Below are 115956 nucleotides of genomic sequence, written 5' to 3'. Positions count from 1 at the left end.
AGTTGAGTGTAATGTGCATATAATCTTAGCACTTGGAAAGTAGCAGATGACCAGGGTTTTAAGACTGAAGGGACTGCCTGCTTTAGCAGCCATGCTAGCCTGACCTTGCCCCTCTTGCCCCAGTCACTAGGATATCAGATACCCTTGGCAAGGAGAAGTTAGCCAATCAGAAGTTAGCTGGCCGGGCTGTGCTTTATGGCTCTAGGTGTGCTTTATGCACAAGTGCGCTACAGAGCATAACAACCGCGCTATAGGCCATAACAACCAAACAACACAGACAGGTCGCCCAAGCCCAGAAGTGCACCAATCCTGAGACTGTTGTGTACCCCTAGACACGCCCCTTGCTCTACCCAATATATTACCCCTCGTGGTTTCTCGGGATCCTTCTCCAGTCACCGCCTTGATGAATGGACAAAGGCCGAGAGCTAATGGGGTTAGCTCGTTAAACAACAATAAAAGTCTCTTGGTGATTTTGGGGTTTCAGAATTTGGGTACAACAAGACCATCCTGGGCTACACGAGACCCTGTTTCTAAAAACAAAAAACGAAAGGACAAAACTTGTTCTTGCTTTATTTTAGTTTAAAAAAAAAAGACTTATTTTTATGTGTATGAGTGCTTTGCTCACATGTATGTCTGTGTACCAAGTGTGTGCCTGGTGTCTTCCGAGGTCAGAAGACACTGTAATTATGGATGGTTGTGATCTCTATGTCAGTGCTGAGAATTGAACCCGGGTCCTTTGGAAGAGCAACAAGTGCTCTGAATCACAGAGGCGTCTCTCCAGCCCCATACTTATGTTTAAAGAACTAAAACCTCAGCAGAAACTGGAAAAATAAATTTATCTATTGAGTTAAAACAAATTGGGGGGTTGAGGATTTAGCTTAGTGGGTAGAGAGCTTGCACAAGCACAAGGCCTGGGTTTTGTTCTCAGCTGGGGGTGGGTGGGTGAGGGAGACAAAATAAAAAAAGAAAAAAAAAAAGCTGGGTGGTGTCACACGCCTTTAATCAGGGCAGAGACAGGCAGATCTCTGAGAGTTCGAGGCCAGCCTGGTCTACAAAGAGAGTCCCAGGATAGCCAGGGCTGTTACACAGAGAAACTCTGGCTTAAAAAACAAAACTCTGGCAAAAAAAAAAACCCAAACCAACCAAACAAAAACAAATAAACAAAACCTAAAAGAACAAATTGGGTATGTTTAAGCAGCTACAGAAGTAGAAGACAGGAGAAATAAAGATGAAAAACAAGAGAAGACAAAGATACCTCATAGAGCTGGGCGTTGGTGCCACACACCTTTAATGCCAGCACTTGGGAGGCAGAGGCAGATGAATCGATCTCTGTGAGTTTGAGGCCAGCCTGGTCTACAAGAGCGAGTTCCAGGACTGGGTCCAAAACAATACAGAGAAACTGTCTTGAAAAACAAACAAAACAAAACAAAACAAAACAAAGATACCTCACAGATAGAAGCTCACAGCGTTCAGCCAAGCGCAGCTGGTATTGTTTCTCCCCCCCCCCCTCTTTCTTTACCCTTAAAAACTTTTATGTGGATAAGGGGGTGGGGGTGGGAATCCAAAGTGCCACTTCATTCATGTGGAGTCCCAGGCACCACACTCGAGCGGTTGGGCACCTTACCCACTGAACCATCTAGCTAGCCCTCCTTTGTTGTTGTTGTTTTTTTAAAATATAAAATTACTAATATTTTATGTATATAGGTGTTTTGCCTGCATATATGTATGGCCTCGAGCTCATGGCAATTCTCCTGCCTCAGTCTTTCAAGTGCTGGAATTACAGAAGTGAGCCACTACGTACAGCTTCTTTCTCTCACGGTGCTGGGGATGAACAACACAAGAACTCTACAACGGCTTTACCCTCAGCCATACAGCTAACTCGGTCTTGGGTAGAAATCAATGGGGGCAGGGTAGAAATATTTGAAGAGCTAATAGCTGATTGAGAATTTCCCAAAAGGGATTTTTTTAAAAAAGATTTTATTTATTATGTATACAACATTCTGCTTCCATGTATATCTGCACACCAGAAGAGGGCACCAGATCTCATAACAGATGGTTGTGAGCCACCATGTGGTTGCTGGGAATTGAACTCAGGACCTCTGGAAGAGCAGTCAGTGCTCTTAACCTCTGAGCCATCTCTCCAGCCCCCCAAAAGGGATTTTTAAAAAAAGATCAAAGGCTCAAAAAAATCTTACTGAAACCAATCAGACAGAGAAATAGGAAGTCTAGAAGTCACATAGTAAACTGAAGACTGGGGCTAGGGGCGTAGCTCTGTGGAAGGGTGTCTGTTTAGTACACGCAAGGACACTTGGCTCCATTCCTAGCATCACCAAACAGAATGATCCTAACAGCGATGAAGTTAAATAACTGCCTATTCCATTTATCTGAGAATTAACATTTAGCAAAGGCGAAATACAGTTTTGAACAAGTTAAAAACAAAGGAATGATTACAACAGATCTACAGTAAGTTTGTTCAGGCAAGGGATGGTTGGATGAGGATGCGGAGGAATGAACCCAGTCCTGCTTTGGAGGGAAAGGGGTTTGGATTAAGAAGCTGTAGGAAAACTTGGAAAGCTTGTTCTTTTAGGGTACTGAGTCTCCAGGTTCAGAGGTCTCTAAGGCCTCTGAGGACCAAAACTCTTTTCATCACAATAGTTAAGATTTGTCTTTTCTTGCTAGAATTCTCTTATGTGCACAATGGAATTTTCCAGAGACTGTGAGACTTGTGATATCACACAGCCTCACAGAGATGGAAAAGCTGCTGTTTTTCATTCAAAGACACACTAAGGGACCGGTGAAAATTTCTAAGTGTCACTCTGGGGCTGGAGAGATGACTCACTCGGCAGTTAAGAACAGCAGCAGTTCTGGAAGAGTACCATGTTGGGCAGCTCACACGGTGCCAGGATCTCCAGCTAATCTAATGCCCTCTTCTGGCCACTCACACATAATATACATGTGCACATACCTGTAAATAAAAACTTTAAAAAAAAGTGTCACTCTTACATATGAGCTTTTTGGAAAACAGTGATTTTCATAAATAGTATTGCCTGACAGCAAATGAGGTTTTAATTGCTATTTTAATAAACAATTTAATAAAACATTCTAATTAAGGCAATTTGGGGAGGAAAGGGTTTATTTTAGTGTACACTTAAAAGTCACACTATATCACTGGGGGAAGACAAGGGCAGGGACTTGAGGCAGAAAGTAGGAACCACTGAGAAAGTCTGTTCACTGGTTAACGTTCAGTGCCACCTGCCTAGGAACTGATGCCTGTCACACATCTAGACAACCTCGGACAGACAAGGCCACAGGCCAATCTCATCTGGGCAGTCCCTCAATTAAGACTCTCCCTCAGACAGCCCTCAGCTGTGCCAAGCTGACAGCTAAAGATCATTTGGACACATCAAACCTTTCTTGGTTGTAATCTCCCATAGATGTAAGCCATAAACAAAAGCTCTTTGGGTTCCCAAGTATCTATGAGGAGTATGAAGAGGGTCTTGGAACTTGAATCAGGTTTAAGATGTAGTTCAAAAAGAATATTTTATTTTGATTTTTTTTTTTTGAGATAAACTCTGTGTTGCTCAGGCTGGTAAACGCCCCGTAATTCCTTCCTTCTGGGCCTCCCAAGTGCTAGGATTACAGTTGTGAGCTAACAGGGAGATCACCGTAGCTATTTGAAGACGAAGCTGCAAACCAGACCACAGGCTTTTAGCGTAATTTCAGGTCCCAAACACTGTTAACACATCTCCAAACGTTTGAACATGTTTACAGGCTGCCCCGGCAGATTCACTCCAAGCTCCTAATGCTGTGTTCCGAGGCTAAAAGCTTGAGTGAACTTTAAGCACTTTATCTTGCCTTATGCAGAGACAGAGAGAGAGCTGTTTAAACAGCTCCTTCAGCGCTGAAAGCTGTCAGCTGTTACTTCATTGCTAAACGTTGCATCCCAGAACCTCCGGCTGCTCTGTGAAGAAGCCACATCTGACCCAAAGGCCAAGGCCCGAGAGCCATCCGCCAGGGACCTAGAGCTTCCGAGCCCTTTAACAACTGCCGGGTTCCAAGTGGCCCGCGCGCGATCTTTGATCTTCGGGTCCTGTGGGAAGAGAACACCGAGAACTACTCCAGCTTGTTAGGGCCACTGGGACCCTTGTCCAACGACCGACGGCTCAGGTGCCCCGGAGCATAAAGCAATGATGCCCGAGGCTTGCGGCCCAGCTCAGGCTGAGGCCGGGCCTTCCTCCTAGGGTTCTAGCTCGGGCTGGCAGCAGGAGCGCCGTGAACACCAGCAGATGCGCAGATGCCACCACCAAGGCCACTAGGAGCGGGCCACGGGACCGCAGCTGTCCCAGCAGGCCTTGCGGGGCTCCCCCACCCCCGTGTGCGGCGGCGGAGCAGGCACGAGGCTCGAGGCGAGCAGCACGTGCAGGGCCTGGCCCCACCCTATTGCGTGGCACCGCGTGATTGGGCGGCCTCGGCAGGGGGAGGGGCAGGGCTTCTGGAACGGTCGTTGTGGCGCGCTGGGCAGGGGGCTTCGATTGAGGCTTTTGCCGCCTTTGGAGCTGGGCAGTTGAGGCCGCTCCTGGGCGCCGAGGATGTTGCGCAAGCTCACGGTCGACCAGATCAACGACTGGTTCACCATAGGCAAGACTGTGACCAATGTGGAGCTGCTGGGCTTGCCGCCCGCCTTCCCTGCCGAGGCAGCCCGGGAGGAGGCGCTGCGCCCCGATGCAGCCCCCGGCGATGCCCCTGTGGTCCAGGCCCAGGTTCCAGGTCCAGTTGTGGCCACAGCACCGGCCCGGCCAGCTTCAGCCTCCGGGAGGTAGGGAGACCGGGAGGGGCTTGTGAGGAGGGCCTGCAAGCCGCGAGGAGCATCGTGTATGGAGCTCCAGCCCTCAGCAAACAGGTGCCTGCCCAGGTTTTCCTGCAAGCGGCTGAGCCTCCCAAGAATCTGGTGGTTTGTGTGTTGGTTTATTTATTTACTTATTTTAATTCCCTGCCTGTTTTTTGTTTTGTTTTGTTTTTTGGGTTTTTTTTTTTTTTTTTTTTTTTGGCTTTTTCTTTCGTAACAGGCTGTTGTGTAGCCCAGCCTGGCCTCAACTTCTGCCTCCAAGGATATAACCTTGCATTTCTCATCCTCTGGCCTCCACCTCCCCAAGTCTTGAGATTACAGGTGTATTGACCCCAGCCCCAGGTTCATAGACTGCTTTACAAACTTTCATTGCAAAGATTCTTTGTGTGCGTGCGTGCGTGCGTATGTATATTTGTGCCAGGATACCGTATCAGAGTGTCCTTCCACTATGTCGTCTCCTGGGGATTGAACTCGGGTCATTGGGATTGCTGGCAAGTGCCTTTACCCAGCTGAGTCATCTCACTGACCAGGTGCTGCCTACCCTCCTTTCTAGAGGTTTATTTATTTTTGAGATGGGGGTGGGTAGGGCTGGAGTTCGAGGTTATTGTGAGCCAGCTGGCCTGGGTGCTGGGAATGAAACTCGGGTCTTCTGTAAAACCATTATACACTTTTAATCCCTGGTCCTTCTCTCTCTTTCGACTCCCCAGACACTGACTTCTGAAGTTAGTTGTGGGTTTCCAGAAACCCTGTGCAGAGTTACCGGAATATCCACGTCCTTCTGCACTGGCCACTGTTATTAGGGAACACTCATTGTGTGGCAAAGGATTATCATTTAGACTCCTCCAGGGGCCCTTGGGTCTTTTGTGGTGTTGCACACGTGGCGTGAATTTGGACATGTGGTGGTGCACATCTGTCACCATCTTGGTGGTATTAGCAGCAAAAATCTGTGTACTCTACCTGTTTTGTTTTTTTTTTTTTAACCTCTCCTTAACCTTTGATAGCTAATGATAGTGGGTTTTTTTTTTTTTTTGATTGTTTTGTTTTTTGTTACCATCTTTTCCTTCTCCAGAGTGCTGTGTGGTTGGAACCACACAATGTCAGCCCTCTGAGACTCTGCTTTCCTTAGTAATATGTGGTTGAGGTTCCATATCTTTTAAAAATTATTTATTTCTATGTGCATTGGTGTTTTGTCTGCACGCATGTCTGTGTGAAGGTGTCAGCTCTTGGAGTGACAGACAGTCGTTAGCTGCCATGTGGGTGCTGGGAATTGAACATGGGTGCTCTGGAAGAACAGTCACTGCTCTTAACCGCTGAGCCATCTCTCCAGTCTGAGGTTCTATATCTTTATGGTGGTTTTTAGCATAGATTGATGTCCCACTGGCTGGATGTAGCATATTTATCTACTGATACACATCTTGGTGGTTCTCCAGTTCTGGAAGTTATGAATGAAGCTGTTGTAAACATCTGTGTGCAGGTTTTTGTGGAGATGTATGTTTCCAGTACATTGTACATTTCAGTAGGTAAATCACAAAGAGTTTGATGCCTAGCTCCTTGTTGGGTTTTATTTTATTATTATTTTAAACTTATGTGGCATTGTGAGTATTCCATTTATGAGTGCCTACAGAGGCCAGAAGAGGGTGTCAGATCCCTGGGATTGGGATGGTGGGTGCTGGGAACTGAACTCCAGTTCTTTGGAAGAACAGCAGTGCTTTTAACCACCAGCCATCTCCCCAGCCCCTCTGTTCAGTTGTGTTAACCTTTTGCCTCTCACTGTCTTTGAGTTAAGCGTCCTCTTCCAGTTGCATGTGGATGTGAGGACAGCCTCTGTGTAGAAAAGACCTGGATGTGGCAAGTAGAAAGCCCAAGCTTGGTACCTCTCTGCTACTCCCGCCCCAAATCCAGCACACTCTGCAGTTGTTGGGGGCGTCTTTCTTTTATTTATTTACTTGGTTTTTTGAGACAGGGTTACTCTATGTAGCTTTGGAGCCTATCCTGGCACTCGCTGTGGAGACCAGGCTGGCCTCAAACTCACAGAGATCCTCCTGCCTCAGCCTCCCTAGTGCTGGGATTAAAGGCATGCATCACCAACGCCCGGCGCCTTTTGTTTTTAATAAAAGTTATTTGAGATAGTGTTTTACTATTTTGCCCAATTTGATCTTGAGCTGAGCATAAGTTATCTTCTGCCATAACCTCATAGGCACTGTGGTTGTAGGTTTGCTCCACCAACTCAAATGTCTCTTCAATTTTAAAAAATTATTTATCCTTCTCTATTTCTGTGTCATATAGATGTGTGTGCTCGCTTTGGCAGCATATACACTAAAATTGGAACACTACAGAGAATATACATAGGGTGTGTGTGTGTGCCGTCTGTGTGTGTGTGCACTCGTGTGCATATATGTGTGCAAGTATGTGTAAACAAGTTATGGTCTGTGTGTGGAGGTCAAAGGACGACCTTCGGGAGCACTTCTCACCTTGTACCTTGTTGGCTCAGGTTTTCTCTTGATTCTGTTTATCCATGCTAGCTGGCTGGAGAGCTTCTGGACAACTCTGGTGTGTCTGCCTCTCTGCTCACCTCAGGAGTGCTGGGTTACAGATGAGTGCCACTTTATTGGGCATTTTATGTGGGTTCTAGGGTGGAACCCAAGTCATCAGGCTAGTGTGGCAAGACGGGGTTTCTCTGTGTAACAACCCTGGCTGTCCTGGTACTCACTGTGTAGAGCAGGCTGGTCTTGAACTCACAGGAATCCACCTGCCTTTACCTCCCAATTGATGAGATTAAAGGCGAGTGCCACCCACCACTGCCCAGCCAGTGTTTTAATTTTTAAAAGTTATTCTTGTTAGCATTACTTCAGTCTTTGTACAGTGAAGTTCAGCTTTTAGAGCTTTGGTAATTTTTGTTTTTTGGGGGGAACCTGGTAATTTATATTTTTTTCAGACTTTATTTCCTTGAATTACTCTGGTAAATGATTTTGTGTCATAGCCCTACTTAAGATTCTACCACTGCCTTAGGCTTCCCTGAAGAATTGTAATGCCTTAATTCATTTATTTTGATACTGGAACTAAAATATGTTTTGACCTTGTCAGAAACTAAAAGTTCATTCATTCATTTGCCATTTTAATTTCTAAGGAACAATTTTTAAACTCTCCAAGTCATTATGGACTGAGATTTGTTAAATCAAAGTGAATTTTCAGAGCAATGAAATGACAAAAGGTAAGTGTGCCATTAAAAAAATAGACTGGCATATACCAAATTACTTTGTCAAATTGCCATAGCCATTTTAACTTGCCTGCCTAATGCATTACTAACAATGCTTTTCTGAGAGGTGGCATTTCTCTGCAGTGCCTTCCTGGACTCTAAATACATGCATGTCCACTCAGAATGCAGCTACGACATTTAGTCCTTAACATCAATGCTTTGACGTTATTGGACTCTTATCAGCTAATCATCTGTGATGATTTTATAAAGGAAAAATGGATTTGGTTGGCAAAGTGACATGCCTGATTCTGTGGCAGAGTGGGTTGCAACCTCTGAACATGGAGTTTTTCATGGAGCAAAGCTCCTTTTTAAAAGATGTATTTTATGTGTATGAATGTTTTGCCTGATGTATGTGTTTACACCATGTGAGTGCCTGGTATCCAAGGAGGCCAGAATAGGGGGTTGGAGCCCCTGAAACTGGAGTTTTAAATGGTTATAAGCCACCATGTGGGTGCTGGGAATTAAACCCAGGTCCTCTGGAATAGCAGCCAGTGCTCTTAGCCTTTGAGACATCTCTCCAGTCTTGTAAAAGGGGATTTTGCTGGTATAATTAAGATTAGATACTTTACATTTATTTACTGTGTGGTATGCATGCATGCATGAGCATTCACGTGTATTTGTATGGGTGTGTGTGCCGCAGCATGCATGTGGAGGCCAGAGGCTAATTTGCAGGAGTCAATTCTCTCCCTGCACTATGTGGGTTCTGGGGATTAAATTCAGATTGTTAAGGTTGCCTGACAGCAAACATCTTTACACTCGGAGCCATTTTGTTGGTACCAGACCTTTTTTTTTTTTTTTTTTTTTTTTTTTTTTTTTAAATTGTTGTACTTGAATAAAGCAAGCTATCCTCTATGACGTCATTGTGCCATTGGCAGAAGGCCTTTGGACTCTGAGTCTTTGATTCTTCCTGGGTCTCTAGCTTGTTTGCCTACCTGTAGTTATTGAACTTTCTCTTTTATGATTGTGTGAGCTGATTCCTTAAAATAAATCCCTCCAAACACATGCTTTACAGGCATTTCACTAAGAATTCCTACTGTATCAAGCAAAAGGTGTTTAGACTAGTGTGTAGAGGAAAGGTAAGAATGACTGTTGCATTTGAGATTTTTAAAAATGATTTATTTATTTAATTTTATTGCATTAATGTTTTGCTTCTGTGGGAGTGTCAGACCCCTGGTACTAGAGTTACAGACGGATATGAGCTGCCATGTGGGTGCTGGGAGAAAGAGCCAGTACTCTTAACTGCTGAGTCATTTCTCCAGCCTCAGGAGATATTTTATATGTAAGCATGCATGCATGCATGTATGTATGCATATATGTATTGTTTTGAGACAAATTCTTGCTCTAACTACACGATGGCCTCAAATGTACAATTTCCATCCCCAGCCTCTCAAGTGCTGGGATTAAAGGCGTGTGTCCTCAAGGCTGGGAATATGCTTTCTTTTTAAATCCTGGGGATTGAACCCAGTTCCCTATGCATGCTAGCTAAGCACACACTGAGCCCCAACCCAACCCTTGGACATGTTCTCATGATAGGGACACCAACTTCATAGCAGAGTCAGAAATAGGATGTGAGCCGGGTGGTGGTGGTGCACACTTTTAATCCCAGCACTTGGGAGACAGAGGCAGGCAGATCTCTGTGAGTTCGAGGCCAGCCTGGTCTACAAAGTGAGTTCCAGGACAGCCAGGACTGTCATACAGAGAAACCCTGTCTCAAAAAAAAAACAAAAACAAAAAAACAAAAAAACAAAAAACAACAACAAAAAAACCTTTCAAGCAAGTACCAATTTGTCATAGGTGACACAGAAGTTTCTGTCAGAGCAATTAGAAGGTGCTGCCATCAAAAATGAAGAGACGCCTTTGAAAGACCTGGTGTGTGTGTGTGTGTGTGTGTGTGTGTGTGTGTGTGTGTGTGTGTGTGGTGGTGGGGTTATCACACAGATTTGATTTGAACAGGTAAACTTTGACTTGAAATTTAGCCATAAATGTAGTTCATGGGGTTGAAAGCAGTCAGGCGGGAGCTGTACATTGGGGGTAAGATTCTAAGCCCGGTGTGACAGGAGCGCCGAGACTGTGGGATGGTAGGTCCCATGGGGAATATAGGGAAAGAGGACTGCAGGACTTTAGAGGCTAGTAAGGTGGATTGAGAGAGAGATTTGGGGGTCGGTGGAGGGATCAGGGGAGGCCATGGGCTGAGGTCGCCTGAGCAGAGGGAGTGCCCTGCTCGTGCCTGTATCTCTTTGCACATTCTGGGAGTTGTTTTATGTGTTGTTTCCCACAGAACAACTTACTGATGATGTGGGAATTACCATAGAATTCCTACTCTCTGTGCTGCCGCTGATGTACAGTAAACACTTAGGTATTTGAAGGAATGAAATGCCTATTAGATCCCAACTGTCGAGTGGCTGCACTGTGCCAGCTCTTTATTCTGGTCAGGAGAGTTGTTCCTGTATAAATAAAGAGGGGACGTGACTGTTCCAAGGTATGGTTGAAGGCATCTGGAAGAGCGCAGAGCAGGGAGAAAAAATAGTAGACAAAACATGGCCAGCAGATTGGACCATGGCATGAGAAGGGGGGGAGGGAGTAAGAGAGCAAGACAAAAGAGAGAGAGCCAAGAGAGGATATGGCTGAAGTGAGACGGTTATATGGGAATGAGAAGCTGGGGCAGGGCAGCCCATGATCTAATAGGGGTAAGTTTGAGGTAGGGGGTAGAGTGAGAAGAGCTGAACAAAGCCCGAAGGCTGACACCACTTTGCTGTGCTAATAGGCACCACAGATAGCCATTCGAGATGAGGAACAGCTCCTTTGGTGGAGGGGAATGGGTGCCAGAATTGGAAGTAGCGTTTCCTTTGTACCTAACAGCTTTCTGACTCACTCCCGCCTCGACTGGCTCATAAGGTGTACCTTATTCTCCTGGTCATATGGTTGATGTCCCTAAAGGATGGTTTGAGGCTGTGTAAGTGTGCAGTTAACTGGGAGTAAAAATGAGAACATGTATTTCAGAGTAAGAGAGTGGCTCACTGCTTACACGTCACCACCCTGCAGGAGAGCGTGCGTGTCTGTCACTCGAGTTACTGCAAGATCCTTATATCTTTGGTCTGGCTTCTCTTGATTTTCTGTTCTAGCACCTAGAAGAATGTCTGGCATGAGGCCAAAGCTCAGTTACTATTTATAGAATGAGCAGGTTCTCACACCAACACTTTCACCTAAGGTTGAATGCGGGAGTGTCTTTCTGTTGGAATATTGCTATTGGATACAACTTGAATTCTTTTTTTTTTTCGAGACAGGATCTCTCTGTGGCTTTGGAGGCTGTCCTGGCACTTGCTCTGTAGACCAGGCTGGCCTCGAACTCACAGAGATCCCCCTGCCTCTGCCTCCCAAGTGCTGGGATTAAAGGCATGTGCCACCAACGCCCGGTTACAACTTGCATTCTTATTTGTGGCATCTCTCCATCCTGTACTTGCCTGAATCTATCTACTGTGATCTGCTGATGCTGTCTGGTCACATGGGTGTTTTCTGTGCTGAAGGCTCCTGCCCCACTATTATCTTGCAGCTTCTGCATTTGCTCTTCTGAGTGGATTGCTCTCCCCCTCCCCAGTGGGCTCCTGATACCAGGGCCTATTCAAATGTCTGCTCCTTGGAGAAGTTCCATGCTCTCCACAGCTAAAGAGCTCTTCCTCTGCCTCCCTCCTCTCCTAGTTTCTGTCATCAGTTTCAACAGTTTTCCTTTTCTGAGCACTTCCTGGACTTCCAAGTTCTTATTTGTGTTAACAATGACCAGCCTTTTCAGTCATCCTCGTACTCGTGTGTTTCTGGACTCTCCCCATCCCAAGGAAACCAGGATGCTAGTGAGATCCTGACTTGTATAACAAACTGGATGATAGGTAGTTCTGTCATCTACCGACATGGAAAATGCTAGTCAAAGATCATGAAAAATTGTGCTGTGTGTGTTAGATGCAGTTTTAGTGTGATGGATGTTTGGCTTGTTCCTCTTTTGAATTTGTGTGCATCTGTGTAGGTTAGAGGCTAGTCTGTTCCTCAGGTATGTTTGCCTAATTTATTTGTGTGTGTATTGGTGTGTGCATGTGTGTTTGTGTGTATGCTATGGTACATGTGTGGAGGTCAGGGTACAACTCGAAGGAGTCAGTTCTCTTGTTCTACCTTGTGGGTGGCAAGTGCTTTTACCAGCTGAGCCATCTCACCTGCCCTGTTTTTATACTTAGTTTTGAAGAAAGTCTGTTATTGGCCTGGAGCTTACCAAGGTAGGCTAAGCCAGCTGACTGGCCGCCAAACCCTAGGGCTCTACCTGACTCTGTCTCCCCATATCTGCCTTTAGACTGTGTGCTAATGCTCAGCTGTTTCATGTGGTTTCTGGGTATTTAATTCAGCACTCAAGCTTGCATGGAAGTGCTTTACAAAAAGAGCTATTTTTCTGCCCCCCCCACCCCAACTCCTTGAATTTTATCTCTTTAGGAAACAAACAAACCTGCTGAGATTTTGGTTTTGAGTATGTTGATTTTATGCTGCTTTTAAGCACGCAAGATGATGTGTCCGATAGGCAACTGTTGCTTGCATTGGGACTGTAGAAAGCAGCTTGGGGTTGGGGTATGAGAGGCTGGGGCTGGGTGTGATTCCAGCTCTGCTAGTTCCCTTGAACTTGGCAAGGCACTGAACCTGTCTGAGATGCTCACTCCTTTGTTAAGTGAGAATAGCATCTCCGGAAGTGAGAAGTTCTGCACAGTACTCAGAATGTAGAATTACTTTAGCATTGCTACACAGATTGGTCTGGTTAATGATGACAGCGTTTAGCGTCTGTGTGTAAAGTACTGTGCCGCTGTCTTTCTTATTTTCTCTATTCCCTAGCTAAAAATTTTAGCTATTGTGCCCATGTAATTTTCAATAAAATGTACTTTGAAGCTCCCCAAAGGTCCTAAGTACTTAATACACCCATGAATGCTTACCCGTGCACACAGATTTAGCCTTAGTTCCCTCACCAAATTTAGGTATTGTATACAGCTTGAGATCTAAAACCCTGGATTTGTTAACCATGATTAGAAATCAGATTGCCGGCTGTCCCCATGAGCTGCTCTGAGGTTCTGTTGGATCTGAGTCAGAACTCAGAAAGGGCATGGTGTTTCTTTTTCTTCTTCTTTTGGATGCTGGCTGGAACCTAACTATGCCTTTCCTGCTGCTCTGGGCTTGTTTGCCCCCATTTGTCATGCAGCAACTTACTTGCCTGATGACTGAGCTCCATGCCTAGCTCAGATGGCATGCTTTTGCTGTCTTAAACTCCTACCCGTGACTATAGTGAACTTCTCTCACAAACAGGGAGAGCATTGCTATGCTTTTAAATTGAAGATTGTTTCCGTGGAGCGCAACATCAGGTTATGGATGTTGCCTTCATTTCAATGTTGCATTGAAGGAAAAGTTCACATTAATCATTTATTCTCCACATGGGCTCTCTTAGAAAAATAGTTAAGGTTAGTTAAGCGTCGCAAAAAAAAATGTGTCAAACTTCATATTAAATTTCCTTAGTTCTATGTTGTGTTTGAGGAATAAGAAAATACTTCAGACAACTGGGTAACATTTTAGTTAAAACCATACTAATCAATGAAAATATTGACTATTTAGAGTGGTTAAGAACAATGCTGCTAAAATAGGTTGAGACATAGGAATTTCTACTTCTGACCTTTAACAAAGAAATCTGGGGTCACATCACTGTTTCTTCTGGTTAGTGCTCAGAGCTGTGACACGAAGGTGATTCTGGTATTCCTTAGCTTGATGGGTAATAGTATGGTAGGTTCCATACTCTGTGTGAGCAGGACAGAAACCTGCTCTTGGCATTTCTGTCTACATAACTTGATACTGTGGGTATTTCATCTTTGTCTGGCCTCTCAGAGCTTTCACCTGGGAGCACAGAGGCAGGGGAAGAGGTGATGTGAGCGTTCCATGGGCCAGCATGCTGACCCCCTCTGTCAGCACTGCTGAGGAAGTCTTTGAGAACTTGCTTGAAGATGTAGACTATTTCCCAGGGAAGGACATCATTTTCTGCCAGAAGTTCTCGAAATCTAAGGGGGATGCGGGATGAATGTTTAGAAATTTCTTTTCTACCCCACCTCCCAAATGCAGCTTACATCATGTATTCATGTACTAGGTACTGACCTTTTGAGTAACCAGAAAAGCTTTGTAGTTAAAGGTTCCAGTGAAGAAATTTTGCTTATAATTGAAATAAATTTCTACCAGTAAGCTATCCAGGGGTAAATAGGGTCTTTGCAGCTAGGTATCTGGTACATATGATTAAAGAGTTTATGGAATGGGGCAGTTTCTAGTCTGAAGGAGGAGCAGCTCACTCACACCACAAGATGAGGATAGTTTGTTACCTGCTGAGAATAGCTCCGGTTTGACAAGGTTGCACTTGGGAGCAAAGAACTTCAAGCTGTCTCTGTTCAGTAGCTGGGATGGTAGCATGAGGATTTCTCAGCCAGTTGTAATCCACACCTGCTCTTTTCACTTTCTGCTCATTTTCCATCTCCTGTAAAAATCTCTCTCGCTCCTTTAGATGCCATTTTAATTCCCGAAGCAGAGTCTTTGTTACTATATCTGAGCCAGGATAATGTGTTTGCTTGTAGGAATCATTTTTTGGCCATTTCATCCAGCTAAAAAGTGGCATTTTTTAGGCTGTGGAGATAGTAGATGTTTACTTGCATAAAAATTTTAATGGTTTTTATGAGTGAATGTTTTTTATTTAATATTGCCAGAAAAATTCATGAATTTTTCACTGGTTAGACATGCAGGTCACAATAAGATTAGAACATGGATTAAAGTCTTACAGTTTCTAACTAGGTCAGTGCTAAAATCCAGGCTTTGGAAATACTTAGATATAACTGCACAGAAATTAAATAAAACCAAAGAAAATAATACAAATGAGCAATTTCTGAAAATAGCACTTGCCATTAGAAGTTCTTGGGGCCTTTAAAGCATCAGTGTCTTGAAAAGTGCTGTCTACAAACTCACTCTTGACTTCTCTGTACAGAAGGCGTAAAGCTTACCTGCCGAGGAGTAGATGAGTTGTGGGGATGCTGCAGAGAGTTTGCTTGAATTGGGGTGAAGCTGTGCTTCACTCAGGTGGGTCTCATTCCCTTGGACGTCCTCCAGTGAAGGAACATGTCTCCTCATTGACCCACTGGAACTGTTTGAAACAAACAGCTTTCCATGTTAGGAATGAAGTTCTGTGGCTCATTTAGAGAGAATGCTCACTAATTCACCTTGTAACTAAGCTAAAAGACATATCTATCTATCTATCTATCTATCTATCTATCTATCTATCTATCTATCTATCTATCTTTCATCTTCACAATTTACATCAATTGTCTACCTTTTGAATGTAGCTTATTTTGTTTGTGAAAGCTGCCGGCAGCTGTGCCTGCTGCAGCGTCTCCAGAAAGGGAATGGGAGGCAGGCGTGTGAGGCTCTCCGGATGCTCTCCCAGGGCTCTCCCAGCCAGGCGCATGAGGACTGTCGCATGACGTGCTGCTTTGCTGTGCGTAGCTGTGGGTCACAGTTCCATGCTGTATTTTTATGCCTGTAGAGCTCTAAAAATAACCACACTGCTTTTATTCTCCAGCTTAACTTTCAGGCCATTGGAAGCCAGGTCACTGTCCCTTCTAATGAAAGCAGAAAAAATAGATCAGACTTGACTAAATGCCCGACACACACGCTACGAAAGCTTATTGTACCTGAGTAAAGTGGCCAGCACGTGTGATGTCACACCTGTGTGGGATGCTTAGCAGATGTCACTTTATACACTCATTTATTGCTTATAAAATAGCCAATCTGTGTACTGAAGTTGAAATGCTAGAGGACCCTAAAGCACCTGGGTAGATAACTGCAGTGTGTATTTGATAATCTCTGTGTTCATGGTGCCAGGACAGTGATGTGTTATCAGTGAAAGCAGAGGTCTGAAAATGTACAAACTACATTTTTAGTTAAATAGAACTATAATAGAACTAAATAGAACTATACAGGGTGCGCTGTGGCTTGGTGGAGTGCTTGGCTGGCATGTGTGAGCCGAGTTCCATCCCTAGCAGCACATAAAATCAGGCAGTTGTATTGCATGCCATTAACCTCCGCACTTGGGATGTGGAGGAAGGAGTCTCAGGAGTTGAAGGTCACCAGGGCTGTGTGTAGAGTTCAAGTATCAGAACTGCAGATGAAACATTGATAACCACTCCTTAAGTGAACACTGGTGTACCTTTTTTTCTATTCAGGTGCTTGTCTTGTGAAACAGAGGCTAGATAAGAGTGTGAGAGGTTTTTGCTCCTTAGCTTTCAAGTAGCTTTTCCTTTTTTAATCCTTATTTCTTCTGTTGCTTTTCTTTCCAATGAACCAAGAGTAATAGACACTGTTCACATCGACCTGTGTGCCATGTGCGATCAAGAGTGACATGTGTGGTCATGCTGCAGTTCCTATTATGTCTGGAAGAGGCCAGACGTCAGGATTCATTACCCTCAATGAGAAGACTGTGCATTACATTGCCTGTAATAGCAGGAGAGGGAAAGGGGCGAAGTTTATGGTGACAGATTGTCCTTCCAAATTAAAAACTAAGATTGTACCAAATCATGCAACTTTGAAACTTTGTAATTCTTGAGAGCTTGTTTGGAGGTTCTCGAAGTGTTGGGGGGATGGCTACTGGAATACCTTGCAGGAAGAACAGTCCTCCTCTATGTGGGGAAGGGCATCCTCTTGGCCGGAGCATACAGCTTTGGGAGAGGGAGGAAGGACACACCCGCCTGGCCAGCCAGCTCAGCTGCGTCAACCCTGGCCATCAATGGGGTGACAGGTGTCTCAGCCAGATCACCCGAAACTTTGTTACAAACACGATTTCTACTCTTTCAGTCTTAGGACACTGCCCCCCTCCCCGACTTCCCTGTTGACCCTCTCCAGTGCTGAGGACACCTGTCCTACACTGCAGTCTTTTTTCTTTTGTTTGGTTTTGAGACCGGGTCTCACTATGCAGTCCTGGCTGTTCTGGAACTCACTGTGTAGACCAGGCTGGTGTCAAACTCCTAGAGATCTACCTGCCTCTGCCTGGTTAGTGCTGGGATTAGAGGTGTGAGATCCACACTACCCCCAAATTTAGATACACTGACTCCTCAAATACTTGTGATTCCTTTTATTTGTATTTGTTTCATTTTTTAATTGCTGTCCAATTATGTGTTTTTTCCTCAACATTTTTTCTTGGTCTACTCTTCTTTGGACTTGTTCTAGTTTTCCCTTCTCAGTTTTTAAATGCCTTCTGATGAAATTCTGCCATGTGTCCTGTATTTGCTGGTGTTCAGTTGCTCAGCTGATCCTTACTGATGACTCTGTGGTCTGGAGGGTTAGGACCTGGGATGACTAGATGGGTCTAGTTTGCTTTCATGGGCTCCCCTTCCAAAGGGAAGACGAATGCACGAGTGAGATGATCATAGGTGTCTGTGTCCTGAGGGAGAGATGGATGTGCGTGAGTTCTCGAGATCGTCATAGGTTGTCTGTGTTAGTTAACATTCTTGCAGTGACCCTCAGTTAGATGAGGGGTCAGGGCAGGACTTTCTGGTTGAGATAATTTTTTAAATTTTTATTTATTTATAATTTATTTTTATTTTATGTGCATTGGTATCTCCCCTGCCTGTGTAAGGGTGTCAGATCTCTTGGATCTAGAGTTATAGACAGTTGTGAACTGTCAGGTGGGTGCTGGGAATTGAACCTGGGTCCTCTTAGCCACCAAACCATCTCTCTATCCTGGGGAATAATTCTTTTGAATAGGGATTTATATGTTGATTCTTGAAACAGGGTCTCATTGTATAGCCTAAGCTGGCCTCAGATTCACTGTACTCCTGCCTCAGCCTCTTAAGTAGATTACTGGCATAAGCCACAACACCCAGTCTTTGAGCAGAGATTTGTTGAGGGCCACATCTCTTCTCTACCTGGCTTATTGGGCATCTTTCCAGACATAGCTCATGTCGGACACCACGGAATTTTAACACTTCTTCAGTCCACTCTGAGTGCTCTTTCCTATGCACGCACTTGTACAAAAGAGGTGTTTCTAGTCTTTAGTCTGTGCTGCTTTGCTTTCATTTTTCTCCTTTCCCATGGAACTGTTAGGATTGACGCAGTGACCCAATACCAGTCTCTACAATATTTCTCCTACTGCCATGTAAAGAACATATTTGTAGGCAAGATAGGCAACTCCCATTTAAAAATTAAAAAAATTTTTTTTTTCTGTTTATCAGGGTAAAAACAGATTCGGATAGAGTTTACCAGCTACGTTCTAAGTTCATAATGGGCCACTTTTTATGCACCAGAACCTTATTAAGCTTGTATGGAAGATCTGAAACAGTTGGGTTATTCTCTGTTTGATGGTTGTCTTGTTTGCTTGTCTTTTTCATTTTTACTTTATGTGGATGCACGTTTGCCTGCTTGTATGTGCACATGTGTGCAGTGCCTGCCAAGGATAGAAGAGGGCATCAGATCTCCTGGAACTGGTGTTAGGAAGGTTGTAAACCACCCTGTGGGGTCTGGGACTCAAACTCGGATTCTCCTGAAGAGCAGCCCCTGATGTTAACTGCTGAGCCGTTTCTGCAGCCCCAGTATCCTGGTTTTTCTAGGCTACATTTGGTTAAATAAAGTGTTCCATGACTTGAAATTGTGCCATATTGTTCATAATATGTGTGTCTGTACAACTCTAAGTTGCAGGAAGAAGAACATGAAAAGGTAAGTGTAGAAACAGAGTCAGGGAGCCTTGAAAGGTTGGCTAAGGAGCAAGGGATGACTTTGTCAGCATCGCCGTCCAGGCCACTGGATATGTTTCTAACAGTATTAGTTTGCAATTATGGAAAGATTTTTTTTCTTGTGGGAAACTTAATACTTTTATGCATTAATTCTTTTGCTGTGAAGTTAAAATATCAGGGTTAATGGTTAATTTTATTAAAGTTAAAATGAACATTTTTAAATATTAAAAATACTTGACAAAATCCAACTAGGGTAAACTGTTGATCTGATAAACCCCTCTATGAAGACTCCTCTGCCGACAGGGGCAAAGCAAGGACCCCCGTTTTACCACTTGTGTTCAGTATGCTACCAAAAGTTCTACCCAGAGCAACTAGCGAAGGAAAATCAGAAGAGTTGTCAGTGCCAAGATGGAGCCACTGGTTAAACTCAACAGAACAGAGTCAGGGCGTTATACAGCTCCGGAGGATGAAGCAAGCACACGTATTGAGAACCCTTGCAGACATTCCCAGAAGGGCTCTTACACGTATAAACCTGTAGCAGCTCTTGCTGGGTCTTTCCAAACTTCAGTTGTTCACAGGTCCTGAGAATCCAGGTGAGCCAAAGACCTGCCTGGAAGGTCTCTATCAGTTCACTCAATAGTTAATGGTAAGGTCTGATGGGCAGAACATGGCTGAGCAGCGCAGGGGAGTCCAGCACATCACAAATGCCCCAAGCTCTCCCAGCCATACTGCCATTGGGGGTCAAGGTGTGAATGGTGAGAAGAGAAAGGAAAGTGGGTGATTGGTGGCTCCCCTGCAGTTCTGTCCTCTCGTAAGACAGAGTGGGTTCCCATGCCTGGCCCTTGTACTGGGATGAGTTTTGGTTGGAGATGGTAGAGGAAATGAAAGGGAAACCGTGGCCTGGTGTGCTTGGTGTCCAGCATCCTCTCCAGTCAGCTTGCTGCTGCCTATATCTCAGAGCCTTCCCTGTGTGCTCTGGCCACACTTTAGGGCACTTCCTTCATCTACCCACAATGCATGCTGCTCAGTGTGTCTTGTCCACAATGCTCACTCTGCTGTTCACTGTGCTGCTCATGCCTGTGCCTTGGCTGCTCTGGCCTTGAGGCTGGTGATCTGGGAAGTGGACTCCAGGCTCCTGCTGTACTGACTCCCCTTTACCTGGTCACTGTTCAAATAGGTCTCGGATGTTGTCATTCTCTCACTGACCAAAACACGTCTTGTTCAGGCCAGCAATGTCTTCCTGTCTCACCTCAGCCCCAGCTCCTCCCACCCGAAGCCCCAGGCACACTCTGGGACCTCAGGACCATTTTGGACTGCTTTCCCCTACATGCCTAACATGGCTATTGTACCTTCATCAGACCTTTCCGTAAATGCCACCCATGGCCTTGGCTAGCAATGTGGCTCTCCTCGCCCCATCTCCTCTGACATTGTTTCCCCATGTTCCTTATCTAATGCATTTTATTTCATTCATTAAAAAAAGATTAAGAAATTTATGTGTGTATTTGGATGTTTTGCTTGTATGTATGTCTGTGCACTGCTTTTATGCCTTGTGCCTGTGGAGGCCGTAAAAGGCCGTCAGATCCCACGGAGCTGGAGTGATGGATGGTTTGAATGTGGGTGGGAGCTCCTCTGGAAGAGCTGCCAGGTCTCCTAGCTGCTGCACCATCTCTTCAGCCCCACACTTCCCGTGATTTTAACGCCTCTGTTTGGTAACTGAATTTCAACATTTAAAATGGTTTACTGACAGTTTGCATTTTCCCCCATGACTTCCATAAAACAACTATTCAGGAACTCCCTCAGGCATAGAAGTTTGGTGACTTTTTTTTTCCCCTGTTCTCTGCAGGTCACTCAGCCAGAGGAGCTCAGAAATGGAATATATTAACAAATACAGACAACTGGAAGCACAGGAACTTGATATGTATGGCCAGGATCAACCACCCAGTGGGCCAGGTAAGCAAGTGTCCTTCAGTATCTTATAGAGGATGCATGTATAGTTCATGCATTAAAACATCATCTTCCCAAGAAATACAGTATCTTGCTCAAAGTAAAACAAAACAAAACAAAAAACCCAACTTATGGATTCTTAATTGAAGATTTTTTGGGGGGGATGAGTGTATGGTAGATTATAAGGTTAATTCTTTTCTATCTTAAATATAGTACCTAAATAACCTGCTCTTTGGAAGATTAAACAGTGGTCCCTTACCTGACTATTAATTAAGAACACTTAATGTATTTCTTTAGCTGGGTGTGGTGGTGCTCACCTTTAATCTCAGCACTTGGGAAGCTGAGTGAAGCAGATGGATCTCTTTTGACGTTGAGGCCAGTCTGGTCTACAAAACGAGTTCCAGGTCAGCCAGGGCTACACAGTGAGACTCCCATCTCTAAAAGTAAACCCGAATAACGTAGGAGAAGGGGCTGGAGATGGCTCAGTTGGTAGTGTCCGTGGCATAAGCGAGGACCTGAGGTTTGGATCAAAGCTTGGAGTGGTGGTGTGCGTTTGTGATCCCAGTGCTGGGAGAGAGAGCAGGGGCCGGCGGGCGGATCCCTGCAGCCCACTGTCCAACAAATGGATGAGCCCTAACTTCTATGAGAGGCTGTCTCGAAAACTAAGATGGGAAGTGATTGAGGGAGACACCTGGCATAGATCTCTGGCCTCCTCATGCATGTGAACACATGAACATGTGCGCTCATGATCACACGGAGATGTTCCACGGTATATCACATGTCGATAGACTGCATGCACAGACAAAGACTGGAGTTTTTAATAGTAAACATTAAAACAGAACTTTAAAGAGTAGGAATATATGAAATAAAAAGTAAAGTATCTTATTTATTTTTTTTTTTTTTTTTGAGACGGGGTCTAACTATGTTGCTGTGGCTGGCCTGAAATTCACTGGCCTCAGATTGACAGTCCATCTGCCGCTGCCTCCTGAGTGAGTGTGGACTAAAGATGTGCTGGTGCACGCCTGCTAAAACATTGTTCTTAACGCCCTTGGTGAGGGCACTGGGGAGACATTGGGCTAAGTTGCTGTGGCTGTTTTAATTATTAGTGCCATGCCCTGTTCACGTGAAAGAGGCTCCTCTGAGAGTTTGCTTTGTACCCACCTAGCCAGGAAGCTCTGCCTCCTGCTTTTATTGCTTGAGCTCCCACTGAAGGACGTAACTGAGTTATGGAAGCATTTCCCTCTTCACTTTAGCCTTTGTAATAATTAGAAAATACAGTCTATACCCAGTAGCACTATGTTAACCCCTAATCTTGGGTTTATATTGGCTTCTTGGTAATACAGATTAGTATGTTCTATTACTTCTGGAAAATTTGGAGGCATTACTTAGACCCATTCTTTCATTTAGTTTTGTATTTTAACTTTTTTGGTCACTGTGATGATATATATGTATGTGAATATGTGTTTGTATACACACAGACACACACACACAGACACACACACATAGACACACACATACACACACACACAGACACACATATACACACATACACACACATATACACACATATACACACACACACATGCACACACACATACACACACATACACACACACATACACACACACACCCCACACATACACACACACACATACACATACACACACACACACATACACATACACACACACACACATACACACACACCACACACACACACACACACACACACACACACACACTATTCACCTCAATGCAGAACGACCTTTAGTGCTTTGCTGTTCTCTGTGTTCTGGCTTCAGTGGCCTTGTCTGCCTGTGTTGTCATTCTCAGAGCCTTGAAGATGCTCTGTGTCCCTATTGCCATTGTCCTAGCTGCATTTCTATTGCTGTGACTAAACCCTTTACAAAAAAACAATAGGGCAGGACAGGGTTTCAGTCCTTCACTGAGGGCATCATTGTAGGTTAACTCTTCCAGAAAGAATTTGCTCCATGCACTCATACTGAAAAGGAGAAACTCCCTACTGAGCACCCAGCTGTAGCCTTCAGCTATTGCTCAAGGAGTTTATGGCATAACCACAAATCTTCTACAGCTTCTGTAAATTTTAGAGCCGCCACATTTCCACTTTACATGGCTTTCCTTTACAGGTGTCCTGGAAGTACCCCGACCCCAGCATGGTACACCAATCAGGTGTACAGGCAGGTGATACAGAAGCAGAAACTGCAGGGTTTGGTTCTCTCTCAAGCAGTTCAGTGACCTCACGAGTTCAGAGAAGTGGTCACAGTTGTCTCTGAGACAGACCAGAGCTGCCCCTCTGAAAGTTGAGGTGATAAGGAGAAGGGGTTTAATGAGCAGACATTCCAATGAACAAATTCCAGAACTACATCTTCAGTAAACCTAAATCTTAATAAAGTACAACTCCACTTTATAGAACTCTTACCATTTTAGGAAGTCTGGTTAGTATGCTACCTATTTTAAAGTTATATTTGTGGTAACGCCCTTCAGCTAATTTTTCTGTGTAACTTAATGTTTTCTAAGCAAGCTTATTGGTAATCTTATCTGAAGTTAAAGTTTATTTTCCTTTTATTCTTTAAGGGGAACTGAGGCAGGAACACAAGGAGCTGGTTGTGTCCACCACTGAGAGCAGTAAAGAAGGAATGTGCCCAGCTTCCTGCTTGTCTCTGCTGCTTCTCAGCTAGCTACCTTCACTTAGGCAGGTCAGGGCTGCCCACCTCAGTCAACAATCGAGAAACCCTCCACAGACATGCCCACAGCCAACTTGATCTAGAGTCCCTCCTCAGGTGATTCTGGATTATGGCAGGTTGACGTTTAGAACTTCTGTCACAAATGCGGCCATTCCTATGTTCATCAAAAGGGTTGTGATGCTCAGGAAACCACAAGTCAGGTCTGATAACACTTTCTCTTGCTTGAGAGGAGAGGATGGTGTGGCTCACGGCTACTCAGCTATTCGGGAGTCCTCACAAAGCACTGTGGCTTGGTGGTTCTGAACATGGTGAAACAAAAGCTGAGGGGGTGGAGAACACACAGGAGGGACTCCTAAGGTGGCCGCTGGCCTCCAGGGATTGGGTGTGCGCATTCTCGCATTCTCTCTGTGGTGGTGGTTGCAGCTGTGGCTGAGCTGTAAAGTCAGGGCGGGATGCCTGCAGAAGTCCTGGTGTGGCTGTTGTGTGGGTAGTATGGGATGGCATGCCTCTGGTCACAGTGACCATTGGGTGACCCTTGCTAAGGAGGGTAAGGCATGCAGTCGAGGCTGAGGTACCCTATATAGAGGAACTTTACTTAAGAGAGGAGTTACAAAGGAAACCAGACATCTTTTGTGATGGCCTCCGATTTGGCAGGTAGATTGGATACAGTAGAAAGGAGTCAACCACAGGTTTTCATCTAATGGGGTGGCCCAGTTTGTGGCTTCTGGGATGAAGATGAAAGAAAATGGGAGTCGCCATTCGTGTTTCAAGAATAGTTTGGGGTGGTATTTCAGGAATGAAGGAGAGGAAGCACTGTGAATCTGAGGAGAATATCTAAGAGGAACTGCCTTGGCGTGGGTGTGAACCTGTGTGGATGCCTACATAAGATAACACGGTTATTCCTAGTTCAGTGTCTGTTTATAGTGAAACCATGAAATCTCATGGATACTTGTTTCTAGTTCAGGACCACAGGTTGAACACAAATACCACGTATGTCCAGTTATGACATAATGTAGCACTTTCATAAAATTCCATTGAGTTTGGTGTGGCATTAATGTTGCTTCACTGTAAGTATGCAAAAACTTGTTCCTATGTAGAAATTCAAGGATGCACATTGAGTTCCATCTATTACATTAGAATACTTGTTCATATTTAAAAGTAGGTAATTTCCTAAAGATGAAGACTGATTAGGCAGGTGGGGTCTTTGATAGTAGGGTGGGCCTGGCTTCAGACTGTGGCCTTTTCATGCTTTGCTTTTACATGGCCCTGTTCAGTTTTCCCGGATGGTAGTCAACAAAAGCCACAATGACTTGTTATTAATGTGGAAGTATTTTAGAAAATAAAATATTTGATTTTACAGTGTGTGTGCCTCTGTGTATGTCTGTTGTGGGAGTATAAACACACAAGTGCCAGTGTCCATGGAGACCAGAGGTGTCAGGTCCTCCTGGAGCTGGAGTTGTAGGTGGTTGTGAGTCATCCGATGTGGACACTGGAAACTGATTTGGGTTCTCTGCAAGAGCAGTGTGCACACCTAATCACTGAGGTGTCTTTCTAGCTCATAGTGTGGGTATATTTTTCCCCACTGGTGTTTTGCCATGGGTGTGTGTCCCCCGGAACTGGAGTTACAGACGGTTGTGAGCTGCCATGTGGGTGCTGGGAATTGAACTCTGGAAGAGCAGCCAGTGCTCTCAACCTGTGAGCCACCTTTCCAGCCTCATGTGTGGATATTTTTAATGTTTGTTTCATACCCTATAAGCCTTCCTTGACCCTGTGAGAGAACAGCCTCTGTGATGCTGAGGAGGAGATGCCTGAGAAGGGAATGGTGGCCTCTCAAGCTGAGCTTAGTTTGAAAGTGAAACATTACCCCACCCTTAGAGAAAACAATGTATTATTCATTATTTTAAAGCTTTAACTTTCTAGCTAAGGCATAAATCCAGTAATTCAGCTTACTTTTTTATATGGATAGTATCTAGTTTTTTTTAGGGGGGGATTTTTATTTTTGGAGACATCTTGCCATGTAACTGGCTAGCCTGAACTCGCTATATAGATTAGGCTGGCCTTAACTCAGAGACATACTTGTCTCTGCCTCGCGTGCTGGGATTAAAGGTGTGCGCCAGCAATCGTGTCTGTCTGGATTTCAAGATGAGAAACTTCATGTTCTCATGTCAGCCAGCTGCCATTGACTTCAGTTGTGAGACCTCTGGGTCTCTGTTAGGTCTGAAATTTGTTTGATGATGTGATGAGACAGATAAATGAAAAGAGCATGTTTTCAATGTTTTTTGGATTCTCCCACTTTGTATCAATATTTTAATATTTTAATAACAGAATAAAGAAAGTGGAAAATGAGAACAGCATATTTCCAGGTTGTAGTATTTTCCGTCTATTTCTAGGCTTCAGTTTGTCACATGTAATTTGTTCGTTTTCCTTAAATTATTGTTGATGTCTTTCTTTTCATTTTGCTTATACAAAGCCAACAGCCACACGGCTGTGAACATTTCTGCTCCCTGGTTTGCTGTCCACCCTGGGGCATGCCAGTGAAGGCATTGCTCTGTGTCAGGTCTGCTGCAGCTAGTGACCTAAAAATGTCAGGTGATATCTTGTGTTCCATGGAGAAGGGCTGTGGTTTAGAGTGTGGCAAGGGCTTTTGGTTTTTTTCTTCTAAGTGTTCTGTCTTTTAAGTCACACTGATGTTGTCTGAGTGACAAGGCTCCTTTAGCACCATGAACCAGGCTCAAGGTTTCTTAGCAAAAATATAGACCTAGACCAGCTTTTTGTGGCCTTAAAAGAATCCTCACGCCCTATCCTGGTGCTCGCCTGTCCCTCTGTCCCGCTGTCTGTCTTCACAGCTGCTCTGGCTTTTCCTTTCCTGGCAACAGGAAAGCAGGGACAACTCAGTCTTTTTTTTTAAAATTTTATTTATTTATTATGTATACAACATTCTTCTTCCATGTGTATCTGCACACCAGAAGAGGGCACCAGATCTCATTACAGATGACTGTGAGCCACCATGTGGTTGCTGGGAGTTGAACTCAGGACCTCTGGAAGAGCAGTCAGTGCTCTTAACCTCTGAGCCATCTCTCCAGTCCCACAACTCAGTCTTAAAAGCTTGAGGACATGTGGGTGTCCCCAAGAGTGGTGTCAGGATGTGTAGGTGTCTCTGAGAAGCAAGGTCAGAACATGTAGGTGTCTCCAAAAGCAGGTGATGCTTTCTAGCTTAGGATCTACCCTGAGGCCTCCCTGCCTGGGCTGTGAGGATGGCGGGTTTGGTTAACCTTACTTCTCAAATAAAATGGTTTGACATTTAAAAAAAAAAAAAAAGCTTCAGGGCAAAGCAGTGTGTGGTAGCTCATGCCTGTAATTCCAGTATTCAGGGGATAGAGGCAGGAGAATGGGGTTCAAGGTCATCCTTGGCTGCATAGAGAGTTCAAAGCCAGTTTGGACTACATGAGTGAGATCCAGTCTCAAAAAAACAAAAAACAAAAAACAAACAAACAAAAAATCCCCAAAACAAAGTAAACATACCCCCCCCATTCAGTAAGCTTGCCAGTGAGTGAGGAAGGTGGTTAGAGCCCACACAGAGTAGGACTAGGGATAGCTTAGACAGGCACTCTTTCCCAGGAAGGAATAGTTTGTCCTTGAGAGATTGTAACAGATCTTGATCTGCTGGCTGTGAAGTAAAGAACATTTGCTATACACTCAGATCCTGATCCAGAAAAGGGGGTTAGAGAAGTGTGTGAGAGGACCTGGGTTTGATCTTTAATGTTACCCCCAACATTTAAAAATGTATCTATATATACACTAGGGGTTGGGCTATAAGGCCTGGGGTTTGAGCCCCAGCAACACAACAAAAAAATCATTTAATCACACATTGTTAGACTAATTATTAAAGAAAAAAATGACCACATATTTTTAAGATGAGGGTAGGGAGGAGCTGTAGGCACAGGAAGGGATGAGACAGAGTGGGAGAGACTGGGGACCGTGGCGGGAGCGGGGTTCCCAGACAGGGGGATCTGGGAGAGGGACAGGAAGGCTTATGAGTTTGTTTTGAAAGTTCATAAAACATGCTTATCTGTGGAAGTCCTGTGCATGAACTCCAGTGTTTTGTCCTTTGCCAAGTGGTGACCAGAGGCAGCTCAGGGCTGTAGGACAGCCAGCCAGCACAGGTGCACAGATTTACAAGAGAACATTTAATAGTTGGGACCAGATAGACACCATATCAAATATGTTTAGCAAAGTGAACAAGCCCCTTTAACCACACCCATAGCTTGTAAATTGTGTTTATCATTTTTGTAGCAAGGAATGTACACTTTACCACTTGTGCATATTACTAGAATCCCACATTAGTGAACCACTGTTGAGTCAGGTGTGGAGTGCTGTGTGTTTCAGATTTGTTAACTTAGGAGGCAGTGTAGACCAACAGTGGACCCAACAAGTGGGAGGGACTGTCAGTCTGTAGAGACTATATTTATCGTGTGTGTGTGTGTGTGTGTGTGTGTGTGTGTGTGTGTGTGTGTGTGTGTGTGTGTGTGTGTGTGTATGTGTGTGTGTGTGTGTGTGTATAAACCATATACACAGATTAGATAGATCATTGACTTGTTTACTTTCTTTTCAGCTAAGCAATAACTTTGTTTTGTCTGAATACAGGTCTAAGGTCACCCTTGGCTAAGTTGAGCAATGTGACATGTATCTCAGAGACAACTTATAAATATCCTGATTTGCCTATAAATCGGTGCAAAGAAGAGGTAAAATTACTTTTTCCTAATGTGATTTTGCTGCTTGAATAAATGCCTGAAGCACAGCATTCTAGGTATTGTGGGGGTGAAGGGTGAGGGCTTGGTGTGCACAGGCCAGAAGGAAAGTCAGCAGCAGTCGTCACATAGGCCACCTCAACAAAGCCAGGCCAGGCTCATCTGTGCCCTGCTCACCTGTGATCTGTCACACTGAAAGCCAACCGTAGTGTGCCTCCCCACCATGGTGGAGCTTTTTGGTTAAGGCACACAAAGCAGGTCTTGTTATGGAGAAGGATCATACCCCAGCATCTCATCTGCACGGGGGTTTCCTGTGGTCTGGTGCTCCCTCTCCTGCTTCCTGGTTGAGTTAATCAGACACGGATACGTAGTTTTATTAGCAGTGTGAACCACCTCCAGCAGTGGTGGGTTTTGCATAGTTATGTTATTAAGCATGGTTAAAAGTAAGTATCTTGGGCTGGAGAGATGGCTCAGCGGTTAAGAACACTGACTGTTCTTCCAAAGGTCCTAAGTTCAATTCCCAGCAACCATATGGTGGCTCACAACCACCTTGAATGAGATCCGGTGCCCTCTGCTGGCATGCAGGCAGGACTGTATAAGTAAGGAATAAAAATAAAAGCTTTAAAAAAAAATAAGTATCTTTAAACCATTATTAGTTATTTCAGTGAAAAAAGTTTTAGATAAAATAGGAAATGTTCCAAATTTGATTTTTATTGTTCTGAAGTCTGTTTTTTTGTTTGTTTGTTTTTTTGTTTTTTCGAGACAGGGTTTCTCTGTGTAGCTTTGGAGCCTATCCTGGCACTCACTCTGGAGACCAGGCTGGCCTCGAACTCACAGAGATCTGCCTGCCTCTGCCTCCTGAGTGCTGGAATTAAAGGCGTGCGCCACCAACGCCTGGCTTTTACTGAAGCTGAATACTGTATAGAGTAGATATACTTTATTAATTTTAGATTCTGAAATTCAGATTCCTCTGTGCTTGCTGGCCATCGCTGACTATTGGAAAGGTGACTAGGATCTCATGCTACTGCTTATATACTGTAAGGGAGAGTGTAGTCAATTGTTTACAGTTCATCTGAAGAATTTGAGCAGTGGCGGTGCACACCCTTAGTCCCAGCACTTGGGAGGCAGAGTCAGGAGGATCTCTGAGTTCAAGGCAAGCTGAGTCTACATAATGAGTTCCTGGCCAGCCAGGACTACACAGAGAAAAAAAAATCCATGCCAAGAATTTGAAATGAAAGTTTAAAGCTATATGAATATAATAACAGATTTTTAAAAAGTAGAATATTACATTCAGACTCTTTGTAAAGTTTTAAAATAATAGACATTTAGACTTAGAGCCATAGAATTCAAGTTTGAAATCTTCATTTCTATTTTGTTTGAGAAGAAATTGAGCTGTAAATGGTAATGCACACCTTTAATCCCAGCACTCAGGAGGCAGAGGCAGGTGGATCTCTGAGTTTGAGGTCAGCCTGGTCTACGGATACAGAGTGAGTTCCAGGACAGCCAGGCCAGGGTTACACAGGGAAACTCTGTTTCCAAAACAAATCCCCCCTCCCCCCAAAAAAAGACTACATTGGGAACAAGAGTCCTGGTTACTTTGACCTGGTTTCTGCATCTGTCAACAGTTGTGCACCAGGCTGCATAGTGTGGCTTTGTCTCATAATCGGCCAGACCCCAACCACCCAGTTACTGGTGGTAGGATTGATTTTAAAGGTGGTAACCATTTTCAGTCCTCTTATTCTTGTGATGTCGAGGTGGCTGAGTGCTTACTGAGTGAAAAGTGACTTAACCAAAAGCCTTCTGAAGGTGACAGTACTGTACGTGGCTGTCTACTCTGTGCCAGTTGTGAAAGGTGTTTTTTTTTTTAATTACAGGTTATTTCTTTGATAGAAAGCAATTCTGTGGTGATCATACATGGTGCCACGGGTAGTGGGAAGAGCACCCAGCTCCCACAGTACATCCTGGACCACTACGCTCAGCGCTCTGCCTTCTGCAACATAGTGGTCACGCAGCCTCGGAAAATTGGGGCCAGCAGCATTGCCAGGTGGATCAGTAAGGAGCGCTCCTGGACTCTGGGTGGCCTGGTGGGCTACCAGGTGAGACACAGAAAGTCAATGGCTCTTCTTGTTAGCTCTTTTAGACTATGTAAGTTGATGTTGGAGTGTAACTATTTTAATAATTTTGAATCTCTCCCCCAGTTGAATAGGAGAGAAGGGAGAATGGTGCTTTGTATTATTTAATCTTTTTACTTAGACCTTTATAGTCTGTAATGTCTTGTCACATGAAAACACTCCAGGCAGCATCACTGGGCAAGACAGTCCTGCCCAAAACAGAAGGAAAAAAATCAGTGTGAGAACCTGACTTTCATTTGAACCCTAGATATCTTCTGAAATACAGTGATTTTTATTCCCTCCCTAGGTAAAACAGATGTAACTTGTTTGGGTAGGTAAATGGGAGCCATTAAAGCCTGTGTTTTTCTTTCCTTCTCTTTTCCTTTCTCAAATTTAGGTAGGGCTAGAGAAAATAGCAACAGAGGATACTAGGTTAATTTATATGACCACTGGAGTCCTGCTTCAGAAAATTGTAAGTGCCAAGAGTTTGATGGAATTCACGCACGTCTTCATTGATGAGGTGAGTTTGCTGGGGTCCTTGTCCCCGAGCACAGTGTGGGTGCCATCCTGTGTCCTTGTTTCCAGAGCACAGGGTGTATGCCATCCTTGCAACAAGGGTCTTGTTCCCTTTATGACTGTGAATTATCTGTTTTATCTTTGTTCTTTGTCTCTCAAAATATAGGTGAGATGTTGAAGTCCCCCAAAGAAGATTGCCTGTTAGAGGAGTGTTCCATAGGCAGGGGGAGCCCCAGATCAGATAGCTCCATAGGCAGGGGGAGTCCCAGATCAGATAGCTCCATAGGCAGGATCAGACCCAGAATGTGATTTTTATGGGTGAGATCTTACTGGAGCATTTTTCCTTCTTGTTTTTGTGTGGTTTGAGTTGCCTTGGCCTGTGTTTCAGCAGAGTGCGGCAGTTGCACTGGCTCCCAAGCCTGGTGGAGAGTGCTTTCTTCAGCCCACACATGGAGACTGGCTTTCTGTCTAACCAATCAAAGATGAGGGTAGTTTTAAAAAGTTGTGCTGAGGGTATAGTTCAGTGATAGAGTGCTTACCTAGCCCATGGGAGGCCCTGAGTTTATCCCCAACATTGCAGGAAACACTTTAATAAAGGCAAGGCATAAGCTGGGCGGTGGTGGCGCACGCCTTTAATCCCAGCCCTCAGGAGGCAGAGGCAGGCAGATCTCTGTGAGTTCGAGACCAGCCTAGTCTACAAGAGCTAGTTCCAGGACAGCCTCCAAAGCCACAGAGAAACCCTGTTGTGGAAAAAAAATAAATAAAAATAAAGGCAAGGCATATTAATCTACTCTGAAAAAAGCTATTATAGGAAAGTATTGTGAACTGTAGTTTTGTGCTTGCTTTAGTTTTCTTTAAAATTTGTATATGTGTATGTGTGAGTGTGTGTGTGTGTGTGTGCGTGCGTGCGTGCGTGCGTGCGTGCGTGCGTGCGTGCGTGCGTGCGTGTGTGTGTGTGTGTGTGTGTGTGTGTGCTCTGTTGTACCACATACACATTTTTGGGAGTTGGTTCTCTTGCTATAGAACCTGGGGACTGAACTAAGGTCACCAGACTGGCACTTTTACCTACAAATCCATATTATTATTATTATTATTATTATTATTATTATTATTATTCAGTTTTTGAGACAGGATCTTGCTTTGTAGCCCAGGCTAGCCTAGAATTCATGATCCTTGTGCCTCAGCTTCCCCAGGCCATGTCTTAGTTTTGCTAATTATTTCTTTATTATCTCCTTAATCTGCACTTTTTGGACTTGCCTCATTAGGACAGAATATTTAACTGATGGTTACAGTTTCTTTCTTTTTTTTCCTTTTTTTTAGACAGGGTTTCTTTGTGGCTTTGGAGGCTGCCCTGGAACTAGCTCTTGTAGACCAGGCTGGTCTCAAACTCACAGAGATCCACCTGCCTCGCCTCCCAAGTGCTGGGCTTAAAGGTGTGCGCCACCACCACCGGCGATGTTTACCTTTTCTTTTTTTCTTTTCTATTTTTTCTCTTTTCTTTCTCCCTCCCTCCCTCCCTCCTTCCCTTCCCTTCCTTCCTTCCTTCCTTTTTTTTTTTTTTTTTTTTTTTGAGACATTGTCTTACTATGTATCCCTGGCTGGCCTGGAACTTGCTATGTAAACCAGGCTGGCCCCCAAATCATGGAGATCTGCCTGTGTCTCCTTGTATTAAGGCTATGTACTACTATGAAGGGAGTATATTTCATATTTATATTTTCAATGAGTGTTTCGAGATACAGAATGCTCTGTATTGCAGCTCTCTTTAGAAGGTTTGGAAATGGCCTATCTGTCCCCCTCACCCCCAAATTTCTGTAAGATCATGCTGTCCTAAGAAATTTAACTCATTTTTTAGAGGAGTTGGAAAGATGGGAATGGGCTGTGAGGACAAGCGTGTCTGCTGAAATCTGTGTGTGTGTGTGTGTGTGTGTGTGTGTGTGTGTGAGAGAGAGAGAGAGAGAGAGAGAGAGAGAGAGAGAGAGAGTGAGTGTGTGTGTGTGTGTGTGTGTGTGTGTGTGCAGTGTGAGTGGTGTGTGTGTGTGTGTGTGTGTGTAGGAGTGGCCTGTGGGGCCAGCAATGATGTGTGTGGGGGCAGCGGGCTGAGTCCTTACAGGCAGGATAGGAAGAGCTGGCCTGGAGGACCAGAGAAGGTGGGTTCAAGTACAGCGGAAAGGCTGCAGTATAGTTACTGTTTTTGTTTTGGACAAGGTCTCATGTAGCCTCTGATGCCCTTGGATTCCTAGTCCTCTTGCCTCTGCCTCTTAAACACTGGGGTCACAAATGTGTGCCACCACGGTTGGCTTCGGTCCTTACTCCTAAGTTTAGGGGTAGGACCTAGTAGTTGGGGACCCTTCATCAGCCTTGATTTGATTTTTCTTTCTAAATAAGGAAGGTAAGACTTGTGTTGAGGTGTTCTGGAGTTGGTGATAGGGTGAAATATTTTTTTTAATTTAAATTAGAAACAATCTTATTTTACATGTCAATCCCAGTTCCCTCTCCCTCCCCTCCTCCCCTGCCCCCTACTGACCCCTATCTCATCCCCTTTCTGCTCCTCAGGGAGGGTGAGGCCTTCCATGGGAGAATCTTCAAAGTCTGTCACATCGTTTGGATGGGCCTAGGTCCTCCCCCATGTGTCTAGGCTCAGGGAGTATCCCTCTATGTGGGATGGGCTCCCAAAGTCCGTTCCAATGCTAGGGATAAGTACTGATCTACTACAAGAGGCCCCGTAGACTGCCCAGGCCTCCTAACTCCTGAACTCCCATGTTCAGGAGATGTGGGTTGGTCCTATGCTGGTTTCCCAGCTATCAGTCTGGAGTTTGTGAGAGCTCTTAGGGTGAAATCTCTTACTCATGAAGTTTTACTGAATTATGTGAAGGCTTCCCGCCATTGTCCTTGAGCAGGAGACAACTTCCAGCTTCTGCCTTCTGTTTGCCTCCTGGATCTCTGCTCAGTAGGAAGTGAGGCACAAGACAACAGGACCAAGAGGGGTTTCTATGGGATGAAGCCTGTCCATCCTTCAGATTGAGTGGCTGCTTCTCTCCACTTGCAGGGAGTTATCTGGATATAATCTTACTGTCCTATGGGTGCTTATATGTCCTGACCTAATTGGGCTTCTTTTGGGAAAAGGCCCCTTGTCCCTGCTGCTTTAGTTGGGGCAGGATGGTATGGATGGGTCCCTCGGTGGCTAAGTCTGGATCTTTGGTCTGAGTAGGACTGGGAGGCAGCCGCTTCCTCATGTGTGTTCCTTTGTGGTTATGTTGAAGTTCTGCCTGCTTGCTCTAGACTCCGACCTTGTTTGGTATGATTTACCATCTTCTGACCAGCCTGTCTTTCCCAGGGTCAACCTGTTCTTTACCCTGTGAGCTTCAGCTCTTTTTATCACAGAGCATGCCTTGCTGCTCCCTAGCCAACTTTAAACTGGTACATATTCAACCCCACACTTGTTAGAATAACAAATCATGGCAGAGAGGGATCAGCGGGGACTGTCAGGCAGTGTTGCTGTTAAGTGGGCAGTGTTGAGGAGGCTCAGCATTGCTCTGCCCTAATGCTAGTGGGTCCCAAAGAAAAATACTGAGTGTGACAGTGACCTATGTGGTAGCCTTTGGCTTGTGAGCAGATGTTCTTTGCTTCCTTGTAGGCAGGACAGGAGTGAGTCCCCTAAAAAGCTTGTACTTACTTGGGAAACCTGGTTTAGCTAAAAGTCTCACAGGCACATGAAAGCCCTCTTTACCTAACGCATCAAGTGACATGTGCGTCCTTTTGTAAAATTTCATCTCATGTGTGTGGTATGAGTGTGTGCATGTTTGCATGTGTGTTGGTATGTGTGTAAGCGGGTGCGTGTGCACACTCATTCATATGGAAGCTCAAGGCTGATATGTGGAATCACCCTTGATCCCTCTCACCTGTTCATTGAGACAGGGTCGTCAGTCAAGCTGAGCTTGCCCATGTGACTCACCAGCTTCCTCTGAGGATTCTCCTGTTCCCACCATCTGATGCTGGGATTATAGACTCAGTGTGTTTACCGAGTATTTACGTGGATTCTGGGAATCAGAGCTCTGATTCTCACGCTTGTGCAACAAATTATTTAGCCACCACACCATCTCCCCAGCCCTGACATACATGGGCATTCTTTTTTTTTTTTTTTTTTTTGGTTTTTCAAGACAGGGTTTCTCTGTGTAGGTTTGGAGCCTATCCTGGCACTCACTCTGGAGACCAGGCTGGCCTCGAACTCACAGAGATCGCCTGCTTCTGCCTCCCGAATGCTGGGATTAAAGGCGTGCGCCACCAACGCCCGGCTTGCGCCACCAACGGCCGGCTGACATGGGCATTCTCGATGCCCTCTTTATTCTGTAGGTGCATGAACGAACTGAGGAAATGGATTTCCTGCTACTGGTAGTCCGTAAGCTCCTGAGGACAAATTCACGTTTTGTGAAGGTAAATTTTAGATTTCATTTTGCTTCTTCAATTTGAACAATTTGGTACTATGCTGGTTGCTTTTTGTCAATCTGATACAAACCTAGATATATCTGTAGGCAGTGATTTATGTGGAAGTACCCACCCACTTTGGGAGGCGCCCTCCCTGAACCAGTGGTTTTGACTGACACAAGTGGCAGACTGAGTAAACCAATGAGGAGCAAGTCAGGAATCAGCACCAGAACTGGAGGTCTCTGCCTCCAGTTCCACCCTGACTGACTCTCCCCTCAGTGGGAGCTGTGAGCAGAAATCACTCCCACCCCCGCCCCCGCCCCCGCCCTCGGTTGCTTTTGGTCCTGGTGTTTATCTCAGCAAGAGAAGCCCTAACTAAGACAGACCCAGTCTCTTGGAATCTGTTGTCAGATGTCATACTCCAGATCCTATCATGAAGGAGGCCCAGGGCATCTGCTGGGGTCACAGTGCAGAAGCTTTCTGGTAATTGTGTTGCAGTGAATTTTAACACTTTTTCCAGGCTTTCAGAACATGATCTAATAGCAGTGGACTGTAGTGGAAGGCTGGGGCCTTCTTTGACTGTCTGAGTGGCCCACTGGTCCCTGTTTTACAAGGGAGATGCTGCAGTTTGAGGGCAGGACACACACCCACTGCTCTTCAGAGGTAGAAGTTGTGGAGGGATGGGAAATGTCATTTGTTTTCAAAAAAGAAGAAGAAAGCATAAGATGTTAATTTGACTAAAACAGTAAAGATTTAGAATAATCATGTAATCTAAGCAAATCTAATCACAGACCACTCACAATCTAGCCATGTTAACTGGAGTTCTTTAGGCAACTACTTGGATGACTGTTCTGCCAAAGGATTTGCTGTGAAAGATTATTTTTTTTATTTTTTATTATTTATTTATTTGTTTATTTATTTTTTGAGACAGGGTTTCTCTGTAGCTTTTGGAGCCCGTCCTGGAACTCGCTCTGTAGGCCAGGCTGGTCTCGAACTCACAGAAATCCACCTGTCTCTGCCTCCCCAGTGCGGAGATTAAAGGTGTGAGCCACCAACGCCCGGCGATGATTGATTTGAAATTATGAAATGTGGCATTCTGTGTATTCATTTTAGGAAATGCTCTTCTCACTGCACCCACACAGGTGGCGCTCAGTGACTGCAGCCTGGTTGTAATAGGCTGTCTTGTTGCTCTGGTGACTGTATTGAGTGCCACTTTTTCATTTTGGGTGAGGAGGAATCTGAAAGAGAGCATTGATGACCACTCAACAAATGAGATGGTGATGAAGTTCTGATTGCCATTTTAAGGCTGGTCTTGAACTCACAAAGATCCACCTGTCTCTGCCTCCCAAGTGCTGGGATTAAAGGCATGCGCCACCAATGCCCAATTAAAAAAATATATAAAATATATATACATAAATACATATTTATACACATAAATACACATACACACACACACACACACACACACACACACATATATATATATATGAAGAACCATGTTTTCTAAATACAGAAATACAGAACCATATGTATAGTTGGGTCAGGTAAATTGAAGTCAGGTGTTTGATGGATTTGTGAATTTTTAAAAATCCTCAGGAAATGATTATTTTTCTTTTAATAAGAGTTCTGCTCTCAGATTGGAAAGGTAGGGGCTGCAGCACATGGTTGAAGCCCCTGTCCCTGTGTCCTGGCTTCCTGTGTACATGGCTGCTGTCTTCTGGCCGTGGCACCCTGGACCTGGTGTGTGTTGGGCTGCCTCGGAGCATTAGTCTCTCATTTATATGCTACACCCATCAAAAGAGCCCTGATGTTTTATCGAAGTCTAGGCATCGCCACTGTGCCTGGGTGTGTTCCTGGAGGGATGACTCTTGAACCCTAAGTGGTTTCTGAAGCCACCCCTCTGTCTCAGACATAGTTTTCACAGTGAATTCTAATCACTGTGGTTTCTGGTTTGTGTCTAAAGTCAAAGGGACAAGGATGCTGGTCATGTGACACATAGGAACTCTGATTGCTAGATACAGCAGGTAGTCTCCACCAGCCAGAGAGCTCTGGAGACCAAGGATGAGCAGATTCTTGGGATGCTGCCACTTGTCCAGGGCACATCGGGTGTGCTGTGGATGCTGTTTTGGGCCCATGTGGCTGGCTGACTTAGAGACACCAGCTCGTGTGTGTCTGGGTCCAGGCTGGCTGGCTCCCGGGTGTGGGGCACAGCCTTTGTCTCGGATTCCCTATCCTTAGCTACAGCCAGAGTTCTCCAGGTCCCCTTTTGGTTTCCTCTTATTTTCCTGTATGGCACTATCCTGAAATCCATTCTTAAAATCGGTTTTATTATAAAGGCTTTCATTCTGAGTAAGTGGTCACAGTGCATCTTTGTTGGGAGTATGCAGTTTCTCACTTTAATGTTTTAGAAGTTTTATTTATTTTGTGTATGATGTGTGACTGTGTGGGGCATGCGTGCATGCGTCACTGTGGATCCCAGGGATGGAACAGTTTCTCATTAAAAAAAATAGTTTTAAAGTAACAGTAAAGTCTTAAGCATTCTTTAATACTGTTTTAATTTGTGTAGCACACCAGAAAATAAATCAAGATATTCTATTTAAAGTTCAGTAGTTTGCAATGGTGGGTGGCTGAGGAGGCTGAGGTGGGTCTGGGGCCCTGAGGTGGCACTGCTCACGGATGGGGCTCTCTTCACTACAGGTGATCCTCATGTCTGCCACCATCAACTGCAAGGAGTTTGCGGACTACTTTGCTGTCCCAGTGCAGAACAAGATGAACCCTGCATATGTGTTTGAAGTGGAAGGCAAGCCCCACACTATTGAGGAGTATTACCTTAATGACCTGGGGCACATTTACCATAGTGGGGTATGTGGGGTGCATTGCTTCTTTTATAGTGAATGGACTTTGCTTTCTGGCTGGAATTCCATTGTTAATTCTAAAAGGGTTCCGGGCCCTTCTAGAATTTGTCAGAGCTGACACATGGGAGGAAGGGGGTGGGGTGTGAGATGCAAAGGGAGTAAACTCCTAGGCTTCTGTTATAAGCTGTAAATAGTCCTATGGCACACCTCACTGGTGTTGAAAAATAAAGCATCAGATTTTAGTCATGATAAGATTGTAAATTCACTTGAGGATGGGCAAATTTACTTGAGATAGAATTCTGGTTAAGTGTGCATTTCTTGTATAAGGTGAACCAAGTTGAACCTGGAATTGTACTGTGACAGTGAAGACTGGGGACACGTTTTCGTAAGAGACTGATGTAGAGTTGCTTTCACATGTGTGGTACATTTAGAGGTCAGAGAAGTCCAACTATAAAGTAGAAGCGGGAATAAACACTTCCCTTTCTCATCCTTCTGAGAGTGCTTAGTAAGAAAGTGCGTGTGCAGCAGTGTGAGACCCCGTGTTCCATTCCCAGCTCATGAGCAAAAAGCCAAAAGGAGTCCAAGCTCTTACTCGGTCCCTCTTCCTGCCTGTCTGTCTGTCTGTCTGTCTGTCTGTCTGTCTGTCTGCCTGCCTGCCTGCCTGCCTGCCTGCCTGCCTGCCTGCCTGCCTGCCTGCCTGCCATCAGGCCTGCCGTCCTGTGAGAGCTTTTGCAGAGCTCTCAGGGTCCTTCCTCACACTGGGCCAGCCAGACAAACACAGCATGATTTCTTCTTCTGCACGTAGTTTTTACTAGCTCTCTTTTAGAGCTGCATGCCAGTCCTCCACGGAGGGGCTGCTCTTTACCTAGCCTCTGTACCTCTCCTCTTGCTACACATGGTCCCGCAGTGACTAACGCTGCCACAAGCTGTTGTGCACACAGGACAGCGTGTCTTGTAGGGCATGGTGGCGTCTCCGCCTCCTCAGCATTACAGGCATTTTTGGAAGGACGGTTCTGTGTGGCACGGGTACCCTCAGCACTGCGGCGTGTCATGTTGAGACCTCTGTGTGGACCTTGCCTTCCTGGAGCCTCTGAGCCTGGGAAGACATTGCTGGGACAGAGTACATCTGCTTGTGGTTTGATGGATAGAGGCCAGTTGCTTAGAGCAGGAGTTGTAGTGTTGAACAGTGGGCTCTACTGGAATGAGGTGCTGTCTTGGTTTCATCTGACATCAGCATAATGATTTGTGATAACATTGAAAAAAGGGTAAGGTCACCTGTGGGGATCTAACTGTGAGGCCAACTTCTAGAAGCTAGAGGGCCCTTTGGCAGACTGCAGGTTGTGTCCAGCTGTTTAGAAGGCACTGGGATTTACCATTGCTCACCACATAGCCTGTCTCTGGTATCTAGAAGGCACACAGTGAACATTTCAGTGCGTGATCAAACCTGAGCATTTTCGGGGAGGTGCTGAGGTTGGAACTCAGGTCCCTGTCTAGCTAAGCTGTGCTCTCACTCCCAGACCCTGCATGCTACTGTTAACTATGAAGGTGGCGTTTTGTATTTGCTCTGTTGTGTGTTTTCAAGTCCATCATATTCCTCTGTTCTCTTAGTGCCATCTCCTTGTCTAGCGATAGACACCTTCTGTGGCACTCAGCCCTCCGCCTCTGCTTGTCTACCTCCTCTTGGAGGCTTGACTCGCTGCCCTCCACTCACCATCTTTTCTTGCCCGTGTTTACACATAATTATTTTTTTCTCTTCAGAAACACCCTCCTCAGTCCCAGGTTTCTCTGTGGCCCTTCCCAGCCTCTGTCTGGGAAGTTATGTATGATCTCTGCCTCTCCAGCTCCCAGTGCTCATGTTTCTTCCGTTTTAACTCTACTGACCCCACATAGCCCAAGCTGTATTTCCCGGCTCCTTTTGGTGCAGTCACCACGTAGCAAGGTCAGCCTTACGCTGACTTGGCCTTTTGAGAATACTGGCACTGCTAGCCAATCTGGACTGTTTTTGAAACACATTGTCTTTGGTGCCGTGGTTTTTCTGAGGCCAACTTTAGGTGTTCCCTTTCAAGGCCCTTAGACGAATCTTCTTTGTCACTTATTAACAAATTGTTTTCTTTTGCAAGAATACCCGTAGGAAAAGGCTATGCAGTGTACATGTACTATAATGGAATTAATTGTGCAGCGACTGCTCATGGCACATGAACTAGAGGCAGAGTGTAGAACCCCCCCAGTGCGGCACCCACCCCCAGTGCGGCACCCACCCCCAGTGCGACACCCACCCCCACACCCACCCCCCCAGTGCACCCCCAGTGCGGCACCCACCCCCCAGTGCGGCACCCACCCCCCAGTGCGGCACCCACCCCCCAGTGCGGCACCCACCCCCCCTGCGCACCCACCCCCCAGTGCGGCACCACCCCCCAGTGTGGCACCCACCCCCCAGTGCGGCACCCACCCCCCAGTGCAGCACCTCACTCTTGTATAGACAAGCATGAACTTGAACACCTGCTTGCTCCTTCTGCCTCTCCTTTCTGGAGTCCCCGGCTAACAGCCCAGTCTCTGTGCACTTCCTTCAGGGTTTCCTGTTAGTTTCTATGCACTTCCTTTAGGGTTTCCTCTCAGTCTCTGTGCACTTCCTTTAGGGTTTCCTCTCAGTCTCTGTGCACTTCCTTTAGGGTTTCCTCTCAGTCTCTGTGCACTTCCTTTAGGGTTTCCTCTCAGTCTCTGTGCACTTCCTTTAGGGTTTCCTCTCAGTCTCTGTGCACTTCCTTTAGGGTTTCCTCTCAGTCTCTGTGCACTTCCTTTAGGGTTTCCTCTCAGTCTCTGTGCACTTCCTTTAGAGTTTCCTCTCAGTCTCTGTGCACTTCCTTTAGGGTTTCCTCTCAGTCTCTGTGCACTTCCTTTAGGGTTTCCTCTCAGTCTCTGTGCACTTCCTTTAGGGTTTCCTCTCAGTCTCTGTGCACTTCCTTTAGGGTTTCCTCTCAGTCTCTGTGCACTTCCTTTAGGGTTTCCTCTCAGTCTCTGTGCACTTCCTTTAGGGTTTCCTCTCAGTCTCTGTGCACTTCCTTTAGGGTTTCCTCTCAGTCTCTGTGCACTTCCTTTAGGGTTTCCTCTCAGTCTCTGTGCACTTCCTTTAGAGTTTCCTCTCAGTCTCTGTGCACTTCCTTTAGGGTTTCCTCTCAGTTTCTGTGCACTTCCTTTAGGGTTTCCTCTCAGTCTCTGTGCACTTCCTTTAGGGTTTCCTCTCAGCTTTAGGTCTTTAAGCACTTTTAGATGCCTGTTTGTTCTGGCACCGTTTGTTTCCCAACTATTGAAGGGGTGCCTGTTGTCTTGATGCATGTACTTTTCCAAAGAGCTCATTCCTTGTTTCCTGGGACTCCCTAGCCAGCCAGGACACATTTTGATGACATGTATGGGGGTCAGAACCTCTGTTTAGGACAGAAACACTGTGGTTTCCACCGTGTTGTGTGAACAGAGGCACAGTGTCAGAACATGGTAGACTCTTCCCAGGTGAATGTATGCTCCTCCCACATGGCACCCTTTGTTGAAGTACACCTGTGCTTATTCACTTGTTCAGAAAGTAAGAGCATACAGCATACAGCAGGCACACAACCAGTTTTGCTCGTTGTTGTCTGTCAGTTGTGTTAGGAGGCACAACGGGGGCTTAGGTGACAGCTCAATTGCTAAAGTGTTGCTTTGCAAACACAAGACCCTGAATTTGCTCTCCAGAACCCATACTTTAAAAGCTAGGCATGATAGTTTACTTTTGTAATTCTCAGCACTGGGGAGATGAGACAGGTGGGTCCCTAGAGATTCTTGGCTGGCCAAGCCTAGCCTTCTTAGTAAGCTCCAGGCCAGTGAAAAAACCCATCTCAAAAATAGTGGATGATGGTGGCTGGAGAAGATGGCTCATAGGTTAAGAGCACTGACTGCTCTTCCAGAGGTCCTGAGTTCAATTCCCAGCAACCACATGGTGGCTCACAATGAGATCCGGTGCCCTCTTCTGGCCTGCAGGGATACATAATAAATGAATAATTTTTTTTTTTTTTTGAAAAGGTGGATGGTGACTGAGGAATGACATTTGCAGTTGTTCTGGCCTTCACATGACTGAGCACACATGGACATGTACATGCATATATGCTCGAAAGCTAGCTATATTTTTTTTCTTCTTTTCTTTTTTTTTTTTTTTTTTTGGTTTTTCAAGACAGGGTTTCTCTGTGTAGCTTTGGAGCCTATCCTGGCACTCGGAAAGCTAGCTATATTTGATGTCCTATTAGAGAGTTTAAAAATTGCAGTGGGAAGCTGGGAGGTAGTGGCACACGCCTTTAATCCCAACACTTGGGAGGCAGAGGCAGGCAGATCTCTGTGAGTTTGGGGGCAGCCTGGTCTCCAGATCTACACAGAGAAACCTGTCTTGAAAAACTATAAAAAAAATGCAGTGGGATCAGGACCTGTCCCTGAAGCTTGAACTAACTGCCTTTTGCTTGGGTTGCTGCATTGCCTCGCCCACCTTTGATGCAGGGGAGGAGCCTCTACTTGCCATGCTTTGTTGACTCCCATCGGAGGCCTGGCCCTTTCTGAATGGACAGGGAGGAGGAGTGGAGGGGGGGCAGAGGGGAGGAGAAGAGGGAGAGGAACTGCAGTTGGGATATAAAATCAATGGTAAAATTTAATTAATAAATAATTATATCCAAAGGCCAGGTATAGTGGCACATGTCTATAATCCCATTCCTCTGGAGATAGTGATAGAAGTGTCAGGAGTTCAAAGCCAGCCTAGAATACAAAGCAAGTTGAAGGTCAGTCTGGGCTACATGAGATCCTGTCTTAAAACACCAGCAACGACAACAATTTAGAGGACTTAGGTTTTAGAACTCAGTGGAGTTAACTTGTGACTCAGTCACATGCTTTTGCTACATAACTTCTCAGTGGCAGACGTCTATGTGGGTTTGGTGTCACTGTCGGGGTTTGTGGAACATGTACCTTCCCCCTATTTCCATTTCCAATAGTTGCATTATGGAATATTGGTCACTGTTAGGATAGGGTAGAAAATTAAGGCATATCAGTGATGAATGTATTAAGTGTGCTTCATTATTAAATGATGGTAAGCCTGTCACAATCAAGTTACTAGAATTGTAATAATATTGGGAAATGGCTATTTGTTTTTTTCTTTTCTTTTTTTTTTTTTTTTGGCCAGGGGGCGGGGAGGATGGTTATTGGGACATTAGCTGTAACGCTTCTGTGTATGACTAACTCTGATCACCTGAAGACTCCTTTCTGTGTGCCCATCACATCACTCATGAGGGCTTGTACACAGTAGTTGATCCAATTATTAAACAAAATGCTTCTATACTCTTGGTGGGAAACAAAGGATATAAAACAGACTCTGTGAAAACTGTGTTGTAGCAATTGTGTGGTACTACCTTATGCTGGTATAGTTGCTGTGTGTAGCTATTGTGAGGTGGGAATTTGATAGGGCACTGATTTGGGGATAGGAAACAAATCCCAAGTTCCCTAGGCCTTTGATGCAATTTACCCTGTCCCTTAAAAGCAGTCTCTGCTTGGACTCTGTGATTCCGTCTGTGCTGCCCCTGACTTTTAACGCCATACATCTCTGGTATCCCAGGCAGCACGGGCCATTGTCACGCACTTGCCGTCACGAGCCTTCAAGATTGACTATAGACGGCATTATTGTTGTTGTGCTTTAGAGGGATGGCTAAAGGGGTGAGCACGCTCAGCAGTTTCCTTGCAGCTCTATCTAGATACTCTCCTTTTTATTCTTTTCAGCTTCCCCCCTACCGTTTGGAGGAGCCAGTGATAACAAAGGATGTCTATGAAGTTGCTGTCTCTCTCATTCAGATGTTTGATGACCTGGACATGAAAGAGAGTGGGTAAGAGCCTCTCTCACCACACTTTCTGGGTGTGTTCCGTACACGTCTCATGTTTTTACAGCAGTAAGATAATAGCTGCAGACACTTGGGCTTGTTTTGAGACAGAGTCTTGATACACAACAGAGTTGTATCCTTCCTGCTCCCAAGCACTTGGGTTTTGGGTGTGTCCACATCCAGTGGCAGTAAACTTTCCAGCTGTCAGCAGTCACTGGTCACTCTGCAGGCTTCTACTTACAAGAGTCAAAGCCGTGCTGGGTGCAGCTTGTAGGACCTTTTCTTTTAAGCTAGCGCTGGAGCCAGAAAGTGGGATGATGGCTTCTCCAGGCCCAGGAATCACATGGCTCCCTCTGCCTGTGTTTTCTTTGTTTCTGAGATATTTCCTGATACCCAGCAGGCAATCCAGGCGTTCATTCTTTTAGCTTTTGTTTAAAAAGCAATAAAACAAATAAAAACTTGAGACTTTTTCCTTTGAGGACAGTTTAGGTTTTAAGTGCTGGTTTTAGTCTGTAATTTAAAGAAATACTATGTTATTGAAGCTCTGTGGTCATAATTTTATTGCATTGCATAAATAGCACTTATTATTTTAGAAACGAGGAATGATAATGGATATTCTCCCTCCCTTAGTAACCAAAGCTAGATTGCTGGGGTGACTGTTTTTCTATAGGCCGTAGGATACCCCTGAATTAACCCTTGTTCGTCAAACTTGGACCTCTTTTTTTGGCTCACTTTCATTCTTCCCAGATTACAGCCTTCAGAGACTTCATTGGTAAATGTTCTTAGCTTTTATTTGGGTAAAACATTATTTCAGTTTCATCCTTTGAAAAAATCTTAAGTCACCAGATAAAATCCTTGAGCTGGGGAGATGGCTTGGTTGGTCAGGTGCATGGTTTGCAAGCATGAGGACCTACAGGGAGCAGAGGAAACAGGCGTGGATGTGTGCTTATGATTGCAGCTGGGGAGGTCGGGGCAGGGCTGTGCCTCTCAGGGGTCAGCCAGACCCAGGCCAATGAGGAAGCCTGTCTCAAGCAGGTGACACTCAGAGTTGACACTGACACTTTCTGTCTCACTCCTCCCACCCCTCCCTCCTCCCTTTCTCATTCCCTTCTTCCCTCCCCTCTTCCTCTTTGCCTTCCCTTCCCTTTCTCTCTCTTCTCTACTCTGCATGTCCCCACACACATGTGCACATGCACACAAATGCATAAATTAAAAAGTCTCATGTCTTTACTGTGGATGGCACACGCCTGACTCTCCTCCTTGATTGTGTGTAGTGCTTTAGGTACAGGTTGGACGTCTAGCACCAGAAAGCTTGGAGCCAGAATTGTTTTCAGACCTCAGTGGCTGAACCCAGACACTCAAAACATTTCGAGGCCCAAGGTCAAATGTCAGACTTTGAAGCATTTCAGATTTTGGATTTTCAGAGTAGAAATACTCTCCTTGCATGAAATTCTAAGTTATTAAATGCTTCTTATACTTTATTTTTCTAGTTTTACATACACAGCAACATTGAGATCAGCATTAACAAAATGTATCTGTTTTTAGTACTCTTTCCACATTTTGATGCTGATTTCATATAATCTAATGGCTTGTGTTGCTAGAGTGATAAAGCTTCTTTTTGTCTCATTGTTCCCAGTAGGTAAACATATCTTTTCACCATGGCTAACCTTCAGATCTATTCTTTGTCTTTGATGACCCATAGCCTCAGAGCCAGGATCAGGTGTGGATTCCTTTGTATGTCCTTTGCTTGCAGCTGAGTGGGCTCACTGGGTCTCAGCACTGGCATTGGAGGCTGCCCAGAAGCCTTCCTCTAGTGACATTGGCATCCTTGGGCTTCTGTCTGAGTCCTTAGTGTGTTTGCCATGACCCAGTCTTTGTTCTGTAGTCCCTAGGATTGTTTTTCAAGGAAGACTTTTCCTTTTCTAATTCTGTTTCTCTCTTTTTCTTAAAAAAAAAAAAAAAAATGTCATGAGTCAGCAGGTAGTGGCACATACCTTTAATCCCAGCACTCAGGAGGCAGAGGCAGGCAGACCTCTAAGTTCAAGGCCAGCCTGGTCTACAGAGTGAGTTCCAGGACAAACCAGAGCTACACTGAGAAACCCTGTCTCACAATTCAAACAAACAAACAAAAAAACAAAAGCCAAAACAAAGTCTCAGTGAGCTTGGATTTTTCTTCCTTCCTTTCATAGACTTTTTCATGTGCACAGTGGACTTGAGCAAGAGCTTGCAGGGAGCTCCCGTAGGCTGCCCGCTCCACACGCACAGCTTACTCTACTGTCAGAGCCCTGTGCCAGAGGGGCCTGTTCGTCATATTGACACACGCTACCCAGAGTCCTGGCTACGTAGGCTCAGTTCTAGTGCTGCACACTCTCGGGGTTTTGATAGTGGTGTAATGCCAGGCATCTCCCATTACAGTGTCACTCAGAACAGTGCAGCACCCAAGGCCCCTCTGTGAGCCCCTAGCCATTATTCTCCCCCATTGTCTGGGCCCACTGATCTCGGATGTCTTTAGTTTTGCCTTTTTCACAACATCAGACAGCTGAAATTACATGGTTTGTAGCCTTTTCTCATTGACTTTTTTACTTAGAAACATTTAAGGGACTGAAAAAGAGTCTCAAAGATTAAGAGTGATTACTGCTCTTGTATAGGACCCAGGTTCAGTTCACAGCACACACATGGTGACTCACAATTACTATTACTATTGAACACACATGGTGTAATATATATACCCAGACATGTACACACATACACACATACATTGAAAAAAAATTTAAATAAAATCAGAAAAAGTAATTTTAAAAGCATTTAAGATTTTTGCTTATCATTTCATGGCTTGGTAGGCTAATTGTTGTTCTGAAGCAGTATTTCTCTTTGTAGCCCTGGCTGTCCTGAAACTCACTATGGTGACCAGGTTGGCCTTGAACTCTCAGAGATCTACCTGCCTTTAGCTCCCAAATCTGGGATTAAAGGTGTGCACTGCCATGTCTAGCAGTAAGCCAATTATTATTGTATGTAATTATAATTAATTATTTTTGTGTGTATAGTGAATGCATGTGTGTGCACTCCCTATGTGTACACAGTAGAGACCAAAGACAGATGGTGAATGTCTTCCTGGGCTGCTCTCTACCATTTTTTGGAGGTTGTATCTTTCACTGAACTTAAGGCTCCCCATTTTAGCCAGATTGTGTGACCAGCATGGCTCCAGGATCCACTTGTCTGCTTTTTCCCATCTTCACACTGTGCTAGGATTGTAGGCAAAGCTGCCAACCAAGCCTACCTGGGATCTGGATTCAGGTCCTCCTTTTACTTTATCCACCAAGCCTTCTTAGCCCCCCACTTTTTAATTGCTGAATAGTAGTTCATTGTTTATACTGACTACAGCTATTTATTTACCAAATTACATCTTAATTGTCTCAAGTCTCAAACTATGATTAGAGCTGCAAAACAAAAAAAAAAAAAAAAACAAAAAACAAAAAAAAAAAAAAACCCAAAAAACAAAAACAAAAAAACCCTGCATGCAGGCTTCTGTAGATGCAGACATCCAGTTCATCTGGGTAAATTACAAGGCACACAATTGCTGGCTTCTATGACAAGATCATGATTCGTTTGTAAGGTATCATTAACCCATCTTTCAACGTAGCTGCACCGTATTGCATAACCACCACCAAGTGGCTGAGTTGTGCAGCTCGGCGTGCTTTGCCAGCTCTGTGTGTGTGGTGTAGGTTTTGGCTGTCAGAATGGGTGTGAGCGCTGTCCCTCTTCTTTCACGGAGTGCATATCCATGTCTTTTGTCCATTTTTTCTTTTTTTGTAATTATTTTTGTTTGTGTTTAGATTCCAACTGAAGTCTCCCTCTGTCCTCTGCTCCCAGCCTCCCCTCCCCCCATCCACTCCTCCTCCTCCTGTTTCCCCTCAGAAAGGGCAGGCCTCCAATGGTATCAAGTTGCAGTAAGACTAGACACCTCTTTCCTATTAAGGATGGATGAGGTAATCCAGTAGGAGGAAAGGGTCCCAAAAGCAGGTAACAGAGTCAGAGACAACCCCTGCTTCCACTGTTAGGAGCCCCACATGAGGATCAAGCTACACAGCTGTTACACATATGCAGAGGTCTGGGTCAGTCCCACGCAGGCATCTTGGTTGTTGGTTTTATCTCTGGGAGCCCCTATGAGCCCAGGTTAGTTGATTCAGTGGGCTTTCTTGTGGTTTCCTTGACCCCTCTGGCTTCCACAATCCATCACCTCCCCTTTCAGAGGATTCTCCGGGCTCTAATGTTTGTCTTCTTTTCTTTTTTTCTTATTGGGTGATTCATTCCCCTCCCACTCCCCTTCTCTCCTCCCCTCTCCCCTTGCAACCTTCCCCCAGCCCCCGCCCCCACTCCCAATTTCCTCAGGAGGTCTTGCTTTTCCCCTTTCTAGGCAGATCCATCTACGTCTCTTTTAGGGTCCTCTCTGTTACCTAGCTTCTCAGTGCTTGTGGATTGTAGCCTGGTTGTCCTTTGCTTTATGCCAGATATCCACTTATGAGCAAGTACATATTATATTTGTCTTTCTGGGTCTGGATTACCTTACTCAGGATGGTTTTTTCTAGATCCATTCATTTGTCTGCAAATTTCAAGATGTCATTGTTTTTTACTGCTGAGTAGTGCTGCATTGTGTAAATGTACCTTATACTTAACCATTCTTTATTATCCTTATCCTTATCCATTCTCCAGTTGAGGAGCATATAAGTTGTTTCCAGGTTCTGGCTATTATGAATAATGCTGCTATGAACATAGTTGAGATAGTGTCCTTGTGGTGTGAGTGTGCATCCTTTGGGTATGTGTCCAAGAGTGGTGTTGCTGTGTCTTGAGGTAGATTGATTCCCAATTTTCTGAGGAACCACCATACTGATTTCCAAAGTGGCTGTACAAGTTTGCACTCCCACGAGCAGTGGAAGAGTGTTCCCCTTTCTCCACATCCTCTCCAGCATATGCTGCCATCAGTGTTTTTTTATCTTAGCCATTCTGATAGGTGTAAGATAGAATCTCAGCATTGTTTTGATTTGCATTTCTCTAATGACTAAGGATGTTGAGTATTTCCTCGTGTCTTTTGCCCATTTGAGTTTCCTCTGTTGAGAGTTCTCTGTTTAGATCTGCACCTCACTTTTTTTTTATTGGATTATTTGGTCTTTTGATGTCAAGTTTTCTTGAGTTCTTTGTATATTTTGGAGATCAGTCCTCTGTCAGTTGTGGGGTTGGTAAAGATCTTTTCCTATTCTGTAGGCTGCCATTTTGTCTTGTTTGTCCTTTGCCTTACAGAAGCTTCTCAGTTTCAGGAGGTCCCATTTATTAATTGTTGGTCTCAGTGTCTGTGCTACTGGTGTTATGTTCAGGAAGTGATCTCCTGTGCCAATGTGTTCAAGAGTACTTCCCACTTTCTCTTCTATGAGGTACAGTGTGATTGGTTTTATATTGAGTCTTTGATCCATTTGGACTTGAGTTTTGTACATGGCGATAGACATGATCTATTTGCATTCTCCTTCATGGCAATATCCAATTTGTTGAAGATGATTTCTTTTTTCCATTTTATAATTTTAGTTTCTTTGTCAAAAATCAGGTGTTCATAGGTGTGTGGATTGATATTCGGGTCTTGGGTTCAGTTCCACTGTGCCACCTATCTTTTTTTTATGCTAGTACCAAGCTGTTTTCATCACTGTAGCTCTATAGTAGAGTTTGAAGTCAGATATAGTGGTATCTCCAGAAGCTCCTTTATTGTACAGGATTGTTTTGGCTTTCCTGGGTTTTTTGCTTTTCCATATGAAGTTGAGTATTGTCCCTTTGAGGTCTGGGATTTTGTAGATTGCTTTTTTTTTTTTTCTATGTTAATCCTACCTATCCAAGAGCATGGAAGATCTTTCCATTTCTTTCTTCAAAGACTTAAAGTTCTTGTCATACAGGTCTTTCAGTTACCCCAAGATATTTTATTTGTGGCTATTGTAAAGTTTCTCTGATTTCTTTCTCGGCCCATTTATCTTCTGTATATGGGAGGGCTACTGATTTTTTTTTTTTTAGTTAATCTTGTATCTGTATATTGCTTTTATTATGTTTAGTTATGTTCCTTGTATCTCTGCTGTCTCCAAGGGGTGCTGGATTTTGTCTAAGGTTTTTTCAGCATCTAATGAGATGATCATGTGGGTTCAGGTTTTTTTGTTTGTTTTGTTTTGTTTTGTTTTGTTTTTGAGGCAGGGTTTCTCTGTGGCTTTGGAGGCTATCCTGGAATTAGCTCTTGTAGACCAGGCTGGTCTTGAACTCACAGAGATCCGCCTGCCTCTGCCTCCCGTGTGCTGAGATTAAGGCAGTTTGTTTATCCTGTATTGGTTTTGTTTCTTTCAATCTTGTTGCTAAGTTACATATTTCATCTCTCTCTCTCTACTGGGAGTAGGCTCCAGAGCAGTGTAGAGCCCCCTGTCTGTCACTGCTGTCGCCATACTTGTCGTCTGTCTCTCTAACGGGGTCATGGGTGAGGGGATGGAGGCTGCAGAGCAATGTACCCTTTTGTCTGTTACTGCTGTCCCTAGACTGCAAAGAGGAAGGCATGGATTTCAGGGAGGGTCTGTTTCATTCAGAAAGAGCCGTGGCAGTGAGGAGGGTGGTTATCTGAGATCTGCATCTATAAGCATACTTTGTGGTAATATGGGCTTTAATTAAAGCTTGCTTATAGTTATTCTAAAGTTTGTATCTTGGGGTTCTGGATCATAGTGTCTAAAGTTCCAGGAAAACTTTTGCAGATAGTGTGTCTTACAGGCAAGTACAATGGAAGCCAAGAGCCCTAGCTTATTGCCAGGCTGGCCTCTATCTCGTTTATGGGAACTAAAGAACATTACCTGACACGGTCTGCGGGAGCTTTCATGAACAAAGCATGAGGGTCTCAGGCAGCAGGGGCTCTTCCAGCCTTGATTCAAACTTGTTCACCTCACATTTTGACAGGAACAAGACCTGGTCGGGGACCCAGTTTGTGTCGGAGCGGAGCAGCGTGCTGGTGTTCTTGCCAGGTGTGATTGTCATAATTTTGTGACTGGAATTTTAATGCTCTGGACAGCACATAGAGTGGAAAATGGTGGTCATGCCTGCCTGTTCTCTTAGACACTGAGAACATGAACACCTGTGACTCAGTCTGACTTGTTACCATACACTTGTTGCTGCAAAGAGTTCATAGTGGCAATGAAGACTTTAACTTTCTAAAGGCTGTCTTGCCAGCTTCACAATTCCTGGTAAGATGTTTGCTGTGTTAGGAGCACCCCTCTGTGTGGTGAGGTGATTGTCACCCGTCCACAGTACAGCATTCTTGATGAGAGCAAAGCCTGAAGCACCCAAGCCTCCAGCAATCAATCTCACAGTCCCATCTCAGTGCTTCAGAGACGAGGCTCCTACTGGGCCCTCCTGGAAAGATGCATGGTGTTTGATGGTACCGCATCAAACGACTTAATTATAACAGTAATTCATGTATTTGTTGTGAAAGGTAATATGCAGAACACATGAGCATTAGTGCCCGTAGTGATGGAAACAAAAGCTTGCAACAAAAGAAACTTAATTTTGGAATGTAACATGTGCATTTTCAAATTTTTGTCACATTTTATGTACAGAAGAACCATTGGGTGCATAGTTTGCATCTTTTATATATTTACCAAATGACTTGAGTGTGTACATACTATGTAAGGAAAAAGCAACAGCATAGTTATGTTGTTACTCAGAAATACCTAGCAGGAGGTCAACACTGCCCCAGAAATATGTTCACAGGTGATATTCACTGTGTGACTTTCTGTTCTATGCTAATGTAAATCCAAGTTTGGCATAGTATGTGTTTGTGTTTTATTAATTGACTTGTTTTTGAATAGATCTGTTAGACAGAACTCTGCCACTGAGTTTCATTGCAGTCCAATTATTTTTTGAGACAGGATTTTAATGTAGCCCTGGGTGGTCTGGAACTTGCTGTGTAGCCCAGTATAGTTTTGAACTGGAGATTATCTTTTGCCTCTCATTTGCTGCAATTCCAGACAGAAGTTGCCATGTCTGGCTTAAAAACCGTCTATTTTGATAGGAAACATGACGTATGCTCACTGGAGAAAATTTGGGAACACAAGGGAAGGAAAGAAATTGCCTATATAGTAAAACTCATCACTAGTCACTGCTCTGGCAAGGAAAACATAGAATGTATATATTGCAAAATAAATAATTGCTAGTTAATGTCATGATGCATTTGTTTAGTTCTGGTACAAAAGGCTTAAAGAGTCAAGTTGAACTGGTAAGGTTCTTGAAAAAGTTATCATTTTATCTTGAGATACATCTAATAAAGGAAGACTTGTTCAATGAAAATTTTAAGATACTGAAGAAAGAAGTTGAAGAACATAAAAAATGATATAAAGACCTCCCCTGCCCAAGGATTGGTAGGATTAATATTGTGAAAATGACCACCCTACCCAAAGCAATCTAGTACAATCCTCATCAAAACTCCAGTCTAGTTCTTCACAGAAATTAAAGAAATAATTTCAGAATTCATATGGAAACACAAAGAGCCAGAATAGCAAAAACAATCCTCAATGATAAAAACATTGCCATAGAGCCGGGTGTGGAGGCACACACCTTTAATCCCAGCACTCAGGAGGCAGAGGCAGGTGGATCTCTGTGAGTTCAAGGCCAGCCTGGTCTATAGAGTGAGTTCCAGGACAGTCAGTGCTGTACAGAGTGACCCGAGTCTTGAAAAACCAAAACCAAACAAAAACCCCCATTGCTATAGGAAACCTCATTCCTGATCTTCAGTTATGTTATAGAACCATACTCATAAAAATAGAATATAAAGGGCTGGAGAGATGGCTCAGAGGTTAAGAGCACCGACTGCTCTTCCAGAGGTCCTGAGTTCAATTCCCAACAACCACATGGTGGCTCACAACCATCCGTTATGAGATCTGGCGCCCTCTTCTGGTGTGCAGATATGCATGGAAGCAGAATGTTATATACATAATAAATAAATAAAATCTTTAAAAAAATAGCATGTAAAGATGATACACTGAGGACCCACTTATGAGCCCACCATGCTCCTACTGCCACCTGGGTTTTGACAAGAAGCCATACCTGCGCATTGGAGAGAAGACAGCATCTTCACCAAATGGTGCTGGTCAAACTAGGCATCGCATGTAACAAATGGAACTGGATCTTACCTCACACCCTGTACAGAATTCAGTTCCAGCGGATCAAGAACTTCGACATAATATCCAATGCCCTGAGCCAGATAGAGAAGGCAGAGAATACACACACAGGCACAGGGAGGGCTTCCTGAACAGGACCTCAGTAGTGCAGACATTAGGGCCGACAATGACAAAGACGACATCATTGTTCTCATGAAGACACAGCTTACAGGATGAAAAAAAAATACAACTGACCAAGGATTGTATCTAGGATATATAAAGAACTCAGAAAACTAACCTCCCCAAAACCCCAACCCAATTAAAAACTGGGGGAAGGAAATAAGCAGAGCATTCTCAAAATAAGACAATAGCTGAGAAAAAAACTTAAAAATCGTGTTTATTATGTATACACTGTTCTGCCTGCATGTATGCCTGCAGTGCAGGCGAGAAGAGGGCACCAGAATGCATTATACATGGTTGTGAGCCGCCATGTGGCTGTTGGGAAATGAACTCATGACCTCTGGGAACAGCCAGTGTTCCTAACCTCTGAGCCATCTCCCCAGCCCTGAGAAACGGTCCTGTCACATGATGGAGCCATACTGTTCCTAAGTGTGTACCCAAAGATTCCTTTCTATCTATAAAAGGGGTTTAAATGGAGTTACCCCATAGCAGGAGGTCAATGCCTCCTTCATATAACATAGACTATCACATTAAAAGCTTACTGCCAGGCATAGGTTATTTCTCTTTGAGTTGTTGGCCAGTGGAGGTTCTGTAGACTCCCGAACATTCCAGGCTGTTGCTATTGGCATTGCTCTGGGTTACCCTGCAGAACTTGGTGGTGAGACCCAGTTGCTGAAAATACACATACTTGACTCATATGACCTGGAGAAATGAGACTGACATCATCATCTTACTGAGGGCTGTACTGACCACACTGAAAACCATAGACCTCCTCCTCTGACTCTCCATCAGCCCTGCTGGGCTGTTCTTCATGCCGCACACAGTCAGTAGCCTCTGTAGCACTGGCAAATGTCTTACTACTACACGAGCTCTTGGGGAGCAGGGGTCTTTGCTTTGTTGACTGTATATTTGCAGGGCCTGGCATAGGACATGCATCTCCATGATGGATAAAGATGTAAAGAGCCTTAAAAATAAGTTGTCATTTTAATGTAAAGGCTATGTTTTAGCAATAAATTCACATTTGCCTTCCCCTTTCCCCCCTAGGTCTGGGTGAGATAAATTATATGCACGAACTTCTCACAAACATGATTCACAAAAGGTGTGTGTAAATAATGAGCTGTGTTTCGTAGCTTATGCCTTATGTAATTGTCGTTACCTCACTGAAGAGTTACTTGTGTGTGCTGTGTGTCATGTGATACTTATTTTAGTGCTTTGTCTCTTAGATTACAGGTCTATCCACTCCATTCCAGTGTGACTTTAGAAGAACAGAATAACGTATTTTTAAGTCCAGTCCCTGGGTACAGAAAGGTAGGACGCTGGGGAGAGATGAGGTGGGAGACGCATTATTGTTGATGGAGGCTGGTGCTTCAGCCTCTTTCCCCAGAGTGTCCCAAGCTGCTGTCACATCACCCAGGCAAATCGTGCTGATAAGAATCTGCATCCGTTCACATTGTATGTTATTTTGTAAATCAGTTGCATGAAAAGCTAAGATGTTTTGTTTGTTCTTGAGACAGGGTATTGCTGTGTAGTATAGGCTGGCCTTGAATTTGAGATCACCTTGTACCATCCTTCTGAGTGCTGAGGTTATAGGTGTATACTGGCAAAAACTAAGATTTTCATTTATTTAATTTCATGAATCCAGGGCACTGTTGATGGGGATTTGCCTTGGGAGTGGTGACTTTGCCAGAAGCTGTGGTGTAAATCCTCTGGAGGTTTTTGGGGTTTTTTGTTGTTTGTTTGGTTTTTTTTGTTTGTTTGTTTGTTTACCACTACTCACAGCTGCCTGGGTGGATCAGGGTCTGAGACCTTGAGCTTTTGACTCAAATCACTGATATTCTTGAGGATGTTTAGAATCTTTAGACAAAGTAGACCCTGGATGCTACTCTGGGTGCAGGTCATGCTCTGGATCTGACCTCCTTGTGCCTTTTGGCTCCTGGAAATTCCACAGCTGTCTGCTAAAGCTTTTATAATAGGTTCATGGGCAGATCCTTGGCCATGCCATACCTGTCTTTATAAAGTGTCTCTGTGTTGTATGTGTCTGTTTTGCCACAAGTCAGGGCCTTCTTGATAGTTGTGACCTGCAGAAACTATGAAGATGGCTAGTTCTTAGTTTACACTAATATTGAAGATCGAGAACTTTTTCTGATAGTCCCAGACAGAGGGAAGATGTCAGTCTGTTTTGTTTGATGCCCCACAGATTATTCTGTCCACCAACATTGCCGAGAGTTCTGTCACAGTTCCAGATGTCAAATATGGTAAGGCCTTTCTCTGCCTACCTCCCCATATAAAAGGCAGAATCATTAGGCTTTCCTCAACCACAGGAGTTGTCCTGTGCCCTCCCCTCTCCCCATGATTGGGGGAGACTCAAAGAGAGGCTCACAAGGTCCCATCCCTCATATTCGTGGCTCATCACTGTTCCCTCTGAGCATACCTTTTCCTTCAGATAGGGCTGCCTCTAGGAGATGCCAGGGAATTTTAAGGAATCTTGTAGGAAGCAGAATTTTGGGGCATCCTGGTGGTGACGCCCTGTCATAGAAAGGTTAGGCACGTATTAGGGAGGGGCTGAGTACTGTTTTCTGAAGGTAGCTTAGAAGGAAGCTGTGATGGACAGTTCCATTGTCTGGCATATATGTATTTGTACACTTACTCATGAGTTTGTTGTGTTCATCAATCATGCTTGAGGGACCAGTGCATGTAGCCAGAGGTATAGTACCATGCCAAAGAAAAGACTGTATTATCACTGTGACTACCATCTGCTGGGAGATAGATAGTAGATGAATTACAGTTTCATGTAGAGACATATATATAGGAAAAAGAAACATGGAAAAGGGTTCCAGTTTGGTGGGGAAAGATCTTTTATATAGGGTACATCTTAGTCGGGTGACTATTGCTGTGATGAAACTCCATGACCAAAAGACAAGCTGGGGAGGAGAAGGTTCATCTGGCTGACACTTTCACACTGCTGTTCATCACTGAAAGAGTCAGGACAGGAACTCACACAGGGCAGGAGCCTGGAGGCAGGAGCTGATGCAGAGGCCATGGAGAGGCAGGGAGCTGCTTACTGGCTTGCTTCTTTTATGCCATCTTATAGAACCCAGGACCATCAGCCCAGGGATGGCTCCACCCACATAGAATGGGACCTCCCCCATTAATCACTAATTAAGAAAATACCCCACCAACCTGATCTTATGGAGGCATTTTCTTTAATTGAGGTTCCCTTCTCTCAGATGACTTTAGCTTGTGTCAGGTTGACATAAAACTATCCAGCACATGGTGATATTAGTTACTTTTATATTGCTGTGATAAAAGAAAGGGTTTATTTGGGGCTCATGGTTCCAGAGAATCATAGTCCATCATGATAGACCTGAGATAGAGACAGCAAGTAGCTGTAGCAGCAGCTGAGAGCTCTCATCTTGAACCACAAGCAGGAAACAGTTTGAGAGAGCACACTGCAGAAAGTGGGAGGCTTGCCCCCAGTGACGCACCTCTTCCAACAAGTCCATCTCTCCTCATCCTTCCCAGACAGCCGTCAACTGGGGACCAAGTATTCATCCATGCAAGACTTACAGGGGACATCTCATTCAAATCACCATAGGATGGATGATATGGGACTCCTTTGAGGAGGTGGGGTTTGAACAGAGGCTTAAACTGAATGAGAAGTGAACTATCCAAAAATGTGATTCAGACATCAGGCAGAATTTAGGAGCACCAGGAAGGAGTGAGAATTAGAGATAACACAGAGTCAACAGTTTGTGAGCATAAGAAGAAAAGGTCAGGAAGGACAGGAGAGAACTTTGGGGAGGGGCTAAGATGTTTTATCAGGAGTAGCCAGAAAAGGACATGCAAGACAAGTCTAATCCTGGTCAGGGCTTCCAGACCAGTGCTAGGAGGAAAGTGGGCGAGCCCTGGGCCATAGATGCAGGGCCTCGTAGGCCTGCTTTGTGAGGGAGGTGGAGAAGAGAGGCATTTCCCCGAATCACTGGTATAGACCAAAATGAGGCAAATGAGAGGAAAGGGCAATGACTGAGAAGGGGTGGGAACAGCACCCCAGGGGGTAGATATGCCCAGTTCTGATTTGATTCTGAAGACAGGCACAGAGAGATTTGCTGAGGGATCTTACAAGGGATTTCGATTGTGTGTAGTCTGAGCAGAGGCAGCCAGAGCAAGGGTAGGGTAGGATGCTAAGACAACAGAAGGTGGGCGGAGTCTGCAGACCAGAGCTCCCGTGAGGATAAAGGTGTTTGTGGAAGAAAGAAGGTAGGTGGTGTGATGTCATTGGATGGAGGAAGGGCTGTGGCCTGACAGGATAGAAGCTATGATAATAGGACAGTGTCAAGGTGGAAAGTCAGGGTGTTGAGAGGGAGGCTTCAAGACCCTGAGAGGTGAGAAAGATCACTGTTTTTGCTGGACTTGAAGTCACCAAGAGTTGTGTATGAGACGACTGGGGAGTCGGGTATGGTGAGAGTTGGTAGCACAGTCTGAGGAGGTAGACCAGAAGTCTGCACTTTCTGTTTCTCCAAAGGACAACTTCATCCATACAGAGGGCAGGAGGTGCTGTCCAGGGGGAGCTGAAGGGATCCCATTACCTGGGCCTGATAGATGAATATCTTGAAGCACAGAGAATATAAGTGGTTTATTCCACTTACCAGTAGACAGACAGACAGACAGACAGACAGACAGACAGACAGGAACCCAGGATTTGAATCCAGGCAATCCGGAACATTAGTCTAATCTTTCGGGTGCATCCAGGCAGGTCTTTATGATAATATGGGCCTTACAAAGACCCAGAGACTTCCCGTTCTGATGTAGAGGAGACAGTGAGCAGTCAGTGCATTCCCACAAGTCTCTGCAAGCATGCCAGTGCCTGTTTGTCACCTGTGTGTCACTGTGAGTTGTCATACCCCATGTCAGCGTGGTGCTGATACTTGTTTCCTAATGGCAGTTATAGACTTTTGTCTGACCAGGACTCTGGTTTGTGATGAGGATACAAACTATCAGAGTCTGCGACTGAGCTGGGCCTCGAAGACCAGCTGTGACCAGAGAAAAGGTAAGGTGTTTGTGACAGAGCACACTGGGAGTCTTCCCAAGAGCGTTGTCTTAGCATTTTCACTTATCAGGTACTTCCTTTATTGGGGCTGGCTTAAAGGTGAAGCATCAATATCTCAGTCTTAGTCACTTTTGCCTCCATGTTTTTCTCTCCCAGTGTTTTAGGGTCAGTGCCTAAGGAACAGATTATTAGCTCAACACCATTTTCAGAGTAAATTTTTTTTTTAAAAAAAATGTATTTAGTAAATATGGGAGCCAAGTGGATCACTTTGGTGATTTTGACTTCCCTTGGACTGCCTCTAAATCCTGCTGTTTCTAGGGTCTTTTTCCTAGGGAGCCCCACCCACACATGCCCTGGGCAGAGCTGCAGGGGCAGAGGCCTTTGGGAGAATGGAGGGCTTTGGTCACAGAAGAAATGAATCTGTAATGTGCCTAGCCCAGATGTTACCTCTGTAGCAGAGGCTAGCTTTAGGGGCAGCATTTGTGGTGCATCCTGAGAAATGGCTCGGTTTTATAGAGACCCCTGAGGGAGGTAGGCAGAAGCCAAAGAATTCCTTCTGGGAAGTTACTGCGTCAGAATGAAACACATATATGCATAAGCAAAGCACCCTATACATTCTTACCTCAGTGCAGACACTGGTTTTGATCTTTTCTCTCCCCGTAGCCTTTGTAAGGAATGTGAGGTGAGCATGCTGTATTCTGAGACTCGGGAAAGTAGCAACTGCACAAGGTTCTCCTTAGGGATGGCTGGGATTTCACCCAGAAATCTGGCTCCAGGCCTCTTTCTTGACTGCTGCACTCTGTCCACTCTTCCTGAGGCACCTTTTCCAGAGAGAACTAGGAGATGGTGAGGCTCCATTGGACCCTGGCCGTCAAGCGTTTCCTGAGTGTGAAAGGCTTCCACCTTGGCTACTTTATGCACCTCCACAGTGCATGAGCCCCTTGCACACACACCCTTGCTGGCACATGATGCCACCAAGTTTTCATTTTAGCCATCATGGGATGCCTGTGCCACCGTGTTTGATTTTTGATTTACAGTTCCTCATGTTGGCTTGCTGTTGTCTGCTCCTCAGTGAATGTTTGTCTCCATCTGTTACCTTCTTAAGATTTATTTATTTATTTATTTGATTAATTTATTTTTGAGTTGGGGCCTTATCATGTAGCACTGGCTGGTATGGAGCTCCTGTGTGGAACAAGTTGGCCTTGAACTCAGAGTTTCTCCTGGCTTCTGAGTGCTGGGACTAAAGGCGTGCACCACGACACCTGCCTTACATGTTATTTTATTTAAGCTGTGCTTCTGCTTAGGACCCACCTCTTTTTTTCTTCTAAGATTTGTTTTCACCCCACAAATAGTAAATTGTCACACACAAAAGTAGCAGTTTATGTCATCATCTCCTTGGGATGAACATGGCTCTGAGTTCTTTGCATGCACGGTTCTCATTTAATGTGATGAAGCCGAAGGATGCCTTGTGGAAATAATAGAACAGGTGGACACACAGAAGCAGTGACAGCCTGGGCAGGTGGGGTGAGTCACACTCTGTCACAGGCTACACGGCTTTTCTGAGATGAACTCTGATTTTACTAGTTTGAGCTAAATCTTCCAGGAAATGTGTCATTCCAAGTACTCTGGGTTTTATTGCATTTTGACCAAGTTGTTTTCTTTTGAAACTTGGACTAGATTTTAAAATATTAAGGCAACACTTAATTTAACTAATTCTAACTTTTTAGGATAATCTTGCTTGGGATAGCATTAGAATAGTTTGTTTCTAGTATGATAGAAGATAAGGTTTTTCCTGATCAGTGTTTAATGGCTGTTTCTCTCTACACTGATGTCACAGTGATCAGTGCCAAATGGGCTGAGCCTCTCTTTTGCAGGCCGTGCAGGACGAGTGTCTAAAGGATACTGTTACAGGCTGATCCACAGGGACTTCTGGGACAGTTCTATTCCAGACCATGTTGTGCCTGAGATGTTGGTAATCAATTTCACTCATTGTTGGTGTTTGTTTTATGTGTATGTGTAGTTCTATAGTCTACTCAGCACTGTGCATTCTGTTCCAGCCCTTATATTACTGATATTCTTAGTAGGCTAGGGTGGCTGGCTAGGGGGCCCCAGGGATTTACCTGTCTCTCTGTGTGTCGAGAACATGCTATAGCAAACAACTGTGGGAGGCTGGGCTTTCGCTGTGTAGGTTGGGATTGAACTCTGGTTATTAGGTGACAGGGACCATTCACCTGTTAAACCATCTCACTGTCCCAGCCCTGCTTGATTATTTTTAAATTAAAAAAAATCTTACGTGCATGGGTGCTTCCCCTGGACGGGTTCTGTGACCTGGGGCAAGCAGTGCCTGTAGAGGTCAGAGCAAGGGGCTGGGTCCTCTGAAGCTGCATTTCAGATGGTTCTAACCCATCAGGTCCATGCTGGCAACCAAATCCTGGTCCTGGGAGAGCAGCTGCTGCTCTTAACCACCAGGCTACCTTTGCAGCCCCCACCCCTGTTCTTTTGTTTGGGTTTGTTTGTGGGTTTTTTTTTTTTTTCTTCGAGACAGGGTTTCTCTGTATAGCTTTGGGGCCTATCCTGGCACTTGCTTTGTAGACCAGGCTGGCCTCGTACTCACAGAGCTCCACCTGCCGCTGCCTCCCGAGTGCCGGGATTAAAGGCGTGCACCACTAGACAAATGTTGCCTAGAGTCTGTTGGCCCTATAATATCTTTTTCTGTTAACTGTCGGTGTGTTCCGTTCCTTTTATAATGAGTGATTATGGAATAGCCTTTCCTCTTTTCCTCTTTTCTCCTTCTACTCCCTGGTGCCCCTCTTTTCCTTTTATGTCTTTTTTTTTGTCTCCTCCTTTCTCTTGTGCTTTTGGCCTTCTCCCCTTCCCCTCTTTTTTGAGACAGAGTCTTGCTGTGTAGCCCAGATTGGTTCCAAACTCAACATCCTTTTGCCTGTTTTCCTAAGTGATGGGGTCACAAGCAAGCACTGTTATGTTGTGTCTGGCTTCTCTCTCTCCTCCCCCAATTTCTACTTTGTTTTGAGTCAGAGTCTTGTAGTATCACTGTTAGCAAACCCCTGTCCCTCCTGCCTCTGTCTCCCAGGCGCTGGGACTCTGGGTGTGCAGCTACACCCAGCCTCCGAGCTCTGCCTTTCCTTTCCCGCCCTTCTCTGCTGCTGTTCTCTGTTGCTTCTCTTCCCCCACTGCTCCTTTGCGGATTCTCTTTGGCGCACAAGTCGTATGAACAGGTTAATTGGTTTAGCTACCTTATCATCTCTGAGTTGAAATTCTGTTCCTTTCAGCGTTGTCCATTGGGAAGCACTATATTGAAAGTGAAGTTACTTGACATGGGTGAACCAAGAGCTCTGTTGGCAACTGCCCTGTCTCCACCTAGTCTGAGTGACATTGAGAGGACCATTCTTCTACTAAAGGAGGTGGGACTTGTGCAATTACTTAGTGACGGGAAAGCTAAGACTTTTGCTTAGTGGGGGAGCCTACATTTCATAATTATTAAAGCAGTAGTTGTTAGAAATGCTCACTGTAACTCCAGTAACTCCATTACCAGATCTGCTTTTTTTTTTTTTTTTAAGACAGGCTTTCTCTGTGTAGTTTTGTAGACCAGGCAGGCGCTGGCCCAGAACTCATGGAGATCCATCCACTGCCTCTGCCTCCTGGATGCTTGGGATTAAAGGCGTGCGCCACCCAGCTGCAGGTCTGCTCTTTAGACTTACCTTGCTGGCGCTTGTGAAGCCTACCTCCTCTATGCTATGCTCCTGCCCTGGGAAGCATCCACCACTCTCATTGGCACCGCTAGTCTGTTCCTTCCCTTCCTTTAGTTTTGTTCCTTCACCCCATCCTAGCCCACCTGCCCTTGCTTAAAACTCTCTTCCCACTTTGTTCCCCTTGGACCACTCTTGACTCAAGCTCTGCTCTTGTGGCTTGTCCCCACTGGCCCTGAAGTCAACTGTGTCCCAGTCCACACACTATTTGCTGGGGGCCAGGGATATTCTGCTGCTGACCCTCAGAAGCTTCAATGCCAGTAATGTTTTCCTCTCAGAAGTGGGTTGCTGGAAATTGGGAACATGGGAAGAGGGGGGAGGAAGCTACGAGAGAGAAGGGAAGAAAAGGAAGGATGCAGAGGTCATGAGGAAGCAGAAATTTTGAGTCAGGAGTAGATTAGAAGAAAGGACATATGACAGGTAGGATTTTAGTTGGGGAAGGTGGTAGAGGAGGAAGGGAGGGAGAAGGGAACTGGGATCGTCATATAATTCAATCTTGTTTGTAATTCAAATATATAATAAATAAAAAAAAGAAGTGGGTTGCTGGAGTATTGCGAGCTTGTGGCAAGTGACTATCCACTGGGCCTGTTTTCCTCAGTGTGCCACATGTGTTAGGCTTGAGACTGGGTGGACTTGGAGTAGTCTCCTTGCATGTTGTCCCCTACTGACATGACCTGCTTCCTAAAAACACTGAAGGAGTGAGTTTCGGGAGCACTTTGGAGCCGCCAGCCCTGTGCTGTTAGCCTAGCTGTCTCCAGAGCCTAAGCCATCAGAAGATGGTATGTTGGCTGTCTTGCATGTCCTCCTTAAGGAGAAAGGGAGTGTGGGCTACATCAGCGTTCATTAATGGCACTGATTTATTTTGTAAGGTTGGAGCGCTGGCAGTTAGTGGGCAGAGAGAAGATGAGAACCCCCATGATGGCGAATTGACCTTCTTAGGAAGAGTGCTGGCACAACTCCCTGTCAGTCAGCAGCTGGGTAAACTCATTGTGCTGGGACATGTATTTGGGTGCCTGGATGAGTGTCTCATTATAGGTAAGTGTGGGGTCAGGTGTGGGGAAAGCCTGTGTGGCATTGCAGTTGGCCTTCATCCTCTGTTTTCTGTCTCTAGCGGCAGCTCTCTCTCTGAAGAATTTTTTCACGATGCCCTTTCGGCAGCATCTGGATGGATATAGGTATTTATCGCTCTTACTGTGAGGGGCCACCTTCATAATGACACAAGATGACAGACGTGTCATTCATTGATGTGTTTGCAGGAACAAAGTGCACTTTTCCGGCAGCAGTAAGAGTGACTGCTTGGCTCTTGTGGAGGCATTCAGGGTGAGTCTGTCTGTCTGTCTGTCCTCTGGCATTCAGGGTGAGTCTGTCTATCTGTCTCCCCTCTGGCATTCAGGGTGAGTCTGTCTGTCTGTCCTCTGGCATTCAAGGTGAGTCTGTCTGTCTGTCCTCTGGCATTCAGGGTGAGGCTATCTGTCTGTCTCCCCTCTGGCATTCAGGTTGAGTCTGTCTGTCTCCCCTCGGGCATTCAGGGTGAGTCTGTCTGTCTGTCTGTCCTCTGGCATTCAGGGTGAGTCTGTCTGTCTGTCTCCCCTCTGGCATTCAGGGTGAGTCTGTCTGTCTTTCCCTCTGGCATTCAGGGTGAGTCTGTCTGTCTCCCCTCTGGAGGCCTTTCACACCCTGGCTATGAGAGTGGAGAGGGTGCTTTCTTCTCATGGTGTTGGCTTCCGATGGTCACCATAAAGCAACAAGTGCCGCAGGGACCAGTGGGTGGGTGCCAGCCAACTCCCCAAAGTTGATTATAAATAGTAAAGTTGTAGATGTTCTGTGTTCCACCATGTATTGACACTGGACTTAAATTCAAGTAGCTGGTAAGTTACTTTGAAACTACTCATGTTGTTTTAGGCCTGGCAGGCTTGCAGACACCGAGGAGAGCTGCGGCATCCGAAGGTTGGTCACATTCCCTGCTTGTTACCTCACTGATGGCTGGTGATGATCGGATTCCCTGCAACTCTGTCTCGGCTTGGTCACTGCCTGTGCACTATGGTGGCACTAAGACCTGAGGTCCCTGAAGGCAGTTGCTCCATGCTGTCCTCCGGGAGGGGCAGCCAGGACATGAGTGGCCAGGCCCTGTTGTAGGCTGCTTGTGGAAAGGATGCTGTCCAGCTAGCAGAGTGGTGCTCTGCCCCGGAGCCCTGCCTTGAGCTGCTCTGCCTGCTCAACAAGTTGGTTCAGATTTAATGACCCCCCGTTTAACAGGAGTCTATATTTCCTCTCTTTTCTTCTAAAGTAATTAGGCTCCAGAGCCATTGGTAGGTGTGTCTGTGTGAGGTAGCTTTGCAGTGCTGCTGCAGTGAGTCTTTAATCTTCCTTGTTGGCACAGTGTGACATCTTTTTCCAGTTGAGTCATTCTGCCTTTGATTTGGGGGACAGGTAAACTTTTACAAAGACTCATCGTTGTGTAGTGTTTGTGGTTTGGGTCTTGTAACTTTTTGGCTTCAGTGTGATGGTAGAAGCTCTTAAGAGGTGTCCTATATATGGTCACTCAAGTGCACTGACTAAGCGGGAGCTTAGTCCTTGTTGAGGCTCTCGGTGAGACGTATGTATTATAGTAGCAAATTAACCTGTCTGACTTAGTGGCCTCATGCTGGATACTGTGCTTTTATGTGTTTAAAGGATGAACTTGACTGGGGACGGCTAAATTACATTCAGATAAAGAGAATCCGAGAGGTAAGCTGTCCATTCTTGACGTGGTGGATGCAGATAAGTGACTTAAGATCTGGCCATGAGGCGCTGGAGAGATGGCTCAGAGGTTAAGAGCACCGGCTGCGCTTCCAGAGGTCCTGAGTTCAATTCCCGGCAACCACACGGTGGCTCACAACCATCCGTTATGAGATCTGGTGCCCTCTTCTGGTGTGCAGATATACATGGAAGCAGAATGTTGCATACATAATAAATAAAATCTTAAAAAAAAAAAAAGATCTGGCCATGAAGCAGCAACGGTGCACAAGGGCAAGGGGGCAGATCCCTGTGCTAAGGAGGCCTTGGGGGTCACTGCTCGGCCCCAGGAAGCCTCCCCAAATGTCACTGTATGATGAACACATGTGATCTTGGCAGCTACCTTTATAGTATTTATCAAGGTAAGCATGTGGTGTTTTCATTATTAACTGATTAACTTAAGTAAACACATTATGGGCTCTATGCTGTTAATTCCAATTTGTATCTTTTTTTGGTTTTTTGTTTTGTTTTGTTTTGTTTTGTTTTTGTTTTTCAAGACAGGGTTTCTCTGTGGCTTTGGAGGCTGTCCTGGAACTAGAGCTCTTGTAGACCAGACTGGTCTTGAAGTCACAGAGATCCGCCTGCCTCTGCCTCCCGAGTGCTGGGATTAAAGGCGTGTGCCACCAACGCCTGGCTTCCAATTGTATTCTTGGAGTAATCCTTAAACCTCCTTGATGATGTCTTAACATTGCTGAATTCTGATTGCCAGTGTTTTCTCCAGAAATTTTGCAGTAGATTTATAGTGAGGCCGTCCTGAGGCTTGTGGGTATATGTTGGAATGCATGCACATACACAGCTTATAATGACCAGTTCTCTGGAGGAATAGAACTTAATGGAATTATCTACCTACATACGTATCTATAGCTGTCTATCTCTATTTACCTGCCTACTTATCTCTATGTCTATGTATGCACATACACACCTTCCTACCTACCTGGTACCTGCCTATGGGATTTATTAGGGTGTGGTCCAGCTAATCCAACAGTGGCTGCCTATGAACAGAAGGTCCAACAATCCATCCACAAAGATGGCTGTCTCACCTGGTCTTCAGTATACACTGGAATCCTGAAGAAATGACTCTAATGCTATTGAAGGGATAGGCTTGCTAGCAAGAGCAAGCAGACAAAGAGAGAAAAGCTTCTTTCCTCCATGTCTGTAGGCTGCCAGCAGACAGTGTGGTCCACCTCAGAAAATATGATTAAAGGTTTATCTTCCTAACACAAACATCTGGGTTCAAAGTGGCTCTTCCCACTTCCAATTATTTAATTAAGAAAAAAAAATCCTTAGAGTCATCCAACACCCCTGTCTCTTAAAATCTTTCTACCTCCTCTTCCACATACATCCCTGAAAGGAGGGGCTTGATAAAGACAACCCATTTAGGACTGAGTGTTCCAAGGTCTCTTGCTGTCTGCACACTATCCAGTTGTGGGTCTCTGTTTTAATTCTGTCTACTACAAGAAGAAGCTTCTCTGATGAGGGCTGAGCAAGGCCCTGATTTATTTGTATAGCCATATGTCATTAGGAGTCATATTCTAGTTTCATTTAGCACAGGGATTCTCAGCCTTCCTAATGCTGCAGCCCTTTGATACAGTTCCTCAAGTTGTAGTAACCCCAGCCATAAAATTATTTCACTGCAACTTGATTACTGTAATTTTGATGCTGTTAATGAATATGTGCTATGCAGGGTGTCTTATTCTTGATCTGAGACCCACAGATTGAGAACCACTGATTTGGCAGATGAATAATAGGTTTTCCACTAGGCCCATGACCTGTCTAGTCTCAGGTTCTTGGTCTTGTTAATAGTGTCAGGTATGGGTGCCATCTCAGAGAGTAGCCTTGCAGCCTGTCAGAAAGTCCTTGGTGTAGGCACCATCTCAGAGAGTAGCCCTACAGTATCCTGTCAGAAAGTCCTTGGTGTGGGCACCATCTTAGAGAGTAGCCCTACAGTATCCTGTCAGAAAGTCCTTGGTGTGGGCGCCATCTCAGAGAGTAGCCCTACAGTATCCTGTCAGAAAGTCCTTGTGCTGCTGCGCGCTAGCATGTCCTGCAGGCAGGTTGCTGTTGCAGGTCACAGGGTTGTAGCTGAGTGAGACTGATGAGTTTTCTCTTCTGGTAGCATGCATAGTACCTTTCAGTGCTGTGAATACTAGTCAGTCACTTTGTCTCTCCATGTTTGATGACATTAATTCCTTCAGGAATGGGGCCTTGCTATCATGTTTTAAAGGGTAACCAGTAGACTTTGAAGTACCCTCTGATGATGGGGCTGGAGAGATGGCTCAGTGCTTTTAAGGGCACTGGCTGTTCTTCCAGAGGACCCGGGTTCAGTTCCCAGAAGCTGCATAGGTTTTCCACTAGTTCCCAGAAGTTACAACTGTCTGTAACTTTAGTTCCAGGGGATCTGATACCTTCACACCAATACATATAAAATAAAGCTAAATAAATTGTTTAGAAAAATAGCCTGTGATGTTTTTTGAGGTGAACCACTCTGGCCAATGACTCAACAAAATACAGCCCATTCCTTGTTCTGGGGATTTTACTTGGTGTCATGTGATATTGGTTGGGGCATTGTCTCCCATATTATAAGGTAACTCTGTTTAAATTCCTTTTATGTGTTTTAGAAATCTTCTAGGAGGTTTCCCTGTGGTCTTCCATGTTAGTTACTCCCCCCCTTGCTCTCTCCTTATTTAATTATCCTAGATTTTCCTTTATCTGCTTCTAACACTGTATTCTCTTTCCCTTTCCTTGGAAGATTGCCTCCTTCCCCTGATCTTAATGAGCTATGCAGCGTCTGGATATTCTAGATAATGCATGCGTATCTAAAGCTTAAAGCTAACATCCAGGGCTGGAGAGATGGCTCAGAGCTTAAGAGCATGGGCTGCTCTTCCAGAGGACCTGAGTTCAATTCCCAGCACCCACATGGTGGCTCACAACCATCTGTAATGAGATCTGGTGCCCTGGTTCATACTGTTTTTTTCTTTCTTTGAAAAAAAGTTTTTGAGACAAGGTCTTACAGTGTGAACCATGCTGGCCTTAAACTGTGTAGTAAAGGCTGGTCTTCAACTTGAGATCGTCCTGCCTCATCTTTCTAAATTGGAACTGCAGTTTGTGTCACCATGTCTGCACACACTGTGTTTCCAATTACAAAAGCAGAGTATGTTCAGGGTGGAAGGTGAAGAAGAGTTTGAAAGATACAAGGTTGTTGTGAAATAGAATATTTGTTTAACTGTGTAAAGGTGTGTTGCTTTTGTTTATGTTGTATTTGTTTAACCATGTAAAGATGTGTTGCTGTTTCACCTTGCCTGCCTAATGTACCTGAATTGTCTAATAAAAAGCTCACTGGCCAATAGCTAGGCAGAGGAGGGCTAGCGGGACTGGCGGGTGGAGAGAGAAGGGGGCCAGCCAGCCAGGGGCCAGACAGACAGACATGGAGGAGCAGGAAAACAGGGTGGACCATATGTAGAGGGCGTAAAGGAGCCTCGGGGCAGCACATAGATGAATAGAAATTGGTTAATTTAAGTTAAAAAAAAAAAAAACTTAGCTAGAAACAAGCCTAAGCTAAGGCTGAGCATTCAGAATTAACAGTGAGTCTCTGTGCCATGCTTCGGGGCCTGGTAGTGCAAGAAAGCCAGCTACAGGTTGTGCCTGTGATTGTAGATTGAATCACATGTATGAGCTGAGGCTCTGGGGCACGGTTGTGTAGTCAGGTTACACTTCGGTACCTTCTCTGTCGTGTCCATTCCTTATTCGTGTTGACCGAGGTGACTCCTAGGAGTTGTGATGTGTAACCCAGTAGCAATGCGGATGTAACCCTCCCCACTGTGTGCATTTGCTTTCACTACTCTGAGTAACATCTATGCTTTGAGACAGCAGATTTCAATGTGCACTTTAGGTGGCTGAGCTGTATGAAGAACTGAAGAATAGAATCTCACAGTTCAATATGTTTGTGGACCCTCGCCATCCCGTCCTAGACCAAGAGCACCCTTACAAGCAGCGCTTCATCCTGCAGGTGTGCTGGGGCTTCCTTTAGCGGCTCCCCCTCCTCCCGCTTTCTGTCTGAGAATAGGGTCTTACTGTGTAACCTTGGATGGCCAGGAACTCACGCTATAGACCAGGCTGGCCTTGACTTTACAGAGACCTTCCTGCCTCTGCCTTCGAGTGCTGGGATAAAAGCTGTGGCTACCACACTGTTGTTGATCTTACTCAGGTTGTGCTTGGGAATGTGCTCGTCCTCTCCTGCTGTTGGTGCCAGCTGTGCCTCTGGGATTTTGATGCCATAGTGGTCCTATGTGTTTGGAGCCAGGAACACTCTTAACTTCCTGGTTTATGCCCTTCCTGGTGGGGGTTATAACCTCAACCTGCTGCTGTTACCCTGAGCTCCTGCTGTAATGGTGCATGCCCTACTGCTGCTGCTGTGTGTGGAGCAGCTCTCTTAGGTTGAGAAGGCACTATTAACTCTAGATCATGAAGCTCATGAGTAGCTGTGGGGCAAAGCCTTCCAAGAACTTTCTGGAGATGTGTCTTGCATGTGAACACTGCTTTTGTCGTAGGCCTTCAGAGTAGGGTTGGCCTTGCATTACATTGCCTTAGTCACTGTCCTCTGCTGTGAAGAGACACCAAGACCAAGCCACCTTCTAGAAGAAAGAGTCTGTTGAGAGCTTACAGTTCAGAGGGTGAGCCCATGACCTTCATGGTTGGAAGCATGGAAGCAGGAAGGCCTGTAGGCATGCTGCCTGAGCAGTAGCGGGGAGCTTACGTGTGATCCACACGAATGGGACAGAGAGAGCCAGTGGTGTGGGCCTTTTGAAAATCTAAAGGCCACCCACATGGATATACCTCCTCCAACGAGGCCACACCTCCTAGTCCTTCCCAAACCAGTCCACCACTCAAATACATGAGCCTGTGGAGGCTGTTCTCATTCCAACCACCACATGAATCTGAAAAGGGTTTGAGGTGGACACCTGCAAACCAGGTACGGTGGGAATGCCAGTTCTTTTGTGGGTGTGAAATTGCCATGTGGCTGGGGAGAATCTTCTGTGAGTGTGCTTTGTGTAGGTGGATTCTCCCTGAAGAGTGCCTTTTAGATGTGAACAGTAAATGCCAGCTTGTGTCCAGCCAGGGAGCTGCAAGTGCAGTTATGTCTGCACACCTGGGACAGTGCCTGACGTCCCGGGACTGCTGTTGAGTGAGAGGGCAGAGAAAGGACTTAGAGCATGGTTGTTGAGGACGTCCCGGGACTGTTGTTGAGTGAGAGGGTAGAGAAAGGACTTAGAGCACTGTTGTTGAGGACGTCCCGGGACTGTTGTTGAGTGAAGGGAAGAGAAAGACTTAGAGCATTGTTGTTGAGGACGTCCCGGGACTGTTGCTGAGTGAGAGGGTAGAGAAAGGACTTAGAGCATGGTTGTTGAGGACGTCCCGGGACTGTTGTTGAGTGAGAGGGTAGAGAAAGGACTTAGAGCACTGTTGTTGAGGACGTCCCGGGACTGTTGTTGAGTGAAGGGAAGAGAAAGACTTAGAGCATTGTTGTTGTGGACGTCCCGGGACTGTTGTTGAGTGAGAGGGTAGAGAAAGGACTTAGAGCATTGTTGTTGAGGTCTCATTTGCTTCACTCTCAGAAGCAACCCAGCTCTTCTGAAGAAAAGATGCAGATAGTATGTCTGTCATGGGGGAGTAACAGGGTGTGTGAGAGATGCAGCTTTTGGGTACTGTGTGTTACAAGTGTTGCCAGTGCTCTAGGGTGAGATGGGAATTTGGTGGGGGGAAGAACTGAACATGTGCTGATTTTCCAGGTTGTACTGGCAGGGGCTTTTTATCCAAATTACTTCACTTTTGGACAGCCAGATGAGGAGATGGCAGTGAGGGAACTGGCCGGCAAAGACCCGAAGACAACAGTTGTGGTAGGTGACATGGGAAGCTGTCCCTAGAGAATAGTGTGCATAAAGGTTTCCAAGTGGGTGACGACCTGTGTTCAGCCTTGCAAGGGCTGTTGTAGCAATGTGGATGCTGTGTGAATGCTAGCCTTCGCCTGTGTTAGCCCCTCAGAGACCTCGGCTTCTTTTCACAGACCCCACTTTACAGAAAGGCCTCCATCACTTACATATTCAGAGTGAGGGCTACTTTAGTCATGTGCCATGTCAATGATTTGAGGCCCTTAAGAACATTCTGTTAATTAACAATAGTACACAAAGTAAAATGTTACTGTTGTGGCTTAGGTAGCAATGACCCTACCCTGATGCCCAACAGAACTACTTAGAGAATGTTAGGTTCAGATCTGAGGCCCCTCAAAGTCTGCACCAGAAGGTGTTGACCTGGGATAGCATGTAAATAGCATGACCTGGGAGGACCTGCTGATGAGCCATGGGCATTGTCTGTGAGATTTATGAAGGTCATTTGTTTACCCAGCAGTAGCGTGTGGCCACTGGAACTACATTCGTTAGAACTGTGCTTTCTTTAGACGCCTGGGTTGAATTAGGGGAGTAAAAAGCACTTGGTGAAATTAGCTTCTAGCTTATAATGCATGCTCAATCATCACTCGCTTTAGCTCTGGGTTCTGTTATACTACTTTTACAACTGTGGACAGCCTAAAGATTGACAAGGACAGAGCCACAGATTCTGGAACATTCCAAGCGCATGTCTTCATGGTTTTGCTTTAGCACTTCTGTGAGAAGCCATGTGCTTTCAAAGTTTATTCTTCTCTGAGCTTCACATCAACCCTTTAAAATTAAGGCTTTGCCATCATCCCAACATTTCGATGTAGCAATCCATGGGACTTGGACTGAGCTCTTACTTCCTGCTGCACCTGGCACTGGTAATCAGGGACACCAGATTACCTCAGTGTGTGCACCGCAGTGGACCCAGGGGACACCGGATTACCTCAGTGTGTGCACCGCAGTGGACCCAGGGGACACCAGATTACCTCAGTGTGTGCACCGCAGTGGACCCAGGGGACACCAGATTACCTCAGTGTGTGCACCGCAGTGGACCCAGGGGACACCAGATTACCTCAGTGTGTGCACTGCAGTGGACCCAGGGGACACCAGATTACCTCAGTGTGTGCACCACAGTGGACCCAGGGGACACCAGATTACCTCAGTGTGTGCACTGCAGTGGACCCAGGGGACACCAGATTACCTCAGTGTGTGCACCACAGTGGACCCAGGGGACACCAGATTACCTCAGTGTGTGCACCGCAGTGGACCCAGGGACACCAGATTACCTCAGTGTGTGCACCGCAGTGGACACAGAGCTTAGAACATGAGTGATCATGAAGCTTGTAGGGCGGCAGAGAGTGCTGGATGCCTTGAAGCAGATGGAGCAGAGACTGCTGGGTAGGAAGCCTGGCTCTGCTGCCGTAAGGAAGGAACAGCCTCTGGTGATGAGCAGTCCACTCCCTTCATTGCTTTCCTGCACTTTATCAGAAGTGTCATGTTTCACACTGTCATTAGTGTGCTTATTTTAAAGTAACAACATGGGAGCAAAGAAGAAAACCTTTCATTGCATTCAATGTTTGAACTGTTTCAATAAGGGAAAAACTAGCCTTTATTTATTTTTTAAATTAAAAGTTTTAAAAGTTATGATTTAAAGTCATGCGGTTGTTAGGTACACTGATAGGCTAAGTCTGCAATGTATTTGTGTAGGCTGAGCTTGCAAATGAGAGCAGTGAGTAGCTGCTTCTGCCCCCGGGTGTTAGGGTGCTCTGTGGTCCTTACTGATGGCTCTGACGTGTACTGTGTTCTGTCTTACAGCTAAAGCACATTCCTCCCTATGGATTTCTCTACTACAAACAACTGCAATCTCTCTTTAGACAGTGTGGCCAAGTCAAATCCATTGTATTTGACGGTGCTAAGTAAGTAGCCACCTTGCATAGTCAGCTGTGATCAAGAAGTGTTCTCCATTTTACATGTGTATGCGGTCTCTTCTGAGGGCTGGATGTGTGTGTGGAGTGGGGCTTCCTAGGTGGCTGCTGGCCTGGCTCTCACAGGGAACTTTAGTTTATCATGTTGTCAAGGGGTGTTACCATTCTTTGAATCTGTCTGTCCTAAAGGAACTGTGCTGGTGGCCTGTGCTGTAGCAGGGAGGCTTCCCCCCCCCCAAACAGGGTTTCTCTGTGGTTTTGGAGCCTGTCCTGGAACTAGCTCTGTAGACCAGGCTGGTCTCAAACTCAGAGATCCACCTGCCTCTGCCTCTGCCTCTGCCTCCCAAGTGCTGGGATTAAAGGCATGTGCCACCAACACCCGGCACAGGGGGGCTTCTTTAACACTGTGTGGCATAGAGTATGTGTGTCCTGCTTCTCCTTAGTGCCCATTCCCAGATTTTCATGGCAAATGACCTATCTAGTTCTTTGTAGCCGTGGGGGATACCTCCCAAGGGCAGACTTTATCTGTGTGCTTCTTTAGCACATACTTTTTTGCCATAAGTGACTTTGGAAGATGAAGAGGGCAGAAACTCAGTTAATTTGGCCCTATTTTATTAACAGGTCAGAAATAAATGGTTAGTTAAAAGAATCACCAATAACTTTTGTTTCTGAGAGGAAATGCTTATGTACATAAAATGGCAGTTTTTAAATTGGTTAGAGAAAAGGGGTTTTGTTTGTTTGTTTGTTTTTTCTTTTCTGAGTGCTGAGGACTGATCCCCAGAGCTTTGTGTACCCCTTATGTTCTTGGTATTTTAGTCACAATGGAAATGTTACACCAGTATTTCAGCGGAAAGCAAGCGTGCTCGTTTTGGTTATGCCAGGACCAGTTAGAGACAGAATGGCAATCAAAGAGGAATAACTGTGTTACTCCTCCACATAGCAGCCTGCTCTCTGCAGAGGCTGTGTGCAGAGGAAAACCGCTCATGTGCTGGAATTGCAAAAACTAAGATTCCATGGCTGAAACTTCATGTGAGCTATATTCTTTCTGCATTGTGTTGTATAAGGATGAGGCCTGGCTTCAGGGACTGGGCATTGTAACTTAGATCCCTTAACAAATAATCTGTCTTTAAACCAACTAATATTTCTGTTGATTCATTAAAGTGAAGAGTTATTATTAGCATTGTGAGGAGTATTCAGTGAGAATTTCTGCCTACCCTGAAAGACATGACTCTTCTTTACTAGGTATCTGATAAATCTGTTCTGATTCCTATTTATGGAGCAGAGCCTTCGTGGAGTTTTCACGGAATCCCACAGAGAGATTCAAGACCCTGCCTGCAGTGAGCTTGGCTGTCAAGATGTCCCAGTTAAAAGTGCCCCTTGAGCTCAGTGTTCACGCCACAGAGGAGATCGAAGGGAAGGTGCAAGGCGGGTCAGTGTCCAAGCTGAGGAACACAAGGTACTTCCAGAACATTCCGCTTGCACCCGTTTCCACATGATTGTTGGACTGGGTTTCTCTATGCAGCCCTGGCTGGCCTCAGACTCACGGAGATCCCATGCCTGGCTTTTTTTATTGCTTTTTCAAAGTTTAACTTATCTCTTCATCTGTGTAATCTTTGTAATTCTAGAACAAAGGAGCTTGAATGCTTATGAGCAGTTGGTGACAGAGATGGTGCCATCATCCAGCTACTCTAGGTCCACCCAGAGTGTGGGCTTTGGGGTTTTTGCTTGTTTGGCATGTGTGATTATGTACTTGTTAGTGACCGTGGGGAGGACTAAGGGTGGTAAGCGGTCCTTTTTAACTGTCTGAGACAAGATGACTCAGTAAAGTTACAGCTCATCCATTTGTCCGGGCTGGTTGGCCAGTGGCCTCAGGGAGCTGCCTGTTTCTGTGCTGAGCCAGTGCTGAGGCTGTAGGCATAGGGGTCACTTCGGCTTTTACATGGGTTTGGGGATCCATAAGGGCTCAGGTCCTCATCCTTGTATCAGGTGCTTTATCAACAGAGCCATGTCCTCAGCCCGAGGTTTGGTTTCTGATCATTTGGGAGCAGGGTGGGTTTAGTCTTCAAAGATACCTGTCTATCCTTGTCAAAGTCAGACTGCAGACATTTGTGCCTGATGCTAGGTGATCACCAGCCTACTTATCCAAATAAGGAAGACTTGGACCAGTTCTCTCCTACTATTCTTTCCCTTTATTTTATGATAAAAGGTTCAAGATGAAAAAATTTGTTTATTAAATTTGTTTTCCTATTCTGTAGCATTTACTATCTTACTGCTCTAAGATGTGGATGATATTTCTAGAGCTAGTTAATCATGTATCTTATATTAACATGGCATTCTTTTTAAAATCAAGGTCTCCTGAAGCCTAGGCTGGCCTAAAACTTCTGTAGTTCTGCTTTTCCTGTTTCCACTTTAAACAAACAAACAAGCAAATACATTTATGCCTTTTTGTTTGTATGTCCCCGTCCCGTCCCCGTCCCCTGTCCCCCCCCCCCCCCGCCAGATGGTTTCCTTGTATATCCGTGACTGTCGCTCTGCAGACCAGGCTGGCCTCAAACTCAGAGATTTGCTTGCCTCTGCCCCCCAAGTGCTGGGATCAAAGGCGCATGCCACCACTGCCTGGCCATCTGTTTTTTGTTTGTTTGTTTGTTTGTTTGTTTTCAAGACAGGGTTTCTCTCTTAGTTTGGAGGCTGTTCTGGAACTCGCTCTAGGCTGGCCTCGAACTCACAGAGATCCGCCTGCCTCTGCCTCCCGAGTGCTGGGATTAAAGGCGTGCGCCACCAACGCCCGGTTCCATCTGTTATTTTTAATTGTGCATATTTATGTGTCTATTTGGGGGTGCCTGTGAAGACTAGAGGCCTAGGGCCCTCCTGGAGCTGGAGTTCTAGGCAGTGCTGAGCTGCCTGATGTGGGTGCTGGGAAGTGAACTGTAATCCTTTGGAAGAGCAGTACTACTCTTAACCCCCAGGCCATCAACCCTCAGCCTCTCCTTCCATCTGTGTGTTCTGGGGTCTCAGCAGGTAAGCAGTCTATCAACCAAGTTACATCCTGGCTCCTTCATGTTTCTAGTTAGTTTTCTGAAGTGAAAAAGTAGAAATGATTGCTGGCCCTAGATTTAGAATTTATATTCTTGAAAGTAGATACTCTTCTTTTAGAATGTATCCCTGGAGGGGAGTGGGTAATGTTAGGGTATGCACTGCTTCCAGAACAGCTCAGGAAGCCACCAAAAATTCCTTTTTGAAGTGAGATAAAACATATTTCTGGTTATGTCAGTTTTCCATTTCTGTGACAAATACTGAGATGATCAACTTACAAGAGGAAAAGTTATTTTGGCTCATGGCTTTGGTTGGTCTTGTTAACTGGGACCCAGACCCTACCTCTCAGAGATCCCACCACCTGTCAGGAGCTCCACAGGCAGGGCCTCCGGCATGAGAATCAAACTGTAGCGCTGGAGGGATTAGAGTGGAGCAAGTGGAAACTCACAGATGTGAGAGGTGTTTTTTTTTTTCAGCATTTAATTTCTTTTTAAAGATTTTATTTATTTATTATGTATACAACATTCTGCTTCCATGTATATCTGCACACCAGAAGACGGCACCAGATCTCATCACGGATGGCTGTGAGCCACCATGTGGTTGCTGGGAATTGAACTCAGGACCTCTGGAAGAGCAGTCAGTGCTCTTAATCTCTGAGCCATCTCTCCAGCCCACAGCATTTAATTTTTATTTTCTTTTTTCAAACTCATGTTACTCAGGGTGAACGTGGACTTCCAGAAGCAGACTGTAGATCCCATGCAAGTCTCGTTCAACACCTTGGACAGACCCCGGACAGTTGCAGATCTCCTCCTGACAGTTGACGTCACTGAGGTGAGCACCACTGGCTTCCCTAGAGCCCTTCCACATCTGTAGAAACTGGCCACAAAACAGGTTCATGCGTGTTCATACATGTGCACAGCTGCACAGACTGACTCATCTGGTGAGTGTGGCTGAGTGTGAATGCCTGTGCTTGTGAAATTAGAATATGGATCAAATGGAAAGCAAGAAATCGTTTTTGAATCAAAGTCAACTTTTAGAATGTCAGAGTATTTAAAATGCTAAAGTAGCCAGATATGCTGGAACATGCCTTTAATCCCAGTACTTAGGAGGCAGAGGCCGGTTGCTGTGGATTTGAGGCCAGCCTGGCCTTCATAGAGAGTTCTAAGCAAGCCAGAACCACACACTGAGACCCTCTCTCAACAACAACAAGAAACAAGGGACCCTAAATTTTTGACAGGATAAAACCTAAAAAATTAGTTGGCGTGATACATGCTGAATAATTTTTTACATCAACAAAACTAGTGTTGAAAGGACTCTTTTGGGTATGATTTTTATTCCTTTAAAATAAAATGCCCTGTATGAAACTGGGGATGAAGCTCAGTAATGGAGCTCCCGTCTAGCATGTCTGAGGTCCTGGGTTCAGACCCCAGCACAAAACACAAATAAGCAAGTATGTACACTCTTCTGTAAATCGGCTGCTGTGCTTCTTTGGGAAACTCATGTAGAAATCTTGGATCCAGGCAGGTGGGAACTGGTAACTGTGGCCCTCATGGCCTGAGGCAGCCACGGGGAAGCTGTTCTGTGGGTCTTTAATGCAGTGTTGGCTTTTCTCTCCCACACCTCACATGCTGTTCCTGTTCATGGGCTCAGGAGCTCAGAGGGCACCAGAAGCCTTGTGGTATTGACTTATCTGGGCTAAATCCAGACCTCTCAAAGCCTTCAGGACTTGGACCAAGCCTCTTCCTTCATCAAGGCTGTTAGAAACCTGTGGAGCACACATGCATGCGGAAAGAAGGCTGTTGGAAGGGCTGTGTGGACATGCGTAGTCTTCATTTCTGTGCGTACTCTTCCCTTTCAGGTGGTAGAAGTGGGGCACTTCTGGGGGTACAGGATTGACGAAAGGAATGCAGAGCTTCTGAAAAAACTGACTGCTGAGATAAACCGGCTGGAACTGGTCCCTCTGCCCGTCCACCCACACCCAGACTTGGTCTGCCTGGCACCTTTTACTGACTACAACAAGGAAAGCTACTTTAGAGCTCAAATCCTTTATGTTTCTGGAAATTCTGCTGAGGTATGTTTTTCTGTATAACAGATCACTGAAAAAGAAAGGAAATAAGCATAGAAATTTATAGAAAATCTTGGGACTGGAGCAATGGCTCAGTGGTTAAGAGCGCTGGCTGTTTTAATTTAAAAAAAGAAAAAACGCATCACAAGACCGAAAGATGCCGTGCAGCAGAGTTCAAGTGGAGGTTTGTTTTTTTGGGTTTTTTTTTTTTTTTTTTTAAATAGGGGAAAGGGACTGTAAAAAGGGGGAAGGCAGAGGGGCAGAGGGGGGGAGACGAGCCTCCAGGGACAGGAGCAGCGGGAGAGAGGATAGGGGCAGAGTGGGAGGGGATGGGAGGTGGCAGGCCCTTCTGAAAGGGAACACAGTGAATGTGCACAGGCGGTGCTCTCAGTGGCTGCAGCTGAGGGCGGACCCTGTCAGGACCCAAGGGCAGGTCAGCACAGATGCCTGAATGCTAACACTGGCTGCTCTTTCAAAGGACCTAGGTTCAATTTCTAGCACATACATGGAGGCTAACAACCAACTGTAACTCCAGACCTCTTCTGCCCTTCATGGACACTGCATGCATGTGGCACACATACGTAGAAAAGTAGAAAATCTTGCATTGTTAAAGGTAGGAATGAAATATGAAGTGATTAATAGCCAGGTGTGGTGGCACACACCTCTGATCCCAACATTTGGGAGGCAGAGGCAAGCCTCTGTGAATTCAAGGCCCCCCTGATCTATATAGTGTATTCGAAAACAGTCAAGGCTACATACATAAAGATACCCTACCTCAAAAAACAAAAAGAAATAAAATAAAGAAAGGCAGAATGATTACTGTTAGAATAAAAGCATTCCTTTGTGTGTAGACTGAGTACCACCTGTGGAGTTACAGAATCAGAGAAGGCGGCTGCATTCCTACTGTTCACGGAGAGCCTGGTGAGATCCTCTCTACAGAGCCAGAGTATTCGTTTTCTTTATCTTGTAGGTGTTCTTTGTAGACTATGGGAATCGGTCTCATGTAGACTTAGATCTGCTGAGGGAGATCCCCTGTCAGCTGCTGGAGCTTCCATTTCAGGTAAGGTAGAGAAGGTTCTGTGAATGTGTGTGAGAGACCAGAAGGAAACTGGCTAGAGGTCACCTTGGCCCTCACAGCTGAAGAATCTACTCTTAAAAATTACATTGTCATAGTATTGCTGCCATTATTAGTCCTGGAGGAAAACCAGAATGTGTGGAGGCTCTGACTCTGAGCAAGAGAAAACTTTTAATTCAGTGGTGTTGTGTTAGTCACTGTTCTATTGCTGCGAGACCATGGCCAAGACCACTCATAAAAGAAAGCATTTAACTGGGGTCTGGCTTACAGTTTCAGAGGCTTAGTCCATTATCATTACAGTGGGGAGCACGGTGGCAGGCATGGTGCTGGAGAAGTAGCTCTCAGCTATACCCTGATCGTCAAGCTAGGGGGGAGGGGGAGAGGGAGGGGGAGAGGGAGAGACCTGGTGTGGGTTTTTGAAACCACACTTCCTCCAACAAGGCCACAAGATTAGAAATATTTTTAAAGTTTATTTATTTGTTTATGCATTTATATTTTAGGTGCATTGGTGTTTTGCCATAGGTGTCAGGTCCCCTGGAACTGGAATTATAAACAGTTGTGAGCTGCCATATGGGTGCTGGGAATTGAACCCTGGTCCTCTGGAAAATCAGTCAGTGCTCTTAATCACTGAGCCATCTCTCCAGCCCCCGATTAGAAATATTTCTAATCCTTTCAGAAAGTGTCACTCCCTGATAGCTAAGCATTCAACTGTATGAGTCTATGGGGGCTGTTCTTACTCAAACCTCTGCAGATGTCTTCTGATACTGTTTGTTCAGACTTTGTTGGCAGTGGATACAGTAGCTTGGAAACTAGTCTTGCATGCTCTTTCCCAAGCAAAAACACACTCAAATTTATTTTAAACAAATGCTGTGGATACAAATGAAGCCAGCCTAGTGTGGTGACACACACCTTTAATCATAGCACGGGGATCTCTGAGTTCAGGATAACCTGGTCTACATAGTGAGTTCTAAGCCAGCCATAGTAAGACTCCCTCCAAAGTAAATAAGTAAATAAATAAATACATTAAAAAATTAAAAAGTAAAGCCATGTTTATTTAGCTGGGAAACCCTCAGTACTCATAGTTTTCTGGACTTGTAATGCTGATTCACAAAGTCACTTTTCAGTAGAATTTAGTATTCGTGTTTTTGTTCATTTATGACACTAAGTGTGTGTTTCTCTCTGTCCCATAGGCTTTGGAATTCAAAATCTGCAAAATGCGACCATCAGCAAAGTCTCTTATCTGTGGAGAGCACTGGAGTGGCGGGGCCAATGGGCGTTTTGCCTCCCTGGTCAGCGGCTGTCCACTCCTGGTGAAGGTCTTCTCAGTTGTGCACAGCGTCCTACACGTGGACGTGTACCAGTACTCGGGGGTCCAGGATGCCGTCAACATCAGAGATGTGCTCATCAGGGAGGGCCATGCTGAGCTGGCAGAGGAGTCCTACGAGTCAAAAGTAGGAGCCTTCTCTCTCTCTCTCTCTCTCTCTCTCTCTCTCTCTGTCTCTCTCTCTCTCTGTGTGTGTGTGTGTGTGTGTGTGCGCGCGCGCGCGTGTGCACCAGGGGGCTGGCTGGTGGTAAGCAGGGCAGGCTTGGCGGGGAGTGAGCGCTCACTTTCCTTCCTCTCTGCTAGTGTTGAGGAACAGGGATGATGGATGATGGATGGAGGTGTTCATTGTCTGGTCTTTGGAACCATCTAAACCAGTGGTTCTCAGCCTTTCTAACTCTGTGACCCTTGAATACAGTTCGTCATGTGGTGACTCCCAACCATAAAATTATTTTTGTTGTTACTTCATAGCTGTAATTTTGCTGCTGTTGTAGGTTATAATGTAAGTATCTTATATAGGACCCCAAAGGGGTCAAGACCCACAGGCTGAGAAACAGTGATCTAAGCTAAGACTTCTTGGGGACTGCATTATGGTGGGTGCATGCTATTTTGGGAAGCTTCCTAATTAATTCTTTTCTTTTAGAAGTGAAAATTAATTTGAAAATATTCTATATTTGAGTTTTATCTTTTAAATGGATTCTAAAAATTATTTCCATAATGCAAGTGGTCAATACACATCTCATGTATATTAAGCATTTCAAATTTTCTTTTAACTTCTTTTAAAGCTTTTTTATTTGCAAATTTTCAAAAATTAAAATATAATCATATCATTTCCCTCCTTGTAGTTCCTCCCTTCCTCCTCATTCCCTTTCAAATTCATGGCCTCTATTTCTTTGTTACTGTTACATATGCAAATGATGCATGAATATGCAAACGCAGCCTGCTGAGCCCCCTTGGTGTTGCTTGTATGTGTGTTCTCAGGGCTGACCGCTTAGTATTACATAACCAATTAGAGACTCATCTAATGGAAGACTAATTTTAATTTTCCCTCTCAAGAGTCATGGATTTCCTCTAGCTCTTCATCCAGAGGTGGGCCCTGTGAGGTTCCCCCTTTCAAATTAGCATGTCTGTTGGGGTGGTCATTGCTCAGGTCTTCAGGCTGCTAGGGCAGCCATGTTGTTGAGGTTTCATGGTTTCCTCTCATTTCTAGCAGTAACAACCTTGAAGCAGATTTCCTGGTCCTCTGGCTCTTAGAATGTTTCCACCCCGTCTCCCACATGTTCCCCGAGCCTTAGCTGTAGGTTTGGTGACATAGATGCATCAGGTGGGGCTGATGAGTTGTTCTCTGCATTTGACCAGTTGTGACTTTGTAAAATGATCTTTGTCTGCTGTAAAAGGTGCTTTGTTAATGAGGTGTGAGAGCCATAATTATTCATAGGCGTAAGTATTTAGAATGATTTAGAAATTAGGGGATTTACTGGTTTGATAAAGTGGCATACTTTGTTCCTTGTGACTTGGGTCTGGAAACCTGACTGGGCTGGTGAGGGGATGAAAAAAGGAGACACACAGACATTTGTCCAGAAAAGTTGCAGTCAGGTGGCTGTGTGCGCTGTGGTGAGTGGCACCAACCGGCACCATAGCAGCAACGGGATCCTCAGCACATTTTCCAGTACAACACCTGGGGGAGAATTAGGAGTCTGGGAAGGAGGGCTGTACGTGGGAGACCTCAGGCTGCAGATATGCCAGGAGGAGGCAGCTGAAGTTGTTAGTTTTTACATACACCAGTTCTTACACACAGCATTTGGACTCAGGGCAGAAGACAGCATTGCCAATTTTCAGTGGTTCCGGGCCATGCCCGCCAACAATACACATCCCCTCAGGGTGTGGTCTGCTTTTTGCAGATTCACTTCCAGCAGTGGCAGCAGCAGGCTAAAGACCAGTGGCCTCACTAGCCACAGGTACGTGGAAGGTTTCCAGTGCCAGGCATCAATTCCTTCCTGCTGAGTGGGCCTTAAGTCCAGTTAACCACTGATTACCCATTATCACTAAGATTTCATGGTCTCGGTGTGTTTGTTATTGGTGTATTAAAAAAAAACAACAACTATGATTTGTGCAAGTTGGTTCTGTATCCTGCCACATTGTTGAATTTGTTTATCATTATAGGAGGTTTTTTTGGTAAAATTTTTAGGATCTCTAACATATAGTATCACATGACTTGTCAATAGAGATATCTATTTGTTTCTGACAAAGTCTTACCACACAGCCCTGGCTAGCCTGGCACTCATTATGTAGATCAGGGTCAGGCTAACCTGAACCTCAACAAGATGTGCCTGCCTCTTCCTCCTCAGTTCTGGGCTACAAGCATGCCCAATTACTATTTTTATGTATATTTGTTGTGTCTGAGCACCTGACTACAGGTGTTCATAGAGTTCAGAAAGGGGTTCCGTATTGAATTCCATATTGAAAGGGGTTCCGTATTCCCTTGAAGTTGGGGTTGCAGGCAGTTGTGAAGCTATGTGGCTGTTGGGCACTGAACTCAGGACTTCTACAAGAGCTTTTAACTATGAGCCATCTCTCTGGACCCTGTCTTAACTCCTTGCAATTGGAAGTGTCTCGAGTTTATATTCATTTGTTTTTGCAGAAGAAGAGCATATGTGTGCTTACTCAGTGCTGGGCATTGGTTGTTATGTGTGTCTAAGAGGCAGAGCTTCCCTGCTTCTGCAAATCAGCCTAGGAAAGTAGGTGGTCTGTAAATAGAGCTCACAGTAAGAATCCATAAACTTCCATAAATTCCATAAAATCCATAAATTTCAAGTGGTGGTGACAGAAGGGTCAGAGTTCAAGGCCATCCTCGGCTACACAATCAAGTTTGAGGCCAGCCTGGGCTGTAGGAGATCATGTCCTCCTTTCTCTCAAATGCTGGTATTTATTAAACATTAGCAGACCCTCTGTTGTTTGTGTTCTCACCCGCACGTGTGTCTGTGCATCGTACGTGCCTGTGTCCTCAGAGCCCCTGGGACTGGAGTGACAGATGGCTCTGAGCCACTGTGAGGGTGCTGGGAATTGAACTCAGGTCCTCTGGAAGAACAGCTGGTACTCCTAACCACTGAGCTATCTCTCCAGCCCACAATAAATAATTTTTATAAAGTAGCTGCTTTTAATATGTATTAGTTCTTTTCTGAAAAATGGTTGTTCCTCTAAAATCCTGTTATATTAGAAATGTAGTTTAAATCTTTATTTTTATTTGAATTTTAAAATGAAATTGGTAAAAATATGTCCTTGTATATGCATGACATTCAAATCAGAATAAGATATGATATATATGTACACACATATATATGAAATTCATGCTTTTGCTTCAATTTTTGCCTTTAATAAAATAAACATTTCTTGTTCTGTTCAGCAAAGCTACGAAGCCCTCAAGGGTTTCTTTGCTAAGTCAGTGGAAAGCGTGCCGGATGCTTCTATGTCCTCGCCTATGAAGGATGACGAGAAGCATCTCATCCGGATTCTGTTGGAGAGCTTTGCTTCCAATCGGCTGGGCGCTCCAAACTGCAAGGTGGTTTGTAGGACCTATTTAAAATGTACTCTTAAAGCCTATTCATTCTGCATTATTTGCCAAGGGTTGCCGCTATAGCCATGATGGGTTTTCCTTCTTCCTGTTGTGTTTTTTTTTTTTAATTTTCATTTTTAATTACACATTTTTGGTCTCTGTGTGGGGCATGCATGTGCCATGTGTACCTGTGGAAGTCAGAAGACAGCTTGTGGGAGTTGGTTCTTCCTTTCCACCATGTGGGGTGTGGGGATTAAGCCCAGGCCCTTAGGCTGGCAGCAAGCGCTTTGCCTGCTGGCGACAGGGTTGCGTTATGTATCCATCTCAGGCTGCTTTGCACTGATGGTCATCTGGCCTCAGTGTCTGCGTGCTGGATCATAGGCGGGTGCCTGACCTTCCTTTCCTATCTGTTTACCTTGTTGTTGTTTGTGTGTGAGTCAGGCCTCTCTTCTGTGTGGGTCCTGGGACTCCAGCTCAGGCCCTTCAGCTTGGCAGTGGGTACCTCATGAGCCATCCTATCCGTCTTTCCCTGGTCTTCGAAATGCTGTTCCTTTTCCCCCAGTGGAGCCTGTGTTCCTAAGGAGAAAGATCTCCAACCTGTCCTCTCCTTACTCCCTCCTTCCTTCCTCCTCTCCCCTCCTCTCCCCTCCTCTCCCCTCCTCCCCCCTCGCTCCTCTCCTCCTCTCCCCTCCTCCCCCCTCTCTTCCTCTTGTTTTCTTATTTCTGCTTTTTCCTCTTTCCTTTCTATCTTCCCTTCTCCTCCTCCTCCCTTTTTGTGGTGGCCTTGAACTCATAATCCTCCTGTCTCCATTTTCTGTGTGCTGAGATGATAGGTTTGTGCCACCAGACCCTAATATTGTTAAGGATGAACCAACTTTGGGACTGCCACCATTTATACTAAGTGGCACACTGTGTATTGGTGACGTATATTTTGCTTATGCAGGCTGTTCTCCACGGGCCTTTTAACCCTTATGAGTTGAAGTGTCACAGTCTGACCAGAATATCCAAATTCAGGTATGACTAAATTGATTTTCCTATGACATATGTTTTGTTTATCTGTAGACCTCATCAGAAACTAACTTGACTTTGTATATAAGCTGCAAGAATGTTTAGCCCGTCCCTGAAGTCCCGCCTCTATCAGATCTGAGGCATTCTTTCCCTCTGCAGTGAAAACAGTTCTACAGTGGACAGTTTTGAGTTCCTTCGATTCTGGTTACAGCTGTCACTCAGCAGGGGGTGAATTCCCTCTGTGCAGGGACTGCTAAGTGGCCTGTTTTCTGGAAACAGTTTTGATCTGGGAAACAGTGGTGAACAGAATGCAGTTGTCATCTTCAGTAATACTATAGGTTAAATGGTGATAGTGCATAGTGTAACGGGGTCTTGACGGGAGCCTGGGATACACTGTAAAGGCCATACTTGAGGTTTTCTAGAGCCTTCCAAATGCCAAAGGTCACAGGTATTTGCTGTGGTGTAGTGTAGGGGGTAGAGGGTGAGGTTTGGGGGGTGGTTCTAGAGACAGTGGGACTCTAAATTTGAGAGTTTGTATTTGTGATAACTTTAAGTTATCACAGCTGGAGAATTGGGTGGAGGGAGAAAGGGGCTGCAGACTTGGTGACAGATGAGCAAGTTTTGTAAGTGGTTTCAGAAGTCTACAGACAGAGTTGAAAGGCTTTAACGCGTATGCTTTGTAAGGCCCACTCTGGCAAACTACAGCTTCTCTGAGCTCTTCTGGGGACTAGCAGTAGTTGTCCTGTTAGCAGTGCAGGTGCTCAGGCCCTGGCTCCAGGAGGCCTGCACAGGGAAGTCTGTGACGAGTCTGCTGAGTTCTGGGTAAGAGCAGGCCTGTGAGGCTGGTTCCCAGTCTAACCTGAAGCCAGAGAAGAGGTGTGGACACCTTCGTGAGCTCTTTCGGTAACGGGACAAAGTTAGAGGCAGGGATGACAGACAAGAAGCTTGACGATGTCTTGATGGAGCCGCTGCCCACCTCTGCTCACAGGGTGGTGGGGTGGTGGGGCAAGTGGGTGGGCCACCCTGCCGAATCAGCTGGAAGGGAGGCTGTAGCTTCAGGGGCTCCGGGGCCTGTAGAGCAAGGGCACAAAAGCAGGTTTGAGAGCTCTGCTGTGGTTGGTACCACAAGGTGGGGAAAGGAAGGAAGGGCGGGATCTGGCACAAGGAGGGACAGGGCCTGTGTGGCGGTCGTGGTGTTTGCCATCTTTCTGAGGCTCGCTTACAGGCTGGCATGCTCCGTCACCTGGCCAGCGGGGCAACAGCTGGACTGTGCTGCTTCTTCCCAGATGTGTGTGGATTGAGAAGGAGAGCATCAACTCCGTCGTCATCAGTGACAGCCCTGCCGACCTGCACCAGAGGATGCTGGTCGCAGCGTCACTCTCCGTCAACGAGACTGGTAAGGAGATGACTTCTGCTATCTGTGTACTCCCCCCTCTCCCTTGACTTCATAACTTGGAGCAGCTTCACTTGTAATTAGTGGATAGATTTAGGCGTATATTACACTGTTCAGCTGTTTTCCTCTTCTTTCTTTTTTTTTTTTTTGTTTTTGTTTTTGTTTTTGTTTTTCGAGACAGGGTTTCTCTGTGGCTTTGGAGCCTATCCTGGCACTCACTCTGTAGACCAGGCTGGCTTCAAACTCACAGAGATCTGCCTGCCTCTGCCTCCCAAGTGCTGTTGGGATTAAAGGTGTGCACCACCAATGCCCAGCTTTGTTTTTTTTTGTTGTTGTTGTTGTTTTTTTGCTGTTTTCTTTTTTAAGAAAAATATTTCATTTTGTTTGCGTGTGGCTGAGTGTGTGTATGTGAACCACATGTATACAGGAGCACATGGAAGTCAAAAACAGTATCAGATCCCCAGAATTGGAGCCATCTTGTAGGTGCGAATCTGGGTCTTCTGCCAGAGCAGTAATCACTCTCAACCACTGAGCTGTAACTCCAACCTTCAGTAAGCTATTTTCTGAGTGCAGTGGCTAATGCAAATTTAAGAAATGAAATTTTACTGTTTTTTGTTTTATACGAGGATATGGGAATTAAATGATTCTTGTTCCTCGGTGCTTGTCTACAAAGTTCTTGGCTGTAGGAATTCCTGATGAGACAGCCTAACAAGAGAATAAAAAAGACAATAACTAGATGAGTTACTCTCTTCAGGGATAAGTACCTAAGCATGTCCAGGAGTCTGTCTGTAGGATGTGTGGGGGCCGAGTGTCCAGACTCAGCAGAAGATGAGCCGGCTGGATTAGGAGGGTTGGCGGGGGCTGTGCCTGTCACAGCCTGTGGGTCTGATGCTGGCTGTCGACTGTGTGCCAGGGTCCACCATGCTCCTGAGAGAGACCTCCCTCATGCCTCACATCCCAGGCCTCCCGGCGCTGCTCAGCATGCTGTTTGCGCCAGTGATGGAGCTAAGGTAGGTGTGCATCTCCATCTTGTCTGTGTACAGGCCTTTGCACCTCAGAATCTAGGTGGGAAAGGAAATGAAAGCGCCCGCAGGGAAGCTGGCTTGTAGCCCATCTTGGATTGGTGCGCTTTTCTCTCTGCTTCAGTGTGATCCTTCCTTGCTGTTGTTCATGGCCCCTGACTTAGGAGAGTTTTAGTTTTGTGGTGATGCCAGAGTGACAGTTGTTCAGGTTCTCTGGTTAGTGATGCCAGCAAGCTCCAGGCTGCTGTAGTGGCCTGATGGTCCTGAGCGTCATGGCCAGCATGTCAGTGTGCTGTGGTACTCAGAAGGCCGAGTGGTTTTGGCTTGGATGTTGTTGTTTGAGTCTGGGGTGTGTCCCACAGGCTCAGATGGCACTGTCCTGGGAGACTGTGGGGCCTTTGGGACTTGAGGCCTAGATGGTGGAGATAAGATCACTGGAGCCAGGCCTGGGAAGACACACCGACTTGTATTTCTTGTCTGCTTTCTCTGCGTCCTGCCTGCTGCAGTGTGAGCCATCCGCTGTGGCTCTGTCTTCCCCACAGTGGACTAGAATGCCTGAAGCTAACCCAGAATAAGCCCTAGCATGTAGGTTGTCCCTGTCACAGTGACAAGAAAACTGATAACACAGGTGGGCTGTTGGGGATGCAGATCGGCTGGGTGGAGAGGCGGGGACACCCACTGTGCTTGTGTTTTGACTTATTCAAAGAGCAGCTCAAAAGCATTACAGGGAACCAAGTTAAAACTTGGCAAAACAAACAAACAAACAAACAAAAACTATGACATAAAGTTAGAAACATGGATAGATGGATAGTAAATAAAAGTGACATCCTGGTGTCCATGGGCTTTTTGAAAGCCAATTGCCAGTGAGAATCCTGATAGTCTCTCTTCCCAGGGCAACCAGGAAGTAAAGATGTGAACTGTTCAATAGATTGTAGCTCTTGTGCAAATATCCAACATGGCTTCCCCCACAGAGCCTTCAGTACAGAGACCTGTGTGACGAGAAAGTACTGTTAGGTTTTGTGTCGGCGTTATGGGTGTCATAGCATTCTCAGTGTGTGAGAGAGGCACCATGTTTTAACTTTGGTCACTGTCTTAGTTAGGGTTATAATTGATGTAATGAGACACCATGACTCAAGCAACTCGGGGAGGAAAGGGTTTATTTGGCCTATACTTCCACATCACAGCTCATCTCTGAAAGAAGTCAGGACAGGAACTCAAGCAGGGCAGGACCCTGGAGGCAGGAGCTGATGCAGAGGCCACAGAGGGGCGCTGCTTACTGGCTTGCTCCCCATGGCTTGCTCAGCCTGCTTTCTTATAGAACCCAGGACACCAGCCCAGAGATGTTCCCATCCATAATGGCCTGGGCCCTCCCCATTGATCACTAATTAAGAAAATGCCCTAACACTGGTCTCATGGAGGCATTTCCTCAGGTGAGGTTCTCTCCTTTCAGATGACTCTAGCTTGACAGAGTTGACAGAAAACTACCCAGGACAGTCACTACAACAACATGCCTGAGAAAAGCATGTTAGAGGATGAAAGGTAGTTGCAGCTTATAGCGTCGTAGGCTTCAGGCACATGCTTGTGGCAGGGCAAAGCCACCGAGGCAGTAAGTAGGGAGAGAGAAAGGAGGATAAGGCCAGGGTCCCAGAGCTCTGCAGGAAGATGCTTTCAGAAACCGGATTTCTCTCTCTAGAACCCACGGCTTCCCCACAGGACTACAGGCGGCAGACTGAAAGTTAAACAGGAGACTGCTGCCTGCATTACCTTTACCTGTTAAGACATAAACACAGCAGGATCCAGGTGTGATGACACACACCTGTACAGCATACAAGTTAAGAGGCTGGTTCAGGGGGATTGTGAGGTTACGCTAGCCTTAGGCTGCATAACAAGTTCAAGGCTGGCCTGGTCTACTGGGCAAGACCCTGTCTAAAAAAAGAAGGCAGCAGCTGAAATGTATGTGTTACTGCATGCACAACCAGGGTAAGGTGTTGTGATGATCTAATAGAAATGGTTTCTTATTATCTCTGTTGTAAATGGGGGCCCTATAAATTGAAATAATAATAAATTACGTTATAATGTAGAAGAATTTATAATTTAAGGAAACATTATTTTTAATTAGTATTGCATTTAAGAAACATATTTTAGATTTATTTATTTTATATTATGTGTATGAGTGTTTTTGCCTGCTTGCATGTTCATGTATGTACACCAGATGAGGTCAGAAGAAGAGGTGAGTAAGATTCCCCAGGAATTAGAGCTACAGATTGTTTTGAGCCTCCGTGTGAGTAACAGGAGCTGAACTCAGGTACTGTGCAAGTGCAGTGATGCTGCTAACTGCTGAGCTGTCTCTGCAGCCCATCTTACTGCATTTATATGTATTTTGTGTGTGTGTACCACACTGTGCACACGGAGGTCAGTAGAGAATTGGCAGGAGCTTCTCTCCTTCTACCATGTGGGTCCCTGGGATTGAACTCAGGTAGTTAGGCCTGGCAGCAATTGCCTTTATTCAGAGTCACCTGCTAGACCTAAGACATTTTTCTGACTGTTTTACAAAGCAAATAACTTGAAACCTGATTTATAAGACTTCTAGTTTTCAGCCCTTAAGTTTGCTTGCAGACAGGATTCCCTTTTACTTTTATTAGGCTGACAAAGGAGATTTTTCATGACTTCCATCTGCTCCAGAGAGGATTAAAAACCCAGCATTAAGGACTGGAGAGATGGCTCAGTTAAGAGCACTGGCTGCTCTTCCAGAGGTCTTAAGTTTGATTCCCAGCAAACTCACAACCATCTGTAACTCCCAACACCCTCTTCTGGCTTCTGAGGGCACCAGACATGCATGTGGTACACATACATACATGCAGGCAAAACAGCCACGTAACATAAAATTTTTAAAATGTGTATAGGAAACCTGACATTGTATTAATATGGATATTTAACTTACCATCCTTATAGTGATATTTAGTCTGCACTTCTGTGTAAAGATTTCGGAATCACGTAGTTTACAGTACTGGAGCTAGAGAAACCCCAGGTAACTTTAATAGTCACACACCTAACCTGAAACAGTGGCTTAGCCTAACTCCTAACTAATGCCTTTCAGAGTTGGCCGCGACGGGAAATGCTACACTGGGGTCCTTTGTGGCTTGGGGTGGAATTCAACCACAGAGGCCCCTATCCTGCCTGAGCATGACATTGAGCTGGCCTTTGATGTTTGCTTCACTGTGGAGGACATCGTGGAGGTCAGTGGCTTACTCAAGGAGAGCGGTTCTCTCCTACAGGCTGTTACACCCACACACGTGCCACAGTGCTTTACGTGGAGACGCGCTTGCCTGCTTCCAAAGGTGGTCTGCACCAGCGTGCAGAAGGACTCTCCTCAGCTGGCCCAGTGTGCAGAAGTGTGGCTCCTCTTGGCTACCACTAAGTCCAAGTATTGGACGAAAGTCTGGAGATTTGGATGAACAACTAGATGCCTGGCCCACTTTCTGAGAGAATGTCTTTCTCCTTTATTGTGGAGCAGCCTTATATACAAACTTAAAAAAAAAAAAAACAACCCAGGTCAAAGGGTTCACAACAGGATATTGATTCTAGTGGAGTGAGGTCAGGAAAACAGGAGGTTATGCTGGAAAACAACTCTTAGAGACCCCATGGGGGCTGGGTCCCAACACAGAAGGACTTCTCCTCACCTGGCCCTGTTGTGTGTGACGCTTCTTGATGGCCTTCACGCTCCTGGAGCATAGTCCTTGATACCATCCTCTCTGTGCCAGTATACTTAGGGAGATATAGAAACAAACCCTACCCCCACCTGGCCTTGCTGCAGCAGGCTGAGTGCCATTTCCCTGGAGAGCCGTCACCAGAGGGTCTGTCACTTCAGCAGACCAGCTGGGTGTGCCTGTGCAGCCAAGTTCAGGTTTTAGCGCGTGCCAGGCCAGTGGGTAGACGCTAATGAAAAATATTTTTCTTGTTTCGTTTTCATATTTCCTTATTCTAGTGATTCATTTCTTTTTTCCGAGACAGAGTTTCTCTGTGTAGCTTTGGAGCCTATCCTGGCACTCATTCTGGAGACCTTGAACTCACAGAGATCCACCTGCCTCTGCCTCCCGAGTGCTGGAATTCAAGGCGTGTGCCACCAATGCCCGGCGTGATTCATTTCTTTTTGCATTACACACACAGACACACGCTCTCTCTCTCTCTCTCTCTGTCTCTCTCTCTCTGTCTCTCTCTCTCTCAGACACACACACTCTCTCTTTCTCTCTCTCTGTCTCTCTGTCTCTCTGTCTCTGTCTCTCTCTCTCTCTCTCTCTCTCTCTCTCTCTCTCTCACACACACACACACACACACACACACACACACACACACCTTAAAACCTGACATTTCTCTAAAATTACCTTGAGAAATGCCACTCCAGAGTACCTTTCCTTCTCAGAAGCTCCCTGGTCTAGCTGGACAGCTGCATGTGGAGCAGGAGCGCAGAGGCTGGACAGTGCCCTCTGCATGCAGTGCTGTTGTTTGGCTGTTAAATCTCAACTGTTCCTTCACATGAAGAGACTTAGGAGAACTGGAGGGATGGCTCAGGTGTGAAGAGCCCTGGCTGCTCTTAAAATATTCCTTCAATCACAGACTGAATTGCAGAATGGAAAACAAACATTCTAGGAACAAACAGGGGCCTGCATGTAAATTTGGTTTGGCACAAGTCTGTGGATGTATATACCAGAGGTTCTCTCTATGAAAGAAAAATAAGACCATGAAGAAAAGCTACACACTAGGTGAAGATAATTTATTATAGCCACAATATGTTAGCAACTCTAATATTCACCAATAAAACATGCAACCAAGTAAAATATGATGGAAATGAGCACAAGAGAAGCTGTGCAGCCTGCGTCTTGAAACGCAGATGGGGGTCTTCACAATGAGACTGCTCACCGAGGTCCTCAGTCAGTGCTGACAGTGACTGAGTGGGAGGCAAGGGCCAGCCAGAAGCCTGAGTTCTCTACGTGGGCTGCAGCCAGAAGCCTGAGTTCTCTACGTGGGCTGCAGCCAGAAGCCTGAGTTCTCTACATGGGCTGCAGCCAGAAGCCTGAGAGTTCTCTACGTGGGCTGCAGAGGGGTTGTCCTTGGAGGACAGGCGTCTGTCCAGAGTAAACCTGTACGTATGACGCAGTAAGTCAACCCCAGAGCACTGACCAGCCGCTGTGCTCCAGCTGTGCTGCAGGAGTTAGGATGGCGTGACCTGGTTGCCCCTTCCTTCCCTGCCCTCATGCAGCCACTCAGCTAGACCAGGGAGTTTGTGAGTGGCATTTCTCAGGGTATTTTTAGGGAAGGATCAGTTTTGAATTTTTATAAAATGCACATAGATGTGCATCACCAGAATAAGGAAATATGAAAACAAAAACAAGAAAACCTATTTTTATCAGACTCAAAAGACAGCTGAAAGATGTGAAAATGTGTGTCCACAGAGAGCCTGTGTGAGTGTCAGCGGCTTCATTCCTAACTGCTGCTGTTACTGGTGTCTTTTGACAGGGCAGTGTGTCAGCAGGCTGGGGTGATAGAACAGAACAGTATTTGGCAGTAAAAAGGAGTGAGTGATTCACACAAGAGTATGAATAGCTCTTACAGGCATTTACTATGGGACTGGGGTGTCTGTGTGAGCCTGTTAGGAAGACATTCTGTACAGGAAGCAGATAAGGGGTTGCCGGGAAATAGGGGAGTGAATGAGGCACTGGGAGCACCCAGGAACTTGAAGTTAAAAGAGATGAAGTTAGAGGACACAGCTATACATTTCCCCACTCAGTGTCCCCAGAGAGTGGGCTTCTTAATATCTGACAAACAAACCACACAGGGCAAGGGTGTCAGGGCTCCCAGAATGGGATACATGTGTGGAAAGGGGCAGTAGGCATAACTGTTGCAAATGTCATACATACTTGTGTTGAAGGAGTAAAGAGAAAGATGTTGGGGGCAGGGATGAGGAGAAGGAAGCTCCCCATGAACACTGTCCTGTAGCTGGTAGCTTTGGGGGTTAGGGAGGCACAAGCCAGCAGGACTGAAGCAATCTTCCATATTATTGGGGTGACTATATAAGGGAATGGAATTGGGAACCATGGTGGTTACTAAAGAGGGGAATTAAAAAAGTAAGCAAGAAAGGCTAGCATGACCCCTGTAGTACTGGATTAGAGCCAGAGATGCCAGTGGACTCAGGATTAGTTAGTACTTGAAGGGCAGGTAGGTACAGAAACAGTTATAGGTCTGTGTGAAAATGGCCTCCTGTCCATATGCAATGTCCAGCTCTGGGAGGGCTGCTGAGAAGTAGCTCCTCTGGGGCCAAAAGTATAGTTGACCCTCAGCATGTGTTTTCTAATGGTGTTACCTAGGTTGAGAGCCAGGTCTCCTTAAAGAAACTTCTTACTGTAGGAAGGGAACAGGAAATGTGGTGCCCGGAGCATCTTACAACACCACAAAAGAAAGATGCATATGAAGTACACAGGGATAGGAGGGTGCCCCAAGGGTATGTGAGCCAGCCAGAGGGAAAGCTGCCAGTGGGCAGAGCTGAAACCATGTCGATCAACAAAGTAAATATACTGGATTGTAACCCAGAATGTAAAATACCTACCTGTCTAAACAGAGGAATAAATGATCACATAACTCAGTTGGAGAAAAACAGTTCTTATAAAGTTAGCAGGAGTTGAGGTGTATCCTGTGGGCCTCTGAGGACCAGTGAGCCAGGCGTAGGGAGAGGGATATTTTATAACCAAGAAGCCCTGAAGAGTCGTCAGCCCAGCTGTCATGGCCACATCCCATGGTGCAGGCAGACCTATGGAGTGTGAGGAGAAGACAGTGTCTCCCCTCTGAACAGTGACAACCTTAGATCAGGAAGGGTGCTACAAAATCCCCAACCAGAAATCTTATAAAGCAAGGAAAGACTGGGAAGCTACCCATACCAGAGAAGACATGTTAAGTTCAGTGTGGTCCTTGGACCGGAGTCCTGGAAGGGAAATGGATGTTAATAGATAATGGGTCTAATCTAAACATCCAGAGTTGGTTTCTCAGCTGTGACAAAGTAACAGAGGTTGGATGTGGGCTCATGAGACCTGTCTGTTCTTCAGTGTTATTTCTATAAAGTGTTGACTGATGCTAGTCACAGAACACAGCTTTCAGTGCTCTGACCTATTGACTGTGGGATGAAATACAGCTCTGGGTAGCTACATAGTCTGTCACTGTTCCTTTACAGATTAATATTCTCAGGGCTGCTATCAACAAGCTGGTATGTGATGGGCCGAATGGATCCAAGTATCTCGGCCCTGAAAGAATCTCGCAGTTACAGGAAAATGCACGCCAGAAACTTCTAGGGTAAGTTCTATATGGTGACATAGTATTAAGGTGTACTAGGCAATATACAGCGTGTGTGTGTGTGTGTGTGGTGTGTGTGTGTGTGTGTGTGTGTGTGTGTGTGTGTGTGTATTTTGATATATGGATGTTCTAAGTCACTTAGAAGATGTGACACTAGTTTCTTAAGTTGGATTCCACAGAGATCTGCCTCCTGAGTGCTGGGGTTAAAGGTGTGCCACCACCGCCCAGCCATCCTACTACTTTTAATGCTGATGAGTGATTAAAATAATTTGCTGGAGGTGGTGGTGTGTGCTTCTAATCCCAGCTCAGGAGACTGAGGCAGGGGTCAGATGTTTGCGACCAGCCCAGAATATGTAGTAAATCTGAGACCAACCTTAGCTACAAAGCAAAACCTAGTCTCGAAAAACAAAGCAAAAATGTTTTCTTTGAAGTATAATATTTAAAACAAAGCAAAATTAGCCAGCAGCAAAACCTTTGATTTTCTTTTTTAAAATTGTAGCTTGTTCTGTCGGTTGAAGCCTCGAGAGAAGATTACTCCTCAGTGGCATGAAAAACCCTATGAGTGGAACCAGGTATGTGGAAGCTGGGTGCCTGGAGGAGCAGCCTGCTGTTGGAGTGAGGGAAAGCTAACTGGGTGGACATGCGCTCAGACCTAGGCCAGCAAGAATCTCCAGGCAGAGCAGGTAGCCATGGAGTAGACAGCTGTTTGTGAGTGCCACCCTCTGTGTAACCTTTGGGGGAAGCAGGCCTTGGGAAAGGCAAGGCTGAGCTCCTGCTTGGACCCTTCAGCAACTGGTAATTGTTGACGAATGCTTTGTCATTCCTGTCATGTGCCTTAGTTGTGGTGGCTGGGTGTTGTGTGTCTGCCAGGCTGTTACAGCAGTGAGTAGCAGGGGACGGGCTCAGAGCCAGGCACACCTCACCGTTGTGGGGACTGAACTTGTGAGGTGATGTGCCACGGGTTGAATCTGGTGTGTCTGTGGGGCTGGCTGCCTTCCTGCTGTGTGCTCCATGGCATACACAGAGCCCAGTGCGCTCGCTGGTGTCTTTTCTAAGGCTGCTAACCCCAAAGCCCCCTTCCTCTAGCCCTAGTCATTCCAAAGACTCCGTCTCCTATCATACTGCAGTCCAGCCAGTACCGAGTACACGTCAGCTGTGCGCAGGGTGTGGCCCCTCCATCTCCTTAGCATGTCTTCTCTTCCAGGCTTAGAAGGCTGAGTGAGTTGTTTGAGGGCAGGGAGCAGAGGGGAGTGCTCAGCTCTAGAGCCAGGGATGCCTTCTGCCCCAAGCTTGTCAAGTTTTAGCAATAGTGGGAAGCAATCGAAAGCAGTTGGTGTGCTTTAGAGACAGTGTTTAAATGAATTCGCCGCAGCCACTGCTTCCACAGAGACAGAGTGCGTGGGGGATTTCCCAGCAAAGCTTACCTAGTGCCCCGTTACTAAACATCAGTTAAAAATGTTTGATCAGGGCCAGAAAACTGGTTTAACATCGTGACCCCTTAAGCCCAGGTGATGGAAGGAGAGAACCAACTGTCACATATCCTCTGGCCTTTCACGTGCCGTGACACTTGCATGCATACCTGCACACTTGAACATGCATGCACATACACACAAATAAATGAAATTCTAAAACTCACAATGCCTATTAGAATGGATGATTAGATATGTAGTGTGAATTATAAAAGTGGAGAAGCATCTGGAAATAGTTTTTTAAAATGGAAAAAACCACTTGTGTCTTCCATGTCCACCTCCGTGTGCATGTAATTTTATGAATTCAATGTTTAGAGCCTGACTTGGTCCTCTTCTCTGCCCACCCAGGTGGATCCAAAGCTGGTCATGGAGCAGGCTGACCAGGAAGGCAGCCGAGGAAAGAACACTTCCCTGTACCAACTTCACAGGCCTGTGGTGCTCAGCCCATGACAGGCTAGCGCCAGCCCAGGCTGCCTGTGGGCAGCAGCAGAGGCCTGCTAGAGGCTCCCCTGCAGCTGCCCCCTATTCCTGCCACACCCCAGGGGCTTCTCCATCAGAGTGGAGAGCAGTGGTGTTTCTGTTTTGGTGGGGAAAATGGGAAAGTCTAGTCATTTCTAGAAATGGGGTCATGGTATTAAATACTTTGGAAAAAGTTGTCCTGAAAGAAGATTTTGTTTTGGAAAAAGCTGTATTCGGCTTTAAATGTCGGAGGGTAAATGCAAGCAGCCAGTCCTAGGAGAGCATGCTGAGCTGCTTGTATGCCCATCCTATCACAGGCTTAGCCTGGGGTGCAGGAGAGAGCCAGACTGATGGCTTACGATGGGGGCACAATGAGCCCCTGCCCCCAAATATGTGCTGTGTGTGTGTGTGTGTGTGTGTGTGTGTGTGTTTAAAAACCATGTGGCATTTTTCTGATTTTTTTTCTCATAAAAGTATGTGGTTTTGGTTGTAAGTTCAGTTTTGTATATTTAGGGCTTGTAGTTAAGTTATGCCTCGGTCTGTGTTTTGGAAGTTAGAGATGGGACCTGGCAACTGGCATATCTGATGAAACAATAAAAGCAATGGACATGGTTTCTGATTCTGAAAGTTTTTGGTCAGAGGACATTTTTATGGTCTTAGTGTTCTGTTCCTGTGAAGAGACACCATGACCATAGCAACTCTTATAAGGAAAAAAAAACATTTAATCGGGGACTTGTTTACAGTTTCAGAGGCTTAGTCTGTTATTATGGAGGAGAGTATGGCAGGCATGGTGCTGGAGATGCAGCTGAGAGAGAGATGCACCCTCATTTACAGGCAGAGAGAGCAAGACTGGGTCTGACATGGGCTTTTAAAACCTCGAAGCTCACCCCCAGTGGCATGCTCCCTACAGAGACACCTCTCATCCTCTCACACAGTCTCCCTGGAGACTAAGCACTCAAATACATGAGCTTGTGGGGGCCACTCTTATTCAAACCACCACAATTAAGTATTTCATTCTGAAAAGATTTTAATTTATAAAGCTGGTGAAGAGATCACAGATGTCTTTGTAAAGAGCCCAGCTCTTGGAGAATTCAAGTGTACATTAGAAGCGTCTGTCACTCTTTTCTGTGACACAGAAGAAAAACAAGTTGGGAGAGTCAGCTGTGGCGGTTCATGCTGTGATTACAGCGCACAGGCAGAAGGCTTGAGGGAGTTCGAGTGCAGCCTTAGCAAGTTCTTGCCTAAGAACAAAAAGCCAAACTCCCCCCCCCCAAACATGCTGCTGTGAAGGGGGTTGCTAGTGTTCAACTGTGTAGGGAAACTTTAAAGATAGGAACCTCACAAGTGGGTGAGATGGTGTCGGGGTGGGGGGGGTGTGTGAGAGCATCGCCTTGTGAGCCTGATGACCTGAGTTTTAATCCCTGGAACCCATGATGGAGAAAACTGACGCCTGAAAGCTGTCCTCTGACCTGCACGTGTGCCCCAGCAGACACGCCGCCTCACGCACACATCACACATACAAAGTAAGGTTTGGAAAAGAAACCGCCCTGTTGAGAACAGACTGAAATGAAAGGCTGTAAGATGATATTCCAAGCAAATGGAATTCGAAAGCAAGCACTCGTATTCCGTAGACGTGATGGAAGAGACAAGTCACCTAGCAATAAACATCCATAGCATAGCAGATGTAATTTATGTGCTTCGAACAGCTGAGAACCAGATTTAATGAAGCTTTGGCTACTGACCATAGAGAAGAGATGGGTCCCCAGACAGTAACAGCAGGTGGCTTCATGACCCCACACTCACAAACTGCAGAGTCGAGGTTACATTGTAGGCGTCTACAGACTGTCCCAGATGCTAAGACTTAAAGAATATGCATTCTTTTCATCAGATCGAGGATATTTTTTTCCAATGACATAAAGCTAACATTTAGCAACAGATTAGAAGTTTCTTGCTGTTGTGGGGCTGGAAAGATGACTCTGGTTAAGTGCATGTACTGATCCTGCAGATGACCCTAGTTTGATTTCCAGTACCCACATCGGGTATCTCGAAACCAGCTGTAACTCTAGCCCCAGGGCATCTGATAGCTTCCTGTGGACATTACCTCCACAGACACACATTAATTTAAAAAAAAAAAATCTGAAAGTTTCTCACATCTTTCCAGATCTAATGTGATTGTTAGAAATAAAGAGAAAGAGAACCTATAAAATTATACAAATACATGGAGGTTGAATAGTACACTTTGAAATGACCAGTATGTATGGCTGGGTATTGGTGGCGCACGCCTTTAATCCCAGCACTCAGGAAGCAGAGGCAGGCGGATCTCTGTGAGTTCCAGACCAGCTTAGTCTCCAGAGCGAGTGCCAGAACAGCCTCCAAAGCCACAGAGAAACCCTGTCTCGAAAAAAAAAAAAAAAAAAAAAAAAAAAAAAGAGATATGAATGTCATAGAAGAGATTGAGTATGGGGGTGAAAAGCTACTAGAATCAGATGAAAATTGAAACATGCCAAAAACCCATGGGATACAGAAAAATCAGTTCTGAGAGGAAAGTTTATAGTTTGCATGCCTACATTTAATAAGTCTTGGGAGGCTGGAGAGAGAGAGAGCATTGTGTAAAGGCTCTGGCTGCCAAATCTGATGATCTGAGTTCAATCCCTGAGATCCACAAGGGAAGAACTGCCTCAAGTTGTTCTTTAACCTCCACATGTGACATGTGTCCCATGGCATCATGACATGCTGTGTGGGCACGCTTGCAGGCACGCATGCATTTGCACACACACACACACACACACACACACACAGTATAACTATAACTCCAGTTCCAGAGGATCTGATGCCCTCTTCTGGCCTCAGTGAGCACCAGGCATGCAAGTGGTGTACATATGTAGATAAAACACTAGTCCGTATCTTTTTAAAGAGAGATGACTTGATAAGTAAGATTTGAAATGAGAGAGGATACCACAGCAGGCACCACTGAAATCCAGAAGAACATTAGGGAACATTTTGAAAAATTCTTTCCAGCATGCTGAAAAATACAGAAGAAATAAAAATTTCCACACACACATAACTTACCAAAACTAAACCAAGAGGATATCAATAAAACCCTAAGCCGATGGCTAACAAGCCATGAGTTTGGAGCAGTGTGGGGTGGATGAAGTTGTGTGAATGTGTGTTGTTAGCATGGACACAGCCAATGCCTCAGCCCCATGGGAATGGTGAAGCCTTCCCCCAGTCCAACTGCTTTAGCTATTAGCCATGACTCCCTCTGGATTTTCACAGCCAGACAGTGCTCTCTACAGAGACTGCCCACTGAGACTAGCTGACCCTTCCCCCTGTGTACACCCCTCCATCAGAGCAAGCACAGCCCGCCTGAGCTGTCCTGGGTCTGCAGTCTCTTCACTCTCAAGTCACCCCAGCAGGTTCCCAGTGAATCTCACGCTAAGTTTGAAGAGCTAATACCAGCACTCCTCAGATTTTTTTTTTTTCCGTAAAATCCAAGGGAAGAGCAAATCAGTAAAGGGAGTCAAACCATTCCTATGTGTGGATGGTTCTATTGGAAAAACTCCATCAGCCAAGACACTAAGGACTAGTGAGCTCAGCAAAAGAACATTGCGTAATGTACATCAGCTCTGACTTTGGATCAGTTGTCAGCCTGATGAGAAAACAAAAAAACAAACCCTCCAAATCCAAAAACTCTATTCACAGCAGCTCAAAGACAAAAAACAAAAGACCAAAAAGAACCTAGGCCTCTAACCCAGAATTCGGGAGGCTGAGGACAAGGGGATGCTGAGGTCAAGGCTAGCCTAATCCAGAATTCGGGTGGCTGAGGACAAGGGGATGCTGAGGTCAAGGCTAGCCTAATCCAGAATTCGGGTGGCTGAGGACAAGGGGATGCTGAGGTCAAGGCTAGCCTAATCCAGAATTCGGGTGGCTGAGGACAAGGGGATGCTGAGGTTAAGGCTAGCCTAATCCAGAATTCGGGTGGCTGAGGACAAGGGGATGCTGAGGTCAAGGCTAGCCTAATCCAGAATTCGGGTGGCTGAGGACAAGGGGATGCTGAGGTTAAGGCTAGCCTAATCCAGAATTCGGGTGGCTGAGGACAAGGGGATGCTGAGGTTAAGGCTAGCCTAATCCAGAATTCGGGAGGCTGAGGACAAGGGGATGCTGAGGTTAAGGCTAGCCTAACCTACATAGTGAGACACTCAAAACTATCAACACCTTAGGGGTAACCCTCATTGTAATGAAAATTATAAAATGCTGAATAAAACTGGAGGCACAAGAAGATGGGAAGATTTCCATTTCCCATGTTGATGGGTTGAGAAAATCGTTTACTTATTACCAAAAATGTATCAGATTGGCTGCGTTTCCTATCAGTATACCAGGAGCATTTACAGACCTAAGAAAAACATTCGTAAAATTCACTTGGAAATATAGAAGGTCCTAAATAACCAAGCAAAACAGAAGCAATGTTGAAGGTACACTATCATACTATTAAACTACAGCAGCATAGTTAACAAAACAGCATGGTATTGATATAACAGCAGACACATGGAAGAAAACAGAGGACTCAGTAACACTCCTCTTTAGTCAAGTTTTGACGAAGATACAAAAAAAAATGGAGAAAAGATACATGTTTCAATATTGTGACTAGAAACCCTAACCACACAAAAAGATTGAAAATACCCATCCCTCACCCTGTACATAAATCAAGTGGGTTAAAGAGAATTTTTCGAGAACTACAGGAAACACTCCAAGATAGTGAGGTAGACAGGCCGACTGGGATTCCACATAAGAGTGAGAATTGACTATGGAACTGCACCAGATTTAAAGGAGTGCCATATAGCAAAGGTGGTAGCTGGGCGGAGCACTGGCAATACCCACTTATCTGACAATTAATATGCAGAATATACAAAGAACTCAGTGAGAAAAATTAACCTATATGTAGTCTAAGGGCCTGAACAGACATTTCTCAAAAGAAGAAATACAGATAACCCACCACTACATACAAACGTCCATCTTTTGCCATCGCCGAGACGGTGCCAAAGTGGCTGTGTGTTGAAGAAACTGCTGTCATGGCTGCTCCTCGGTGTTTTTTTTTTTTTTTTTTTTTTAAGATTTTATTTATTATGTATACAACATTCTGCTTCCATGTATATCTGCACACCAGAAGAGGGCACCAGATCTCATCACGGATGGTTGTGAGCAACCATGTGGTTGCTGGGAATTGAATTCAGGACCTCTGGAAGAGCAGTCAGTACTCTTAACCTCTGAGCCATCTCTCCAGCCCCTCCTCGGTGTTGTTAAGAGGAAGATTTTTATTGTAGATGTGAGAAAGAATGGCCAGAGGCGTCTGGGAGAGTCCAGAGGAGAGAGAGAAAGCAGTAGAGTGAACATGGCCAGCAGACTGGACCTGGCCACAAGAGAAACAGGAGAGCTAGAAAAAGGGAGACAAAGTGAGCATTGCCAAAACAGGGTTCAAACGAGAATGAGGAGCTGGGTGAGGATCAGGAAGCCCTGAGCTGAGAAGGGCTAGGATGCTAGCCAGCACGGACTCAGAAACGCATAACAGTTAACTTGTGATACTGAGGGAGCCAGACAACCAGCACAGGCTTTGGTATACTAATAGGTGCCACAGGTAGCCATTTGTCCCATCTGCCACTGATAAGGGAAATGGCTTCTTTTCGTAGAGAGGAAGTAGCCTCATAAGTTCCCAAGGAATGCTGGCTTTTGTCTATCCCACCAGAATTCGTGGAAATGGAGTTTCAAACTTTAGGGCTTGACACTGTGTAATTCCAGCATGGACTCCCAAGTCTACACGGTGAGACCCTTACAGGCATGGTGGGTCATTCCTGGAAGCTCAGCACGTGAGAGGCTGAGGCAGGAGTACCGCAGCAAATTCAAGGCAAGCCTGGGCTACAGAATGAAATCCTATCTCCAACAAGAATCATAAAACCAAACAACTACTTTGAGATTCCATCTCTATTTAGATTTATTTATTTTTTTTTTAATGATGGTGAGGCTATGGAGGGGAAGAAACCATTGTATACGTTAGGGATGTATAGTAGTAAGGCTGCTTATGAAAACAGATGATTGGTCTTCAAAAAAGCTGGATGTTGAACTGTTGAATGACCCAGCAGTCCCTCCTGGGTTTGTCCCTGAAGGAACCTCACATTCCACTCCACTCCACTCCACACCACAGAGCTGCTCTTGTTTATATTGTGATGCGATTCTTAGCCGTCCCACCTGTCCCCAGGGAATGTAAGAAAACACGGTACATACACACAGCAAAGTTCTCGTCACAAGACTGAAATCATGCCATCTGCAGGAACGTGGGCGGAGCTAGAGATCATTATGTTAAGCGAAACAAGTTGGACACAGAAGGCAAGCTTTACATGTTCCCATATGTGCAGACTTGGAGTGGGGGCAAAGGCCTGGAAGTGGAAAAGAAACCCAGGCAGGCAGGAGTGGGGAGGGTGGGCGAGAAGGGAGTACTGGGGGTAGTACCACAGTGGAACCCATTAATATGTTAATCAGAACAAAAAAATAGACTTTAAGATGGTTAGGATTTTTTTTCCAGTCTAGGCATCGGTGGCGCACGCCTTTAATCCCAGACCTCAGGAGGCAGAGGCAGGTGGATGTCTGTAAGTTCTCCAGCCTGGTCTTCAGAGTGAGAGTTCCAGGACAGCCAGGGCTACACAGAGACCAATCACTGAGCATCAGGCCATGGGGTTAGTGCTCCTGTGTGCTGCTGGTGCTTACTCTGAGGTGAAGGTCAGGCGGAGCAGCAGAAGCCTGTGGGGGTGGACGGTAGGAGCTTGGAAGACCAGGTGACAGAGGCCTGCGTGCTCCGGCATCTGCTGAGCCAGAAATGCTGTATCTGAGGGAGTGGCCATAACATTGGCAGCTCAGTCGGGTGCCTGCGCCGGTACAGGGCGCCACTTCTTCCCCGAGCCACCCCGTTGTGCTTCCCAGCCATTGGCAGCAGGTGGCAGTCCTGAGCTGGCAATGCACACTCCCTTGCCGCCCTGACTAGCTTTGTTCAGCCTTGAAGGGGGTTGGGTGGGGGGACGGCAGGGCCACTGCTGGCTGCCTGGGGAGGTCTGTTGAGTGATGTCAGGCCACCAGGTCAGCAGCACAGGACACAGCAGACACGAACACCTGCTTGCTTCCTAGCCATGCTTAGGAAATGGGTAAAAACCTAGTAAACCAACAGGCAACAAACAACACGGCAGACGCCCTGCTCCATCATGAGGTTTTTCTGCACATTCGTGGTTTCCTTTGGGTCGTCACGGAGCAGTAGATGTGGCTCCACTCCTCTGCTCCCTTTGTGCCCTTCCCACCCACCGATGACAGCACATTAACCATTTAGTCTAAAAATGGCTCCTCCTACCCAATGACATTGATTTTGTAAATACCGATTTCATTGTCTGTAAAAAAAAAAAAGCCAGGTGATGCGTTTGATTGCACAATACACTTATGACTTCAGCATAGAAAGTAATTGCTCTTATCTCACTTGTGAAATTTTGTATCCCCACATTTTAAACTCATTGTGGTCTCTGTGGTACGTTTACCTGACACAGAACCTTGAAAAGTGGCAACCGGTGAAAGCTTGGCTTGCTTTCTTTGTCTCTAACCCAGTGTTCTTTAGAGGTGGCCACTCTTCTGTCTGCACATTCCTCCAGCAAACACTTGTTGGCACTTGCTGTGTCCCAGGCAGTGTTGGGGACCCTGGAGTTGAGTGGTAAGCAAAGAGCACCCTGTTTTTGTGTCCTGTGGGAACTCACTGTGCTGTGGCAGCCCCGTAGCAGATGAATTAGGCAATGTTGGAGTCATCAAGCCAGACTGCAGAAGACGGGGGAAGTGGGCAGCACTCTGACTCTGAGCAGTCCTTCATGGGTTACCTTCTTGGAGGTAACCAGAAGCACAGAATGAGGAAGGAGTCAGATTGCAACCACACAACTCAGTAAAATGAACAGTAAAGCTCCAGACTGCGGCCTGGCCCTGCATGCAGGGAGACACAGGAGAGCCCTTCTCAGGAGACAGAGCCCTCATCTGGGTCCTGTGCGGATGGCCTGGGGAACAGAGAGATGTGGCCAAGTTGGGAATCTGGATATTGGAGGGCGGCAGGGAGTGGGGAGCTCCTTTCATTGGTAGAACACAGTGGGAACTCAAAGAAGACTTAGCAAGAACACCTTGGTCCAGTGATCTGTTGAGAATACAGCTGCTGCACGAGGTGCAGAGTGCACAAACACCCCAGAAGAGATCCCGGGGCCCAACAGGAGTGACCAGGTGGAGGATCCTCAGTGACACCGCTGCAGTGAGCTCAACATTGTCCCCAGCGTCTCTGCCCTACAGTCCCACTGTCCTCTGTAAGTGCGATGTTTCAGTAAAGGATGTGTTTGATGCGACCTCTAGGTCATCCTGGGTTTATGGTTTAGCCAGTGACTAAGGGTTCTCACAAGAGACTCATGAAGACGGAGGTGGACATGAGCACTCTGAGCCACTGGAAGCTATCACAGGCCTGGTTCTATGACACCTTAGGATCATAGACTTTGAGCCTCTAGCATCACAAGAATTGGCTTCGGTTGTAAGAGCCCCACAGCTTGTAGTGATGTGTTAGGGTCCTAACTTCCTTTTTTGTTGCTATGGCAAAATACCTTGACAAAAGCAACTTAGGGGAAAAGGTTTATTTTAGTTCACAGTTCAAGGGACGGTCCATCGTGGCTGGAAAATGAAAGCGGCGGGAGCTTGAAGCAGCTGTTGGCAGTGCAGGCATTATCAGGAAGCAAAAAGGGATGGGTGTGTGTGACTCAGTTCTCTTTCTCTACTTAAACAGTCCAGGATCCCCTGCCCAGGGAATGGTACCACCCACAATTAAGAGCGGTCTGCCCACGTCAGTCACCAAAACCAAGGTAGTCTCCCACAGCATGTGCAGAAGCCCATCCCCCAGTGATGCCAGGCTCCCTGGCGTTGACCACATCCATCACGGTTGCCATTGCCCCGGAAGATGATCTAGCCAGCGTCTTTAGTTTCCCCATCAACAAGTGGACATAGCTAAGCTTATTTTCAAGTGTGGTTGACTGCCTACCATGGGCTCTGCCTTAACGTGTGCGCATGTCTTGCTTCCAAATCTCTACAGAAAGAGCTCTCTTGTCCTTCATAAGAACATCATTATTGGGTGGTGCCTCACTGTCATATGGTGCCAGAGCGGAGCTTCTCACTCTGTATTTATCATTGTCCTGGAGCTTGAATTACTGTACTCGAGTGTGAATTGTTGGGAACTGCCATTTTGTTTTCAGACTCCATCTTAAATGTAGGGTGAAACAAAGTTCAAGTCCCCAGACCCCGGGGAGCCGGGGACTTTCCAGTAGTGATCAACTTCCTCCTTAAACGTCTTTGGTTCCCTAAAACGTAGTGACTGGTCCTAACCACACAGAACAAGTAGACCTGATTGGTTTACACTGTAAAATTCACGTCCTGTATTGGTTGACAAAGATGAACCATGTAGGACTGTTATTAAACCCTAAGTCCTGATTGGTGAGAGATGTAACTGTAGCTGGCACAGATGTCTCTGGGTTTCTCCTTAAATACTTGCAGAAATGAGCGTCGGGGACACAGTCAGCTCCTGAGTTTGTGCTGCTGTCCCTGTCCATTGCTGCCACCAACTCAATGAAATCTTGCTTTGTGTGAATTCTTGTGCCTGCTTGGGTTGTTTGGGGATCTCAGACCCCACAATATTATAATGAAATAACACCCAATGGAGGCTCTCAATCCCGAAGAGGTTGTGGTGGTTCACACAGACTCCCAGTAGCGACTGGGAACTGCCTAAGACCTGTCTGCATGAGAGAGAGGGGTTCCTTTTTAAAACTTTGGTTTTTGGGGTTTTTTTTTTGTTTGTTTGTTTTTTCATGTAGTTAGACTTTGGGGGGGTAACTAGGATTAGATAAGGTCATCATCCCATTTTTGGATCCTTGTGGCTTTATAAGAAGAGACCAGGATGCACGTATGTACACATACACACAGGTGCACACTTGGTCTCGTTGTGGTAACCTGAACCCCAGGACACTGTCAGCAAGCCCATCACCAGGTGGACCCCTCCATTTGACCTCAGACTAGGATGGTGAGCCCAAATAAAACTCTTTTCTTTATCACATATACAGCTTGAAGTATTGTGTTATCTGCAACTAAAAACAGACTGAGAGGGGGCCATGCCGTGCTCCACAGGATGCTTGGCAACACACTTGGGTTATTGCTGGGTGTAGGTAACAGTCTTCTCCAGCAGGGTTAACCAAAACTATTAGTCACACTGCAAAGCAAATCTTGTCTGCATGCCCCTAGTCCTGGACTCGGTGTCTGGATGTCTGCATCCAGCGAGATTTCAAGATCCATACTTGTTGTGCCTAATTGCTCTGGGTGCAGCTAAGTACCCTGCTGAGTGCACATGAGCTCACAGGCTCCATGGCTACTTGAGCTGCTCTCAGGTTTTAGTTAGCAGTTACAAATAATTGCTAATCTTTGTACGTACTAATCTTTGTAGAGTTGTATTTTATTCCTCTTGGGTGAATACCACAGGATAGGATTGCTGGCTCGGTAGGTAAGTGTGCACTTTACTTTTTACTGAAATGTCTTAGATGCTTTCCAAAGTGGCTGCTTACAATGCACGGAGTTTGCATTGCTTCAAACTCCCCACAACAGTCGGCACTGGAAGTCTTGGAGTTTTAGTCCCTCATAAAAATCCTGAGTGGCAGTCAGTGTGCCATAGTGGTTTCAGTTAACATTTCCCTGGTGAACACTGGTGTTGTACATCTTTTTATGTATTTGGTTGTTGTTTTGCTTTGTATGTATTTTTTCATGTCAAGCCTTCCCCTATTTTTAGGCCGGGAATTGGCTTATATGTGTTTGAGTTTGTTAGATATACTGGGTGCAAGTTCTTTGCAAGGTGTGTGTGTGTGTGTGTGTGTGTGTGTGTGTGTGTGTGTGTGTGTGTGTCACTTGCCTTTGTATTTTTAGTGGTGTATTTTGCTGAAGTGTTTACAGAGTTAGCAGCTGGCGAGAGGGTGGGATGGAGAGGTGGTTTCTTTAGTGCTGTGTCCACTGGGGAGGTGCCATGCTCCTGTAAGCAACTGCAATGCAGCTCACTGGGTCAAAAACAGAAACACAGCAGCAGAAGGGGCCTGGCTGAGAAGGGGGGATCAGTGGGAGTAAGAGAGGTACAAGAGAGAGCAAGGGGTGACTGCAATCAAAATACATTATGTACATGTATGGAAAGGCCATTATGAAACCTGTTTACATGTGTAATTAATATATGCTAATAAAATGTTCGTTTTCTCTTGCTGCTATTTGCTGTCGCCATTCTCTAGCCTGTTGCTTTTGTGTCCTGTTCCAGAAGCTCTTGGCTGAGTCAAGGCCACAGAGCGACCTCTCTGTCTGGAGAATGTGCCGTTTTAGTTTTCCCTTCCAGGGCTGTGATCCATTTAACGCTCAACTTGTTTTCTATGTGTCTTTTGGGGATATCAGGCAGGAAGGTGAGGTTGAGCTTTGTTTGTGTGTTTTCCATGTATTTGTTCCAGAGAATCTATTTCCCCTGCAGATGGTCTGTAGGATTCATTTGGGGCCGTCTTTTTGTATTGTTAGCCCATTTCTTCTTTTCACCTGTATCACCCTGTGTTTGTCACTTTATAGTCAGTCTTGAAGTTGGTGACACTTACCTCTCAGCTCCGTCCACCTTCAGGGTCACCTCCACTGCTCTGGGTCTTTTGAGTCTCCACAAAGGCTTTGGAAGTGGGCTGGAGTGACAGCTCAGCAGCTAAGAGCACTGGCTGCTCACGGAGCAGACCTGAGTAAGATCCCAGCACCCACGCGGCAGCTCACAACCACCTGTAACCCAGGTTCCAGCATCTGATGCTCCTTCTGGGCGCCACAGCACCTCCACACATAAATACATGCAAATAAATCAGTAGAAACAAAACAAAAGGCCTTGGAATGGTTTCCCCAGTGCCCACAAAATGACTTTCTGGGAATGTGCAGCCTCTGAAGGTCAGGAGGTTCCCCACCCAGTGCAGAGTCTCATTATTCCTTAGCTCCTTGGCTTCCATTAGGCATTCTAATTTTCCTTACAGAGATCATGTGCACATTTGATTACATTCATACCTAAATATTTCCTGGGGGGAGGTACTCTTTTATTGTATTTTAAATTCTGATTGTTCAGGCCAGGCAAAGTAGTGCACACCTTTAATCCCAGCATTCACAAGGTAGAGGCAGGCAGATATCTGTGTGTTGGAGACCACCGTGGTCTACAAGCAAGTTCTAGGCTAGCTGGGGCTACATAGTGAGACTTTGTCTGAAAACAAAGAAAGAAAGAAGGAAAGAAAAAAAGAAAGAAAGAAAGGAAAGAGAGAGAGAGAGAGAGAGAGAGAGAAAGGGGAGAGGGAGAGAGGGAAGGAAGGAAGGAAGGAAGGAAGGAAGGAAGGAAGGAAGGAAGGAAGGAAGGAAGGAAGGAAGGAAGTCCCATGGTTCCTTGTCAGAATGTAGGAAAGCAACTGGCTTTTTTAACCTTGTCCACAGACTGCTATAATTGCTAGTCTGTTCCAGGCACCCCACCTCTTGCGGAAGATCTTTTGGGATTTTCTACATAAAAATTGTATGTAAACAAAGACAGTTTTACTTCTTTTTGTCTAGGCTGTATAGTTTTTATTTCCTTTCCTTTAAAATTTTTCATTAATGTACAAAATAGTGAGCTTTATGTTTGCACTTGTGTGTGTGTGTCTGTAAGGTGCATTGCTCATAGTGACCCCTCTGTCCTCCTGTCCCTCCCACTGGCCCCATCCTCTTCTGAAATGGTCCCTTTCCACCTTTGTATCTTAAGAAACTTAGACTGCGTATATGAGAGAGAACTCGGTATCTGTCACTTAACATGGTAACCTCCAGCTCTGCCTGTCTTCCAGTGAGTGACAATTCACTCTTCTGTGTGACACCCCGTGTGTATACCTTCAAATAATAGCACAGCCACTCTGACTTTCAGATTCCATTTGCTTGTAATATCGTTTTCTTTAAATCATTTCCCTCCAATCTGAGTGTGATTTGTCAGTGAGGTGAGTTTCCTATAGACGGGAATCGGCTCCCACTTCCCAGTCCGTTCAATCAGCTTGAGTCTTATAATTGGCAAATAAATACTATTTATGTTTAAAGCTATTACTGAAATGTATGTGCTAATTTATTCACCCTTCTCCATCTTGGGTTTCCTGGGTCAGTGAGTTAATAATGTTTGGTTTTTTCCCCTCCCATTCTCATTTGCGTGTATAGTCTCCTGGTGAGCTGTTTTCCCTGGGCTATGTGCCTGCCTTCTTGTCCTGTGAGTAGCATTCCTTTAAATGCCTTCGATGGTTTTGGCTGCAGAACTGGTCATGACGTCTTCAGCTTGTGATAATCATGAAAAGCCTTTATCTCTCCTCTGTGTTACTAATGTATGACTTTTCAGACAGAGACGCTGTAGCCGGCTTCACTTTTAGCCTTGAACACCTCTTTCCAGAGAAAAGAATCTGAAGAGTTGGGGCTGAAGACATGGCTCAGTGCTTGAGGGCCCACAATCCATGCTCGTTGGTTCTCGGCACCCATGACAGGAGGCTCACAACACCTGTAAATCTAGCCCCAGGGCACCTGACACTTTTTCTGGCCTTTGTAGGCACATGCACTCATGCAGTATACCCACAAAAATATGCGTAATTAAAAATAAAATAACAAAACTATGTAAAATACAAATGACTAAATGAACTTAGAGAAAAGCAGGAAGAGCAATATTACATCTTTTATATGTGGGCTCTGGGGATCAAACCTTGCATGGCAAGCACTTGACTGCATGGCCAGCCCTATCCTTTTTTTTTTTTTTTTGGTTTTTTGAGACAGTTTCTCTGTGGCTTTGGAGGCTGTCCTGGAACTAGCTCTTGTAGACCAGGCTGGTCTCAAACTCACAGAGATCCGCCTGCCTCTGCCTCCCGAGTGCTGGGATTAAAGGCGTGCACCACCAACATCCGGCCCTATCCTATTTTTATTCTGATAGTTTCATAGTTTAAGCTTTTATTTTCAGGTGTTCATCCACTAATATTTGTACAGGGAGTAAAGAGGATCTCCCGTACTGGCTGGTCTAAAAAGGCAGAAGACGCAAATAGTTAAAGTTAGAAATCAAAGTGCAGACTTTAGCACTAAACTTTGGAGTTGTAGAAGGACTCTAAGGGAATGCCACGAAGCGCTGCACACGAACAAATCCCAATGAGAAGGGCAGGGTCTCGTGGCAGCAGGATCTGTGTCAGGGGGCTAGCCACCCACAGCACCGAGGAAGCAGAAAGGGAGGAGAGAGCCTGGGAGGAGGCTGGGGCCAGGTAGAGCCCCTTAGGATGTGCTTTTAGTGATCTGCTTCTTCCAGCCAGGCCCCACCTTCTGAAGCTTCCATCACTTCCTTCCCAGGGATGTCAAACCATCGTAGATTAATCACCGATGGTGTCAGAGCTCTTAGGATCCACGAGCAGCAACTATGTCTGTAGCACATGACCCCGGGGCATTTCAGATTCGAACCGTGTCAGAATTACAAGGCTCTTTTCGGAAAGTGCTTCTGTAAAAACTCATCTCTCGACACGATTCCAATTGATACGCCTTGAGATACTAACACGTTACAGTGGCCGCGCGGAAGCTTTGGAGTCCCCTGACGCGGACGTTTCCCAGGGCCATGCCTTGCTCATCATCTGCCCTCTGGCCTCAGATCTCTCAGCAGTTGCTCATCAGGTCAGCACAGAACTGATTCTGCTGCAACAGGAACACGGTCAGTACAGTCTACATGGTGGACCGTGGCTGTCCTGACCCCGCCCTCACAGCCTCGCCCCTCCCTGTTTCTTCTCATGTCTACGTGTTCACCCTTGTGCTTGGACTTGTCCTCCTTCTGCTCCTTGGTGAACCCTGCTCTTTCCCTTCAAGCTTCCAGCAGTGTTACTTCTGCCAAACTATGCTGAGCCTCTGGGTAGACTTGAGCTCCCTCTCCTACGCTCCAGGATGTGTGTATGCTGAATTACGAAACACATTGACTTTACATTCGTTTTTATTGCTGGGGAGGAGCTCCATTGAATGTTTTCATCCTTGGCTGGTGCTGGGCTCCCTGAGATAGGGATGTCCTTGCTGGGCTGGGAAGAATGAGGCACCTGACACCTAACTCAGACATGGTTTGGATAGAATGTGTAAAACCGAGGAAGGAATCACCGGTATGTGTGGGTCTGTCAGGACAGAGGAGGCAGCAGGCCTGTGCCTAGGAATGGCTGAGGTGTAGCACTTCACATGAGAAGTAGGAAAATGGTACAGCTACCATGGAGACAACGCAGGCCTCTTCCTCAGGCATGGACCTTGAAAACCACCCCAGCAACAGCATCCAGGGGCTGGTTGCTATGGAGATGTCAGATATGAGAACGACCTGTTAATGTAAAAACTGGGTTGTGAGGTTGGAATGACAGCAGTTCACAATGACTAGCGAGTACGGAAATAAATTACTTCAAATGCAAATACTTTTAGGGGAAAACAAAACAACAAACAGCTTTCTGTTTGGAGCGGGATACTCAGGGTGCCAGGCTGCGGAAAACAAGCAAGCGCCTCCAGCCTGGGGAGACTCACACCCAGTTCAGCAGGAGACAAGACACTCTGAGCACATCCACGGGGCTGTGCATGCAGAAGGCCAACAGCCCAGCTGAGCTTCTACCCAGCCTTTACCTGTCGCTGCCTCATGGGTGTCAAGGTGGGAAACATAAGTGGGATGGGCCAGGCTGAAGGCATTCTGGAAATGCGTGTGGAGACTCAGCCTGCCATGTACTGAGCCAAACAGGGTGTCTGGGCGGTGGCCAAAGGGAGGGAAAGTAGGGAGGCAGCGAGCACATGATGACATCCTCACCATCCTTTGTGGAATGTCTGACCCCGGACATTCCAGTCCCGAGCACTGCTTTTCCTCCTGGGTGAGAATGCATGGTATACAGGAGGAGGCCTTTGAACTGCCAGGAGAGTGTCAGAAAAACAGACGATGGCCAGGCCCAGTGGTGCAGGCCTGTGATCCCCTGCATGGGAGGCAGGGGCAGGAGGACCACAAGCTCCAGGTCAGGTCGGCCTACAGTATGTTTTCTCACGCTTGTGATTTACATTAAGTGATGATGCTTGGCTACAACGAGACACATTTTTAATGAGAGACAGCGGGAAGCCACGTTTTCATCATAATCCATTAAAATTATACACGTTTATAGTAAATATACAGCCTCCCTCTTTCAACTGATGGGAGGTAAATGCAAAAACAAAACAAAACAAAACAAACACACACACACACACACACACACACACACACACACACACACACACACAAACATGCTTCTAGAGCACTCTTGGATCAAAGAGGACATGACACAGTGTAATTACAGCCAGCCAGAAGGCAATGAGATCTTATACTAACACCCATGAAATGCCCAGACTGCAGATATCCACCAAATGCCCTTTAAAAGTCAGAAAACAATTGCCAGGGGAGATGTATTAAAGAATCAGGTCATGGGCTGGAGAGATGGCTCAGAGGTTAAGAGCACTGACTGCTCTTCCAGAGGTCCTGAGTTCAATTCCCAGCAACCACATGGTGGCTCACAACCATCCGTTATGAGATCTGGTGCCCTCTTCTGGTGTGCAGATATACATGGAAGCAGAAAGTTGTATACACAATAAATAAATTCTTTAAAAAAAAAAAATCAGGTTGCAGTAGTTGATGGGGAGAAGATCAGAGCCAGATCCACAAACAGAAGCAGAGAAGCCCGTCTCAGGTCTGCTTAAAAGCCAAGGTGCTTGCTCACTCTGTACCCTGGTGTCACAGTCCCAACGCCCCAAATCACTGAGCTGTCAGAAGAGTCCATCAGTGAGTAGTGCCGACAGCAAGTGGTGTCCACCAGGAATCTCACCGAGTGTTCACTAGTGGTCACTCGGCAGCACCTGCCTCATGGGAACCCCACTTCCAGACTCCCAGTTCCCCACAATCCACCACGTTTGTCCCAGCACCTGCACCCGTGTGTCTGTGGAAAGAGGAGGAGTCAGGTCTGAACAGGAGAACTGAACCGCCAGCTCCCTTCCATCAGCGTGCAAATGCAATGCAGTTCCAATTAGGATCCCAGTGGGTTGGTGTTTTTCTTAGAATTAGGTAAAATTATCTCCAAGTCTGTATGGATGTGAGCTGCCTTCTGCAGTTGGAGAATGGTGGAAGTCTCCTGAAATCCACCTATCCAGATGTGCCCTCAGAGCCTGCCTTGCCAGTAAGTTTCCGTGGCATGGCCCTGAAGGCTTCTGCTGGTTTTGGTCTGTGTTACAAGCAGTCAGACACATCTCCTATTTGATGTGGTACGTACTGGAAACAAGGGAATGCTCATCCGGCTGCATGGGCGTCGGTCACCATCAGACGCCAGCGGAAGTGGAGTCCTAGACAAGTGCAGCTGTTAACATCTGTTTCCAGGCTGTTTGTTCAGATATGCCGGAACTCAAAATCAGTTTTGACTCAGACCAGCTCTGCTGTCCAGAAAGAGAGAGCTGGGCCTGGAGGCACATACATGACTGTGGTCTCAGAACTCAGGAGGCTGCAGCAGGAGAAGCCCAAATTTGAGGCCAGTCTTTGGGCAAATAAACAGTCATGAAAGAAGTACAAGTAGTCAATAAATATATGGCGTGTGCACCATCCTGAGCCCTTGGGGACATGCATATTAAAGCAATATTGCTGTGCCCATCCCTAGGGAAACCGTGTCTCCCACCCTCAGTATCCCTGGGCAGCCTGTAGTCCTTCTTCTGGGTTGAGACCCCGAGATCTTATCTTTCCTCTTCCGTGTTAGCGTGTCTATTTGTTTTGTCCTCCTCTAGGGAGGAGCACAGTTGTTATCCTATACCACATGGCCGCCCTGAAAACATACAACTGAGAAGTATGCTTGCATTCTGAGAAACACATTCATGCCTACCTACCTACTACATACATATGTACATACTATATGCATACATGCATGCATGCATACACAGGCACCTATAAGCATGCTTGCATACATATGTCCATCCATACATGTGGTGATACATTATTTATGATTTATTAAAGTTTGACTGAGGATTCAGAAAGCAAAGTCAACCTCAAGCTATAGAGATCAGGCAGTGAGAATACACACCTTTAATCCTGGTAGCCAGAAGCTAGGAGGTGGTGGCACACACCTTTAATCCCGGGACTCAGGATTAAGAGGTAGACAGATCTCTGTGAGTCCACGGCCACCCAAATCTACACAAGAGTGATCCAGTCCTAAAGAGAAACAGGTCACACAAAGATCATCTCAGCACCTGGGATCACACGCCTGTAACCCCAGCACTAGAGGGGTATATAAGACAGGAGCAGGCTGTTCAGTAGTCAGTATCAGGCATTCATTCTCCAGCCACATTGAGGATAGGAAGACACTGAAGTCTCAGGGTTCTCCAGCCACACTGAGGAGAGGCTTCAGCCTGAGGTTTGATGGAGCCAGGATCACATTTCAGTCTGAGGTACTGGTAAGAGCTAGTGCCCGGCTGCTTTGCTTTTCTGACCTTCAGCTTGAAGCTTGAACCCCAATATCTGTCTCTTATTTTTTCATGTTATTTTATTTTTCAGTTACACATACATACATATGTACATACATATTTGTAGCAACAATTAAAAAAAAGAGTCAAAGATTTGAAAGAGAGTGAAGAGGTAATGCAAAGGACTGGAGAGAGGAAAAGGAAAGGGGGAATGATCTAATTATCTGTTTCTCTTTATATATTACATATATGCCATATGTACACACATATATATAGTATGTATATTAAATGACATTGAGATTTCAGTCCAGACACAGTAGTCACACCTATAATCCCGGCACTTAGGAGGCAAAGGCAGGTGGCTCTCTGTGCATTCATGGCCAGCCTGGTCTACATAGAGAGACTCTGTCTCAAAAACAAAATTAAATAATAAAGAAATCCCAGCTATCTTGAGTTTCCATTTTACCTCAGGAATTTCAAGTTAGCATAACGTGGACTCCTGCACAGTGTTCCTCGTGGTACCATGCTAAGTCAGCCCAGACGCCGTCCGCAAGAGCTGATAAGGAGCACTTGGTGTGCTCTTGGGGATTTCCTCAATTGTGAAGAATAAAACTTAACTTTTTATCACCAAGAAAAATGGAAGAACCGGGAGATCATCATAAAAACAAGCAGGCCCAGAGAGAGAAGCACTGCTTTCTCTAGTGTACAGTCTGGGATTTTTGCTTGTTTGTTTGTTTGTTTTTGGAGACAGGATTTCTCTGTGTAGCTGTGGAGCCTGTCCTGGCACTCGCTCTGGAGACCAGGCTGGCCTCGAACTCACAGAGAT

The 115956-nt window shown here is 45.6% G+C and overlaps 2 protein-coding genes across 2 annotated transcripts; one reads left to right on the top strand and one right to left on the bottom strand.

The window, feature by feature from the left end:
• The first annotated feature begins 4589 nt into the window (after positions 1–4589).
• Tdrd9 (tudor domain containing 9) lies at positions 4590–96720 on the top strand. The gene is made up of 36 exons (XM_027416694.2): positions 4590–4816; positions 20712–20818; positions 28162–28259; positions 30140–30361; positions 30774–30896; positions 35243–35323; positions 38012–38176; positions 43948–44051; positions 51009–51073; positions 54428–54482; positions 54607–54691; positions 55581–55638; positions 58326–58430; positions 60305–60402; positions 61721–61852; positions 63067–63232; positions 63309–63372; positions 63454–63517; positions 64100–64144; positions 64871–64924; positions 68862–68978; positions 70759–70866; positions 72715–72815; positions 74107–74280; positions 76577–76688; positions 77716–77928; positions 78893–78982; positions 80188–80448; positions 83722–83877; positions 84815–84885; positions 86166–86275; positions 87186–87282; positions 90392–90530; positions 94514–94632; positions 95132–95204; positions 96450–96720. The coding sequence occupies exons 1-36, from the start codon at positions 4590–4592 to the stop codon at positions 96549–96551; spliced, it is 4161 nt and encodes a 1386-aa protein (XP_027272495.1). The 3' UTR covers positions 96552–96720.
• On the bottom strand, positions 13873–14769 carry Rd3l (retinal degeneration 3 like). The gene is made up of 2 exons (XM_027416750.2): positions 14480–14769; positions 13873–14167 (listed from the first exon to the last, which is right to left on the bottom strand). The coding sequence occupies exons 1-2, from the start codon at positions 14767–14769 to the stop codon at positions 13873–13875; spliced, it is 585 nt and encodes a 194-aa protein (XP_027272551.1).
• Positions 96721–115956: the final 19236 nt, after the last annotated feature.

This window comes from Cricetulus griseus, chromosome 5, assembly GCF_003668045.3.
Source record: "Cricetulus griseus strain 17A/GY chromosome 5, alternate assembly CriGri-PICRH-1.0, whole genome shotgun sequence".
Lineage (NCBI taxonomy): Eukaryota > Metazoa > Chordata > Mammalia > Rodentia > Cricetidae > Cricetulus > Cricetulus griseus.
The sequence above is the reverse complement of the archived record's forward strand: the minus strand, read 5'-3'. Positions and strand labels throughout refer to the sequence as shown.

Bases quoted from the DNA above. Each gene is read 5' to 3' on its own strand.
- Rd3l (XM_027416750.2), bottom strand. From the start codon at position 14,769: ATGCCACTTTTTAGCTGGATGAAATGGCCAAAAAATGATTCCTACAAG. The intron at 14,168-14,479 runs GTAACAAACTAT...CATCCCCCTTAG, and splicing joins ACCGGAGCTATTCTCAGCAG to ATTTCGAGAACTTCTGGCAG.
- Tdrd9 (XM_027416694.2), top strand. From the start codon at position 4,590: ATGTTGCGCAAGCTCACGGTCGACCAGATCAACGACTGGTTCACCATA. The intron at 72,816-74,106 runs GTAAGTAGCCAC...TTTATGGAGCAG, and splicing joins ATTGTATTTGACGGTGCTAA to AGCCTTCGTGGAGTTTTCAC. The intron at 74,281-76,576 runs GTACTTCCAGAA...CATGTTACTCAG, and splicing joins TCCAAGCTGAGGAACACAAG to GGTGAACGTGGACTTCCAGA.